The 136,194-nt window shown below is 35.3% G+C and overlaps 11 protein-coding genes, 1 long non-coding RNA gene and 1 pseudogene across 24 annotated transcripts; 6 read left to right on the top strand and 7 right to left on the bottom strand.

The window, feature by feature from the left end:
- Positions 1–233: 233 nt before the first annotated feature.
- Positions 234–20,047, bottom strand: LOC122295848 (probable manganese-transporting ATPase PDR2). Of its 3 annotated transcripts, XM_043105101.1 has the most exons (23): positions 19,874–20,047; positions 18,860–19,125; positions 18,504–18,596; positions 17,331–17,533; positions 15,932–16,004; positions 15,630–15,802; positions 15,349–15,520; positions 13,981–14,085; positions 13,588–13,698; positions 13,406–13,492; positions 13,131–13,313; positions 12,867–12,917; positions 12,667–12,792; positions 7,774–7,853; positions 7,184–7,292; positions 5,841–5,969; positions 5,171–5,236; positions 4,933–5,004; positions 4,384–4,535; positions 4,196–4,307; positions 4,003–4,119; positions 1,214–1,742; positions 898–1,091 (listed from the first exon to the last, which is right to left on the bottom strand). In XM_043105101.1, the coding sequence occupies exons 2-23, from the start codon at positions 19,106–19,108 to the stop codon at positions 1,045–1,047; spliced, it is 3,039 nt and encodes a 1,012-aa protein (XP_042961035.1). In that variant the 5' UTR covers positions 19,109–19,125; positions 19,874–20,047; the 3' UTR covers positions 898–1,044. The 3 variants fall into 3 exon arrangements, with proteins under 3 accessions (XP_042961034.1, XP_042961033.1, XP_042961035.1); XM_043105100.1 differs by having other exon boundaries at positions 234–1,742; positions 18,860–19,130; XM_043105099.1 differs by having other exon boundaries at positions 234–1,742.
- A 6,045-nt stretch (positions 20,048–26,092) lies between these two features.
- On the bottom strand, positions 26,093–30,700 carry LOC122295724. 2 transcript variants are annotated; one of them, XR_006238234.1, is made up of 4 exons: positions 30,404–30,698; positions 28,595–28,642; positions 28,360–28,432; positions 26,093–26,471 (listed from the first exon to the last, which is right to left on the bottom strand). XR_006238234.1 is itself a non-coding variant. In XM_043104827.1 (4 exons), exons 1-4 carry the CDS (start codon positions 29,968–29,970, stop codon positions 26,286–26,288), a joined length of 942 nt encoding a protein of 313 aa, XP_042960761.1. In that variant the 5' UTR covers positions 29,971–30,700; the 3' UTR covers positions 26,093–26,285. The 2 variants fall into 2 exon arrangements, 1 of the variants encoding a protein (XP_042960761.1); XM_043104827.1 differs by having other exon boundaries at positions 29,336–30,700.
- Positions 30,701–54,475: 23,775 nt separating this feature from the next.
- Positions 54,476–59,560, bottom strand: LOC122296299. Its single transcript, XM_043105876.1, has 9 exons — positions 59,200–59,560; positions 58,880–59,064; positions 58,210–58,391; positions 57,810–58,094; positions 57,674–57,732; positions 57,534–57,570; positions 57,353–57,424; positions 55,479–55,797; positions 54,476–55,020 (listed from the first exon to the last, which is right to left on the bottom strand). Exons 1-9 carry the CDS (start codon positions 59,309–59,311, stop codon positions 54,649–54,651), a joined length of 1,623 nt encoding a protein of 540 aa, XP_042961810.1. The 5' UTR covers positions 59,312–59,560; the 3' UTR covers positions 54,476–54,648.
- Positions 59,561–65,124: 5,564 nt separating this feature from the next.
- On the bottom strand, positions 65,125–67,071 carry LOC122297377 (protein RGF1 INDUCIBLE TRANSCRIPTION FACTOR 1-like). Of its 3 annotated transcripts, XM_043107415.1 has the most exons (5): positions 66,672–67,071; positions 66,385–66,555; positions 66,277–66,309; positions 66,067–66,207; positions 65,125–65,708 (listed from the first exon to the last, which is right to left on the bottom strand). In XM_043107415.1, exons 1-5 carry the CDS (start codon positions 66,672–66,674, stop codon positions 65,340–65,342), a joined length of 717 nt encoding a protein of 238 aa, XP_042963349.1. In that variant the 5' UTR covers positions 66,675–67,071; the 3' UTR covers positions 65,125–65,339. The 3 variants fall into 3 exon arrangements, with proteins under 3 accessions (XP_042963349.1, XP_042963347.1, XP_042963348.1); XM_043107413.1 differs by having other exon boundaries at positions 66,277–66,555; XM_043107414.1 differs by lacking the exon at positions 66,277–66,309 and having other exon boundaries at positions 66,310–66,555; positions 66,672–67,057.
- Positions 67,072–76,977: 9,906 nt separating this feature from the next.
- Positions 76,978–78,681, top strand: LOC122297371. Its single transcript, XR_006238733.1, has 4 exons — positions 76,978–77,102; positions 77,469–77,583; positions 77,967–78,426; positions 78,555–78,681. It is a non-coding gene; the product is annotated as an uncharacterized LOC122297371 (long non-coding RNA).
- On the bottom strand, positions 76,991–81,269 carry LOC122297370 (annotated as a pseudogene).
- Positions 81,270–81,492: 223 nt separating this feature from the next.
- Positions 81,493–86,249, bottom strand: LOC122297369 (uncharacterized methyltransferase At2g41040, chloroplastic-like). Of its 3 annotated transcripts, none has more exons than XM_043107407.1 (8): positions 85,873–86,249; positions 84,563–84,663; positions 84,288–84,428; positions 83,902–83,983; positions 83,424–83,617; positions 83,166–83,277; positions 82,799–82,860; positions 81,493–81,766 (listed from the first exon to the last, which is right to left on the bottom strand). In XM_043107407.1, the coding sequence occupies exons 1-8, from the start codon at positions 86,023–86,025 to the stop codon at positions 81,634–81,636; spliced, it is 978 nt and encodes a 325-aa protein (XP_042963341.1). In that variant the 5' UTR covers positions 86,026–86,249; the 3' UTR covers positions 81,493–81,633. The 3 variants fall into 3 exon arrangements, with proteins under 3 accessions (XP_042963341.1, XP_042963340.1, XP_042963339.1); XM_043107406.1 differs by having other exon boundaries at positions 81,493–81,756; positions 82,756–82,860; positions 85,873–86,245; XM_043107405.1 differs by having other exon boundaries at positions 81,493–81,768; positions 82,756–82,860; positions 85,873–86,243.
- Positions 86,250–87,101: 852 nt separating this feature from the next.
- Positions 87,102–90,641, bottom strand: LOC122297244 (probable flavin-containing monooxygenase 1). 2 transcript variants are annotated; one of them, XM_043107238.1, is made up of 7 exons: positions 90,319–90,641; positions 89,842–89,932; positions 89,225–89,735; positions 88,612–88,849; positions 88,206–88,381; positions 87,769–88,130; positions 87,102–87,666 (listed from the first exon to the last, which is right to left on the bottom strand). In XM_043107238.1, exons 3-7 carry the CDS (start codon positions 89,660–89,662, stop codon positions 87,288–87,290), a joined length of 1,593 nt encoding a protein of 530 aa, XP_042963172.1. In that variant the 5' UTR covers positions 89,663–89,735; positions 89,842–89,932; positions 90,319–90,641; the 3' UTR covers positions 87,102–87,287. The 2 variants fall into 2 exon arrangements, with proteins under 2 accessions (XP_042963172.1, XP_042963173.1); XM_043107239.1 differs by having other exon boundaries at positions 89,850–89,932.
- A 102-nt stretch (positions 90,642–90,743) lies between these two features.
- LOC122297245 (protein CHLORORESPIRATORY REDUCTION 6, chloroplastic) lies at positions 90,744–92,700 on the top strand. Its single transcript, XM_043107240.1, has 4 exons — positions 90,744–91,051; positions 91,666–91,797; positions 91,886–92,094; positions 92,178–92,700. The coding sequence occupies exons 1-4, from the start codon at positions 90,838–90,840 to the stop codon at positions 92,382–92,384; spliced, it is 762 nt and encodes a 253-aa protein (XP_042963174.1). The 5' UTR covers positions 90,744–90,837; the 3' UTR covers positions 92,385–92,700.
- Positions 92,701–100,403: 7,703 nt separating this feature from the next.
- On the top strand, positions 100,404–102,095 carry LOC122297181. 2 transcript variants are annotated; one of them, XM_043107142.1, is made up of 5 exons: positions 100,404–100,607; positions 100,701–100,756; positions 100,874–100,961; positions 101,427–101,491; positions 101,607–102,095. In XM_043107142.1, the coding sequence occupies exons 1-5, from the start codon at positions 100,547–100,549 to the stop codon at positions 101,826–101,828; spliced, it is 492 nt and encodes a 163-aa protein (XP_042963076.1). In that variant the 5' UTR covers positions 100,404–100,546; the 3' UTR covers positions 101,829–102,095. The 2 variants fall into 2 exon arrangements, with proteins under 2 accessions (XP_042963076.1, XP_042963075.1); XM_043107141.1 differs by having other exon boundaries at positions 100,405–100,607; positions 100,701–100,762.
- A 4,324-nt stretch (positions 102,096–106,419) lies between these two features.
- On the top strand, positions 106,420–118,391 carry LOC122296233 (ubiquitin-like domain-containing protein CIP73). 4 transcript variants are annotated; one of them, XR_006238431.1, is made up of 17 exons: positions 106,420–106,583; positions 107,834–107,977; positions 108,379–108,496; positions 110,414–110,494; positions 112,091–112,209; positions 112,311–112,382; positions 112,783–112,908; positions 113,020–113,089; positions 113,183–113,367; positions 113,827–113,991; positions 114,080–114,151; positions 114,261–114,390; positions 114,486–114,875; positions 114,970–115,385; positions 116,911–117,057; positions 117,335–117,409; positions 118,004–118,391. XR_006238431.1 is itself a non-coding variant. In XM_043105775.1 (16 exons), exons 2-16 carry the CDS (start codon positions 107,855–107,857, stop codon positions 118,010–118,012), a joined length of 2,076 nt encoding a protein of 691 aa, XP_042961709.1. In that variant the 5' UTR covers positions 106,420–106,583; positions 107,834–107,854; the 3' UTR covers positions 118,013–118,391. The 4 variants fall into 4 exon arrangements, 3 of the variants coding, with proteins under 3 accessions (XP_042961709.1, XP_042961708.1, XP_042961707.1); XM_043105775.1 differs by lacking the exon at positions 116,911–117,057 and having other exon boundaries at positions 112,091–112,134; XM_043105774.1 differs by lacking the exon at positions 116,911–117,057 and having other exon boundaries at positions 113,189–113,367.
- A 6,473-nt stretch (positions 118,392–124,864) lies between these two features.
- LOC122297450 (40S ribosomal protein S11-like) lies at positions 124,865–127,514 on the top strand. The gene is made up of 6 exons (XM_043107502.1): positions 124,865–124,984; positions 125,092–125,132; positions 125,250–125,350; positions 126,617–126,761; positions 126,897–126,986; positions 127,103–127,514. Exons 1-6 carry the CDS (start codon positions 124,973–124,975, stop codon positions 127,191–127,193), a joined length of 480 nt encoding a protein of 159 aa, XP_042963436.1. The 5' UTR covers positions 124,865–124,972; the 3' UTR covers positions 127,194–127,514.
- Positions 127,515–132,436: 4,922 nt separating this feature from the next.
- On the top strand, positions 132,437–135,965 carry LOC122297588 (probable protein phosphatase 2C 27). The gene is made up of 4 exons (XM_043107698.1): positions 132,437–132,768; positions 133,481–133,678; positions 134,465–134,676; positions 135,074–135,965. Exons 1-4 carry the CDS (start codon positions 132,625–132,627, stop codon positions 135,633–135,635), a joined length of 1,116 nt encoding a protein of 371 aa, XP_042963632.1. The 5' UTR covers positions 132,437–132,624; the 3' UTR covers positions 135,636–135,965.
- Positions 135,966–136,194: the final 229 nt, after the last annotated feature.

Below are 136,194 nucleotides of genomic sequence, written 5' to 3'. Positions count from 1 at the left end.
TAAATGTAGTTTTCGATCTTGTTTCACTTCCAGCGATGTAAGGCTAACATGTTGATCTGACATTAGCCCTATTGGTTTGCTATATTTTCATGCAACATAACAGACTCCCCAATAATGATCTGTTTCTTGTAAATTTCAGTCACAATTATGTGGGTTATGAGGAGCGTTTTGGTTATCCATTCCAACGATTCAAGCATTCAAGAACATAAAAAATATAAAGCAATAAACAAGAATTAAAGAAACAATCTCTGTATCAACTGTTTTTCATTTTTTCTAATCGTAATACAAGGAATGTGGGATCGATTTATGTCATGCATGATGGCTGTGAAAGCTGAAACTATCCGCTATGAATCTCCTACGTCAAAAAATGCATCTCAAATCACAGTTATTGAGGAGAAACTAGTCCGTCGTAGACAACAAATTCTCCGCAATATATAGACCATTCATATTTTTCAACAAAATTTAACTTAGGAAACTGTCAAAAAAGTAAAGCCATTCAACTATCTATCTCCCTTTCAACGGGCTCCGCCTCTGTTGCTACAGTACCGTTGGCACAAATCATATAGCCATTAAAATGATGCACAATGCAGTTCTTTCCACGTCTGTCAAATGTTCCTTTTCACTCATGCATGTTTCTTCTTCTCCAGATTATCTGCAGCAAGCCGCTGTCTATTCTTCCAGGCTGGAATCTTACCAGGGAAAATCCACCTCAAGATTCTCTCCCAGGAGTAGCAGCACAAAAACATGAGGAAAGCCCATACCATTAGCTTATTCCTTAATCCCACTGGCAAAGGCACCAACTTCAACCAGTCATTCAAGTCCCTGAACAGATCAGAAGTTATAATCGTGAAAAAACCAACAGCACCCAAGAGTGCAAATAAAAATGGCTTGTTTTCTGAGATGCTCTGGTTGAAAGGATGTCCCATGTAGTTCACAGCAAAGGTAGCCACCTGGAGCATCATGTTCACCATGTATGAAACCGTATTCACCAGATTGGGGTGAAAATTAGAGTCTGGCTCAATGCACTCTTCTGGCATGTATTTCTCAGCCTCGTTCACGGAAGAAATCAAGAAAAATAGGTGGATAGCAAACTGTCCCATGAGAGAAAGGAATACATAGGAGCAAAAGATATTAGGGTGGGGCCGTGCAGCTGAAAGGGTGGGAAGGGGGCGGGCATGTGAGATAAAAAGGAAAAAGGCAGCAGTAAACACACCACTGATTGTAGCCTGAACATCTCCAAGTTTGACACCATCCAAATACATAACACTCAACACGTACGCCGTAGCAAGGCAGTTAAGGCCAAGTATTTTGAACATCTGAAGGGTAGTTACTAGAGTACTGCGACCCTGACGAATAATGTCCATGGTGGGGGCAACTGATGCATGCTTTGCAGTAAATGGTGATGCCATAGAGGCATCACCAAGCTTCACAATGGGAGCTGAGCGACCATCACCCTCCTCATTTAGCTCATCCATCATCTTCTTCAACTTTTGTCGTTGAATCTCTGCAGGGCTCAGATGGCGATTACCAGGAGAGATGTTGGTGGCATCCGATCTTGAGCTACCTCTACCTTTTGAAGAGCCTTCTCCATTCAGAACCAAAGCTTTTCCAGTTGCTTCCAATGTGGGCTTAGATTTTTTTGACTTGATAGACTTTGTACTTTCATCCTTAGACGTTTCAGAAGAAGGGTTTCCACTTTGACTTGGAGGTATTGCATTCAGAAGAGCAACTCCTACATGGGCCTGAAAAACAAAGAACAAAAATTCTCAGATTTTTTTTAGCCGCATTTGATATTGGCAAAAACTAAGCAAAAAATTATGACTAGATGCAACCTTTTAATTATCTTGTCCATTGAAAATGCATGAGTAACAGAAATACTGAATGAAATGTTTCTAATTATTGTGCCCTGCTACGTAAGAGAATTGAAACGCTTCATACTAAAATATGCCACAGCTGAAATTTCAAATCACAGCTAAACCAGAGAGACGGATGGAGGGAGGGAGAGAGAGAGAGATATTAATTAATGGAGTTTTTCATTCCTTTCGTAATTGTAAAAAGAGTAATATGGCTTTGATCATTTTTGATAAGTTGATCTCCACTCGTGATCAAAGGTAATGCCAGAGTGCACAAGGCGCATACAAACTAGTTGCACACCAGCGCAATGCATGGGACATTGTTAGGTTTTTTAATTTTATTATCCCGTATACTTGGGCTTTTGCCTATCCTTATGATCAGTAAATCTTGTTTACCGATAAAAAAAGTTATGATTTTATTCTATTTTTAATTTTGTTTATAACTTGATTGTGTGAAGTTGTTTAAACATAATCTTTTTCTATTACTAATTTTAATGAAATGCATATAAGTGAAAGGATACAAAATGATGATAATGAACAAAAATAGTAACTGACGAGAAGTGCAGGAGATGGATACTGTAGTAATAAAGTGTAAAAATAATAACGAACAAAGTGGAAACTCAAGGGATGTGCAAGAGACCAGTAATGAAGTGACAATAAATGGTAGAAATAATAATGTCCAATGCGGGTAACTGACAAGAAATGCAAGAGACAAGTAATGAATTGGTAATAGCGGGTATGTAATGTTTGCAAGAAGATGAAGGGTTACATTATGACATTTCAAATTTTTTTTTCTTACATTTAATTTAAATAATTGAAAAAAAATGTGGCTTAACAGAAGAAGAGCTTTGTGCTTAGAACAGCAGAGGTGATAGACAGCATTTTGAGATTTGTACGCGTATGTAAGCAGGCCATTTCAATAATTGCAACCATGTAACTTGCATGATCAATTCCATCATCTAATTTAAAAGCAAGGAAAGTTACTGTAGTTGGAAGATTCGGGATTAGGGCTGCAAACGAACCAAATCGAGTTGAATTCGAACAATGGTACTCGAGCTCAATTAACATGTTTACTCGCTCGAACTCAAATAAAACTCCAATATCGTTGCTCAACTCGGTTTGTTAACCATTAATGTTGTTCGAATTCGACTCGAGCTCGACTAAAAATAAACAAATGACTCGAGCTCAAGTACTCAATTTTTTATTTTGAAATTTCTAATCGTATCTTTTGATTAATAAAAAAATTTTAAATTTTACAAAAAAAACTCAAACCATTTAACCATTCAACCAAATAATTTTGAGTCAAAGTTCTTATGGTATAACTTTTTTTTTATAAAAAAAACTTATCATTATATATTGAAAAAAAATAGTTGTAGTTGTATGATATATTATTGTACAAATTATCCTATACACATTTTGAAAACATAACATATATATATATTAAATAAGGTAAACTATAAATAAATTAATAATATATAATTAAGTATATAAAATATAGTTAACATGTAATATATATAACACATACATATATAAAACATATTGCGAGCTTCAAAACAAGCTCAAACGAGTCAAGCCAAGCTTATACGAGTTTTGTTCACAAGTCTAAACAAAGTCGAGTTGAATTTATACGAGTTTTGCTTGTTTAATATTTGAACCTATATTGTGTTTACGAACATCTCCTTTATTAAATGAACCAAGTATACACGAGTCGAGCTCGAGCTGTTCACGAGCTACTCTATTCATTTTCAGCCTTGTTCGGGATGGAATAGAAACATTATGTTAAGTTGGAAGACTAGTTAAAAAAAAGGCAGGAGGACTTAAAAGTATTCTTTACCCATGTTAATACAACTGTAACCCTAAACCTAAGGCAACTCTTGCTGGGTTGTAACATGGGAACCAACAAACACGGAAAGCAAGCAAGAACAAAAAAACCAAGATATTGGCTACAAGGAGTGGCACTTCTACATAGCAATGTAATTGAGATATCGGTGTTAAGTGTTAACAGTTCTAGTAGTGCGGTTTCACCAAATTTGTAGTGGGTCTCATAACTGGAGGGAAGTATGTCATATCTACTTGAGAATAGTGAAATTTCCCATGAAACTTGAGAAACAAAAACAAGAGAAAACAACTATCGTCAGCAACATATTACCTGCTTCAGAGCTCCAACGTCATTAGTTCCATCCCCACACATCAATGTCATCCTTCCCACCATTTTGAAAGTGGTCATGATTAGTTCTTTTTGCTCAGGAGCAACTCTTGCAAAAACCTGAGACAATGATCCAGATATGAATTGTAAAGACCACACCAGATCAAAATAAGTATCATAGGTAATGTATAACCACCTTCACATAAGGAATCACTCGTAGAACAGCAGAGGTCTGTTGTAACATTCCGATGCAGTCCCCACCGATACAGAGATCGTAAGTCTCTGATAAGGCTTCAACTTCTTTCTCACTGATATCAATCGCACTTTTTTTAAGCAATCAAAATGAGAGCTAACATGAGGAAGAAAAAAACACAATAAATTTACCTGTAACGAATGGTCTCTGTCTCATCAGGGGATATCCATTCATGCCCATCACCATTCCTTGCTGGACCAAGAATCAATGCAGGTTTTGATATGATATGAACTTGGCTAGCAACGTGGCAAGCTGTCAGAGCTTGGTCACCAGTAATCATCACCTGTTGTTGAAAACCATATATTTTTACACTGTAAGTGCTAGAGATCCACTTTAGCAGTAGGTCGAGCAGCCAATGGGTAAGGAAGTCAAAATAACTAGGCGACTGGGCAAGGGAGCCAAAAAAAACAATAGTACTAAATACTTTGGCCCTATAGCATCTAGATTGATATGGACAGGTGTAGCGTGCACAACCAAAATCCAAATCCATCCAGATCTAAGTATATGGCTAATTTGCGAAGATTTTACGCATCAATGGGCTAAACTCCAACCAGACCATTCGGAAAGCACACTAGTATTTTCATCATTGAATTATTTGTTAGAAATTTAACAGATAAACTAATTTACAGAGTCTTCCCGACATTTTCCTCACATAATAGTTAGAAGAACATGTTGCTTACCAGGTCATGTGACGATCCTCTTAATTCAGACAAGACAGTGGCTGAATCAGCTCTAATAGGACAGTTGAATACCTGAACCTCAAAATAATGAGCATTTACGAACAAGAAGGCTAAAAAGTAACAACTACCAAGCATTGGCTACAAAAGCTTTTTATAAGCAGCAAATTTCATTAAAAAGCATGCAGGAACTTATCTAACATAAGGAATTTGGATGTGAATAAAAGTGTTTTTCGTTTACCACAAAACCAGCAAAAGTAAGGCCACTCTCCACTATATCTCTATCCAAGCTTCGAGCTTCACTAACCTTCATGCAATAAATAGACAGTAAGCAAGTCAAATAACAGATACACATGAATTGTAGGATCAATGAAGGTAATGCCAGAGAGAGAAGCAAAATGAGTATATTCTGTCTGAGTATAAAATGAGATTCATGTGCGTCCCCCACTTTATAAATACACTTTAATACTTCAATATAGCTCCAAAACTCTGGAGTAACACAAATATAATAACAGTTGATTTTGAAATCAAGCATGACTCAATCTGACTTTCTTATTACCACAACATCTTGTCCGTTCCCAAAATAACCAAATGAGAAAGAGTAGAGTAAAGTAAATTATATAAAAGCAGAGGAATGAGAGAAATAAATTTGCTGAAAGAGAAATTAACCACATGTAGTCAAAAGTACAACTGAAATTTACCAAAAAATCTTGTAACCAAACTTTCCCCTACATAGAGAACATTGAACTGGATCTGTCTCCAAACCAAAAAAAATCCCCTTTGAGCCAATTCTTCACAATGTTCACATCAAGATTTTAAGAGGAAAAATAGAATCCTAATGCAATGGGAGAAAATAAGGAAAATAAAATTCTATTGAACTGGGGAGAAAATAAATCTTAAAGAAGTCTTACTGTCATATCTGGAAGGGACTTGAAAGCAAGAGCTAGGACACGAGACCCTTGACGTGTATATTTCTTGTAGGTCTCAACATATGATGATGGCAAATCAAGAAGTCTATCCTGAATAGTTTCAGGGGCACCCTGCAATGAGATTTAAAAATTTTTTATCAACAGCGGGAAAGAAAAGCGCCTACAAACAAAAAGGCTGTGCCAAGTCTACAAATGCTTCTTTGTGGATGTCTTGTACCACTAGCAACAACACATGTCACAAGAAGTAGAGCAAATATATCAAACAATAGTTAGATCAATAATCAAGTGGAAAGGACAATATCAATGTCATATTTTAGATCCCAGTTTCTATTTAAAATAAAATTAATAAATATGGAGAAAGGACAATCAAACATTATTCATTGAAAAGAAAATAACATGTCAACTTACACTGAATCAAGCCACTCGTAGGCTGAAAATTAGCGTAAAATATATTATTCTGATGATGCTGTTCAATTATAACCAAGAAAAACTCTGCACTGTAATGGATGTTTTTCAATTGGCCCATTCAATAAGAAACCTAACTTCTTATTTTTTTATGGAAAAAAAAGGACCTTTAGCCATTGGCCTTTTATTGGGGGGTCGCAAGAGTTGCTCTTCAGCTTGGGTTCATAATGTGTAGAGGCATTACCCAATTCCCTCAATTGCTTACACTTTGTAGCTACCCTCAGGACTTATCCCAGTATTTATCTAGTATGCAGGATGACAGGACTACAAGTGCCTAGTAATTGCTCAGGTGCTCATTGAACCCCACTGACCCTTCCAAGAAAGCTATCATCTAGGTGGTTAAATTATAATAAGTTATAATTTATACCCACACACGGGAGGAGCATGTTAAGAGGGTCCTTAAATGAAACTTCATTTAGGTGAATAACACACTAGAAAAACACACTGCATTTAGGTGAATAACCAATTTCAAATGAAACTTCCAGAAAACTCAAGGACAGACTAACTTATGGGAAGATACCAAAATGCACTTGGGAATAGCGTGTGAAACTCAAGGTGAGATATTTCCATAATTTCTTTACATATGTTTTTTATAGCATTCAAATTGCTCTATCAATGTTTCTATTACCTAGTATACTAACTTTGCTAATGAAAAAGGAAAACATGTATACAATCTTGAGAAATATTTCTTCTAGTTGAGAGAATAACATCATAAATAACCCAAGATAAACCTTCACTCGTCACAAAGTACATGTTAACTACTTATTTATAAGCTATCTGATTATGAAGGCATAAAGTAAAATGACATAACTTGATCCTTATATGCATGCATACAGATTGCAGAGTAACAATCAACATACCTTTACAAAAGCAAAAAACTCCTCCTGAGTGCGAACAACAACTGCCATTCGCTTCAGGTGGGATGCAAAGTGATGACGCTGAACAATCTGAACAGCATTGCCACTTCCCCTGCAATCCATAACACATAAAAATAGTTATAAAAAAATAACACAATAAAAATAATATTTTTGCCAGGGGGATCCTTTATCTCCACTTCATTCCGTCATTGTCATGAAAGCATTGAGTAAAATGATAACTACAATGGACAGATGGGGCCTTATTATCCGGTTTTCATTGGGATCAAGGATATTGATGGGCTGCTTATTTCTCATCTTCTCTTTGCAGACGATACTTCAATTTTGTGAGGCAATTATAGATCATCTTTGCTCATGGCAATGCTTTTTTTCTATGTTTTAAAGTAGTGTCTGGTTTAAAGATCAACTTGGCTATACTTAAATTGGTTCTTGTTGGTCCCATAGATAAATGTCAATAGTTTGGTTACTATCCTTTGCTAAATTCAGTTTTTCCTTAAAATTGCATTTTAATTCCAGATTAAAGGATTAAAATGACACAGCAATAAGGCTAACAATGTTAAGATGTTATGGCTTACTTTTTTGGCATGGCTTTCTCATCTGATTTATAACTCCAGTCAATTCCCTTAAGTGCAGCCTTCTCCAGAGGATCACCTACCTACAACCAACAGTTCTTATCATTTATAATAAGTATGGACCTACAGTAATTCATGGAATATTACAGGAACAGGAGCAATATAGAGCAAAAGGTTTTCAAACAATACTGTTTTCATCAGTGCAGAAGGAAACATTTTTTTTATCGGTAAACAAAATTTTATTGATCAAAGAGTCTGCAAGAGCCCAAGTATACGGGACACATACAAGAGCAATACCTAAGCATGCTAGTTTAGTGATACAAGGAATTCATGGAAACCAATTACAATCGACCAATGGAGTATGGTATTGAATAAGTTTCTAAGCCCATCCATTGACCGCTCTTGATCTTCAAAACTTCTTCATTCCTCTCCCTAGTACAGAAGGAAACATATAGCAAAATCTCAACTTGCCTCAGATTCTAGCCTGGAATGTTCGGGGCTTAAATGACCCGAAAAAACGCCTCACAATCAAGAACCTTTTACGGGAATGGAAGGCGGATGTTATTTGTTTTCAGGAAACAAAACTAAAACACATTGATAGAAACATCATTAGAAGCTTGTGGCATTGTTCGTATGCGGGATGGACCACTCTCGCCTCCAAGGGTGCTTCAAGGGGAATTCTGGTGTTTTGGGACAAAAGAGCACTTAACCTCGTAGATGAATATGTTGAGGAATTCTCAATAGCTTGCTCTTTCTCTAATGTGGATGATGGATTTTGTTGGGGTTTTGAAGGTGTTTACGGGCCTAACTTTGATAGTAGCAGAAAATTTCTTTGGGATGAGATAGCTGGCCTCTGCAGTTGGTGGGATATGCTGTGGTGTATAGGGGGTGATTTCAACATCACTCGGTTTCCGATCCGAGTGAGCGATCAGGGGTTCCTAGCTCGGATACAGCCATGGCGGATTTCTCCACCCTCTTGTTTGATCTAGACTTGGTGGATCTTCCCTTGGCAAGGGGAGATTTTACCAGGTCAAATGGAAGGGCATGGTTGCGTTTAGACAGATTCGTCGTTTCTTACTCTTGGGAAGCCCACTTTCCCACTCTGTCAAAAACGGCTCCCCCGCCTTTGCTCAGATCATTTTTCCATTTTCCTAGACTGTGGGGGTATTCAAGAAGGACGCGCTATTTTAAGTTCAAGAACATGTGGTTGAAGGCGGATGGGTTCGTTGAGAAAGTCAGTGCGTGGTGGGCATCTTACCAGTTCACAGGCACTCCTAGCTTTATACTCGCTGGGAAACTAAAAGCTTTGAAAAATGATCTAAGAAAATGGAATCTAGAAGTCTTCGGGAACATCAATGACCAGCGGAACAAACTCTTCATGGAACTACAACTTTTTGATGAAAAAGAAGTAGAAAGGACTTTATCAGATGATGATAGGGCAAGAAAATTGAATGTTGTTGCTGAACTGGAAAAAGTTACTGCTACGGAGGAGATTATGTGGAGACAAAAATCACGGGCCCTTTGGTTGAAGGAAGGGGATAGGAACACAAAGTTTTTTTATAGAGTTGCAAATTCTCATCGAAGAAATAATGCTATAGAGGTCCTTCATGCGGATGGCGGAGTCTTACTGGGTAGAGATGTCATCAAGGAGCATATTGTCCAGTACTATGAGAAGCTATTGACAGAGCAATATACTTGGAGGCCCAAGGTTGACGAACTAGCATTCGATACCATTGACCACTCAAGTGCGGCTTGGTTGGAGAGGCCTTTTGATGAAAGCGAGGTTCTTGGAGTGTTAAAAGGTATAAATAAAGATAAAGCTCCGGGACCTAATGGTTTTTCTATGGCTTTCTTTTATGCTTGTTGGGACGTTGTTAAAGAGGATCTTATGAAGGTCTTTATTGAATTTCATTCTCTCACGAAATTCGAGAAAAGCCTCAATGCCTCTTTCACCGCCCTCATTCCCAAGAGGGTAAGGTTAGTGGAAGTGAATGATTTCCGTCTCATAAGTTTGATAAGTGGGGTCTACAAAATTATTTCCAAAGTTTTAGCGAAGCGGTTGAGTGAAGTCTTAGGGAAGATCGTCTTGAAGTCCCAAAATGCTTTTGTGAAGGGAAGGCAAATTCTTGACTCAGCCCTTATCGCCAATGAGTGCCTAGAGAGTAGAATCCAATCCGGCATTCCAGGTATCTTATGTAAACTAGACATGGAAAAGGCTTTTGATCATGTGCATTGGGATTTTTTGTTGTATATCCTTGGTAGGTACGGCTTTGGGGCACGATGGTGTCAGTGGATAAAGCACTGTATCACAACAGCCAGATTCTCTGTTTTGGTCAATAGCACACTTGAAGGCTTCTTCAACAGTTCTCAGGGTTTGAGACAAGGGGATCCTCTCTCCCCACTTTTATTTATTCTGGTCATGGATGTGCTTAGTAGAATGCTGGGAAGGGCGGTGGAAAGGGGTTTTCTCTCTGGTTTCACGGTGGGTGGTTCCACACATGGCAGCTTGACAGTTTCCCACCTCCTGTTCGCTGACAATACTTTGATTTTCTGTGACCCAGATCAGGAACAGTTCCGCTCTTTACGTGCACTTCTCCTATGTTTTGAAGCTATATCAAGCCTCAAGGTGAATTTATCCAAGTCGGAAGTAGTCCCCATGGGCTCGGTCAACAACCTAATTACGGTGGCAACCATCCTAGGCTGCAAGGTTTCATCCTTGCCTATGAAGTATCTTGGACTCCCTTTGGGGGCCCCTCATAAATCTAAAAAAGTGTGGGAAGGGATTATTGAGAAGATTGAAGGAAAACTGGCAGGGTAGAAGAAAATCTACTTGTCAAAGGGGGGGAAAATCACACTTATAAAAAGTACGTTATCTAACCTTCCAATGTACTTTCTCTCTTTATTCCCTGTGCCAGCAGGAGTGGCGAATAAACTGGAGAAGATTTTCGGGACTTCTTATGGGGAGGTTTAGAGGACACAAAGAAATTCCATTTGATCAAATGGAATAAAGTATGCACTCCTCTGTCTTGCGGTGGCTTGGGCATAAGGAATTTGAGAACCTTCAATAAGGCTCTCCTTGGTAAGTGGTTATGGCAGTATCATCTTGAGGGAGACGCTCTATGGAAGAATATCTTAGAATGCAAATATGGAAGTGTGTGGGGTAGCTGGTGCACAAAGGAAGTAAGAGGAACTTATGGTGTGGGAGTATGGAAACGTATTCGGAACGGATGGGACGACTTTCGTGGTCATTGCAGTTTGTGGTGGGAAGGGGCACACAAATTAGATTTTGGCATGATATTTGGTGCAGTGATGTCGCTCTAAAAAACGCTTTCCCTTCCATCTATAGGATAGCGTTTGATCAAAATTCCTCAGTGGCTGACAATATGTGCCCTACCGCTGATTCCATACATTGGTCTGTGAGATTCTCTAGAGCAGCACAGGATTGGGAGTTAGGCGCCATCACTAACTTCTACAGCGCACTACATGACTTGAAGATCAAGGCTAGAGGGGAAGACAAACTATTATGGACGTGCACAGGGAATAAGAAATTTTCAGTCCGTTCGTACTATAAGGCCTTGTCAAATCACCCCCCAAATGCCTTCCCCTGGAAGAACATTTGGAGAAGCAAGGTTCCCCTCAAGGTCGCTTTCTTTGGGTGGGTGACGTCTCATGGTAAAATACTAACGGTAGACAAGCTAAGGAAATGTGGACTGTTCATAATGGATTGGTGTTTCATGTGCAAACACAATGGTGAATCAGTGGACCACCTCCTCCTTCATTGCGACGCGGTTAAAGTTTTGTGGGATGAGATCCTCTCGAGGCTGGGCATTGCTTGGGTCATGCCACGAAGGATGATCGATTTACTATCTTGTTGGCAAGGGCTAAGAGGGAATCGACAGATTGCAGCTATATGGAAGATGGTACCTTTATGCTTAATGTGATGCACATGGACCGAAAGAAATGGTTGCTGTTTTGAGAATAAGGAACGCTCTCCGGATGCTTTTCGAGCTTTTTTCTTTCACACTACTCCTTTAGGCATCTACTATTGTTTTGAATGGAACGAGTCTACATGACTTTTATTGCTACTATCCGTAGCACTTAGATTGTAAATAGGCTCTTTCTTGTATACTCCCTGTGTACTCGGGCTTGGCCTATTTATATGGATCAATAAAATTTATTTACCTATCAAAAAAAAATCTCAACTTGCCCCAGTACTGATGCAAGAAATTAAAAACCCAAATGCACACGAGTGCTTAATCCCACAATTGTAATGAGATTCAAAGAATGAAACTTTTCAGCTCGGCAAGGATTCAAGAAACGTACATATCAAACAATGCCAAAAGTGGAGATCAGAACTACTCTCCAATAATGCATAGTTTCTAGGGTCACCTGTGGGGGTAAATGCTCCTATTTAGGGCTGGATGATCAAGAATCATCATCATCATCATCATCATCATCATTATAAGTAGTAGATAACAAAACCCAACCCACCCGTGGGTAGCCCAAGTAGTAAGGGCGAATTTGTGGCATAAGCCCCAAGTCACAGGTTCAATTTCCCCTAGAATCAAACTGCAATTTAAGTGGGAGGCCCTGGTGGTGGGTTACTATGCTAGTCTCCCCAGGGGTTTAGGTTCCATCAGTGAGTCCTAAGGGCTCTGCCATGGGTTGGTTCCCCCGTTAGCAAAACTAAAAATAAAAAAGATAACAAAATTCATATACTTTGGTACGCAAGCCCTACCATAGAGACTACTAACGATATAATTTTTTACACTTGTAAACTCGGTAGATTCTAACAATTGTTCGAACTACTGAATTTCATATGACATCCAAGCATAGAAGAATACATGACCAAATAGGGACCTTAATACTGCTCATCTAAACTGTGATGTTTCATACCAGCTTGTTGTCGACAAACACAAGGGCATGACAAGAAGCTAGAATTTCCACAGTACGTAGAGGCACTTTAGACATATCAGATTCTAAATCCACATTTCCTGTTAACCCACCAACTCCACAGAACTCCTGAAAGAGAACCAAAGACAAAATTTCACAAAAAATGGAACATGTGCTAAATTTAAAATAAAAAAGGCACTCACCATGTCATCCGATGTAAGTGTTCCAGTTTTGTCAAAACAGCATATATCAACCTGTAGTGGGAGCAACAATTCTATTTAATGCAACTATGAATTAATGTGCTCTATAGCAATAGCTTTCTTTTCAAGCACCATATTTGTTCAAACTTTAACAACAAAACCAGGAAGAGAAAAACAGACATAACAGATGAAGCATGAGGCCAACCAACATAGTTTAATATGTTGATGCCAAAGCTAAAAGTATATAAGTAAAAATAGAAAATGTACCTTCCCAGCAAACGGTATTCGGAAAGGCTCTGTACAAAATATTCCACGCCGTGCCAAAGCAATCAGAGATGTATTAACAGCTATTGATAATTCCATTGGCAACTCAGGAGGGATGACAGAAGTGATAATAAGTGAACAACTCAACAAAAGCTTGTACTTGCTCCTCGTGGGATCCTCTAACCCCTACATCAATGATATTCTCACTATCACAAAAGGGAATGATACAGTAGTAATCAGAATCCATTATGAGCCCCTTAAGGGCACCATTTAGTTACCTTTTTAAGTACATAACCAGCAGCTATTACTGCAAATATGACTAAGAATAAAATGAACAGCCCACTTTCCCAGCTGTTAGCAGTAACCTGCAACATGACGGGGAGAAACAGGTCACATCGAAAACGAGGTGTTAAAGCTTTGTATACAACCAATGCCCAACTCAGAATTTCTTATCAATTACCCTCTCCGTAGAAAATAAAATTGTTCGCATCAATTTTCCCTGACTTGTTTCAAATCCAGTTCTCAGAACAACAGCTATACAGCCACCATCAGGAGTCTTCAGGGGAAAGGTCTGAAAACCAGTAAGAAACTTTAAAAAGTATATTTTTTGGCAGTACATTAGAATATTTATTGTTATGTAGAGAATGGAGTCAATTTCTGATACATGAAGTATACAAGAGAAACACCTGGATATTAAGTAAATAGATCCAGAAAATTCTGGAAACTAAAGCCAGAAAGAAAAGAATGTACATCCATCCATCATCTTATAAGGAGTATGCTTCATGTCTTTAACTTATTTAAAATGCATGAGCATGCCTCAACATTAAAAAAATAAATCTGTCATATGACCGACCTTATCAGGAGTATGCTGCAATATCTTAGTCCCACCAAATAAAACATGACTTTTATCTCTCTTAATCGATAACTTCTCCTCAGTACCTCTTCCCATGATTGAAACCTGGACAAAAACGATCTCATCTTATAAATTAGTGAAAATATGATAGCCAAAACCAAGCCAAAAGTGAGAATGTGCATGCCCCGGCTCCATATGCTTATAGCTCCGACAAACCCTGATAGGAAGATGCTCATGTGTCACCCATACAAGCTTATTTTATCTTTTAAAGAGAGATGCGAGAACAGGATGTGCTCTCCAAATACCATGTAAACTCCCACCTTAACATTTTGAATCTATGCAAGATACTATGAAAACATACTTATCAAAAAAAAGATACTATGAAAACATAAGATAATCAGGCAACTATGTTTTTTAATAAGCAATTCAGGCAAATATTAAAGCAATCAAATAGCAGTAACAACCAAAGTGAAGAAAACTCATCAGTACAGACTATTTACAAACATAAGGAACAAGTAGATCACCAAGCATATGATATTCCAACAAATGTACAAGTTTGATTGTAGTCTATTACAATTATACAAATAATATCAAGCTCAATCTGTGTATTATCAACATTGATCGCAAGAGTGTGGAAGATGGTAACCAATTGTCTCATATGTTGTATTTCAAAGGAAAGGAATGCTAAATATTTTGAGGACTACGAACGGAATCTGGAAGAGCTCAAAAATTTATTTTTTGATACTCTCCTTGGAAAAAATTCTATAGACTCTACTAATCAAAAAGAAAAACTTCTATAGACTTCAATGAACCTAACTTTCATGATTTTCTTGTATCTCTTTCTCCTAGATAGGTGTCTCTCTTATACACATCATGCATTCTTGAGCTGCCTTCTGCACATTTTGATAAAGTCTTATCACGTATAAAAAAACAAGTATTATCAACACTGATCTAATCTGCTATCATTTTTTCACCTTCCTGTTTTTGAAGGAAGAATCAGTTCCTAACACTCTTATGAGCCACCTGAAGATTGTAATTCTACCAATTATGCTTTTTTATAAGTTTGTCTCAGAATCATGCTAATAACCACATAACCAACAGAAAGGGGCCTAGTGCACAATATATTTAGAATACTATTATAACTCTATTTTGAACTAATTTAGAATTATATCAAAGAATAAAATAAATAAAAAACAGAAATCTAAGATACACGATTGCCCAAACTCATGAAAGAACATTTCCTTTTTAAACATTTACATTTCACCTACACCTGCAAAGGACATAGTCATTTTAGAAGCCCCATGTCAGATCCATCAGTAAGCACAATGAAAACGCAATGAAAACAAATTAATAGAAATAGAGAACCACCTTCCATTGTGGGGTAGACTCGCCTGTGAGAATGGCTTCATTCACAATAGCATTTCCAGCTAATATAAGCATGTCTGCTGGTACAGACTTATCTTCTCCATTTGGACCAGAAGAACGCCCAATGGAGACAACATCCCCAGGCAATAAATCAGTACCAGTGAGTTTAACCCATCTGTAAAAACAAATGCTCACATAAATAGACACATCTATGGAAAAACCTGAAAATGAACTTATTTATTTTACAATTGAAGAACCAGGTTATTGACATAAAGATAACATACTTCCCACAACGATATGCCATGAGAGTCTGGCCATCCACTCTAACTCGTCTTAGCTCAGTCAAAGTCTTTAGCCGACTTTTTGCCATAGTTGACTCGAACATAAACAGCATGAATAGAGTGAACAAACTGTAGTACCAATACTCATCTAAACACCATAGACCAACGCAGAACACCTGCATGCAGGGATGGCATAACAAATAGCAAAGGAGTGAAGAACAGAACAAAAATAGATAAAATGAAGACTGGGAATATGAGATAGACAGAGACAGAGACAGAGACAGAAAGGACTGAGTAGAGATGACCTGAAATACAAAAAAGGGTTCCATGCAGTGCTCTTTCATTAATTTCTGGAAGGTAGGTTGAGGGTAATCAAATCTACATGACAAAGAAATAGCATTAAGGATCAGAATTCAATCACTAAAGCCAAGACCAGTCTGACAATCTCAGAAAGATCAATTTCTAATAATATGACATGACCTAATAAGAGGAAAAAATAAAGAAACCACTTAAAGATAAGCACGTGATGCAAACTAAACAAATATAATTTCAACTGGTACACGGGCACTATGGATTCATCATGTGCAGAACATGTAAAAGAAAAGTCAAAGATCTTTCCGCATGACACCCCACCCAGGTTATCAATAAACACATTCTCCCTGAGCTCAAGACTCAATTAATCAGCTTTATAATTTTAATTTTTTTTTTTTTATACATAAGAAGTAAATTATACAGCTTTATAATTTATTGGCAAAATAAATGAACAAAGAAGGCTATAAATGAATCAATATCAAATATTAGGTCAGTACATAAACATAAATGAATAAAGAGGGCTATAAATCCTTGTCCAATTTATTGATGTCAATTGGCACCACTTGGAGAAGGCATGAGACGACAAAACTTAGTAATTTATATCCAAAACTTAGAAATTAAAATATGAGGCAAATAAATGATGATATGTAAAACACTAAAAAGACGAGGAATATAGAAGCAACTGGTGTTATTAAAAATGATAATAATAACAGGATCCCAAACATACTTCCTCTGATCAAAAAAGATCGATATTTATGGTGTATGCTAATGTACGCATATAAAGTGTATTAGTAAGTGAAAATAAGCTCCATTTGAAGCATTTATACCAATAATTTTTTGTCAGAACAGATCTGACCATCAAATTGAAATACAATTTTTTCCAAGAACTGTACTGGTCCATTTAAAAGAAATCAATATACATAGTGTATGATAATGTAAGCATATAAAGTGTATTAGTAAGTGGAAATAAGCTACATATGATACATTCTTACAGATTACTTTTGGTCAGGTCAGATCTAACCATCAACTTGAAAGACGATTTTTCCAAGAACTGTACCGGTCCACAAGAGTTTGGAAATTTTATAAAAATGAACTTACTACACCACACATAATACGTAATTGGGACACTATGATAGCTAGTCCTAATCCTCTTTCATACACAGATGCAAGAAGTCCTGTGCTTATAGGTCCAACATGTGACACATGTCAGTACACATCAAGGCAGCAAAGCAGGAATACCCAGAAGCAACCACTTATGAGAGATGCTATGACTATTAAGGAAGAATCATCATACAATCTTACATTTCCATTCAAATTTATTAGGTAGCAAAATCAAACAGTGAAATATATCCAATACATGCAACATAAGGGAAAAGGTCAATGGTAACCCACGCATTTCGTCCCCATTTTTCAGTAGCAGCAACAACTTTAGCTTCAGAGCCATGGCCAGTGCTTTTGAGATAGCGTCCAACGGTTTCCTTGGTAGGGTAAGTAAGCTTGCAAAAGGTCTCCTTTTCCCTTGAATAGATGAAGCATTGCTTTCTGAATTCAAAGTATATCTCTTCCAAATCCACTGATGATGAAGAACCTGCTGGCTGTTCAAGGGAAGGACTACATCATCAAGCATATAAATTTCACAACTGAAACAAAATTGCCAACAACATAAGCCACCGGTACAAAGATACCGATTATCTATCTATCTACACATTTTTTTCATGAAAAGTACTAGAAGATTATATAAATAAACATCAAGGGTGCAGCTTGAGTACACAAGAAGTATACATGATCAACACCTAATTATAAATAGAAAAAGAGACAAAAAAATGAAAATTCAGCCCATATAAATCTATAGAAGCTGCCCCAAGGAACGAAGTACTGAACAGGAAATTTTTAAACACCTTTATCTACAAATATAAGAACTTAACTTAAATATTCATGCATACGATGCCCGACTAGTGAATAATTAATTCAGATATCAAAACTTCTCCATTCAACTTGTCTCTCTTGCACCCGCTTAAGAGGGCTGTTTCTTGTATATACTGGGCTAGGCCTAGTCTTTGAGTAATAAAGTTTTGTTTACCTACCAAAAAACAAATTTGATAAACCAAAGGGAAACAATGAAAGAATACACGATATCTTTTAACCAAAGGGTTTTACCAGGTCAAATCAGCAATTTACAGTTCCATATATCATTTACTTAATGAACTCTAAGCATCCAATACTGCATCTATCAGACTTCAATAAATCAACTACATATAGAACTGCAACTTGCTGATTAAAACGTACATTTCTATTTCAAAGTTCGCCAGATCCACCTACACAAAAATCTCAAGCTTTATCTTTTAAGAGCTTTTACAAAGCTCAGAATGTCAACCAATGATGAGAAACTTATTAAAGAAGTGAATGCCCATGAGAATATCAATCCACAAGATTAATCTCTAAAACCTCACAGACAGAGGTGAGTTATAAAGTTTTATTACAATTAAAAAGTCCTTAAGAAGCAAAAAACTGTAATATTTCTTTATAATCAGGGAGAATAATTTTAAGAAGACAGATTGGACTTACTAATTTACGAAAATGAAGAGCCACTACTTCTTTAGAACCAGAAAACTTGGCCGGAGTAATCTTGCATGCATCTGCTTGGTGAATATCATTAACCTGAATACATAAATAAGCCCCAATAAAATCCCAAACTTGCATCCCAAAATCTAGCAACAGAAACTTGCATTCTTTCAACTAAAAGACAACACCGTGAAACTGAAAAATTCATTTGTAAGCAAATTTCAAAATCCATTACATAGGTTGGAAGGATTGTAATTTCAATTCACTTCCTCAAGTACTCAAATGAGTCTCATACACTGACAATTACATATGTTATATATGTCATTTTTATTGATTGAGATATGAGGAATATTGCATACCTTACTATATTTGACAAAGCATTTGAAATCGACAAACCAAGCCGTAAAGAGCCAGACCAGAATGTGAAGAGCTACAAGTCCACCCAAAACAATGGCAGCATCCCCAATATCTATGCTAGGAACAATGGTGGTTAACCACACAACATAAATAATAGCAAAGGGCCATACATCCAATCTCCATGGCCAGTGTCTCTTCTTCAACAAATCAACACTTTCCACCACCTTCCCTTCCACAAGGAACCTCGACATATCTTGCCTCCTACCAACTACACTAGAGAGAGAAATGAATAATACAAAGGATTACGATGATAATAATGAACAGAACTGCAGGAAAATAGAAGAAAAAAGAAATAGGATTCCAAACATTGGACTGTTCAGTTCGTAGGACACCAGAATAGCAGAGAACTAGCCTCAGTCTTCAGTTTCCAAAATAGTATAAGGGAAAAGCAAAAAAAGAGAGAAATAAGAAGAAAAAACCTCTTTGTAAACACCTTTTGACGCATCAAACACATCACTCATATAATTGTGTTTGGAAGCTTTTTTTATAATTGTTCCAAATTTCACAGTAAGTAGTAGTGTTTTAAATACCCACCACTCAGTTGCAGAACTCCAATCAAGAATAGAGATGGAACCAACCATTTGCGATAGTTAAATAGAATTTGTTTATTTTTGAATCGATATAAAAACTACATTAGTTCGAACAGACAACCCAAATTTCTCTGTTTCACTAGGTTCCATCCCCTTAATTTTTCTCGCATATGATATGTTAAAGGGTCAAGAGTACTTGCGTATTTGTTTCGCCCTCAAAATTGTGACTTTCTACTGGTTTCAATCGCTCACGTTCTAAAATCTTAAATCAAGTTGGAGCTAGCTTTTGAAATTTGAAGGAATCTTAATTCACTAGCTGGGTAACCTATGAGAAAATCGTTTTGGGCTAAGGCGCATCACGGTCCATTTCTACCATAATGAATAAAAAACAAAGCGGAAAACGAAAGGCAAAAAACACAAACTGACCGAGATCGCCGCGACGGTTGAAGGAGCTGCAAGCAGAGAAGACTCAGAAGAAAGAGAGAGAGATCAGGAACCTAGGGGGAAGGGTTTGGTTCGATTCGTTTCGAATGCTTAGCAGCGAAAGTTGCGGAAAGGAACCAACACAACCTTTAGCTGTGATTCCATTCGGACCATTATGTTTTATTTTTACTTTTCCGTTTTCCCATTTTCATGGCTTTTTTTTTTTGTTTATATATTTTTAGAGATAAAGATCAAATGAGATAATTTTTTCTAATTTTTTTTTTGTTAAACATTCTTTAAATATAAAATAATATTTTATTTTAAATTTTTAATTTTTATATCTAATCATTATTTAAATAAAAATTTAATATAATTTTTTAAAAAATTTAATATAAAAATAATATTTAAAAATAATTTTGTAACTTTATATTATTTTGATTTAATATTTTTTCTCCTATTTATCAAAATCTAATAAAATTTCTTAACTAAAACTAGAATTTATAGAAGAAAAAAATTAAATATAAATATTAAAAAGCTAATAAATTTTTAATATAATTTTTTAATATTAATTTTGTTTTGAAGCTTATAAAAGTTATATTGTCTTTTGTGTTTGAACAATAATTAGATAATAATTAAAAGAAAAATTAAAAATCTAAAATTGAAAAATGTTTTATGTTTGAGAATGAAATTACGATAAGTTTTTAAAATTCTCATAATGTCCAAACATAACCTAAGTCCTGACCACTTAAGCCAATCCTTAGAATAAATAAGGCTTGGTTTGGATAGAAATAAGTTTTCATCTCATCTCAATATTAAAATACCACAATCACACGCTTTTCAATTTTAAATATTCAACTTTTTCTTCTAATTATTACAAATTTTTCAAACTTCCAAACAAAATACAAAAAACAATTCAAATCTAAAAATAAATATTATTGAAAAATCATATTATAACAATACTTTTATTCAACTTTTTTTCTCTTATTTTTTAAAATTCTATAAAATATTTTAACTCAAATTATGTCACTACTATTTATAAATAATTTCACTGTTGTTCATAAATCATATCAACTCACTATTTAAACCAAAATTATAATGTCGTGCAATTACACTACTATGCCACCTGGATCATACTACTAGACGTGTTGTCCAGTTGATTTTTTTTTTTTTTACTTTTTTTAATTACTTTTTTAATTATTAAGTAAAAAAAATATATCAATATACTTAAAATCACTTTCTTAATCACTAAATAAAAAAAATTCCTGAAGAGTACAATTGGACAGTACCGCCTAGGTGGCACACAGGCTTTTCTCTTACGATCCAATTATGATCCTTGTCATACACCTAGCTTACTTAAGACTTGATCTTTAGTTGGTAGCAGTACTTGAGCAAAGCCAAATCTGAGCTACCTAGGGGTTGAAAAATATTGGATATACATGAATAAGAATTGTCAAGTTACATTTTTTAAATCAATTGATCTTCAAAACACTTGAGTGATGGATAACTTATAACTAGAGCTTTAAGGATTTTGCTGCAAACCGTCACCAATTATTTTTTGTGACGCCTTTTAACTGACGTTCGCGGTGATGATTTCAAAGTCACAATACATTTTTAGTGAGTTTGGTTATTTTCAATGACGGTTTCATCCGTCACAAAATCAAAATTATGTAGTAGTGACTGATCCAACTTATCATGAAATTAGTAACACTACAACAAAAAACATTTTTTGGGTCGAAAATTTTTGTCCCAAAATATATAGATTTCGTCCCAAAAGATTTTTTGGGACGAGAAAATTTCATCTTAAGGTTGTCCCAACATCACTGTCCCAGAAGATATATTGGGACGAAAATCACAATTTCGTCCCAAAATATATCTTTTGGAACGATTTTGAAATTGACCGTTCAATACCATTCGAACGATGACCTTTTTTGTCACAGTTAAAATTCGTTCCAGAATGGCGTTCGAATGCTTCTCAGTTACCGTTCGAATGTTAATGTATCTTTTGAACGGTTATCAGATACGTTCAAACGATCAATAGAATTACGTTCGAACGTTAAAGGAACAGATCAAACGGTAGAAGAGATCGAACAGTGCTGATGAATGTTCGAACGCTATGATAATGACCTGTGTTTGAACGTTTTTTTGAGCATTTGGTATCGTTCGAACGGTTTGGTCATTAATGTTTAAATGGTGCATTATCGTTTGAACGGCCTACCCATTAATGTTCAAACGTGACACGGTCGTTCGAACGGATATTATTTTTATTTAAACTAATAATTATAAAAAAAAACTAAATATACATCCATAATATTTGAAAAACATAAATTAGGAACTGTTTAATTACTCACAAAAGTTTTATAATAAATGCGAAGAAATAAATAACCATGATACTAGCATTGTTTATACATAATTAGATAATGTCATAAGCTAGACGTAAAAAACCATCAGTTGGTTGGAGGCCTGTACTGTTGCATAAGCTGTTGCATTTGGAGTTGCATATCTCTCCTGAACTCTGCTTGTTCTTCTTCATGTTGTTTGAGGCACATCTCCATGTCTCCTTGTCTCGCCAATTGAGCCTCTAACTCTTGTTGTTTTGCAACCAATTCTTCAATTCTGCGATTCACATTCTCTTGCGCTATAGAGGCAGACCCGGAAGAAGAGGAAGGGGGAGGAGGTTTTACACAGTGACCCAAACCCCTCAAATATTCTGAACGTTCACCCATAACTTGTGTAAAAATCTCAACATCATTATTTGAGGAATTTTGATCTGACGCAGATTCAGCACGCAGGGTAACCATTTTATCCTACACATAAGATAAAGAGTTAATATCATCATAAATATTCAAATATATTTATTTAAAATAAATTATAATACTTACATAATTTTCACGGGCATCAAGATGACTCCACTCTCCATTACGATTAGTATGTGATGCAGCATATAATTTTGTCAAATCATAATTGGCATCTGAATCTTGCTATAATAAAGATTTGTTAAGATATAAAGTTATTATGATTCATATATTCAGTTAACTATATACAAATAAAAGAATAACAATACCAATTTCTTAAAGAGGCGGTGGAAATATTTTGAGCCTGCATGATGAGTAATCTTCAATTTTGATCTATTTGTTTTGTTTATAGAAATTCAAATTCATATTTTAATATAAAATATAAATTTATATTTTAATTCAAATTCATTTGATTACTTTTAACTTTTAAGTATTTAAGTATTATTAAATCTAGATTATTTGTATTTTATTTAAAATTCATTTTATTAATTCAAAGAAGTATTTTTGTGTTATTAAAACAAAACTATTTGTATTAACCTATAGTTGAATAATTCAACTATTAAATATTTAAGTATTATTAAATCTTAGATGATTTGTAATTTAATTCATTCTCATTTGATTACTTTAATCTTTTAAGTATTTAAGTATTATTAAATGTAGATTATAAATAATTAATTTTTAATTCAATTCCTGCATTTAAAGTATTAATTATGTTAACACTGACCAACATAACGTTCAAACGGTGCTAGTCACCGTTTGATCTAAGGACATACGTTCGAACGGCACACAAATACCATTTGAATGGATTAATTCCAGATTACAGTCGTCTTCAACCTCCGAAAACCTCAACATTTACGGTCATTGTGACGCCCCTAAATTCCGTTTGGGATCGGACGGACATTTAAAGCATCGAGACATGCAACACAAGATTACCTGCCCCCGTTCATGATATAGAAGATGCAATGTTCCTAACATGCATCTAACATTATGCAATATTCGCAGCGGATAATTTTTTTCTTTAGCAATACTATGCACCAAATTGAAAATATCCCAAATGCTTAAAACATACTTCATACATAAAGACCCATTGAGTAGATCACGACACTAGTCCAAAATGGTTATGATCCAAAAAATACTAAAGATGCAACTCCATTATACAAGTAGTAATTTACGTTAACTACTATATTAACATTGACGTCGCACCGTCGCTTAGTCAACTGTGTCTAGTTGATCAGCTCCTGATTCTCCTTCAGGTCCTGTAACAAGATCTCGATTTCCGCATTTCTTATAAAACTTCAAGTGCGACCACGAGGAAAAAAGCTTCGAAATGGGTGTGCAAAAGACCTCCTAAAAGCTATCTGAGAGGGAGTGTTTGATATTCTTTCAATGGAAAGTGTAAATGAAGATAATTTCGTGGGGAGAGGTGGCTAGAGATACTTATCGATGAGATATGGAAAAGATGAGGCTGGAGTTGAGAGTTGAGTGTAGTTTTCTCTTACCCAAAATATCTATAAAAGATTATCTCATAATATTCTATCCAATAGTATCTACAAAAAAATCAACTTAAGATATTTTTATCTAATAATATCTATAAAAATCAACTCAAAATATTTTTACCCAATAATATTCATGAAAATTACCTTAAGATATTTATTTTTATCCAATAATATCTACAGTTTTGAACAGACGTTGATAGAAATTAGTAATATTTGAGGGCTGGATTGAAGAATAATAGCGTTGGTTGAAAGAAAATGAGCGTGGGAGCGACTGGAAGTCGACTGAAACGAGTGCGAGATTGTGTGGTTATGTCGTGTAAATGTAGAACATTGACGTTCGAACGGTTATTTAATGAACGTTTGAACGTCAAATAGATTAGCGGGAAAATTTTCCCCCTTTAATTAAACGTTCGAACGTTTTCTTATACGTTTGAACGGTTATTTTAAACTGTTCAAACGTCAAATTAAAATGTTGCTTATTGTATTTTTTTTGCACTATACCTTTAAATATAATAACTTGTAAATATACTATAGTTTAGAGACATAATAATATAACTATATAATATATAATCAAACATATATTATATAGTTTAGTAACATATATATAATAAAATATCATATTACATCTAGTATTATAGTCAAGTACATATATTAACCTATTATATATAACATATATATGGTATCATAGCATAGGGTTATATGTATCACATGCATATATATATATATAGTGTTTATTATATTATATTATTATTATAATATTATTTAATAATAGGATATCTACTATTATATATAGTGTCATCTATACTACTAGCAATTAGAGTGTATTATAACGATACAAAAACTAAAATTGAGTATATATAGTTTCATTTATAGTGTTAGAATAGAGAATATCATCTAATTAGCCTAACTGCAATATAATATGAAAAATATACTAAACAAGTCATGTAATACATATACTATTAAATATATATATATATATATTAGTTAATATCACATATAATATATATGTTATATAAATACATGAACATAGTTTCATGTATATAGTAGTCTATATTATATTAATTATACTATATAATATAACTTATACTATATACTATATAATATTCAATAGTATAATATATTTTAATTAAATATAATATATAGTGTTTAATAATATATAAGCGCATTAAATATACTGCATTTAATATATTTAACAGTTAAAATATATTATAATTGAATTAATTATTATATTTAATATAATTAATACCGAATATTGTATTTAAATAATATTTATTATCATGAAATTTGGATTAATTAGGAAAGGGTATTAATTTTCAGTTAATACGTTCGAACGGTATTAACTTACCGTTCGAACGGTACTACGTTCGAACGCTTCAAATAACGTTTGAACGGTGAATATGCATCATTCTAACGTTTATAATTTACCGTTCGAAAGGTTTTTCAATTTTCCTCTAAAATAATTTTACCTATCGCGCCAATATTACGTTCAAACGGTAACAATTAAACGTTCAAATGGTTAATCATTAACGATTGAACGGTTAACTTATTTGGGACAAAAAATTTCGTTCCTAAGAATAGCGTTGGAACGCGTTCGAACGGTCTGGCATTTCGTCGTTATTTTGGAACGAAATTCAAATTTCATTCCAAAATCTCACTTTTTGGGACGATTTCCAATTCGTCTCAAAGCAATTTCATCCCAAAAAATGATTTTTGTTGTAGTGTAAGTATAACTAATGTCGTGTGTGTGTGTGTGTCTCTCTCTCTCTCTATATATATATATATATGATGTCAGACTGATCATTCAATTCATTAAGATGATCACTAGAACACGAAGCTAGCCATTAATATAGACGAGCCTGTTCAGAATTTATTAATTAACCCTTCCGATCCTCGATCAATTGTAATGTAAAGATCAAAACGTACGTACGATACAATTTAAGGGCTCAATCCAAATTAAACATACATGATTAACTGCTGAATAAAACATAGGTATATCATGTACATGAATACTAGCTATGATCATTTAACTACTGATGATGATGATCAAACGATCGACAGGATCGAACATTAACAAAGGCAGGCATGCAAGCAAGAAACCTAGATAAGCTGATGATGATGATCCGTTCATTAATACGATCTTCTTTCATAATGTAAAGACATCAAATGTTTAGAAGACATGTCAAGAGAGTAGTCCTCAAGTGACAATATTGTTGAATTTACAGATTCTAACAATCTAGGAACCCAAACTGCATCCCTTACTTCTTTCAAAGTTTGTGTATGCAACAAGTTCTGCCCCATGCACGATATATCAATCTGCAGTAATGAATCATTCATATCAGTACCCATGTCAAGAGAGTAGTAGTCCATGCATGAGCTCAAGTGACAATATTACCTGCTAGCATGCCAACCTCTTCTTTTATTTTTATTTTTTTCCTTTTAATAAAATTTATTTCTTTGGGTTAATCAATATATATATATTGATCTTCAGAGTACGTACCAAGTATTTTATTGCATGTTCATATATATATACAGGCGCCGGACGGTCACCTACAGCATATATGCTATGAAATAGCATAAACATATAAGAGAGGTAGTGGGTGTTATGCAGGCATGAAGGCTGACTTCATTTATACCGTTGGAATCAACATTGGATGACAAAAAAGACAAGTGATCAAGAGGTGTGATCAATCACCTCACCCCATTTCTAACATGCAACTGAAATCATGAAAAGTTGTTCTTTTTTTTCAGATTTCGGCTGATCACAATGCTAATTCATCATATATTTTGATTGTCGTGATTTACGGTATCCTAGGAAACACTAGTACTACTGTTCTTTAATTTCGCTTTTCTCACCTTTTCGTCAGCTTATGCAATTAAGGATTCTATTCAACAGATTTCTAGCTAAAAGACCACCAAAATTACAAGCAAAATACCAGATAATTAATACTGTAATTGCCTGAAAACATTTCGTAAAGGCTAGCCAAGGGATTCGATCATGTAAAAGCAGATGGTGGATCAACGAGTATTTCTGGGCCTAGATATTAATTATAAGCAATATTTATGAAATAAAGTCGTTCATATATATATATATATATAGAGTTTTGTTATATACAAGTACAATCGCATACTAATCTGTGTACCAATACTGATTCATTCATACTTAAAATTTAAATTAACACTGTTTTCAATAAAATCTACTTTTTGACCAATCACATCATATTGATGCACAGATTAGTACACAATTGCGCTTGCAACTATATTTTTCCATATATATATATAATGTCATGCAATTGTTCTTCTTTGATCAGTAATTATAAGTATATATGTATTCCTTAATTGGCCATTAATGGGCAATAATATTTGCTAAAAAGTAATTAAAAAATATGTATAGTACGTCTTGGGTGAGCTTCAAACGATATATAGGATTCTTCTGCTCCACAGACAAAAGATGTATATATAAAAGGCAACTTCAAATATATGAATGACACACCTCTAATAAAATAAAATAAACTGATATCCGAGGCAAAAGAACTTGGTTAAAAGGATCTGATTATATAGGATTCCGAATGATCCTCTTTTCATTATTAAATTAATTATTTAATGTATTCTGCATATTTCCAAGCTGCTGAACTCTCAGGAACCCTGGCCAAGACCTGAAAACATGCATCTTTCAACTACTGAACTAGGTTGCAGTTTTCCATACATTTTCAGAACACCAAGAAACTGAAATCGCCGCTTCTCTTTAAGTAAAGATCAAGCTAAGATATGAACCATTAAGAGCAGATCAGGCCGGTGTGTGGGTTTTTGTGTGCTCATGTGTTTGAGTGAGTATGAACTGACTGCCTAGCTAACCAAATGACCAAATGAAAATGGGAGCTAGTGAATCGACCTGAGAAGCATGTCAGGGGACACCATGGCCAGGACTATATATAGTTCACACTGCCCATTCATTCGTCAAAACCCTAACTTTCCATAAATAAAAAATGGGTAGATTTGCATGGGGATGGCCAGGGCCTGCACCGTCTGCAAAGACAGGTAGCATTCACTCAACAGGCCAGACCCACGTAATGAGAGCGCTAGCTTGTCATCTCACTAAAACAACAATCACTTTCATGCATGCTTTGCTTTCATTATCTTAGTCATTATTAGAAATATGACGAATACAATCGGGGAGAGAGAGATCTGAAGAGAGAGAAGTTACCTCCGCCTCGTTGGAGAGACCAAGCTTTGTAACCAGGTACTTTTTAACCATGAAAACCGTCACGTTCTCGTCCCTTTCATTCAAACCAGAAAAAAGAAGGTTGCCAGGAAAAACCAAAAACGAAAAGTAACGTCAGCTTTTATTTTCCACTCATTGCACTGAACACCATCATTAGGTAAGAAGAAAAAACGAGACGTTGATATGATCATGTATGATTCTAACGTGCACCACTTACTTCACTCTAATATACGCCTTCGGTATTTGAGGCAACGCTTCCCCATCCCTGCTCATGACAACAGATAAAACACAAGCCAATTACCAAAACAAAAACAAATATTGAGAGAGAGAGAGAGAGCGCGAGTGAGACAGCAGCTAGCGGCAGAATCATAAAAGTACTTATCATAGTTTTTCTGAAATCTACCGTATTTATAAAAAGAAAACCTTATTTTTAACTCTTCTATTTTTGTGTTCGCAATTTTCAATGCTCGGGCCGCACTGACAGAGAGTATTTGTTCACCATATATTTTCGAAAAAAACAGAATCGAATGAGTTAATTAATAAACCATAACCAATGCTCTCTCTGCTGAGTGTATGTTCAGTTCAAGACATCTTAATCCTACCCCGAAGTAGGTATGCATGTCTGTACTGTATGCCAGAGAGTAACATGAAATGAAGAACATGAAAAAATAAAGAAAATGAAGAGAAAGATGATAAGAACATACGAAGAGTGGGTAACGATAACCCGACCGAGGATATATATTAATCGGCACATGTACATGCTAATTATCCATACTCAACAAAGAGAGTTAAAGAGTGTTTGAAGGGGAGAGAGAGAGAGAGAGACCCACCACTTCCCTGGAAAGAAAGTCACGAGAAAAAAAAAAAAAAAAAACAAGAGAGGCTGGGTGGGGGTAATAAAAGAAGACTTATTATACTGGTGCTAATGATGGGTATGAGAAAAAACGTGCTCACTCACCGGTTAGTTGAGGAGCGGAGGGAAAACCACAAGCCAGAATGGGGTCTTCTGGTGGAGTAATTATGAGAATCATTGGGAACCGGCATTTGCAAGTCATGCAGGCCAAGGAAGGCACCAGCTGGATCCGAGTGCCATGGCCATGATGGCTGCACTACACCATTATAATGATACTCATCGTTATCATAGTACTGATTATAATGATAACAATGATCTGGCCACGACAAGTCCTGATAATTACTAATAGACGGCGCCAGTAAACCCACATGCCTGACACCCTCGTTTTCAAACCCTAAACCTAAACCAGACTGTAACTCCAACCCTAATCCTAACCCTATCTGCTGGTTGGTTTGCAACGGTAGTGAAGAAGAAGATGCTGCTGCTGATGTTAGATGGCCTGAAACTGGGTTTGATCTTTGCTCAGCTTCTACTTTCCTGCAACCTGTTCCAAAGCCTAAGCCTAACCCGAGCTCAAGCCAGTCTCCTCCTTCATCTTCTCCTGCTTTTAGCTTGTAATCTTGGTTGGATTTGTGAGAAGAAGAGGCCATTGAGTGCATAGACCTAGATACTTTATGGGCGATCTGTTTGGTAAAAGATGAAAGGCAAAGGGTATGGTCCGACTCTTTATGGAACGGCATACTTTTCCACTGTTCACAGACAACCCCATACACTCAAACCCATGTAGTATCTAACAAACAAACCCTATTTCTATCTTTATTTTTCCCCCATCTTTCTTGAGGAAAAAAAAAAAGTGAATAAAATTCTAGTTTGCTTTCCTTTCTATTTTCTTTTTGCCACTTTGGGGTCTCGGGATTGAAAACCGAAACACGGAATTATAGAGAGCGGGGTAGGAGCTGATCCGAGCCTCGCTCTTTTCCGAGGCACATAATGCCCTGTGTATGTTCTGTTCTTTCTTACGTTCTTTCTTTGCATCCGAACAGTCGAAGAACTAGGACTTTGTTGTTAGTTTCTACAGCTACACGCTACCCACAGGGCAAGGGGGAGGCAGACTTCAAAAAAGAAAAAAGATCGAAGGGGTATGAAAAGGAGAGCAAATGATTTTTATAGCACCTGTGGAGGTTGTAAGCGTGTTGCTGCTCTTTTGTACGAATCAAGCTCTCTGCATCGATCCATTCAAACACTATCGCTTCCCTTTCGCTGTCCCTATTGTCCCTCTGCAGACTAGTCAGTACGTAGAGGGTTTCTCACATTCTCGCAAGTCAGCAACAGTATGGAGTAATTGAAAGGGAAAGAAAGAGTGCGACTCTGTTTACTGTTTAGAGTTGAGACCATAGTCGGTAATCCACCTTCTGAAAATTATCACTCCATTCCTTTCTAAAAGCTATAGCTTTAAGCCTTAAGACCTTGGAATCTGATACTGAATATATAAGTATTTTGGGTCCGGCTATATGCCGCCCCATTCATACCGCTGGCCGTACTTTTTAGTAATTTTTTTTTCAATTTTTTTTACATTTTTTTAGGTCACTTTCTTAATTATTTTAATTATTAAATAAAAAAATATATCAATATATTTAAAATTATTTTCTTAATTATTAAATAAAAACAAGTATACATTTTTTATTTGAACGGTACACTCAGGCGGTACCACCCTTGCAGCAAGGGAGCTTTTCCCAAATATCTTTTTAGGGAAATTTTTTTTTTTAAAAAAGTTAGGTTTTGAACCACAAATTATTAGGATTTTTGTACCTTACACGCTAAAGTACCAAATTTTTAATAACTTATCAAAAATTGATACTTCCACCTTATAAATTTATTTATGACTGATGAAAAAAGTTTTAAAAAAATTAAGTGAGATAATACAATTTTGATAGTCAAATCTTAATATATGTTGTGAATTGTAACACCCGGATCCAATGTCAAGCGGTTTTAATTAAAAAAAAATTATTTATATGAAAAGTTTATTTGACTTTTTAAATATGTTTTTTTAAGTAGATTACAGGCCTAAAATCTCTCTTTTTGTAAATTGTGTTTTTCTTTGAGTTTGATATTTATGTTAAAATTCTTTTTATGGACCCTATCCAATTACCCAAAAGCCCAAGCCGTGAGATCAAGCAAACTCCATGTCGTGTAGGTTTCTATGCATGCATGGCTCCATCATTTTCGTTCACACTGCATGCACGCCTCTTTCTCTCATCTCTAAGGTTTTGTTTTCAATCCTATATATATATAGTTACGTTTATTCCTCTTGTAGGAAAAGAAAACTCCAAGCTACACAGCCCCTCTCCCACGTCTCCTTCTACCACCTACTTGTGTACACCGCCTTAGTCCATGGTAAAATAATGCGCTACCAACACCACAATATTAGCTCACATCGGTTTTCCTCAGCCATCCAACACCAAAAAGTATCACCTCCCTCCTCCATGGAAACAGCCCAGGTGCACAGCTCAATGCATGCACCCTGCCACTATTTTTAGCAAACCAAAACAGAGCATTTTTTTTTACTCAAATACCCACTGCTCCGTTGGTTGCTGCTACAGCAACAGACACCGCTGGCAACAGAAGACATTGAAGGACAAGCTCCCACTTTCGAATGCCACCCTGGGTGATCCCAATCCGTAGCTCCTCCCTCTCACCGTGGCCTCTCTCGCTCTTTCTACATTAACTCTCTCTCTCTCTCTCTCTCTCTCTCTCTCTCTCTCTCTCTCTCTCTCTCTCTCCAGCTAACTTGATCAAGGCTGCCGCACACCACTCTCAACCCAGCTCAGTCACATGGTGCCCCTCCCCCTGCACACTAACCTTTGGTTGCATAACTGATGCAAGTTCTTCTTCAAGCCCTATACCGTGTTTCCGGCAACCTCCATCCCATTGGCCTCTGTTGGTAAGCCTCCCCTGCAATGTTTTATTTTTCCTTCTCAAAAGCTTGTTGGCTAGAAGAAGAAAGTTTTGTTTTTTTAAAAAAAAAAAAAAAAATCTTTCTCATGTACTACTAGGGTATTATTTTTCTAATGACATTACAATTTTACCCTCAGTTTTTAAAACATTGTATTTTTAGGATGTATTTCATTGGGCTCATTTTTTTTTACTTGGTTCTGTTTTGTGTGTGTGTGTGTATATATTTAGTGTGTTACGTTAAGTGACTTTGAAGTAAAATGTTTTTGAGTTGAGTTCAGGTTCTAAATTATTTTGAGTCGGGTAATTTTTTTTTTTAAGGACTCTTCATTTTATTTAAACGGGTTGGGTTTTTTTTTAATTTTATTAAACCTTGTGAATAAGTGGGAATTAAGTTAAGTATAGTAAGAGTATAATTGTTGGTTTTGGAAAAGGATGGTACTTTAGAAATTATGAGGATTTTAGGTTTTGAAGGTTTAAAATAGGTTACTTAGCGTTTAAGGTTCAAGTATTGAAGAATGTGTTAATTTCAGATGTTAATGGAAATTACATGACAATCTTATAGGCGAAGATTGATTTTCATTTGGCACTATTGTGGAGAAATTCTAAAAAATTTAAGAAATTCAAGTAAGCAGGGTTCTTATACTAGGTTTTATACAAATATTTGAAACTAAAGTTGATTTTCTAAAAATTTTGTATGTTTTGTTATGAAATGAGAACTTGAGAAAAATAACCTCGGTCGTTTATTTGCATTACTCATGAAATCGGTATGAAAAAAAAAGGAAAATATCTTTTGATATGCATTGTGTAGACATGAGCTTTATTTTTGTCATATTGTCTCTGAAATGTGAAAAGGAGCAATATGAAAAATATGAAAATTAGTGCATTTATTTAGAAAGATACTCCGACCTTATTTTTCAGTATGTGAGAAAGAGTTGAATATTTTTGGTACTCTATTTTATTCTGAAATAGCATCTGAAAAACCTTTTAGCATCATGTACTGATTTTGTATCTGACTCTATCTTTGCTTTACTCTGCTCCATTCTGCTTTACTCTGTTTGGGTTGGTACCAACTTCTCTATCTCTAAGTGTACCCATTTTGGAAACAAATTGATTTTTATGTGGTCTTTCATATGTACACACTTGGGGTTCCGAGAATAATAAAGAAAAGATTCACCTCTGTCTCTGCTCGGTTTGACTATCGGGAATAGTACAACCCTACTACGGGAGTTAAGCATGCTCTATGTTTTGTGAGATACTCTGTTTTGATATGATGATGATGCTCAGATTATGCTATGCCAAGAGAATTTTAAATAAAAATATTTTTGAAATTTCGGTCTGATATTTTTTTATAACATGTTTCTGGCTTCTGCACTCTAAAATGAAAAGTAAAAATATTTTATTTTGTATTCTGAATTCTATAAATGCTCGTGTTTACACACTAGTATATGTTTTCACTAAGTTGTTAATAACTCCCCATTATCTCTATAACATTTTTTAAATAATTTTGGAATAGTTCAACTAAGGATTAGGCTTATGAAGCATGTGTGAAAAGATTATTTAAGCATAGTGGATTATTCATAGAAGATTTATGAGGATTGGTAGTTTTTATCAAGAGATTTTGTAGTATTCAGATAACCTTATATGTTAGAATTTGTAAATATCTTGATGAAATGTAAATTTTAAGTTATAGAAAGTAACTCTCTAACCCCTGCGAGATTTGGGTGTTACATGAATTGTTAGTTTTTGATAATTTAATAATGTATTATGTCAATTTTTGTAATTTATTATGCATAATGCAAAACAATTAAAATTTTGAGAGTGCATATTGTTTCCTTAGTTTGATAATGCGAACCAAGCAGCAAAAATGTCTTAGCTATGTAAATGGATGGTCTATCCTTTTGTTCGTTTAATATTTTCAAATAGCTGATTTTGTAACACTAAGGCTTGCGGAGGAGCCCAAAAGGCCTATAAAGCGACAACATTTTGAAGAGTGATTTTCTCTCTTTTTTTACTCCCGACGATTTCTTAGTTTTATCCTACTTGTTTTTGTCTCCTTCTTGTAAGTTTTCTTCTCACCATCTCACCTACATTCATGCCATTCCATTGCAGTTTTTCCTCTCCACAACTGCCTTTGCCTTTGTCGTGCCACACTCCCTCACAAACTCTCTCTATTGCCCCTCTATTTCTCCGTCAGTTTCCACCACCCCACAACCTAGCCACGTTGAAGTTCAACAACCACCAGTCGTAGTAAAAAAAAAACTTATTGGAAGGGGATGAGCTTTATTTTTTAAAAATTCGAACAAATGTTTTGAATTGGGCTTATTCTAAAACAGACTTGTGATTGAGATGTAATTGTCTTAGGTGAATATGAAGTGGATGTCAATGATTTTGGAAAGTGATATTATTTTAGAGTTACGAGCATATTTTAGATTATTATGAAAATGTGTGTTTTTTTTTTAAGAAGAGTCGAGATTATATATCCAAGAGTGACCTCTCTCCAAATTTCATTAATAATTCCTCATTTATGGTGAAGGAAAATTGTGGTTATAAGTCAACCATGGAAATTATTAGCAAAAACTTCAAGCCACCAACTATAACCAATAAACAATCAACTTACATAAAAATAAATAAATAAATAAAAAACACCACACACACACACACACACAAAGAGAATTGCTTCTTACCGAACTCATAATTTATAAATAAGGCAAGGACCATTTATCGATACGCATCAAATCCCAAAGTCTTGTAGGGAGAAGATTGTCAACATCAAGATTAATGCAAGAATTACGAGCCCCTTCATTTGTAAAAAGAAAAAAAAACAACCATATTTCGTTCTCTATAAATATAACAAATATGACCATCAACCTCTCTAAGAAGATCAATCACCTCCTCCTAAAAATTTCAAAGATACCAATGAGAACACTCTCCACGTTGAAACCAAGAAACTACCATTAAAGAATCTGTTTCTACACGTAAACCCGAAAACTCCAAGTCCTTACACAACCGAAGACCATCCCTTAAAGCTCAAAATTCAGTAGTAATGTTCATTTACACATTATAATGATGAGCAAATCCAGCTAAAAATTTATCTTTATTATCTCATATCACACCACCCCCACTTGACAAACCCGGGCTCCCAAGATAACACCCATCAACATTCATTTCCAACAACTCAAAGGAGGCGGTTTCTAGGCAAAACATCCCACTTTCAGCATCCTAATAGGAATAATAGGGCAACTAACGCTTCTCAACAAATCAAGATCAAACCTGGAACAAGCAAACAACATCATATTTTTTTAGAAGAAATTTTGAATTTTATGTACAATCTGCAAATAATTTGCTCCCAAGAATCTACACAACCTTCCATACGAGCCTTACAACGTGTCATCCACAAGGTCCAAATAATCAATATTGGCAAAATATCATGCAAAATACCCAACTGAGAAGACTGTTTCGCCCGAGCCCACCAAAGAGAAATTTGAAATGAGATGCTATATATGTTCCCTACTGTACGACACTTGAAGCATTTTGGAAAAAAATTCCCAAACTGTTTCAACTTGCCACCCATTACTGAAGATATGATCATAAGACTCCACATCAATATTTTTAGAACAACAATGGCACTTAGATGCAAAATAGATTCCCAACTTCTGAATTGCCAAATCCAATGGAAGAGCCTGATTCCAAAATATGGGTTTAATTAGAGATTTAAGTAAGTTATGCATTTATTTTTATAGGTGACAATTGATTTCGTTCGGCACTGTTATAGAAAAATTTAGAAAAATAAGAAATTCAGATAAACGGGATTCTTATAATAGACTTTGCATAAAAGGAAAATTAAACGAAGTTAATTTTAAAATATGTGTGTGTGTGTGTGTGTGTGTGTGTGTGTGTGTGTGTGTGTGTGTGTGTGTGTGTGTGTGTGTGTGTGTATGTGTGTGTGTGTGTGTGTGTCTTTCTGAAAAGAAATACGAAAAACAATTTTAGTTATTTATTCTGTATTATTCACGAAATTTGTATGAAATAGAAAAATATTTTTGTCATGAATGGTGTAAACATAAGCTTATTTTAGCATTCTGTTTCTAACTGTGAATAAGAGCAAATATGAGATCCAAAAAGTTTTGCTTTGATTAAATGAAGATTCTTTGATTTTGTTTTGTTGAATATGTGAAATGATCTAAAGTTACTCAGTATTTTGTTTTGATATGATGTGCTCTATAAAAATCTTGGCATAAATTTTTGATTCTGTATCTCTGGTTCTGATGATGTTTATATTTTGTTTCTTCTAAGACTCTGCCATGTGTATAATAATGGTATACGACTCCGCCATGAGTATAATAGTAGAAAACGACATTGTCATGGGTATAATGGTAGTTTATAACCCTACCATAGGAGTTAAACACAATATTTGGCTCAACCACAGGTATAATGGTGGTTTATAACCCTACTATAAGAGTTAAATATGGTCTCTGTCTTGATATGATGCTCCTATGAAGATGATATTTTAGTTTATGATATGCCAAAATATTTTTGGAATGAGAATTTTTTTATGAAAGTTTCGCTCTGATATTTTGTAACATGTTTTGATTTTTCATTTTGAAAGTAAATGTTCTGATTTTGCATTTTGAAAATAAATATTTTGTTCTACATTTCGAACTCTGTAAATGCTCATATTTACATACTAATATATGTTCTCTGTTTACTGAATTGTTGATAACTCACCCCTTATATTTATAATATTTTTCAGATAATTTTAATGTTTTAGCTGGAAGTTAAGAGTAGGAAGTCTTAACTAGGTTTGATAATCGTATCAAAGAGTACAAGTATTTATTAGAGAGTCCTATTTAATAGATTTATTATTTTATGTTATTTTAGTGTTTTGAGTTAAGGATATTTTTGAGTCTTTGTGGATATTCTAATTTATTTTATTAAGATATTTATTTGATACCCTGGTGGAAGAACATATATATTTGGTTAAAATAAATGAATTTATAATTTATTTGGAATTTGGAGTATATAAATCTATTTTGAGAGATGGTTTTAGGTTATTAGAGCTAACTCTCTGAACTTCCAAGTTCGAGGTGTTATAGATTTAATATTCAAATGAGTTCGAACTTATTTACAAGCTGCTTCACTTTCATAAAATCGATTATTTATATTATATTTTATAATTTCATTTACAATTTTTAATACATAAGTTTTGACTTTTTGTTAACAGTTTTATAAAGTTTATATACATATTTACTAATCAATGAACATTTATAGTAATAAGAACATGATTTCCTCTAATCTCAATAAATATTAACAATATTCTCATTATAAATATAGAAATAGTACTAGTAAAAATAATAAATATGAAATTCAATTGGGTGGAAATTATAACAGCCCGCTAGAAATTCAATTGTGGAATTTCTATTGACTTTAGGAATCTCGTGAAGATTCTATAAGTTTTCACGAATCCATTAATCATATAGGTTTTAGTCTAACCACATAGTTAGTGTTATTATTTACTATGGTATCTGAAATGTGTTTTTAATTATTGGAGATAGTTAGAAGTGTCAAAATGTATTATGGTTTGTGCCATTAGACTCGGAGGGTTATTTAAGGTCTTATGGCGCAATAACACTTTTTCATATTTTCGGACGAAACGTCTACTCAAAATTGTAGATATTATTGGATAAAAATATTTTAAACTAATTTTGTGGATATTATTGGATAAAAATATTTTAAGTTAATTTCGTGGATATTGTTGGGTAAAAATATCTTGAGTTAATTTTTGTAAATATTATTAGGTAAGAGAGTCCTATACTCCACTCTCACTTCGGGTAAGAGAGTCCTACACTTAACTCTCACTCCAGCCTCATCTCTTCCATATCTCATCCATAAGTATCTCCATCCATCCCTCCCCACGAAATTATCTCATTTACACTTTCCATTAAAAGAATAACAAACACTCTCTCTCGAATAGCTTTTAGGAGTTCTATTGCACACCCATTTCGAAGCTCTTGTAAGTGTTTTATCATAAAGTCTCATTCATATAAGTTGTTCCTTTTTGAGTCTAGTTTACATGGATATCTTATTTGCCCTATTTGAAAATTATTTGGTCAGTCAAATATTATATAAACTATAGAAAGGTCATTCTGGGAGATAAACTGGAAAATATGTTATAGTTTAGAATTTTTGACCAAGCTAATGGATAGATATTTTTTATGGAGTATTGTTAACATGTATATGTGACTATTGGTTGAGGATTTTTGCATGATTAAAGGTTTTGATGGAAGATTTTCTTAGATTTAGAAACTTAGAAACTGGAAGAAGAAAAACAGTTTCTGTTTTGAGAAAGTTTAACCCTTTGGTGGTCTAAACCTATTCTAATGACTTTAATAATTTTATTGGAGGATCCTAAGCATCTATATATACATGTTATATTATTATTTTGAAGATATTTGATGTTAGTTTTAAAGATATGAAATTTTATGCAAAGAGATATTTAGATAAGCCAAAGTGTGGATATTCTTGGCTAAATTTATGTTTTGGTTAATTTCTAACCATGTGATCTTAAATTAGAAGATTATATATGTTTTAGGACATCTTTTTAAACCATGTGATGGTTTGATTTGAAGATCATATATTTATAAGTCATAGATCAAGAGATTTATCAAAACTAGTTGAGGAAAAAGTTTCTGTTTTTGGACTAAGTGTAAAACCAAAAACTCCAAATGTTATTTTGTGATTTTGGTGACTTTAGTTTGATGATTTAAAGCATGGTTGATATTAGGATGATATTATGAATATGTTAGAAGTAAGATTTGATTTTTGAAATTCTTGGAGATGTTTTGATTTAAGGTCAAAACTTGTGATTCAAGTGCTTGGATCTTTTTACAAAAAAGTTTGGTGTTAATTATTAGCTTTTTCTAAATGGATGTTTTAAGTATGGTTTTGAATTTAGGATTGGAAGATGCTTGTTGCAAAATTTTGGTTTAAGCATGAGTTTTGAAATTGGAAGGAATTGCAACAAAAATCAAGGGAAATGACCTATGGATGTTTCGGCCATAGTGTGTTTTTCATAACTGTGTTTTGTTTTAAATTTTTCTGAGTTGATATTTAAGTTTAAGACAAAATTTACATGAGAAATGTAAATTTTAGAAACTTTTAGAGTTAGTATGCAAAATCTTTAAATTATGGGTAAAATGGTCATTTTCCCACATGTAGAGAGTAAGATGAAAATTTTATTCTTTAAGTTAGTATTTTCCATATTTCAAATTATTAGTGATTTAGTTCTAACTTTTAGAATCATTAATTACAGTTCCTCGTGATCGCACTTGAAGTTTTATAAGAAACGCGAAGATCGAGGTAAGTTAGCTTTTAACTTACTAGCAGTCTACTGTGTATGTATGTGTGTTATCATATATGTCATGCTATGCCAAGTTATCACGTAATTGTCTATTATACAGAATTTATTCTGTCATCAATTTTTATCTGTTACATAATATATTCTGTCATGTATTACTGTACCTTACAAGTACGTCATGCTAAGTATGCCATCTATTACATGTATGTCAAGTCATGTAATATTCACTGTTGTAAGTATGTCATGTTAAATATGTTGTCTATTATATGTTATGCCATGTTACGAAATGTTTCTATCTCAAGTTGGTCATGTATTTCAAGTTATGTTCAAGTCACGTTATGTTACGTCATGGCTTCAGTCATTTCGTATTCCAGTCACGTTTCATCTTGATTACTTATGTATGGGGTCATAGCAATTGTGACGTATACACTACGTGAGACACAGCAATTGTGACACGTAGAATACATGGGGCCACAACAACTGTGGAGTATGTATTTAAGCAGTTAAAGAATAAGTTTCCGTAGAATACATGGGGCCACAACGACTGTGGAGTATGTATTTTTCATGTTAAGTCAAGTTTCAGAACAAGTTCATGATAAGTCAAGTTTCAGATCAAATTCATGTCAAGTCAAGTTCAGTTCATGTTTCAATTTAAGTTATGTCAATTATGCTATGTTGTACGCCAAGTTATGCTTTAATTACTTATGAATTTGATTATGCAATTATAATTTTACTGTCATCCATGCATCATTAGCTTATGTGGAAGTTTTTTGTTAATTTACTGAGATTTGTAATCAAATCTCACTTTGGCAGTCCCAACTACCATTCCCCCCGAATGGTAGATCTTGTTACCGGACCTGAAGGAGAATCAGGAGCTGATCAACTAGACACAGTTGACTAAGCGACGGTGCGACATCAATGTTAATATAGTAATTAACGTAAATTACTATTTGTACGATTGAGTTGTATCTCTAGTACTTTTTGGATCATAACCATTTTGGACTAGTGTTATGTTCTTAGTTGTTCAATGGGTTTTTATGTATGAAGTATGTTTTAAGCATTTGGGATATTTTCAATATGGTGCATAGTATTGCTAAAGAAAAAAATTATCCGCTGCGAATATTACATATTGTTAAATGCATGTTAGGAACATTGCATCTTATATGTCATGAACGGGGGCATGTAACCTTGTGTTGCATGTCTCGACGCTTCAAATGTCCGTCCGATCCCAAACGGAATTTGGGAGCGTCACAGAAATTATACAAACAAGCTTTTATATGAATTATATAATTTAATAATCGATTATAATCTTGTATTCATGAACTACTTGTTCAATAATAAATCGAGCCAAATTCGAGTTTGACAAAACTAATCTCAGATGGCTTGTTGAGTAGTTTATTTTATGGAAAAAACTACTCTCACATAGAGTTGAGTCCTAATAATGGATCCCGACAATCTTTTTTTCTTTTTTATTTAGTAATTAAGAAAATATCTTTTAATGATATTGTAAATTTTATTTAAAAAAATATTTAAAGATATAAAAATAAATAAATAAAGAAAATGCACTTGACCTTATTGCGATGATCCTCATACACCGCCCTCGGTGGTGTAGCACCACTCCTATTTTATATAAAGTCGTACTCCTATTTTTTAGGCTTATGAGTTCATGCGTAGCCATAGGTGCATTATGTAAAGCCTGTTTGGATGGTAAGATCCTCACGTCCCGTCATATTTCATCTCATTTTAATATTTAAATATTATAAATATAAATACTCTTCAATTATAAATTTTTATTAATTTTTTTATCTAATTAATATAATTTTCTTAAATTTCTAAGTAAAATATAAAAAATAATTCAATTTTTTTAAATTTTAAAATAAAAATAATATTAAAAAATAATATTATAATAATATTTTAACTTTATAATATTTTTATTTAATTTCTTTTCTATCATTTACTAAAATTTCATAAAATATCTTAATTCAAACTATTTTATTACTATTTATATATTATTTTATTATTATTTACAAATTATCTCATTAAATATCCAAACTATGTCTAAATTTCACAATTCACCTCCTTCCAAAGATTCTCAAGAACTAGTTGTCATAATTAATTGCATGTGGAAGAATGATTTACAATTTTACGCGTCAATCTGCAATCTGCGGCGCCCCCTTCTTCTAATTAAGTGAATATTGCTAGATGATCATCAAGATCTCTCTCTCTCTCTCTGTCTCTCTCTCAACGTACAGATCGAGCACTAATGTTTGCTTCTCAAAGAACAAACAATAATATCCTTGACTTTGGTCTATTATATATATTATATATATATATATAATGTGCCACCAGCACAAGAAAATGGCCCTCATCATATCAACATTTCTGAATTTTCCTATTCTATGCATTGCAGATAGTCCATAGCAACAACTTTTGTTGAAGGCCAGACATCGCCACATGAGGATGTGACACATGCATCCACGCATCTCCCTTCCCTTTTGACATGCATATTGGGCACAAATATCAATAATACTTAATTCCACTTTAAAAGATTTAATTTCTCTGTTTGCATGCAGGCAGTAGTATATATATATATAACTACCAAGTGTTCCATAAGAACATGATTTTCATATCCCCACGTTATCCTCCTACGTACGTAATTGCTGTCAATAAGTTCTCCATATAACTATGGATTTTTCTTTCCGGGATTTAAACCGGAGATTATATAGAGTTGTGCATGCATGTGGTTGTGAATAAGCATCTTGACTAATGAATTAATGATCACCATTCCCACGCAACCCTCCTGCTTGATCTTCAACCTCATGCTGCCTGCAATAATTTCGAAGTGTTTCTGATGCTTTTCCATGCACACACACACACTCACACATATATATATGTGTGTGTATATATATATATATATATGAGACAAGAAGTACTTTTTCTTCCACTTATTCAACCTAGTACTCCAAAATTCCCTCCTTTGTGATTTTAAACCATAAAAGTTCTCATAACATTATGTGGAAGATCATGCACCCACATGGGAGACAATCCACGACGTCTTTTGCTCTTTAATTAAGTGGATTGTTTGAAATTATCTGTTGATGCTCACAACTTGCAATAACTTGATTGTGATATAATAAAATTTGTAAATAATATATTATGATCTTATATATATATATGCATGTGTATCTTATGACAGAGAGAACCAATACATTTCTAAACTAAGATTAAACGATAAAATCGCGTTTAGAACTTGAACTGTTGAGTCTAATTTTAAATTTAATTTAACATTTAAATACTCAATTCTTAAATTATTAAATTTATCTCAACTCAAAATTTTTTTACAATCTTATTCAACGCAACATTTTTCTATATGCAACATCTATAATTTTTTTATAAATATATCTAAATTTATCTTATATAAATTTTATAAAATTTACTCAATCATCCTAACTTAATTTAATATTCAAACGGTACGTACTTGTTGCAGTAGTTCAGGGCATATGAAGCCCGAAATGAACAACATACATTATTAACTTGTGGAGAGCACGCACAGGTCAATTCAGGGGCGCGCAGTACTACTAGTACTACTACGTGCGTGAGACAATCGGAAAGGCAAAAGCCAGAGTACGTAACACCTGCGCCCATATAATATATAGCGTGTTGTATAAACGATCTGGAAATCACAATACACTGTTGACCGACAGCATTAATTATATGCAAGAAAAACAAAATACACGTAATTTCTATAATATATAGTTTCAGAAATTAGTCATATCAACCAAAAAAAACACATTAATTGATGGGATTAGGAAATTGGTCATAAAATCGATCTCCCATGATCTTGATCTCTCGATCGGTCCCTGTTTTAATAATAGTCTACGTTTTTTGCTTTTCAAAGCTAATTAATCCATGCAATGCATGGTGTGTGGGGGCATGCATGCTAGCTAGATAGCTACGGGGCGCCATTCAAAGTGACCGTCCTAACCTATAAATTATATGGTCTCCTAATCTATATATTAGCTAGGCTACTTTTCCCTTGTCACGTCTACTTTATATATATATATATATATATATATTTAATTGGAATTTAATTAAATAATTTCCTTTGCATTAATTGACGTCATGACCAGATTTTATGAGCTGGCCGGGAATTTTTGTTCGTCTTCCCCGATCGAGTTTGATTCTTATTAATTGGTATATATCCCTCACTCACTCACGTTCGGTCGACGGATGATCATCATCTTCTGATCTCTTTTGTTCTATAAAGTTAAGAAGCTTTTTGATGATCATGAGTACTACTACAACTACTACTTTAACATGATATATACAATAAGAAGCTCTTTCACCAATTAAACATTAATCATTACATGCTTCTTTTATATATATATATCTAAATTATTATATGGAGATGGATTTGTGACGAATTATTTGTAATAAAAATAGAATTATTTTTATAAAAAATAATTAAATATAAATACAAATAGAATTATTGAAAATAATTAAATTAAATTACATATTTTAAGAGTAGGGTAAAAAGATTTTCATGATTGATTCATTAATTTATAAGCGTCTAGCTACATATATGATAATCTTTGAGGTAATAATGCAACCGCAATAATAATGCCAACGACTAATATCGCCATGATAATGATGCCTAGGCCCCAAAAGTAAAAAGTGACAAGAAAATATATATATATATATATATATATATATGAAATGATAGTACGTATCAAGATTTCAACAATATCCATGTTTGGTGGGGGGTCGATCTGCGACCATACGTGCGAGCCACTGAACTGTGGGGCTTTTTTTTTTTTTTTTTCCTTTCTTATAAACATACATAAAGTGTTGGCCTTTCTTCTATAATCATGGAAGTGCACCTCATAATTCACTAAAATATAGCATATATGATATATTATAAGTGGGAAAGATTAACAAAATGATTCATTGTAGTGGCCCAAATATAATCCTATCCGATAATGTTTCATTATGGCTTTTGAGTGGGTTTTAAATCATTTTGAAACTATTTTTGACTCAAGGAGCGCCAAGATAGAAAACACGCTCTACTTTTAGCTCAAGTGAAGATCAAATAGAAAGTTCGCTCGAGTTGAACTCGAGTGAAATACAGACAAAGAGTTTGCTTGACAGTTGCTTGACTCGGCACTCGAGCAAAAATTAGATAGAGAGTTTACTTAATGTGCGCTCGACACTCCACTCAAATGAATATTATAAAAAAAAATAAAATTAAGATTTTCATCGTATAACCCTATAAATTATATACTTATTTTGTACAATATAACTTTTTTAAACAGTAAAAAATGGCTCCAAAAGTGTATCTCGTGATTTTTCAACATAATAAAAACTTCTGCAGCTCCGTAGACATAAGCACGTTGCTAAACTATATAAATTTGTGGCTTCATTTGATTAATTATTTGATTATTTCTTGTTAACTTTTACTTTATATAACAAAATTATGTTAACATATATATAACAAAATTACGTTAACATCCTCCCTCAATTGTTGGATCATCATGCTAGCTATTTATAGTTGGAATTGGGTCAACTGCTTATGAGCTGAAAGATACTCATTGCTTGGTCTCTGCATATCAAATTCTAGACGGAAGCAAATCAGTACCTTAGAGACTATGTGATTGTGTTTACTTTCATACCAAGTGTACTTTGCATTCTTCTTGTATAAATTTAATAGAAACATATACTGGTTTGGTGTGGAAAAACCAAACCATTTCTGTCCAATTCTTTCAGTAAGAACCTAGACGGTTATGTTTGATGAGAACCATTCTGAGTACTCGGATCGAGTAGTACTTGGACACACCATGCAATGTATATAGTAATTATGTCAAAATGGGCAAATGAAGATCACAAGGCGCGAACCTGCGAAAACCAGTTAATATATATATATAATATATGTAGCGAGAAATGATATTTACAATTGTGATTATATAAATAATGTATAATTTTTTTTAAAAAAATAAATTAATACGACATTCATATAAAAAATTAATTTTTTAATTATAAATTTTATTTTTTTTAAAATGATTGTATAATATTTACATATTTTATAAATGTTTGCAGTATTAGATATGTATAAATGATTTGGAAAAGATGTGAAAGATTTATTATTACTGAGATCGAGCTGCCCCTATCTGCCCCCACGCATCGAAGTAGCTAGCTAGCTAGCTTATAGAATTCAACTCAAACCTTCTTGAAAAATGGCTATTGTCACTTGATCTATAACAAAACCCTAACATACGGATCGAGGAATATCACACCAATCTCATGATTATGTCGACTTACGTACGTACATGATCGGAGAGCCTCGCTCTCGATCGAGATCTACAGGAAAAACTGTACGTACCATATATCTATATAAAGATTTGCTAGATAGCAGAGATCATGTGCACGTACAGAATCCATATACAACGACACATGCAAATAAGCACGCGCGTACAAGAATAAAATTATTTATATCCAACATATACATGTAACTACTATCTGGTCAGAGGCCTATCTAGCTAAGGCAAGTTGTTAATTACATGTAGGAAAGTAGAAGTATGTATATATATATATATAATATTGGCTTTGATCAGATGGTGTCGATGATGATGATATATATAAATATTGGCTTTGATCAGATGGTGTCGATGATGATGATGATAATGATGCATATATTATATATATATATATCCATAGTGAAAATTGAGAGAGAGAGAGAGAGAGAGAATATTTGTTAATTTCCATTTTATTTCTAGCTCCAATATTAATCTTCAGCCTATTAATTGTAAAAGCTCTTCAATATATATTTTAATTTCCAATTACCCATTATTGGATTCCTCTCATCATTTATAAAATTAATTTCTCTACTAATGATGTACAGTTTTATCAAGTATTAATAATCAATTTCTTCTTTTCCTCTCTCCATAGTAAAAGAAATGCTCTTGAAGGCTGTTATACAAGCTATTCCTACCTACTATATGAGTGTATTCAGATTGTCAAAAAGATTATGTAATGAGATAGCTTCACAAATGACTAAATTCCGGTGGAGGTTTAAACAAAAGGATAATAGAATACAATGGAGGAGTTGGGCCAAGATGGGATTGTCAAAATGGGATGTGGATTGGGATTTAGAGAGTTGGAAGCTTTTAACCAAGCTCTCCTTGCAAAGCAGTGTTGGAGGGTGATGATGAATCCTTTATCCATGGCTGCTGTAGTGTTAAAAGATAAATATTTTAAAAATGCTGATATATTGAATTCCTCTTTAGGATTTAAACCCTCTGTAATTTGGAGAAGTTTGTGGAGTTCTCTCAATCTATTGAAGGAAGAGCTGGTTTGGAGGGTTGGTGATGGGAAGAGTATAAGAATCTGGAAAAATAAGTGGTTACCTATGGCTGTCACTTATAGAATTCAATCACCACTTCAAATATTGAGTGCTGAAGCAAAGGTGGAGGAGCTAATAAGAGTTGAGAGGAAGGAATGGGATATTGAACTAGTGGAGAAGGTGTTTAATGAACATGAAGCCTCAACAATTTGTAAATTACCTGTTAGCTTTTCTGGACTCCCTGATAAACAGATTTGGGCATTTTCAAAGAATGGTATGTATACTGTGAAAAGTGCATATCATTTTGAAGTAAACAGAAAATGAAGGGAGAAAGGGAAAGTATCAAGCAGGTCAAGTGAGGTTTGGAAGGGGTTATGGAGAATGAAAATTCTAGGGGTAGTTAAAATCTTTGTTTAGAAGGCTATAAACAATTGCCTACCAACTAAGATGAATTTAAAAAGAAGAGTTGTATTGAAAGTTGCTACTTGTCCAATTTGTAAAAATATGGATGAGTCAGTATGTCATGCTCTATGGAGTTGTAATGGGGCAAGTGATGTTTGGGTGTGTGAAAGGAGTCCAATGCAGAAATGGCAAAGCAATGAAAAAGAGTTCTTTGACTTATGGTCTGGCTGGTTCTCTAAATTGCCCCTATATCAGTTAGAGGTAATGGCTGTGGTGTTGAGAGGAATCTGGTTAAGAAGAAATGACTTGGTTTTTGAAAATAAATTTGAAGCACCTAATGTAATCTTTAGCAAAGCTATGGAATGTTTGTCTGAGTACCAATTGGCACAGGTTAAGCAAGGTAAAGCTAAGGAAACTGGTGGAGTCCAGAGCAATAACTGTCATCATTGGAAGTTATCAATGGGTGATATAGTTAAGGTAAACTAGGATGCAACTTTCAAGTCCAGTGAAAACAGAGGTGGGATTGGGGTAGTTTTGCTAGAGACAGCTATGGAGAGGTATTAGTTTCTCTATGCTATCCTAGAAAACATGTTGCAGATCCTATCATAGCAGAAGTATTTGCTTTATGGAGGGCCATGAAGTTATGTGAAGAGCTACAATTCAGGAATGTGCAACTAGAAGGCGATGCATTATTTGTTGTAAAAGTTGTTAACAGTTTAGAAGTGAATTGGAAATGGCATGATCAATTGATTGAGGATCTAAAAGTTGTTCTGCACAATAAAGGGAGCTGGAAAGTGGTACATGTGAAGAGATCTTATAATAGTGTTGCTCATAGTCTTGCAAAGTTAGCTTTAAATGCAAGTGAGGAGTTAGTATGGATGGAAGATCATCCTAAGGAAGTTCTTGAAAATGTTGTTTTTGATAAACAATGTAATAAGGTCAATATATGAATACAAAATGCAGGTTTCCTTTCAAAAAAAAAAAAAAAATCAAAAATCAATTTCCATTTCCACTTAATTCCCAGGCCCATTGATCTAATAATCTGAGTTTTTTTTTTTTTTTACCAACAGGCCTTGGGCCCTTCAAAAAATTTTAAGATAATCCTCATCCGAGATATGCAGATTATACAAATACCCAAAACAACGCTTGATCCCCCGGCCAATACCCCTTAGACAATTTCTAAAAACTTAAATTCCCTCAATTTTGAAACAACTATATATATATATATGTGTGTGTGTGTGTGTGTGCCAAAAACAAAAAAGGGTCTGGATCGATCAGGAAGAAGTCAATAATTATAATAGTCTAAGGACTCTTTTGGTACCGCCTGTTAAAAGCAGAACAATTTTGGAACATATATATAGAAAAGAGAACTGCTACAAGTATAAAGAGATTACATAAAATAAATATACAAACTAATGTGATTTCATGAAATCTGTTAGATCTGTTTTGTAATAAAAAATAACTTTACAATCGGACATATCATATCAAGTCACATCAGTTTGTTGGTTTGTTTTTGTATAATCCCTTTATGACTAAAGTATTTTCCTATAGAAAATGACTCCTCTTGATGATCTATGATTATATGTGTGTGTGTGTGTGTGTGATCTGCTCAAATATTGGGCATAGGCGGCCATATTGGTCTAATTTTAAATGCTTGTGTTCTTTATTTCAAATTGCCTTCCATACAGTAAGGGTCTCTTGATGTCAAGATCATATATATATATATGATGAAGTCCCTCATGATTCCCACAAATTTATTAAAAATTGTGTTTAATATTTTGAGGAAACTGATCACCCTGGTTAATAACTTGATTGGAAGAGTTATGATTTTAAATAAAAGTACATACTAGGATAAAATATTAAGTGCAGATAATTAAAGCGTGCAAGGGCCTATGATACATGAAGTAAGAACAGAATGGTCAATAATGCAACTGATATCAGACAGAAGTTCATCATCATAAACGTCTTTTGGGCAAGTGATAAAATTTCTTGACTTCTTGATCACTTTCGAGAGCTGTAAACGTCCTTGAGATCATCCCGCGCACATTTGAGCTTGTCTTGCATCAACATGAGAAGAGTCAACAAGTAACAGTTCGATGTGAGTTCGAGAGAGAGAAATTACTTTTGATAAAAGGGTCATTGTTGTTGCAATGACGTATGGCTTACTTTTTAATATTATCATCAAGCCTCAGGGTTTTCTTCAATGACTCCTGTTTTGTTTGTACCCAGGAAGGGATTAACTAGCTGCTTCTACGCCAATTGCATACATACATATATATATATATATATACGTATGATGACATACTCCAGTACTTGCATATATTGTAGTAGTAATGGTCCTTGGCTGATCAAGATTATCATCAAGAATTTAATATTATTAATTACCATAGAAATGAAATATTCAGACGTAGTTTGATGTGAATGGAAATGTGAAAGTACTCCCCCCACCATGTGGGAATCCAATAAAGTTTGGAGATGTCGGACCCACATTTTTTCCATGGATCATGCTTGAAATTTTCCAGTCAAGGTGCATCCCTGTCATGTGTAAATTATAAAATTATAAAAGGACTTGGCCTTGATCAAAGTATATGCTAATTGGCTGCTGTTCTGAAAGTGCCAATCATATGCTAATTGGCTAGCTGTCTGTATCACTTTTGAGTCTCTGACTAATTCTCTTGACATAGGGTTTATGTAAATTATAATCATTGGGATAACAAGTACTGGAAAAGAGTGATTTAGGCAAAAAGTTTATCACCCAAGCATGGTTGAATTCCAGTTTCTGAACTTCACAAAAAGTCAAAGAAGGAGCTAAAAGTGCAGAAATGGCTGTCTGCAACCTCTGCTAGCTATAATATTTATTATGTTAGAAAGCTAACCATCTTAACATGTTGTGATGCCTATATCAATCGTGGGTTTCTCCCACCTTGCAGGAGCATTCCCGATATTAAATTTTTATGTCGCTTGCAACATTAATATATAAGAGATTCTAGTACTTAAATTGGTTGAGCTAACACCTGCAATTTTGCCTTTTTTTTTCCTCAAGTTCCTAGCTACCAACCAAGCAATAAAAAAGAAATTACGTTTGAACCTATCGATTAGGTATCTATCATATATACATCGATGCAAATAACATTAATTTACAAATATTCCTCCAAGATTAGGTATCTATCATATATACATCGATGCAAATAACATTAATTTACAAATATTCCTCCAAAACAAAAACTAAGTTCTTCTGACTAATATCTATTTAATATAATGAAGCTATGATGATCACGATCAAGAAACTGCAACCCCATGAGGAGCACGATTGTTATTCATCAAGCAAAACCTGCTAGGCTTTGGCTGGAAATTCCTTCTCCTCTGGAGATCATGGCTGGAGGGGTTGATTATATGGAGGAGTAAGGCTCTCAATGATGAATTTGCTTTTGCAATCACAGCCACCTCCCACCGACTAGGCGAAGAAACACGTCGACTGGCTGCAGCCCTGTGGGGATGACAGCTCCGGTGAAAACTGCACCGGAATGAGCCTGGATGCGTGGTGGGTGCACACAAGCATGTCCTGGTTGTGGCCTGTGATGTCCTAATCGGTTGTGGAGCTACATGTTTTGAGGCCATGGAATGGTTCAACTCCTAGGAATCTGGTGTGAATGTGGACTTCTCTCTCTCTCTCTCTCTCTCTCTCTCTCTCTCTCTCTCTCTTTTTGTGTGGCAAATTTGTGGGAGGAATAGAATTGTGGCCGGACATTTTATACCTTCTTTTGGTTCGTAATTCCCTTAATGACCTTTCTTCCATAGCTGTACATAGACTTAATATTAATTGGGCAAAATCGGTCTATATATGACTCGATGTGAACGATTACCAAAGTTTATATTTTTTTGGAGTGTTTATGCGAAATTGCCTGGAAAACTCCAAGTTCTGTTTTTTATAGGATTAATTTCTCGTATTATATATATGTATGGGGAGGAAAGGACTCCAGAAAATTGGCATTGTGGTCCAAATGACATTGACATGTACACCAACTTAACAAGGAAGGTTCTCTCTTGCTGTCTATCAAAGAAATCTTAGCCACAACGAACGCTGGGGATGCGTTTTAGGCAGGTACGATCTGTCAAATATCAAAACCCCATTTGGGATGCAACATACAAAACAGAATATACCGGACAAGATGTATAATATGTCATAAATAGTAATACGCGTGCGTGAGATTACCTGAAAATTTACGTGTTTGTAATATTCCCTGTGTTTCTCAACCAGGCCATTAATTGGTCCTTGTTCAAGAGTGCACTAATTCTATAGACAATCGCCAAGGATACCAGAAAGGCCGGTAATGGGGCGGTTTTCTTTGTGGGGTGGGTCTTATATTTATAGGGATAACAGGCGGCCGGTTTGAAATTTGAACTGAAATGAGATCAATTCAATTTAATTTAATATTTAAATATTTAATTTTTAAATTATTAAATTCATCTAAATTTAAAATTTTTTTACACGTAAATCTATAATATTTTTTCAATTTAACACCTGACACGTGAGATTTACAATCTCTTTTAAATTCTTATAAATATATTTAAATTTATCTTAATATTTAAACATATTTTAGGTGAGTTTTATAAAACTTAATCTATCATCTCAATTTAACTCAACATCTAATCTAGTTGGGCTTAGATAGTTCATCAATAAAAGTTAAAACTAAAAGGCAGGAGGAAGAAAAGTGAGAATTAGTACAGGAATAAAGTTAGGGGGCTACCAATTTTTTTTTTCCCTTATTATTATGAATTTTTTATTTTTTTAAAAAATATTTAAAAATATTAAAAAATGATGTATGAAAAAATAATTTTTTGTTCCAATAGAAGCCCCAGCTGTAGCTCTATAAGCGTCCTTAATACAGGGGTGGGGTACGTACTGGTCTTGTACTAATCACGATGAATATTAAGCGCATGCATGCACGTGTAGCTAGCTAGTAGGGACTGGTATTTATTTATAATACAGAGAGAGAGAGTAGGTACGTACTGTGTCATACAATCGTAGGAAACAAGATGTATAAATGAAATATGACTGATACAATCGTAAACTTATAAATATCACGTAATCGTTTTAAAAAAAATAAAATTTATAATTAAAAAATTAATTTTTTTATATAAATCTTATATTAATTTATTTTTTTAAAATGAATACACGTCGTTGATATAATTATGACTGTAAATATCATTTTCTATTATCAATATTCATGATGATTATGATATTGTGTAAAAGTACTATACATATCAGGTCCCATAATATGAACACACGCTATATGACCATTATCAGATTTTAGTCATAGACAGAAAGTCAAATTTAAGATATGGCCGGTTGCTTAATTTCCAGTCACTGACCAGGTGCCTAATTTTCAAAAGATTGAGATATATATTGACCTATTCTGGGTTAGAGTTGGAGTGTACAGTGCTCTCGCTTAACCTTGATCTGAGATCTCTATGATTTCAATTAATGCAGTAAAGTCAGCATGATTTTTTATTCATTTTTTAATTATTGGGCAAAGAAACCTGCAAGTTGCATGTCCTTCTGATGGATGACGACAATGAAAGCTTACCAGCCTTGACATTTTGGTTGTAGACACATACACATATATATATACTTGACACTTGTTCATGCCTTAATGGTTTTACAGCCTCACATATAAAACTACTAATATAGAGTTCAAAGTTCAATCTCAGCGACTCGATCCTTCAAGTGTTTATCTCCACAATCATGGGTCCTCTGATCAATATAACTATCATCTATCATGCACAGTACGATTTCCCTTAGATCGATCCTACTCTTTTTATTTTTTTAAATTCTTCATTGATGTTGATTGATGGTAAGATATACATGTTACAATGAGAAAAATGATTATTGATGGATTTTTTGTTTTCTTTTTAATGCTTCTCATCATCTATTTTTTTATTATTTTATAATGTAATATTAAATGATTAAAAATTATTTATTATGTTTTATTTGTAAACTTATCATATAGTCATGAGATGATAAGAATATGATAAAAAAAAAGAGAAATGATATTTATAATTGTAATTGTGCAAGCGACGTGCAGTCGCTTTGAAAAAAATGAATTAATATGAAACTTACATGAAAAAAAAACTAACTTTTCAATCGTGGACCCCACTCTTTTTTTAAACGATTGTGCAGCGTTTACAATTCTACGACTTTATGTAACATTGCTCTAAAAAAAATAATGATGAATAAATTTTTTTACTTTTTCAGATAACTCGATCTAATGCTAAAATCGTAGATTGCAGATCTTGAAGTTGGTCAAGGATGGGAACTCAAGGTGCATTTGATCTTATCAATGAATATTTGATCGATTCCGAGTCATTTTCACATGGAAGCCTTCAGATATGGCTTTGTAATAAATAAAATATTAGGCGTTTGCATGTACGTACGTGTGGTCTAAATTCATTAATTAATGCTACCTATGTACTTGACCCAATGTTGATGCTCTGAAATGTTCTGGGATCTATGAAGCTTTTGCCCGAAAGCCTAAGCAATTTATTCTCTTAAAAGATGCGTAGGTAGCAATCCATGATTACTTCCAACTTTGCTTAAACGAGCCAGCCAGCCAGCCGGCCTGCAAGCAACGCAACCTGATAACCAAGATCATATAGTCTGGTCCCCCTTACGTTAAGATATTTTTTGTTGCTTCAATCGAAAGATTAACAAGATCGATCAGTTTATCTATTATGATCTCTATGCACAAGATTTCATTTCCATATCCCAAATGAAGAATCAACTCCTAGATTCACAATATTCACCTTGATTTCAAACACAGCCAGCAAGCATTATATGCAATGAATGCGCCGATTCTTGCTTCTCGTACAAGGAAAACTCACAGGAACTCATCTAAGCACGTCTGAAATTCGGATTGTGCATAAAAAGAAAGTTGCAATATTCAGATTGTTCTAATATTATCGGTAGTTGGGACACTAGAAAATGTAATTTCTGCTAGTACAACCAAATAAATACCATTGAGTGCAACGACATCTGCTTCAAGTTTATTACAAGAGTTGCAACAGAGACGTGAAGCATCAAATTGATGTGTGGGAGAGGTTAAATTTTCTGAGGTTGAAACTTAGAAGAGATGCTTTCTTGTGTTTGAAGCGTCAAAAGCTGGTCTAAAGAGACCAATTCTCCTGGAAGCGGCTACTATTAAACATCAATGGTAAAGTGCCATTTAGGAACAAATACTACAGCGCACACTCATCAAACCTAAGGATCACTAGCATAATGTACAAAACTTTTACAGAATCGCTCATTAACTTTTTCACAAATACCAACTCGAATAGAACTTTTTCGCCTAAAAGAGATACACTAGGATATCTCTATGTGGCCTTGTCTTCTACGTCCAAGGATCTTGGCATGTGCCGTTTAGTATATACACGATGGCGTCGCTCTCTTGCATAAATAACCCAGAAGACCAACGAGAGCATTACAGCAGCAGATACCATCACCAACCCAACATAGATCCATTCACTATGTCTTCGCAGACCAGGGCAATGATCGTTACCGATTGCTGTGAATGTTTCTCGTACAAAAGTGCAGTCTTGCAAACCAACCAAGAATGGAGCGTAACGGTACAAGCCATAACTCACATTTACAGAAGCTGCCATCTGATTGTAGTAGGTTGGGGTCACCCGGCCAGGCGTGGTACAACTACCGGATGCTGAAACTTGACAGATATATTTCTTCCACGCCTGCTTGAAACAAATATTGAAAGTATCATTCACTTTCAATAGGCAAACAAGTGTTATGTGTAAAGACAAGTAGATAAGCTTCTGCCATGAGAGAGCAGCAGCGAGACTTTCACAAGAAAATTATTATTTTTTATCGGTAAGGAAATTCCCACAAATTTTATCTATTAGTTTCCAAGTCCTTATATAAACACTCCAATTCATTCTCTAATCCCAAGCTGCCAAAAGTTTCCGTTGACAATTATTATAGTGGATTGTAGCCAATAAATATGTGCATTTAAATGGAAATCCAATCCATATGGTATTTCTAATGAGAAATTATGTACCATAAGAAACTATTAAGGAAAATTACCATAAATGACAACTTAGGCAAAAACCGGGGCATGAAACAGGGTTTATTGTACAGGCATTCAATAAAAATCCTTTTATAAAAAATAATTCAAATACTTCCGTTATCTTACCTCTGTAGCATTGTTCAACTGCACCTCACCAGCAGCACATTGCCGATCTGTGAGATCAGCATGAAATGGGTTGCAAAGAACAGGCATCAATGGACCAGATTGATTGAAATCTAAGGGCCCAAATGGGTTTTTATTGTTTGAGATATTGTTGATCATCGTGTCAACCACAATGACAAGCTGGTAGGTGACATTTTTGGATTGTAATAGAGTTTCTTGGGCAGTTGCATTGTCCACGCATGGAAGTATATCATCTAAAGCTGTATGTGCAGTGGGGTTCTGGACCCACTCATCCATTGCGACACATGTATCTGCAGCCACACTAATGCATTTACAAAAAGAAGTTAGATCTAGAGATTAAACGTGCAACATGGAGCAGTTGCAAAAGAGTTGTGAGATATGGTAAATAGTGCCATAACCAATCCATCAGCTAATTGATTGAGCTGTGATTAGTGTTGATCTTTGGATACATTTCAGATTACTTGATGGACTAAATAGCACAAAGTTAGCGATAAGTAAGCTAGCCTTTGAACTCTGGACACTCAAGAAATCAATAAACAATGGAGAAGTTGGCAACTCAATTAGCTGGAGAAAACAGCTAAAAAAAATAAAAACAGCCGAACTAATTTTATGATAAAAGGTTAAACTTAAAATCACAACTTTCCAATTCTCATACAACCAGGTCTTGCTTTTCAAAATAGGTTCTTTTGGCATGGATTTTTAATGCTTTTCTAAAATATCTTGATGTTTTTGCTTCCTAAACTTCACTAGCTTAATATTTCAATAAAAATTGTAAGGATAGTTACAGTCAAAACAGCTCGTTAAAGGGAGGGGGTGGAGATGAGAAAAAAGCAGTCATTCTTGGGTCTATCAATTACATTGTAACACAATCGAAGGTATTTTACAGAATACTGTGCACATTAACATATACTAAAGTTTGGACATCCAACATTACAATCAACAAAATACCATACTCGTATAAGCTATTCTTATAGAATTCAAAAGGGATGGATCATCAGGATGTCAGAGTGTCTGTGTGATCCCCCATGTGATAAAGATAAGGGTAGGTGGTGAATAGAATCCTATATTATTTGGGAAGGAGAAGTTCTTGCTCTTTACAAGGTTCCAATGAGACTCCAATTGTAAAGGCCCAATGGTGTCATATGGCATATCACAGTCAGAGGATTGACAAATGAGTCAAAATGGAAGTTTCAGGACTGCCTTTTAGGCATTGACAGGTATAACTAAAAATTGAGCCACGATTACATGTTCGGAGCCCCATACAAAAAATTTAACGGCCATTGACACCTCTATGAACCAACTGCAACACCAGTTGCCATTCAGAGTGGCTACTTATAACTCACAGCATTTGAGTTTAAATAAACAGAAAAAAATGCACTGGGTAAGGCATAACAACTCTGAAAATCTCAGTGCATGAAGGTGAACTGCCTATTTGTGCATATTATTTGAAAATTTTAAACACAATTAAGGCCAGCAATGTGTTTGTATGCATGAGAAGACATGTCAGTCACAGGAAAGAAAACTGAGCCAAAAAAGAAATGTGGAACATTTTGCTTGTTTATGTCTCAATTTATTGTTAAGGCAATTCCATATTTGTTGCTAAATTATAGACAGCTCAATGGAAAAAAATGTACACGATTGCCATTTTCTTGCTGAATGGAAACTGGAATGTCTGGTCCCATTTGTTTGTGAAAAGAAGTATTAAAAAGAGAGAAAGAATAAAGAAATGTCCCATTGTTGGTTCATAAAATCCAAACATCATCTTAACATATTACAAACCAGTACATTGATGAGGCAGCATAGATAAGAAAAATAAAATAATGGATAGAAAACAACCGCAGCCAAGCAGAACTTACTTATGGAGCAGGAGAAAAACGCCACACAAAATGAATGTGCCAGTAACAAGAATCCACCCAATTATCACCAAGCTGTAGGCATCACACGGAAGTGCTCATTGACAAGAACAAGATGACTTGAACAGAACTGCTTCCAAAATTATAAATTAACATGAAAAATTTTAATGTTGCTATTACTTACAAGTATACCAGAGGTTGCATCCCGAAAATGGAAAATACTGCGACAAGTAGGCACAAATACAGTAGTAAAAAAAAAGACAATTATTATAAGTCAAAAATTGCAAATAGTCTGCCTACAGTCCAATAGAACAAAAGACTTACCAAATCCGATAAATGCCAAAAAGAGCATAACAGCAGCAATAATAATAAGATCTCGTCTTCTGCAGAGCAAAGCAACAGATAAATGTTAACCAAAATCATTTCAAGCACCAGAAAAAGTTGATGAGATTATACTTACACACTATCCAGGAGATCTTGTATATCCTTCGAATTATCTGAAGTCTTTTGAGAAAGAGTGGAAGCAGAAGAGTTTATCTTTGTCCTAATATCATCGATGTTCTTCTTGGCATCTGATGGCAGAAATATTGAATCCACCGTAATTCCCTTGGCTGCATCAAGATAACCTGACACATTCTTGAGGTTTTCGGAAACAGTATCGGCTTGATTCACAACATATTCAAGTGTGTAGGTTGTACTGCTGTGAAACTTCCCCTGACCAATGTACAGAACTATGCATCCAGCTCTGTAATTGGACAAGAAAACATTGTGGGAGTTAGAAAAGACTAATTTCAACAATTATATAATGGAGCATATGAGTTTAATGAGGGTGCTTTATAGAGGGAATACAAGAGATGTACATTGCTGAAAGGGTGAAGAGGATGAGAAAAATAAGGGAAAGAGCATATGCGACTCGAGAATAGCCAAAACGCTCCCTTCGACAACAGCAATGGCGGAGACAGATGATGAACAAGGTTAGCCCAAAAAGCACAAACCAAACGACAGCAACGACAAAGAATGGCGCTGCAGTTAAACCCACAGACTGCATTATCAGAGTTAAAAAAACAAAGTTAATTGAACAATCTAATGACCAGAAGATCAATACAGGATTTGAGATAAGAATCCACAATAGTATAAACAAATTCCAAGCAATACCGCTAATACAATACTTTTAACACAGTATAAAATGGGCAAAGGTCAGAAACAGAGTTCATAAAAAATAATAGAAATTCAAAGCATATAAGGACCCAAATGAGACGTAGGCCATTATTGATTCTAAAACGACAATATCAATGATAGGAAAAAAAAAAAAAAAAGAATCCAATATGCACTGAAGAGAAAATTAAAATAGAGATTCATAACCTACAGAAAGAAAACCAAAACCCATATAAGAATATAAAGTCTAACACTTGTTCCCGAAAAGAAAAAACGGATGAAATTATGGAATAGTAATTCAAGGAAATAAAAAAACCCAGATAACAAAAAATATATATATATAAGATTATATATATAAGATTAAAAAAAACTCACAGCCCAATAGTGTCCATTACTGATATTCCAGCCACCAGTGTAACGCTTAAACTCATCAAGAGGGTCCTTCCTGTGCGTCCTCGTCTCGGCCAATATCAGAGAAGAGTTCCCTGCACCCACCTCCGCAACAGACCTCCTTGTGCTCCATTGCACCGCCCCGGTATATTCTTTCTCAATAAAAACCTCTATAACATCCAAAACCACACACACAAGAAAAAAAGTCACCTTTATGAAACAGATTGTTGAAAAAAAAAAAAAAAACCAGAGTTTCAGCAAACGGAAAATGGAGATAATAGCGAAGCAAACTCATTAGTCATTACCTCGACTACGAAGCGTATGGTGGACCCTAGAGCTTCCGAAGGCTAAAGAGATGTAGAGGAAGACGGACAAAGAAAAAAGGAAAAACGATGGGCCAGATCTCAAGCATAACATTGTCGGTTCGCTTCCCTTTGTTTCCACTATCTGACGCTGGAAACTCTGGTTTTTCAGATAAGAGATGGAGAGATGGAGAGAGAGCCTGTGTGTGTGAGTGATATCACATCTTAATAGCTTATATATTCGGCACAACCCACAATGCTCGGGAAATGGACCCGATCATTACCATACAAATGAAGAAGGGTACCAACGCGGTGAAGGTTTGTCCATATTGTTTTGTAAAAAACCTTCTGGTGCTTCTGTGGAGGAGAAGATTTTCCCTTCAGGAAAAATCTCGAATATTTCTTTTTTATACAACAATATAATATAATATATTCTCTTCCAAGGAACATTAACTAATTTAAAAAATATGAGTTTATTTAAAAAATTTAATAAATAATGAGTGCATTTCTGTAATACAAAAAAGAGTATTAATAATATAGCTTGATAACGTATAATTCGATTTTTAAAATAAAAAATTTGGAATCGAAACTTCATACTCTCTTGTATTAAAAAATAATAATATTAGTATAGTATATGGCCTATAACTTGATATGGCATATAACTTGTTTTTTAAAGAGTAATACTACGTACAGTCGTGGAATTATAAATGTCGCGCAATTGTTTTTATATGAGTCCCATATTAATTCATTTTTTTCAAAACGACTGCATGCTGCTTGCACAACTATGACTGCAAATATCATTTCTCTTCTTTAAATAAAAAATTTGAATTCGAAACTCTTTTACCTCTTTAATAAATAAAAACAGTATGAATATATGTAGAAGTAATTACAATATTGTGTTGTGATCATAAGATGAAAAATATATAGCTTTAATATTAAGAAAGGTGAATTAATTAATAAATGGTTTCCCGTCCACTGGTCATTTTATGGTTTCATGAAATGAAAAGAAATGCCAAGAAAGTTATGTTCTAATTAATCGTAACGGATAAAATCATAATAACTTTTGCAAATAAAAAAAGCAGTCCTCTCATTTTCTCTCTTCAATCACGGGACTGTCAAACTTCATGAGGCATATAAAAGAGGTCTTCAATTCCATCAATATGTACGGATAGTGAAAAATAAATAAAATATTATTAAAAAAATATTTTTATATTATTTTTATTTTAAGAATTAAAAAAATTAAATTATTTTTATATTTTATTTAAAAATTTAAAAAAATTATAATGATTAGATGAAATGAGACGAAAAAACAAATCGAGATGTTTATTTGAGACTATGCTCATATATATTTTTAAATTATTTCACTGTTATTTATTATTATTTAATATTTATTATTTTTTACTATTATTTTTATTATTATTAATAAATATTACGAGATATTCTTCACATCTAAAATATTATTTTATGATTTGAAAGAAGGGCCCCATCTTTTAAAGATAGCCGTTTGCTTGATTAAGCTCCAATGCCTAGTTTACAAGGATAAAGATGGCCATAAATAATGCAAATAAGTCAACATAGATAGAGGATGGACCACCTAAAATTCAAAGCTCGTAATGTTTGAGTTATGAAAAAAAATGCATGCACTAAGTTTAGTTGGTGTGTTTCATATTCAAACAAGGAAACGATAATAATGATTCATTATGAAATATCTTGCTATTTAAGTTTTACTTTTATGGCCTGATTTAGAACGGACAAAGATGAATGCTTTTGCTTCTTGTCCATATGTAATTTGTTGAGAATCAGGAGAAAAGCACATAAGAAAAAAGGGTAAAAAATAAGAAAACAAGACAAAAGATAAAAATAACTGTTATAGATATGTAGAGATTATATAAAATAAATTTATAAATTAATATAATTTTATAGAATTTATTAAATTTATTTTATAATAAAAACACGTATCACGTCAAATCTCTTGATTGACATGACTAAAATATTGCAAAAACGTGCCTAGCTAGCAGACTATCATTCCTGTATGACAAGAATAATATTATATGTAATTGTGGAGTATGCAAACGTCCTGCAATTGATTTAAAAAAGAGTAGAGTTTACGATTAAAAAATTATTTTTTTTTTTTTACGTGAGTCTCTTATTAATTCATTTTCTTTTAAAGAGATTACATACCGCTTGTACAATCACGACTGTAAATATCATTTATAACGTGAAAAATATATATTGTTCGTTTGAGGTGTCTTGAGTTGTCAATCATTCTGAGACTGTGATGCAGTCGGCCAGCCTGCGTTCCCCGATCATTTCCAATACTCTATCGCCTCTATTTCGTGTCCATTGAATACTGGTGTTTGTGTTTTCTTGGATTTCTTGTACTGTGATTTTGTAAAATCATGCTAGCTACATGTTCATAGTCAAAGATTAAAAACATTATGGGTTTTGAAATTTAACAAAAAATAAGAACAGATTACGTTCTGGACATACACATGATCAATGGGATGATAAACCTGTTTATGTCTACATCGAGTGATCCGCTAAAAACCTTGTCATGTCTGGCATTTGGCTGGTTATCTTTTTCTTTCCTTGTGTCATGTTCTCATGAATAAGCAAAGTCTTTGCGTAAAGACATTATCATAAAAATCTTAGAACAATAGCAAATGGTTGAGAAATATCTTATAATCACAGCAATGGATGTTTCAGCCAATCCAATCCAGCCAAGTTTTATTAATTTTTTTTGCAAATTAAGTGGGATAGTTCCACCTGGTTCAGATTTAATTATATTGTAGCAAGAAACACGTAATCAAGCTACACACGTATTGGGAATTGGTGATTATGTTCATTGACCAGCTTGGTTTATCATCGTTTCCTTTTGTTGCACATGGCTTAGTAGGTCTGAAGAATTGAACTTTCTTAGATCTTGGTGTTGTGAAATTGTATTAAAACTTTTAATTTATTCATACTGATATTAATAATAGAGGAGCTTTAAAAGGGTTTTGAAAAAGTGTGGTTTTCCTCTCCTTCTTGTTTCCAGCCAAGAAAATGCATCATGGCCAATCAAGTGGGCCATTGAGGAGCCGGTTGGCACTGTTTCTACCGCACAATTTAGTCGGTAGCTTATCTACTTAAAATCAACAGCATTTGACACCTTGCAGACGCATTGGCCTTTTGTCAACAGTGCTTTGGACATATCAGTGTTTGTCTGTTCTATTTATCAAAGTGCTGAGTTTTAAAAGGAATAAAAAAAAAAAAAAAATTGCAGGAGATTAACGGAGAATCCGTGTAAAGGAGCACCATTTCCCGGAAAGTGCACAATTATACCAAAACATAAAAGAAAAAGGAGAAGCGTTTGCTTTGAGCCTTTAAGGCTTTTGGGGTCTGATACAATATGCTGATCACGATGGTGTCTTAACTGTTTGACTTTTTATTTTTTATTTAGGAATAGCACTTGTATGAATGCTTAGTTTAAGTTCTATATCGATTGTTTAGTAAAAACAGAGCATATATGATGTCAATGCAGTAAGAAAAAGAACCTGCTAACCACACAGACAAAAAAGAGTGGTGAAGATTCGCATAAAAAAAAGAAGCAACTACCACAATTAAGAGATATAGTAGGCCCCCTTAAGAGAACAAAGCACAAATCTCAAGTGAGATGATCCCTTTATGTATTGTGATTTGATTTTTCTGGGGGCCAGCCAGATTATTTGGTGCTGCATTCTCTCCATTACAGGAAGGACATGTTCTTGATTTACATAAAGGAGTTCTTTCTTCTCTTCATGATGCGTTGGTTTCAAGTTTGATAGTGATGGTCATGATCCCATATTACTGTATACCCAAGAAAAGAAAGAAATGGGTACAAACAAAGTGAAAGAATCATCATTGATGATTAGGCTTCATATCTCAGCAGTCTAATGAAATTTTTTGGGTTTAGGATTCTGATGAAATTCATATTAATCTTAGTTGAACAATCAGTAATCATGAGGATGAAGTAATTTAGTTGTCATTAATCTGCAAGTGATTCAAAATTCTGGTTAGTGAAAGAGAAATGAGTTTTGATGAACAATTCTGAAACAAGGGTTAATTGGCTATTACCCATTTCTAATAATTGGAGGAAATAGACTCAACTGACTAATCAATTACAAAAGAAATTGGAGCAGTACCTGACTAATTTTTCAAAGGCTAATTAGTAGTGACAGAAGCAGTGTTGGGAAATTCAGTGCATCAAGTTGCTGTCAAAACACACTGAAACGAACTTGAAAAAGTTTTCATTTATGTAATTATTCATTGTCTTTTTTTGATCTTTTATAAGATGTAAACCAGTGCATCTAAACTTTTACAAGTCAATTAAGATCAGTTTCTTATAAGAATTACAAAAGAATATCAAGTGATCAGATCAGAATCCTAGCAGCATGCTTGCAATTGCAAATCAAGGACTCTGGAAATCCAACCAAGCCAAGCCCATGGCTATAGCCATGGACATAAAATAAGCCCACATTCAGATTTCAAGTAAACCAGCCTACATGGCCTCCTGATCTAGAAGGACAGAGTTTCAACCCAAACATCCTACCAATATTAATAGCCCAAATGGCAAATACGAAAAGTAATCATGTCTTAGATAATATCAGTCCAAAACGAGTGTTTCGGCTTTTGATTCGGAGTTAAGATCGTGCTTATGGATCGCAAAGGTCGATTCCTCTGCTTCTTCTTAAAAAGAAAAGAAAATGCTAACCAGAAAATCAATAAATAAATAGAAAAAGGATAGATCTTAGCTAGATGTCAACCAAATTTGAGATAACAACTGTATCCTAGTAAGAAAATAGAGCAAGAAAATGTGAGAAGCTTTCTTCTCAGATGTACTTCTTAAGAAGTTTTCTGAAGATAACTTTTTTCGTAGTAAGCTTTTCAATCATTCTTCCTCATCATGATCATGAGGTTGAGGCTATAGAAATCTGACTTGCAACCAGTCATATTTATTTTCGGCTCAAGAAAATTAAAATTTTCCTATTAAAGTTAGGCCAACTATATAAATAAGTTCCAAAACAGAAATGGAAAATTGAACTTACCCCCACATGCATCATCTATTATTTTGCAATATAACTTCGAAACTATCAAAGCTATCACTACCCTCAATTTAAAACATAGTTTCAATTTGCAGCACTCTCGATCGTTATCATGATTTGACTGTTGAGTTGCTGAAAATTAGATCAATGACATTATAAGATGCTCTTAATGGAGAGGATCACAAAGATCAGTCATTGTTTGGGGATGAAGTATAATTCCCAGTATGAAAAAAGAAGCTGGAAGATCCAAGCTCCAAGGGCAATATTCATAAATGATATATATCATAGGTGCCTTCATTTTCATCCTACTGAGGTCTGACCGGTCAAACCGCCAGTTTTCAAAACTCTCTATAGGTTATATACAAGATCGATCTCTTCCTCCGGTATCCCTTTCTCTCCCTTCAAGAAGAATGGTGCTATGGCAGTCAAAGTCAAAGGAAACATCATGAGAAGGCCGTGACAAAGATTACAGGGTTTAGCAATATTTACATTAATTAATATATCTCAGTTTCAGTGTGGTCAATATGATAAACACACGCAGGGAAATTCACGTGTGCCCTCTACATACTTGTATGTTAATTTGGCGTACGTGTAGAAAATGCCTCGCACTCAGCTCGTGTGTGTATGTATATATGAATATATATATATATATATATTGTGTGTGTATGTATATGTATATAAAGTATAAACTTGCGGAAATGAATCTGGTAGCTAGCCAGCTAGCTAGGCTTATAACTAGTCTAGTGTGGGACAGGAAGACAAGTACAACTCTAAATTCACGACCCTCATGAATTAATAATAATTAATGTTATTCATATATATATATATACACGAAGAAACCATAGGAAATGTAGAAACCCATATGTACTTGGAATTGGGAATCACGTGATACCATTAATTAAGACGAAACCCCCCGACCAAGTGATTATATTAACTTCAACTTTCCGAGAGAGAGAGAGATCTGAGTGAGAGAGAAGAATATGATGAAGAAGCAAGCTGCTAATGCTAGCTAGGATTCAGTCAAAGCTATCAAAACCGAAAATATTAATGTAGTGATAATTAATAAGAAGTTTGTTTTGTCTAACATAAAGGAGATCTATGAGGGATGCCCTTTCTTCTACTGATGCTGGTAGCCATGTCCTCGTGATCAGAAACCCTATTAATGGCAGATCTTACACACAGATATAGCCCACTTCTTTTCTTCCTGACAATTTGGGTAGTCATGCAATATGCCACATTGTTCTCTGACCCTGATGACCCAGAAGAGGAGCTCATCATCTGCTCTTCACAGTCTACGATTGTAGAATGAGGCGTACTACTCTCATTAGTCATCTCCTGATCCTCTCCTGTCATGTCTTGCGGCATCAACAAGTCTGGACTTAGTTGTAAAGTGTTGCATGATCTTAGGTATGGAGAGATGTCCTTGTGGTGTTTCAGCACATAATCCACCTACATCATTCAGAATTCAAAACTAAATTTACATCTAATACTAATTTTCACTAACAGAACTTAATTTCTTGGAACTTAATTATGACATTTCTAGTACATATCGAATTATACATTATATATGATCGTGTGCATGCATGATCCGATCTCATCAGTTTAGTTTTGTATGGATCAATCTTTGAATAGCATATAATTCTATAACTGAGCATCTGATCATGTTTATATCATATCCAGTACTGCATGCACTAACGTTTGTGTGTGTGTGTGTGTGTATAAATATATAATCGCTTTATATGTATCAGAAATCATGAAAAACTCCAAATAATCTAGGAGCCAATATATATCACAGACGGATCATTACCTTGCACCCTAGAGAGCAATGGATGAAGGGTTCTTGGAGGCTTCTGTCGCAAGAAGTGCAATAGTTTCCGGATCCCTTAAATTGCCTGTTTTGAGGTCTCTTCTTGATAAACACCACTTTGGCACTATTGATCGTATAAGCCTGTTGAAGATTCAGTCAAATTATCAAAACATATTAGAGATTATAATTATAAAGAACAGAAGAACTAACCTTGTTTATTAATTTGTGTACGTACGTACTAACCTGAACATTAGAGCAGTCTATGAGCTTCTGAAGATCTTCAAGCCGAACAACATCATGATAAACATACCGACGAACCTGAAGAAGCCGATGGAATCGGTGTGATGGTAAACAATGGGGGCAAATGCTTGTACAGCAATCCAAGCAGCAAATATTTTTCTCATTCTTCTTTGCTGTTTCATGGTAGGAGCATCCAACAAAAAATTTTTGCGTGTAGAGGGCTTCCAACCATGCAGGCTTCGGAATTCCCTATTAGTAGACCATCATAAAAAAATCAAAACACAAAATTTTGTGTGTGTATGAGCCATAAAAGTACATAATTAAGATCTTTGTTTGAGAGAGAGAGAGAGAGAGAGAGAGCATACCATGATCACATAAACACTTCAGAGTGGACAGACCCCCTTTGGCTTTGAGCTTTTATCAAAGTATAGTGGTGTAAATCAGAAGAGAGGAAGAGAGAGAGACTAGGGCATGGAGATAAGAGTATTTATGGAGGTTCACAAGGGAGGAAAGGGATATATTTATTCCTTGGAGAGATACACACAATATTTTATCAATCTTGTGGCGGGGGCGTTGTCATATGAGAGAGCAATAAATAAAGGAAGCTATGAGGGGAACGTGGGCGCTGTTCCCGTGTCTCCCATTGTTTATATAACCTTTTCAAACCATTTTCTTTTTATAATCTCCTAGTCTGGAGAGCTCTAATGCTAAACTATCGAAGCTCTCCTTGAAGGAGATGCCCTATACCATTTTTTTTACTACCTCCCTTTCTAATATTAATTTAATTCGTGAAAGTTTTAAAGCAACTTGCATTTGGACTTCGAAATTAGGAACAATACATGATGCTGTAGATATATGTTGTTAACCTACCATGAGCCAAGTTATATAACATGATGAACGATCCGCTTGATTGTCACAGCTTCATGCCGTTTTTTAGTTAGTTCTCATGATCTTCAGACGTTTCATATATTGAAAGCTGCAAAGTGTGGATGGAATCAAGCTACTTTTACCAGCCACTTGTTTTTTTTTTCTTTATTTATTTTTTTGAAGTCCCACTTGCTTAATGTTAGTAATTAGTCCCCCCAAGTTAATAAAACACGTACAACTTAAAGAAGAAGGGTCTTTTACCACTAAAAAAGTTGTTCTTTTCTCAGAAAATTAATTACCGTTCGCTAGATCTCGTCTTTCTGCATGCACATTGCTTACATGTATGTACTTTCAAGCATATTATTTCTAAAAGTAATTTTTTCTATGACTTCAGAGCGAAGTAATAAGAGAACATGATGTCGAGCAAGAGAATGGCATTTATGAGATGCAGGATGACTGGTACCTGATTTGACAATACGTATCTTACTTATATATATATATATATATATATGGAGAGAGAGAGAGAGAGAGAGATATATAATACAAGGCATGTAGGACTTTAATTGCATACATGTATCTCATATATGAAGCAGTAGTAATCATGCATGTTAGCTTAGAAATAAGCTGTAGACATACGATTAGATGAATGATTTCATAGTAAGATGTATATGAATTAACAAGGGAAAAAAATAAAGAATTTATTATAATCCAGCAAGAGCTATAAGAAGAGATAACATGCAAGTTGCTGGGGGCAGGATACCTCACGTACTGAGATATGAGTGCGAGCCAGCATTTATTTTATGTGATGATATGTCAAAAAGATCAATATTTATAAGCTTTTGTTTTGGGTCTAATTTCTTAGCTAACTAGGTTGGGTGTCCCTAGGAAACACTCCCCTACTTAATTCATGCCCTTTGCGGGGCTCGATCATTTGGTACTGCAAATGCCATTGCCATGGTGCCTGGTTCTGTATGTCCTTTGTCCTAGAAACCAAACCAGCTAAATTACAATGTACGTACGTTCAACAGTAAATATATGTTCTTTTCTAAATATATGTTCTTTTCTTTTCCTCCTTTTTTGATTTCTCAGCAACCAAATACTCTTCAAAGATATGATATATATTTATATGAAAGCTAACTAAAGCCTGCATATATTATGGTGTGCTCGCTGTTTAAGAAGAGAGTCAAAAATGGTGAAATGCCGGGCATCGGGTCAGAATCACCAATGATCAGGTATCACCTAAACACTAACATGAATACATGACGATAAGAAAGCCACAACAGATACATATAAGAGGAAAACCGGTTTTTGGGGAATCAAACATGGCAACATATACAACCAACCACTCCACTAAGGAGATCAAGCTGTTGCCTAATTCACAATAATGTGGTCTTGTCCCAAACATTTGACAGACAAAAACAACTCATTAAGCACTAGTTACCAGAATTAATGACCTGATACCAATTATGGGGGTTTTAATTATTTAGTGCAAATTTTGAGGATGACCTCGCTTCTTGAGCCTCCATTCTCTAACTAAGCTCTACTCCCTAACCTTATTGGGGTTTGTAGTGTGTCCAAGATATATATTATGTTTGCATCATTGATTCCATTCATACCCTTTTACTCTGCCATCCAATATGCACCTACGGTTCTTACATACAGGACGTCAATCATCAAAGTATACAAATCACATGTTTTGGTAAAATTATAGAGTCTTACCAAAAGCACAGAGAATAGAGTTACTTCTGATCTGGGAAAATGATGATCACCTGATATATGTGTTTAGATGAGGAATTTGGATTCGAGTTAATACATATACACACACACACACAACTCGATCAAGTGATTGCTAGTTTGTATTATATAATATATGGTCGGTCGACTTCTAATTTAACCATCATCTTAAATTTCGCGCCTACCACTTGTTTCCAGAGTTTAAGTTAATGAGATGAAGTAAATTTAATTGTTTCGATTATAATCTAAGATCATGCATGAATGCGGGAAGGAGGAAATTTATCCCATATGACAAGAAGAAGGAGAAAAAGAAGACGGTTCCTTCGGTGACATGAAAAGAAAGGAAACTATACAGTTCGTGGAAACAAAACAAAGAACAAGAGGTAGCCAAACCCACGTTCCATGAAAAGCAGAATGGGATTATTCAAAGCAAGAACCTCACGTGCAAGCTGGATCGATCCTTTCAAGAAATATTATACAAAGCAAGAAACTTGTACGACAGCCCTAAAGCTGAGGCTGGTGTACAGACTGACCAAATATATATTCCTCTTTTAAACTCGTTAAGTACTTGAAGTGGTTGTCTTTCGCTTGGCGGTCAAAGGTCAAAGATCCTGACGATCGAGCACAGACAAGGTGTTGGAGCTAGGGGGTGCTTTAGGTTTAGAAGAACAAACAGAGGGTGTGGGGCTAGCCGCACGAGGGGATCCATCTGCCTCTGGTGCATCAGACTCTGAGAGAGCCTCACACTCTTTTAAAGCCAAATGAAACCCAACTTTGTCGGTTTTAGAAAGGTTGTTTTATGTCCAATAAAAGGAAAAGGAAAAAAGAAAAGGGTATAGCAACAATTACATCAATGAACGCCCTCAATTTTGAGGGCTATATATGTCACGTGGACGGCCTTTCTCCCACACAAAAGGCCGGGGATAAAATCAAGGTCCAACATCTAATATGCACGACCACATGTCTTGACTATATAACTAGATTATATTATACAAGAATCAGTTGTAACTTCATGGTCTGCCTATGATTAGCACAAAAAAATGAATCCCAATTTTCCAATCCGCCCTCTGGTTTCCTTATGTATAAGAAAGAGCATTGTACCGGTTTTATCAACTCTGATCTATCCAATCCAACTCTCACCATATGTATACTTGGTTTCCATCTCTGACTCAAAGCTACACAAAAGTTCTGCGTTGTGCAGATCTTCATTTTACTGCAAGCAAAATGGCAAGAAAAGATATCCACCTCTACTTAGAAAGGAACACTCCCATCTCTTAGACACTCTTCTTACCATTGTTCCACTATTTCTCCATATTTGCATATTTAAAGGGAAAAAAACACTCTGACACACTATACTCGATACAATCACATTATAATGGCCGGTATAAGGTCAGACATATTATAAACCCAGATACTAAATTACTGTACTTTTTACAGGTTGTGGTCACTTTACGTCTTCACCATATCATGACCCTTTCAGGCCTGCTTATTTGAAAAGTATCAATCAGAGGAAATACATAATAGAAGAAATCAACAGAGGAACAAGATGAAGCTAGGTATGGAAAAAGGAGATTTCCATACATCAAAGTTAGTTTGAGGCTTTAAAAGTTTGCTCAGAGTAGTTTGTAAGACCACATGACGTGCACAAGTCCTTGATCTCTTCCTCCTGTCAAGTAGTGATAGTTCTGCCGAATCCTCTACACCTCATATCTATTTTTTAAAAAGAAAAAAGATGCTGCAAGAGCCAATCTTGATGGCATATAAGAGGAATGAATAAAGAAAAAGAAAAAACCCAACAAAAGATTTTAAGATCCTATGACCACATGAACAGTTTTGTGATAGATCCAACCATAGACAGACTCTACCTAAGACAGACACCACCTGAGACCAGGAATAGTCTCTGACCAAAAAGTGAACTTTAGGTCTTGTTGGCAATTATAAGAAAGATGAAAACAGGAATATGAAAATGTTGGGAGCTGTTTTGATACAGAGACGATTCTAAATAAAGGAAGGACGAAATTTAACGTGGTTCGACAATTGCCTACGTCTACAGATGCTGTAATTTCACTATGAAAATAATTTTTACAGAAATATTTTCTCTGCTCACCTACTCTCTTCCTATTTTCTTTCTCTCTTCCACACTCTGTTTGGACTCTCTGCTGCGCACACTATCTGCACCTTTAAGCTCTCCTATTCATAGGAGAGCAGATCACTACGTTGCAGCAATTTGCTGCATGATTCTTGGAGAGAGGTGCCTAATGAGCCAAAATAGTAAACGGTGAGCCATGCACCGTTTGCTTCTTTGTCTCCATCTGCAACAATCTCCCACTTGGAGACAAATGAGTTTACATATCTTCATAGCAACTTCAAGTCATGCCTTTAAGTACGAAATCCAACTGAAGCTATACACAGCTTCAGTTTGTCAGCAGTAACTACTTTTGTGAACATGTCTGCTGGATTCTCTGTTCCTCGAATCTTCTCAAGTATCAGCTGTCCATTATCGAGAAGAGATCGGATAAAATGGTATCGCAACTGTATGTGTTTTGTTCTGGAATGAAAGGCTGGATTCTTTGCAAGAAAAATAGCACTCTGACTATCACTGTGCAGAATGCCTTTTTCATTCTTCTTTCCTAATTCCTCCAAGAATGACTGCAACGAAACCATTTCCTTCCCTGCTTCAGTTATAGCAATGTATTCCGCTTCTGTGGTTGAGAGAGCAACAATCTTCTATAACTTAGAAGCCCACGATACAGCTGTATCACCCAGCGTATACACAAATCCAGTAGTACTTTTTCTGCTGTCAACGTCACCTGCTAAATCAGCATCTACATATCCCTATAGTTTTAAACCTGCTTTTGTAAAGCATAGTGACGTATCTGAAGAGCCTTGTAGATATCTTAAAATCCACTTGACTGCTTCCCAATGCTGCTTTCCTGGATTACTCATGTACCTGCTCACAGCTCCCACTGCTTGTGCAATATCTGGCCTTGTACAGACCATGGCGTACATAAGACTACCAATAGCAGATGCATAGGGTATTCTGTCCATGCATTCTTGCTCTTCCTCCGTCTTTGGCGACTGATCCTTAGTTAGTCGAAAGTGACTAGCTAAGGGTGTGCTCACTGGTTTCGCCTTGTCCATGTTAAACCTTCTAAGCACCTTCTTTACATACTCCTCCTGGGAGAGCTTGAGAGTATCATTAGACCTGTCTCTAATAATTCTCATACCAAGGATTTGTTTTGCAGCACCCAAATCCTTCATCTCAAACCGCTTTGACAACTGCTTCTTCAGTTCATTGATTTCCTCGATGCTCGACCCTGCAACGAGCATATCATCTACATATAACAGTAGGATAATATAAGAGTTGTCAAAGTTCTTCATATAGCAACAATGGTCGGCCTGCAGTCTTGTAAATCCATTACTGCACATGAAGTTGTCAAACTTCCGGTACCATTGTCGTGGAGCTTGTTTTAGGCCATAAAAGCTCTTCTTCAGTTTGCAAACTAGATTCTCTTTTCCCTTCACTGAGAATCCTTGTGGCTGGTGCATATAGATGTCTTCTTCTAAATCATCATGAAGGAATGCAGTATTCACATCTAACTGCTCAAGATGTAGATTCTCTGCAGCCACAATTGCCAACACTAGCCTGATCGTTGTCAATTTACAACTGGAGAGAAAATGTCTGTGTAGTCGACACCTTCCTTTTGTTGAAACCCCTTCACGACCATTCTGGCTTTGTAGCGCTTGCTACCATTGTGTTCTTTTTTAATTTTGTACACTCATTTATTGTGCAAAGCCTTCTTGCCTTTTGGAAGCTTAGTTAGCTCCCATGTCTGATTTGACATCAGTGACTCTATCTCATCTTGCATGGCTTTCTCCCACTTGATCGAATCTTCAATTCGTAGAGCTTCATCATAACTTTCCGGTTCACCACTATCTGTTAGCAAGATGTAGTATAGAGATGGTGAGAACCGCTGTGGTGGCCTGATTGTCCTTGAAGATCTTCGAGTAGCAGTGAGTGGTGTACGTTGTTCGATCTGCGTATCATCACTTTCTTGATCCTCGTTCTGATCAGTGTTGACTCGAGTAACATCAAAATCAACAACCTCAGGTTTCTTTGGCTGTTCCTCAGATTCAGCTTGTGACTTAGCTTTGTACAGAATCTGCTCATTAAATATCACATTTCTACTTCTGATGATTTTGCGATTTTTATCATCCCAAAATCGATAGCCAAATTCTTCATCACCATAACCGATGAAAAAACATTTTCTAGATTTGGCTTCTAACTTGTTACGATCAGTAGAATCTATGTGAACATATGATAAACAGCAAAAAACTTTCAAATGGGAAATATTTACCTTCTTGCCGCTCCAGACTTCTTCTGGTAGATCGAACTTTAAGGGAACTGAAGGTTCCCGATTAATCAAATAGGCTGCAGTGTTAATTGCATCAACCTAAAAACATTCAGGCAATCCTGAATTCAGCCTCATGCTTCTGGCACGTTCGTTGAGAGTTCTGTTCATGCGTTCAGCTACGCCATTCTGCTGCGGTGTCCCGAGAATAGTCTTCTGAAATCTAATCCCATTTACAGCACAGAATTCTTTGAACCCTCCGTCGATGTACTCTCCTCCATTGTCTGACCTCAGGCATTTTAACTTCAAGCCTGTTTCATTTTCAACCATGGCTCTCCACTTTTTGAAAGTATCAAATGTGTCAGATTTATTTTTCAAAAAATAAACCCATACTTTCCTGCTTGAGTCATCAATAAAGGAAACATAGTACCGCGATCCTCCAAGAGAAGCGACTGGGGATGGCCCCCACAAATCTGTGTGCACCAACTCCAACTTTGTAGATTTTGGAGTTCTACCATTTTTTAGGAAACTAACCTTTTTCTGTTTTCCAAAAATGCAACCTTCACACATGTCGAAATCAGTTGATTCCAACTTTGGTAACTTCCCCTTGGAAAATAGTACTTTTATTCCTTTCTCACTCATGTGACCAAGCCTTTGATGCCATAGGTTGGCATTTGCATCAGCAATTGCAATAGTATCTCTAATGCTTGAAGTCATATATAGAGTACCTGTTTTTGTGCCTCGAGCTACTACCATAGCTCCTTTTGTTATCTTCCACGTGCCACCGGTAAATAGTATCGAATGCCCATCAGCATCAAGTTGTCTTACAGAAATCAAGTTCCTCATGAGGTTGGGAACATGTCGCACCTTCTGTAGCAACCATGCACTTCCATTGGGCAGATTGATTGGTACATCTCCCATGCCTTCGATTTCCAACGCTTCACCATCTGCTAAGTACACCTTCCCGAAATCACCAGTGACATAATTCTGCATGATTTCTCGGTGTGCTGTAGTGTGGAACGAGGCTCCTGAATCTAACACCCAAGATTCAATTTGGTTGTCGACTGAAAGGAGTAAGGCATCTTGGAGATCTTCTGTTGTGGCATTAACAGAGTCATGCTCATTCTTCTTCTTAGCTTCCTTACAATTATTTTTGAAGTTGTCAATCTTGCCACAATTTCAGCACTGTACTTGTTTTCCGGACCTAGATTTACTTCTGCCTCTTCGGGACTTCGATCTGCCCCGATTTGAACTTCTACTAGTTCTTCTACCTTTCGTCTCGAGGTTTAAGGCAGAATTGGAAGTTGATGCTTCTCCTGTATCTCTTCTGCGAACTTCCTCACTAAGAATATGGTCTCGGATATCTTGATACTTCATCTTTGTTTTGCCATAAGAATTGCTGACAGTTGTTCTCATGGCCTCCCAGCTCTTTGGCAATTGAGCTAGAGCAATCAGTGCACGTACTTTATCATCAAATTCAATCCCCACTGAAGCTAATTGATTGATGATGGTGTTGAACTCATTCAGATGCTGAATAACTGGAGTTCCTTCTGTCATTCTCAAGTAGAATAGCTTGTACATCAAATGCACTTTGTTATTGACTGATGGCTGCTCGTACATGTCCGATAGAGCTTTCATCAAATCCGCCGTGGTCTTCTCTTTTCCCACATTGTGTGCAATTGATCTTGACAGTGTTAGTCGAATGACTCCCAACACTTGTCTATCAAGGAAACTCCAATCTTCATTGCTCATGTCATCTGGCTTTCTTCCTAGGAGTGGAAGATGTAGTTTCTTCTTATAGAGATAATCCTTTATCTGCATTCTCCAGTAGGCTAATTCTATACCGTCAAATTTCTCAATACCAACACCTTTAGCTTCTTCTCCAGCCATAACTTTACAAATGAGTTCAAATTCAAACAGACAAAGATTACCGTTGCGTCCGAAACACTCGAATTAGCTGGAAACGAGTCCGGAATGATCCAAATAGTTTGTCAGCACTATTTGATCGTCGCGATGGAACTTCAACTGGCGTGATCTAGCCCAAAGTGATCTGCAACACGTGGATGGTTCAGATCCAAAGTACTGATGTCGAATCTCAAAATTTTGACTGTACGGATGAGTCCGGAATGATCCAAATAGTTGGAAAGCACTATTTGATCGTCGAAATCGGACTCCGAATGGCTTAGATCTAGCCAAAAACAGATCTGAAAAAATGGACGGTTCTAATCTGTCTGGCGCGTGAGATACACGCGCTACACAGTGCGCATGGGCAAGCGCGTGGCGCGCGAGATACACACGCTACAGTACTGTGCGCGTGGGGGAGAGTGAGGCGCTTGTATCACACGCGCCGAACCTCTCTAGGGCGCGTGGGGGCGCGTGTCCCTCATGCGTCTTCAACCTCTGGAGCGCGTGGGGGCGCGCACGCGTCTTCAACCTCCAGAGGGCGTGCGGCGATTGGGTTGCAGCAGATGCACGCGCCGATCTTCTAGGGGCGCGTGTAGCCTCTTCCGACCTCCGTTTTCGATTCTGTTTGCGGCAACGGATTCGTCTCGACGCGAGGAACACCATGGAGTTGTCAAAAATTGATTTTGAACAACTTGAATTTTCAGACAGCTCGAACCAGTGCTCTGATACCAGTTGTTGGGAGCTGTTCTGACACAGAGACGATTCTAAATAAAGGAGGGACGAAATTTAACGTGGTTCGGCAATTGCCTACGTCCACAGATTCTGTAATTTCACTATGAAAATAATTTTTACAGAAATATTTTCTCTGCTCACCCACTCTCTTCCTCTTTTCTTTCTCTCTTCCACACTCTGTCTGGACTCTCTGCTGCGCACACTATCTGCACCCTTAAGCTCTCCTATTTATAGGAGGGCAGATCACTACGTTGCATCAATTTGCTGCATGATTCTTGGAGAGAGGTGCCTAACAATACAAAAGAGCAAACGGTGCCTAATGAGCCAAAATAGTAAATGGTGAGCCATGCACCGCTTGCTTCTTTGTCTCCATCTGCAATAGAAAATGTATTATGGTGCTCAGTCTCGTGATTCTCCATGGGACAAAAAACTAAGAACATTGTTGGGTTGAGATGATCATATAGGAGATGAACAAATTCCATACCTCATAAATATAATTTCTAGCTTTTAGTGGAATTATAAGGAAATTTTAGGAACAACAGCCCAATAAGTACACAAAAGTGACTGGACATAGAATTTTTGAAATCAATATTTTGCAGTAAAGTGGGATTCCAATTATTTAGATGAACAGTCTTTGAAGAAACTCAACCTGCTCCTGATATGGATGGAACATTTCACCATTGCAGCGAATGTAGCACATTCCATTCCAGATAATATATTGATATCACCCAGATAGATGGGATTTCTAGGCTCTATTACTCATCAGACTCAAAAAAAAAGGTTATACCGACAAAAATGCTATTTATCATCCTTTTAACCATCATCACCTCACGTGGCATCAAATGATTGATGGATAATTGAACAATTATTTAGTTAAAAGGATGATAAATAGCATTTCTCTTGCACAAAACAAGTATTAACTCCTGAAATTGTGAAGTAGATGAACTCTAGTACAGCATAAATGTGGTTCCTACAAAGAATCCACCACTTCACAATATAAGAGTGATTTGACAACCTGACAAGAATATGCATTTGAAAACTCATTAATTAATATAAGTCGAAAATTAGTGACAGCTCCATGTAAACAGATCAATTACATTCATTTGGAGGGTTGTCATTTTGGATATGCTTCATATTTTGGGGCAGCCAAACCCAATTATTCTGGAAGATCTGAAGCCCTAGCCATGGACAAGCCTTCACAAGAAAGTAAGTGGGAGAAACTATACTATGTCTTAGAAGGAGTTGGCCAGTATATATGAGGGGTCAAATACCTAAAGAAAAGTACCATTCGAAAGCTATTTAATCTTCCATTCATTATTTTATTCCAACTAGTTGATCTTCACCTCTCGCTTACTGGTGAGAGACCTGCATAATCCATCGGGCCATATGGTTGAAAATACTCGGCAAATATTCCCTTCTTTCGTTTATGCTCCTGTCCCATGTCTTTGCAGAACTGATCATTACACCAGATATTAATGCTCAGAATACATGACCTCCGGAAACAATTCCCTGCATATTGCTTCATGGTATTGTCCCAAATCATGACATCCTATTTCCTTTTTTTAATGCTAGGCAACGCAAAATTCCCGTCAAGGAAATGTGCGAGCCATTGACTTCTAATTTCCGCGGAACACAGATTGGAGAGACTCTCTGAATATCCTATTATTGCTAGTTGTGGAATCTGAAGGTGAATAATCTGTCTGCATTTTTTTATAAAGAAAGTTTTATCATGAGATGGATCAGAACGACACAAAACTGAATGGTCTAAGTAATCTTTAATCTCTCCAAAACATTACAAGGACATTGAATTCAAATACTTCAATAAGCTGACAGACCTGAAGAGGGGAACTAGTGAACTCGCTGCACTAAAAATGTACTTTTGGAAGATTTGAGATTTGAACATGTTCTTGAGCTTTTGGTCACCCTTGTATCCTGTTGCTAGAATTACAAGATCTGTTTTTAGTGGCAGAGATTCTCCACTGATGACCAGACCTTCTTTACAGAAGCTAAAGTTTTGTGATTTCTTTAAAATGATGCTTCCTTCTTCCACTTTGTTGTAAAATTTTTCAGGCAGCATTCCGATTCGGCATGAAGAGATCTCTTGAAAGAAGCTGCTTTTAGGTATCATTCCATATTTCCTCATTGGGAGTTTCCATCTAAGATGGCTCTCAACAAATTTTGAGATTCCCCATCTCTGAAGAAAGTGCAACCTTCAGCATCATACATATAATTGGTGTAAGAATATGGGCATTCCAAGATGAGAAAAAGCATACCAAGGGTGAAAGCATGGTTGCCAAAAGCTTGAGCAGGAATGATTCACCAGGCTTGTGAATCAAAAGCTCAGAAAACCGATTCGAGTACAAGTAGCCAAGGCTCACTCCCCAGCAAGAGCCACTAGGGAGAAACCAATGAGCAGTCCTCTGAATCATTATGCAAGGGTACTCAACTCCTGCATTAAAGAGGGTAAGATATATAGGACTGTGAAAAGGGACATATTGAGCAGCATTGGAATATCTGAATATCCTGAAAGGTACTATCTACGCAGTTATCTGAAATTCTCCATTCAGAATTTCCTAGCTAAAGTTGTCTAAATAATATCCATAAGTAAGATTTTCTCACCATTTGCATTTGCACATTCTGATGCAATGTCCAATGCAGATTTCTGTGAACCAACAACTGCAATTCTCTTTCTTCTGATCAATTCTGCAGCACTGGCCTTGTCCATATAAGCGTTGTCCATGGAATGGATAACCTTACCATTGAACACTTCTGGACCTTGATGGGGAGGGAACTCTGGTATATTTGGGACGCCACTGAATCTTCCAATACAGAGAACCACAAACTCCACTCTGTGCACCTGGCCAAATAAAACGTAGTCTAGGCCCAAGGGTCAATTTATTCAAGAATGAATTCTTTCTCACCTTTTGGTCAGTGATTAGTTCTGATTGATAACATCTGAAATAAAATTGGGACAAGAAAATCTAGGTTTTTAGATTAGGTGTAGTATTGATCATGTGACCTTATCATGGTAACAGTATCAATCTGCATAATATGAGTAAAATTGAATGAAGAGTGCATTAATAGCTTACTTTTTCTCAAAAAAGAATTTGATAAACTTAGAAAATAAACTTTTCCCCGAATTGAATGCTTGTGGGATGCGTTTGAGAAGAAAACTTTTGTTTGCTCTAGTTCTAAAATCTACAAGATTAACTACTTCCCAGATATGCCTTTCATAGTACAAATTACTTTACTACCTACCAAACATTTATACAAATGAACCTTACCTCTGTGGAGAAACATTTGGTGTCTTGTACAGTAATGTGCCATTTACCTCTAGATTCAAAAGGCTTTCAGGTTCCTCCCCATAGATCCCATGACTCCATCTTTTCATAAAACTCTCCAACATAGTCTATGTCAATGACTTTGGAGTTGAACTTTATGTAAGGAATGATGCCAAAGTGTTGAGCATAGGATTCAAGATATTTGAGCACTTGAGTACTGTGAGTAGGAAACACTTCTTGTAGCGAAGAAGGCCAAGGGAAATCTGAAAATTGGTAAGTTTCTTTGGCATTTTGGAGCTTGGTCGACTCTATAGTATGATTCCATAAACCTCCTACACTCTCTGCAGCTTCAAAAACAATGGGATTAAATCCCCTATCCAATATGTATTTGCAGGCAAGAAGGCCGCTCGTTCCTGCCCCAATGATCCCTACACGTTTCTCCATTGCTCAACTTTTCACCAACAAAACTTCAAATGAAGCTATGCTATGGCTTCCAAGAATACCAAGTCTGGTTTACATAGGGAGTATAAGAAGCATGAGGCAATTTTGAGAATACTAAACAAAATGGAAGATCAATTCTGGGTTTACTGATGATTTTCAGGATAAATATATAACAAAACAAAACGCGTGATCCTTGCCTTGAATATCAAATATATCAATAGTTTATACCAAGTTGGAGGTGTTGATTATAACGCCGTTTGCTTCTTTAATATTTTGCAAGAAGTGAATAGCTACCAAATTTATATAACAAGGTAGAATCGTTAGATTTCAATCCACTCTTTTACCATTTTCTCAAGTTGATGGCTGTTCATAGCCGTTGCTATTCGCCAAATGTCCAGATTTCGGCTTTTTTCCTTTCTTGGGGGGCATAGCTTTTGGCCTCTCAAAGGCTACTTTGGACCCCCCAGTGCGTCACCAAACGAGAGATTGTGGTCAAGGTAGAAAAAACAGATGTGCACTGCGAAGGTGTGTGCAAGTAAGAATAAGGATGGTCTTGTTCCAAATGAGAAATAAATACTTATTTCTGCAGTTACGCAACACTACCTAGGGGACAAAGTCACAAACCGCCCTGCATGTCCAAAGCAGCAAAATAGGCACATATATTACACAACTTGAAGCATGCATAATCTCCAACATTACCAAACGTGAAATGATCCTGCAGCCGTAACAAAACTAATTACAGCCACCAGGCTTCTTCAAGTCCAACCCAGCTGCTGGGAGCCTCGTATCCTCATAAAACACAACTAAAACCCAATTTCTTCATTTTTGAGAACGGGGTTTTTTTTTTGGTGTAAATGGCGGGGCAGCTTCACCAAGAGTTTGATCATTATCCTTTATTTAATTGCATGCCCTTGCTTGTTTTAAGGGCTATTTCACGTGGAGAGCCTTTTCCCAAAGACCACATGCTGAGGACAAAGTGACAAGAAACTGAATCACACAAATCTTAATAGATTAATAAAGGATGCAAATGTTCAGTTGCTATATGATTCAAGTGCATTATTGACAAGCACTTAAAAAAAAATCAGAAGGGTTGAATATTATAATTGTAAGACAAGATAAATTATACATAGAATGGAAGAAAGCGTTGGCTCCCAGTCGTTTTTACGCTGAGCTGGTGTTACGTTAATAAATTAAGATCAGCAATCAGAAGGGATTCGTCTTTTCTTTTCATTTATGCTTCTAGCCTATATCTGTCATCTTCTAGAAGTAGTTGTTATCACATATTAGGAGTACTTGTTATCGCATAAAGAAATGCTATGCTGTTTTCCTAGGGAAGATGAGGGAGGAGGGGTTGGGTTGTTTGAGATCTCATTGAAAATACCAATTAAGAACCCCAGATCTTTTAAAATCTAGAGGGAGCACCTGAAACTGAAAGTGCAAATGCATAAATCAGAGGTGCACGTGTGCATCATAACAGAGATTGTGGTTATGACTTCAAAAAGTAGGCTATAGTGACTGGTGGTTTGCTTGCCCTTCAACAATACAAGTGAAAATAGAACAATACAATAATAGGAAAAAAAACGCTTGCCTATCGGTATTCTTTTTTGGAATCATGAATCTAGTAGAAGATGGTTTCATTTGATATCTTTTGTTTTCTCAGCAGTTTCATTTGGTCTGCTCAACCTAAAAATGAACCCAATTTTCCAATCCGCCATTAGTTTGCTTCGTGTATACCGGTCTATCAACTCTGATCATCACCTCAGGTTCATCACTTTTTTACACCCTAATCAACACAATCTACCACTAGAATGGCTTGTTATTTGGTCAGTCCGAACTACTCAGAACATTGCACAGTTGTTTTCTCTTTTTCAGAATAAGACACAGAACTACTGTAAATTACTTCACATCTCCCAGCGTAATTACCTTTTTTGAGGCCTACATATTTATACAGAAGAACTAAATTATAGAATAAATCAACAGTCAGGTACGGAGAAATGAATTTTATATGGTCAAAACTAGTTTTGAGGCTTCTGAGCAGAAAACATGATGAAAGATTGTTGAACTTTGCTTGAGTAGTTTGTAAGACCACATGATGTGCACAGGTCCTTGATCTCTTCCTCCGTCAAGTAGTTATAGTTCTGCAGAAACCTCTGCCCACAAATAAAATGCTGTAAGAGTCAGTCATGAATCTCGATGGGATATAAGAGTCAATTAAAACACCCATCCAAAGAACCTAAGATCCTATGACCAATGACCAGGTTTCTGATAGATCGCCCACAGACACTACATCAGACAGACACCACGCAAAAAGGGTCATAATCTCTGACCAAAAAGCTAACTTTTGGATCTTGTAGGCAATTCTAAGGAAGATGAATCGGGGAATGTGACAATAAAAATGAAAATTCATATAAGTGGGTACAGTCTAATGTACTTCATGGGACAACAATCAAGAACAAGTTCGATTGAGATGATCATTTGATAGGTGAATAAAGGTCAGATCCCAGAAAGTGAATTGGATTTCTTAACTGTAATGATATACCGTGGACTAGTTTGGAATAAACAGCACAAGCACTTGAATTGATTTGAAGGAATAGACGTTTATCTTACATCATAAGCGAGAAAATAATATTTGATGAATGGGAGCGAAGCTCTCTAAATGCTAATGCTTCCAAAACTAGATAATGATTTGCAACATTACAGCTGCCTTTCAACTGGTCAAATTGTACAAGTAACCTAACATTTGTAGGGAAAGATACATCTTGGACCCGCATTTTATCAAGTTGCAACCCAAGCTACAAGTTTGTCGATTTGAACCCCATACTTGACTCTTTTTTTTTTTTTTAAATGCAATCCCAGTTTAGATCTGACAATTAATATTGGATTTCAACCGCAAATTTCCAAAAAAAAAAAAGTGGTAGTTATGGTGTGAAAACTGCAGCTTGGTGGTTTTGGGTAGAAATTGAAAACATGAAGGTTTAGGGGAGGAAATATATTAAAACAACCCATTTAATGGGTTGCAACCAATTAGAAAATTCACCATGACAATGGGCTAGCACATTTTATAAAAATATATTAAATTGACCATAGCATTTATATCTACAATCGATTGGACTTAGAAAAGATTGCACAAGTATTACCTCCCTCAAAGAACGTAATATCCAAGGAGTAGATGAGTTGTACCGCAAAAATGTGGTTCCTACAAAGACTCCTCCACTTCGCAATATACGAGTGATTTCAGCAACCTGACAAGTTTGGAATCTCATCAGTTCAACGAGTGTTTTTGAATTAGTGACGCATCCATGTACACAAAGCAAAGAGTACAATCCACAAGATGAATTTCTCCTGGTATTTCCATGGATAGTGGACAGGAATCATCATGAGTTTTTTTTTTTTTTTTTTCCTGACAATGCATCCAGGCTCTTTGCAGACAACTGTCCTCTAGACACTTGTAGTCATCCCATTCCACACATACTAGGTAGTTATTCCGAAAAATCCTTAGCCACTGATAAACTTACAGAATAAAACCAGAGAACGAAATAATACTTACAGCATTGGAAGGAGATGGCCAGCAATGCAAGGCTGCGCCAGCATGAACAGCATCAACTGAACCTGATGAAAAGGGAAGCCTAGAAACATCTGCCCTTACAAGAGCAAGATTACTGCACATTATCCAATGCAAGTGTGTATAAGAATAGTAGTAAGTTCTCTTATAGAAATCATAGAAAGGAAAAAACATCAATAATGAAAGATTTCACGTCACAGAAGCTATAAATTGATAGTCTATTAAAGGATTATTTAAACTTACGTAGTTAAAAGAGTGCCATCACTCTTAATGAAATCATAACACTGGCGAAGCATATTTTCAGAAAAATCAAGTGCTATAACTCCAGAATAGGTCCCAGCTTCGGCAAACTTTCTGGAAAACAAACCACTTCCACAGCTAACATCTACCAGAAGACCACCTTCAGCAGATTTAAAGTACGCCTGAGCCATTTGGAACTGCATTGGACATGAATAAGAAGTATTTTACAAAATATAAAGTGTAATTTAATCCCTAGTAAAACAATGAAGCACAAGGATAGAAGTAGCTTGAGATTAATTAATCCCATTAGATGAAGATACAATTCAAAAATAGATTATCTCCAAGATCATAGTGAGACTCCACAAACCAACACACAATAAAGATGCTTCCGCTGCAGGATCATTCTTACAGAATCACCCTCACAAAGCATTTTGCAAATATTAGTGCATTTGAACCACACAAAAATCCAGGAAAGCCATACCTCTTCATCTGGCCCAGGGAACCCGCTTCTGTTAAAATTCTGACGCCAGCCTCTTTCATACAAGAATGAAACAAGCGGACTCCTACAAAGGTGCAAGCACCAAAAAAGTAAGCTGTATCCAAACAGCTAACATCTTACGATATCCAAGATCTCATATGCAATGCATGGTTTCCCATTGGTTAAAAAATGGACCAAATGCAGCAAGAAAATAACCAGTACAAGATACTCTCTCTTTAAAAGAACAAGATTTGTAGAAGTGTCTAGAGGAGGGTATCAAGCATCAACACTAGGCTTCTATTTATCATGAATACATCTAAACGTATAGATGAGAATCAACTTTATAATTAGCATGAAAGTATCCGGTAAAAAAAGAAATTTCGGTATACCGAAATAGCTCTGTCCTAGCTGGTTTGACTTCAGTGTAGTCTCTTGAGCCGGCAGTAACTGTGAGATCCAGATAGATGTCTTTGCTGGAGTATGACTTATTGCATCCTTTACACTTGAAACCAGACCGGTAAATTGCTGGCCTGCAGGTTTCGAAGGTGTCAAGTCAAACTTGCAGGCCAAAAGAAAAGTCAAATGGTAACCAGCTAATAGAATCAACCAGAAAAACGAAACGAAGTATATGCACCTGCATGTATCATTATATATTGTAACTTACAAGTTAATACCTGGAGGGCCCTTTCTTATCAGTGGTTGATAACATACTGGGCATGCAAACAATTCTACTTCCAATTTCTGATTATGTTGTGTGGCCAAATCCTGAAAGCACATTCTTTTATTAGTTTCTATACACTATTGAGAAAGGTAATGAGATAATTAAAAACAAACATCTCATTCATGATACCGAGTCAACTATATCTCTGTTTCCCAAGAAAACCCTTCTTCCCTACATTTGGCTTAACACCATGACTAAGAATAAGTGCCATGTTAACTGTTGTGACAAATGGAGATTTTAGGATCGCCAAGAAGTAGAAAATACAAGAATAAATTTCAGCAATCACACAAGATACCAAAATTTAAGTGGTTCGGTTTAAAGATGCTGCCGGAGACAATCGTGAAGAAATTCACTAATCACAAAGATGGATTATAAGAGAGTGGGAAAAAATCACTCAAACTCAAAGTCTCATGATGGAGAACATACCAAGAGAACAATTATCTCTCCTCTGCATATTTTCCTTCTCAACGTTCTTCTGCACCTTTTCAATATAAGATGCATGCTTTTATATACGAGAGCTTGTGTACCATTTTAGACACAAGGGGAGACAAAGCATGGGAAGCATTAAATTGCTAAAAAAAATTCACACCCCTAAGGACCTAGACATCAAACTTGGATCGTTTCTTTATATGCGTTTAATTTCTTCAAACAACATAGTAAGCAAAATTCTTCCCCATGTGAAAAGAAGCAAAGCCACTCAACATTTTTTTTGATCGGTAAAAATATCATTGCATTAAAAGACACTCAACATTAACAATGACAAACATCTTTCAGTGGCATAATGGAGAGGCAACATCTTTGTTGATCAAGCATAAGCCCCTTTCCCCGATATTGAATCAAATTATGTCACTTTTCAAGTCACAGGAACCAAAATATTCTAGCCACGTTAGATTAGTACAAGAATGTCGGCATTTTTGAAGCCCAAGATATTTACACGGTCCTTATCGAATTGATGGAGCAGAATGCGATAATCTTCTTGGGTTCTAACTTTAGAAGTTAATCAAACAAAGAATAAATAAGCATCCCAAACCTCTTTGAAAAAAAATGAATAATCTTTTTCAAGGTGCTGTTCGTTATCTTTTAAGGAAAAGAGAAAAACCTTGCCAATCAAACAGAATCTTCCCTTAATTCAACAGAATATATTATATAAATCAGTCTTGGTTACCACTGATATGGATAAAAAAACACTAACATAAGAGATTATATAATAGGAGAAATAAAATGGAAAATTTTGGAACAACTAAAGAGATTACCTGTTCTAGAGCAACTGCGGAACTCGCACGTATGGTGGAAGAGGGGAAGCGGAGGGGGGGACGGAATCGGGCATTGTTAGGAAGGTACGGGCAATTCGGGAATGAACTTTGGCGAAGAGGGTAGTGAAGGGACGAGGAGGAAGCCATGGCCATGAGCTCCGACACTCGGTTTTCAGAGTGTTCTTTTTTTTGCAGTGGTATTGTCAAATGATCAGAGCCAAGTTGACCGTGTATTGTTTGGCGTTGTGGGACAAACCAAGTGTACAAAGGAACTCCCCAAAACACTTACATCTTACTTCTTTGCTCTGCCACACATTCTTCGAGGGCTGCCTCTCCACTCACACGTTTTGAATGGCCGTATTTAACTGGTAGAGCCACTTAATAATTTGTTTCGCTGACAAAATAGAGTAGAGTGGCATTGCTATTTTCCAAGTTCTTATTTTAAGAAAGAGATTGAAAAAAAAAAAAGGTCTGGAGTGTGGTAGATGGGCATCCACCACTATCTATTTTCACTGCAATGAGACATAGGCTAAGACGGCTATTTTAAGTATTTCTCTTTTAAGTTTGCATACTCTGTATCAATCATAAACGTTCACAAAGTAGCCCTAAAACCGAAGGAAACCCAAATACCATTTGTAATTAATCTAAACAATTGACTGAGTTCGGAGAACATATTTTTAAAAGACAAAAATAAAGATGCTTGCTTAGCATATATGCAAGTTGCTTGGTATTGAATACAAGTAAAATAAAAAAATACAGGATGAGACTCATCAAGCCCGCAAAGTTGCAAACATGTTTATTTATTTCTGTTCTTCATTTCTTGCTGTTTACTCATTAAGATGAATGAGGAGCACAATTTTCCAAGTTGACCGTGTATTGTTTGGCGTTGTGGGACAAACCGAGTGTAAAAATTTACTCCCAAAAACTCGTGCATCTTACTAATTTTTTGCTCTGCCACACTCTTCAAGGGCTGCCTCTCCGCTCACTAATGCTGTTACAAAAATTTTGTGTTCTTGACAAAATAGAGTTGAGTGGCATTGCTTTTTTCCAATTATTTTCGGAAGTTCTTATTTTAAGAAAGAGATTGCCAATAAAAAAGGCCTGGAGTGTGGTAGATGGGCACCCAACCAGTATCTATTTTCACTGCCATAGTGCCATGAGGTATAGGCTAAGGCGGCTGTTTTAGGTTTGCATACTCTGTATCGATCATAAACGTTCACAAAGTAGCGTTAAAACAGAAGGAAACCCAAATACCATTTGTAATTAATCTAAACAATAGACTGAGTTTGGAGAACATAATTTTAAAGGGCAAAAAGAAAGATTCTTGCTTAGCATATATGCAAGTTGTTTGGTATTGAATACAAGTAAAATAAAAAAAGATGAGAGGATGAGAATCATCAAGCCAGCAAACATGTTTATTTATTTCCGTTCTTCATTTCTTGCTGTTTACTGAGGAGACCTGCATAATCCAACGGTCCATATGGTTGAAAATACTCTGCAAATATTCCCTTCTTTCTTTTATGCTTACATCCCATGTCTTTGCACAACTGATCATTGTACCAAATATTAGAGCTCGCAATACCCGAGTTCCGAAAATATCTCCCATCATATTGCTTAATGTGATTTTCCCACATTATGATTTCCTTCTCCATGTCTCTTATTCTAGGCAGCTCGAGATTCCCATCAAGGAAATGTGCAAGCCATTGACATCTAATTTCAGACGTACACAAATTGAAGTAACTCTCTGCATATCCTATCACTGCAAGTTGTGGAATCCGAGGATGAATAATCTGCCTGCAGGTTTATTTTGAGAAAGCATACCGTAAGAACTAAGGAGCATCAACAAGACACAAAGCTCCAAAATTAGAACTAAAAGACATTGATAAGCTGACAGACCTATAGAGAGGAACTATTGATATTGCTGAACCAACAATGTACTTTTGGAAGGTTTGAGATTTAAACATGTTTTTAAGCTTTTGGTCACCCTTGTATCCTGTGGCTAGAATTACAAGATCTGCTTTTAGCTGCCGAGGTTCTTCTCCATTAATGATCAAACCTTCTTTATAGAAGCTAAAGCTTTCTGATTTCTTTAAGACAAGGCTTCCCTCATCCACTTTGTCATAAAATTTTTCAGGCAGCATTCCAATCCGACAAGAGGCGAAATCTTGAAGAAAGCTCTGTTTAGGTATCACTCCATATTTCTTTAATGGGGATTTCCATCTAAGATAGCTCTCGGCAAATTTTGAGACTCCCCATCTCTGAAAATGCAACCTTCCGCATCATACATATTATCGTTGTATAAACATGAACATTCAAGATGAAAGAAAGCATACCAAGGGTGAAAGTATGGTTGCCAAAAACTTGTATGGGAATGTTTCACCAGGCTTATGAACCAACAGCTCCGAAAAGCGAGTGAAGTACAAGAAGCCAAGGCTTACTCCCCACAAAGAGCCACTGGGGAGAAACCAGTGAGCAGTCCTCTGAATCAATGTGCAAGGGTACTCAACTCCTATACGAAAGAAGGTAAGATATTCCCGCTTATATGAAAAAGGACAGGTTGAGAAGCATTGGCATATTCTCAAAGATATCTCCTGAAGAAAGACAGCTAACTAGGAAGTTAAAAGTTCTACACATTCTCAAGGTATGATTAGGAAGTTCTTATTTTATGAAGTTTCCTCCAACTGATATCCTTAACTCAAAAAATAAAAAAAGGGATATCGTTGAATAAACGTTTCTCACCATTTGCATTTGCGCATTCTGCTGCAATGTCAATTGCAGATTTCAATGAACCAACAACTACAATTCTCTTTCTTCTGATAAGTTCTGCTGCACTCACCTTGTCCATATCAGAGTAGTCCATGGAATGAATCACCTTACCATTGAAGACTTCTGGACCTTGATCTGGAGGGAACTCTGGTATATTTGGGAGACCACTGAATCTTCCAATACAAAGAACCACAAACTCAAATTGGTACACCTGGCAGAATAAAACATAATCTCAGGATCTATGTATTCAAAATGCATTCTTTCTTACCTATTGATCAGCATTTGGTTCGAATTGAATCTGTTGAAAAAGTCTGGACAACAATATCTATATTTTCGGGTTAGTTCGTTACTGACTATGACATAAGAGCATGATTTTAGTATAAAAGTGTATGACACTTTATAGGTCAAATGAGGCCGGCATATATGGCCAAGTTACTTTTTCATGAAAATTAACTTTGCAAAACATAAAACGAAATAATTTCCATGAATTGGACGTTTGTGGGATGGGTTAAAGAAGAATAGCAGATCCTTTGTGTTCAGAGTGCTGAAGTTTACAGTAACATAGCATTTATAAAATGAAAACTACCTCTGTGGAGCAACATCTAGTGTCTTGTACGAGAATGTGCCATTTCCCTCTAGAGCCAAAAGGCTTTCCGGTTCCACCCCATTGATCCCATGACTCCATCTCTTCATAGGACTCTCCAACGTAGTCTATGTTAATGACTTTGGAGTTGAACTTAATGTAAGGAATGATGCCAAAGTGTTGAGCATAGGACTCAAGATACCTCAGCACTTGAGTATGAGTAGGAAACACGTCTTGCACTGAAGAAGACCAAGGAAAATCTGAAAATTGGTAGGTTTCTTTGGCATTTTGGAGCTTGGTTGACTCTGTAGTATGAGTCCATAATCCTCCTACGCTCTCTTTAGTTTCAAAAACAGTTGGGTTAAAACCCGTCTGCAACATGTACTTGCACGAGAGCAGGCCGCTGGTTCCTGCCCCTATGATCGCCACCCGTTTCTCCATTTTCCGAAGTACTCCTTGCTCTAATTAGAAAATTATAGCTGAAGTTTGGCTATGGCTAACAATAATACCAAGTCTGCTTTATATAGGAAATATAAGCAGCACATGACCGTTTGATTAAACATTTTTCTGTTATAACGATATTAACAGAAAAATCCATAAACAAAAAACATGTATGGCACCTCATGACCTTATTCATGCGTGTCTAGGTGTCGTTGAAAGTGCTCATCTTATCCTTTTGATCTTTCGCTCTTCTTATCCATTTTTTTAGCTCTGTAATTGGAGAAGGAGAGCTCGGTCACAATACATATTTGAGTTTTTGTTTATCAGATATTACATCATCAAAGAATCCGATTATTTCTTAGAAAGATAAAAAGATTTATGAAGATAAAAAGGGGCAAAAAGGCAACTTTAACAGCACAATGAATGAACCTGAATTAAAGACATCTTGAATATGGAAGCCTACTCTACTCACACTGATCATATCATTTGATAACATCTTTCGACAAAAATCATGTGCATAAACTGTTTGAAATGTAATATGAGGAAACGGTTGTACAAAAACTCAAATAAAACAAAATGGATGATCATGGATGTGGGCAGGCGTGTCTCAAAGTCCAAACCACTTTTTTTCTCAACGAATGAATTTTTTTACTTACCATTAGAAAAAAATGAAAATAGCATCAAAATTTGACCAATTCCTGAATGGCTTTTATTGTCGGCCAATACACCAAAAAACTGGCAGAGGTGACAGTGGGTAGCAAGGTCTAGACGTACAAGGCGATTTTGATAATGTTGCGACGCCCGTGACCAAGTTGAGTTTGAGCAATCTATTCAGATGAGAAGAGTTTGGAAGTTTTTAATGAATCGTGAAGAATTAATGGAGATGAGATGAAAGTTTTGCATATGGATTGTGAAGGCAAAGTTTGGATACGAAGACAAGAAGTCGATATTTGTCATTAAGAATAACCCAGGCTTTGATGATTTTTACATGGGCCATCCCCAAGTCGGGCACAGAGCAATTTTGGATAACGGGTATGAGGTTATAAATGGCGTTGAAAACACAAGGCCACGATAAAATGCAGATAAAACTTAAGCAAAACGTACAAAACTTCATCAACTATCTCGGACCCTATACCAAATACACGCACATACAGATACAGAGCTTGAAACATTCGATGGATATATCGATCAAGCCTATAATTCCACTCTCTCCTTCACTAAATCAGACCATTTCCTCTTCCACTCCATGGATGTCCTGCAAACCCATCTCAGATCCCATGGCTTTTCTGCACATTTCACATTCAACTCGGCCCCGTAGAGAAGTGGCGGCCTCAGTTTCCTTCAATCCATCTGGGAATTTCGACCTCTCCTTATATGATGATGAAGAGGGTAACACCTTAAACTTACATGAAGTAAATTATCAGTTATTTATCAACCTGTCCGCTATTTTCTTATAGTTTTAGCTCAATCTTGAAAAAGACAGTAGGATTTATGAGTACGAAGAATGGCACATTAATGTGTTTGAATAAAAACTTCAGCTTTAAAGCTGTCGCATGAAGTTGAGAATAGCCAAGCTTAATATTGAATAAAGAAACTCCCCTGTCCTCCACCAAAATAAAGCAAAAAGCGGAGAACTTGGAACATGCTCTTAACTGGATTTAGGAAACGAAAATACCTTATGCAACCATGAGACTTATGCAAGTGCAGTCTCACCGATACAATTCAACTCAAATCAACTATAACCCTTATCCCTAAGTAATTGGGAACCACTAAGGTTTCCTCACTTTCTCACAAGCAAATGTCCCTTGCACATAAATGTTTAAATCTCGGCTTTAAAAATTTATGTGCAAGGGAGAGGCTGAATGTACTCAAATTCAACTTTAAAAAAGAGTTATGGCTGTAGTTGAATATACTACTGCACAAAAGCTGCATAAAGCAACCTTCTCATAGTTTGTAGAACTTCTTCAACAGTACGTGTATTTTTGACAGATTTTGATTGGCAGATGCATCAAAACCGTCACCCCCAATGCCACCAAGTGAAGGCCGATTTGAGATAGTTATTGATAATGATATCATTCGCCGTCTTGACTTATCCCCATTTCAAGCCACAACAGGAATCAACTCACCATTATCCGGTAAGCACTACGTGAAGAACCTAACTATTTTTGGATATAACAAGATATCGTTTCATATATATGATCCTTTCTGTTGATATTGCTACAGTCGCGCCACAAGAGTTCCTTGAACGTAAAATTGGCTTTGCCATCAACTATACAAGAGAAGATCCACGTGATCCCAGAGAATTATCAGAATTTCCTGATATAAGACTCTGGTTTGTTAGACTCGATGCCACTTACCCATGGCTGCCTGTCTTGTTGGACTGGAGAGCTGGAGAGCTTGCTCGTTATGCAGCCATGCTAGTCCCTCACCAGGTAAAGATTAATTGAACAGTAAGAGACAGATGGAGACTAGATAATTCTTTAATGTTCTAAGTTTTGAAATTTTATATTGGCAGATGAACATGAGAATGGGTATTGTTTTTAATCCTGAGGCACTGGAACTGTTTATTATGAAGAAAGTCTTCATTGTCTATTCTTGGTTGAAGCGACATGATATTCCAAAGCCTAGACTGAAGACAAGTGACATGGCCAGGATGCTTGGATTTATTATTGGAGATGAACTATTCGATCTGATCGAAGAACATCCACTCGATCCATCATAAGCAAAGAAGCCAGCTGTGACTCCAGTTGCAGTTCAGAATATAATCTCAAACACCACATATAATGATAATGGGCGTTTTTCAACATCTAAAACCAAATGTAGTTGCCTATGATAGGATGAGATTCAGCAGATCAAGGGTGTAATTTTCCTTGAAGAGTGATGTCGATCAATGATTGATTTAGAACTTGAACATTCTGCTCATGCTGCAACAGTGTAATGCCAGGTAGGAATGAATACGAATACTCCAGCACTAGTCATTAGCATTAAAGCTTCTAAACTACAAATTATAAGTTTAATGATACCAACTTTTCAAGTCATGAACCAAGATTAATTTTTCTAGATGAGAGAGCCAAAGGACTTCTACAATTTGTTATTTGAGTCTCATTCTGTACACTTATTAGCATTGGAGGTAGTAGAAGCTTGGCCTGGCCTTGTTGAGATCAGGTGCATGCAGGATCTCGTTGCTTCATGGTGCATATGCTCGAATGGGCTCAGGCTGGACTTACTTAGCACCGATAAGGGTGAAAAATATCAGCAATTAAATTCAGACCTGTTGTATTCCCCATGAAAACCGGCTTGTACTGGGCCAGAACTAGCCCAAAAAAGGCCTGCACAGTATCAAGGAAATTTATTCAATTCGGATCTCATTTAATTACTTTCTTTTTTCTCTTTTTCTCTATTGATTTTTCAGTTTTTTTTTTTTTTTTTTTTTTTTTTTTTTTCAGATTGAAGCTAAGGCCATTCTTATCATGTTTTACATTTAGCTACACAGAAATTATTCTTCACTTCATTCAAAACTACCATTCTTTTTCTCATGTTTTGGGATCTTCTGTCAAATCGGTAATAACAGACTGTACAGTTAATAACTAGGATCAGCCATCAAAAACTTCAACTGTTCAGTAGATTTGCTTTCCATTGAAATCTCATGAAGAGCACCACAACATTTCTAGACACTACCTAGAGAGTTGTGAATTTCAACTTGGTCTACTCTGATTATTAGTAAATTTTCACGAGTCTTTACTCGTTCTCCATTTTTTCTTTTTCTTTTTGGAAGAATGACCAAATTTAATAGAATTGACATCAATCAGAATTTTCATGCATACATACACACAAACACACACATAGCTAAACTACAAAAATGAAATAATGATCGAAGAGTCGAAGACTTTGAGTTGACCCGGCCATCAATCGTTGTTTGCAACCCTACTAGAGTAAGCCTTGTCATTCAAAAGAGGCTCTTGTCGAAAATTGTCGGGTATTTCTTTATATGCGAGTCATTGTCCTGACCTAATTCGAAAGTACTACTCCCTCTTTGACATCGCGCGCCACCGATATTACTAAATGTACACAATGCTGATCAACACTTCGAAATTATGATTAGGGGCGGGCCAGAAAGATCATAAGCTTTTCATTAAACTAATAATTAATCTTCCTCAACCGAGATGCATGCAGGCAGGCCAGTCATGAAGAAAAGTAATATATATTATTCAGATGCATGCATGCATGCATATATTCTCAGTATTTAATGTTTAGATAATTACATTCATCAAGCTTTTCTACCAACACATGGACCCAATGCAGTACTAATTATCAAAGAGATCAGTGAAGTAGTACTGCGTGTAGCAGAACCTGAAATGAAGGAGATCATGATTTACCGATCCGGCCTATTAAGGCTACGTACGTTTAGATACTGAGATGATGATTTGTAAATAGTAATAAATAAGTTGTATTGAATAATAGTGAGCTTTGCGTATGTAAATAATAGTGAACTTATCAAACACAACTTAAAAGAAATCCATGATGCGAAAACAAATGAACCCTAGCTAGTAAAAGCAGTACTGATCATCTTATCTTATATATCATCTTTTGCTGATTTATGGTCGGTATATAAATCGATCCAACCATGTTTGGCCGACACATGCATATATCGATGATCCGAAGTACATCGACCCCTTAAGACAGGCCAACAGTTCTCGTGTCATTAATGATGGACTGGTACATGGTGGATTATCTAGGTTAGTCTGTACCCACATGCTCCCATGTGCCAGTGTACCAGTAAACATCTGAGGGTTCATGTAGCACATCATGCAAATAGGTATGAGAAGATCAGAGGGCAAGTTACACTTGTAATATTATGAGGCCGGGACCAATATGTATATCAAGATTGTTGGTAAACTAACACAAGAGAAGGAAAACACATGGTCAATTGTTTCTGCTGGACAAGTCCACAAGAAATTCAATGCATGGCTCAGTTTTTGTTTCTGTTTGTGTGAACAGGCTGCTGGCTGGCCGGTTCCTAATCTTGTTGACAATTAGCAGCAGCTTGTTCATGTTGTGAGGCTTAATTTGTGGGGTACTATAGAAGACTTAGAATTGTTGATATGACCCACGAATCTAATTAACTCAAATCCAATACAAAATTGTGAGTTGGGGTTGACATCAGGTCTAACCCATTTAATTAAATAAGTGAAGTACTTCATTGTCTCTAATATCGTTTGTAACATCTCAGGACAAGAAGTTTTCTTCCAAACAATTATATATGTAGGATCCTAGTCATGACAGTCGAAGACTGCGAATTGAAATTAAAATAATATTAAAACACGAATCCCTGTCGTACGTAGGACCTGTGCAGTTCATACCATCCTCCTTACAGTGAGGTAATTTTTTTCTAAGCTAGTTTATGGATCGAACACGATCAGGCTTGGTTACTGCATGCAGATGTTTTTCGCATGTGATAATATGTCCCGTATAAGTTTTGAATGATTTTAATGAATATTACTTGTTGATTGCCATGATCCAGACCTACGCTTCCCCCCATGATTAGGAGAAAAAAGTCACATTTTCTGTCTGTTGCAGTTCTGATCTTCCCTATCAGACAGCTTTAAGTGAGTTTGTACGTGATTAGTTGGCTTCTCATGTTCTGAGCCTTCACTTCTAAAAGACACTTTAATTCAATATTTTACATCTATGATTGACCGTTAATACTTCTAATTGCTACTGTTAGTGTTTCAGTTTTTGTTCTTAATAAAAAAGAAAAGAAAGAACACTTCCCTTAACGGGGAAAAAAGCCATGATTCCAAAATTAATATTGGTCGCGTCTTCGCCTTGAAATTGAGGGGGCATTGAATGGACATCCATCTGAATTCTGAACTGATCATTTAACGCCTCACCCAACCCAGCATTTACTCATTCATGCACGAACACGAAATGTCTATTCTCCTGCTCCAATGGCCCATACATCAAAAATCTTTTTTTTTTTAATTTTTATTTTATCAGGTTAGTCCATGCATGGTCCAAGTGATCAGCCACTAGCCAGAAGAGACTGATATATAATTTATATAAAAAAAATAACCCTGCGCTTAAATCATCAAAATTGATATGGTATTAATAAAATAAATAAATAAAATAAAATATGAAGTGACAAAATCTTACGAAGTGTATAGAATATGATCTTTTATGGCTATGAAAAACTACAAAAGATCTAATGGATGAAGGGTATACAATCTATTCTCTCTCTTTTATATGGTATATATATATATTAAGCGACAGTCCCACAGACAACCACACACGCCTATCATCGATCTCATGACATTAATGGTCATAAATTCAGCATCCTGAGGAGCAGCTTTTAAGAAATGTGCCGAACGCCCAAATAAATCGATCTTGAGAGAAAACATCTGTTACAAAAGTCCCAAACACTGAAACAGGTTATCATGTGGGATGCAGTAGTACTGCCCATGGTTTTAATTAGGAAGGTCTGTCTAGCAATTTGTACGTGATCTGTAGTACCTTTGTCGTGGATTTATAATTTATAATATTTGTACATTCTTTCACATGCATGGAAGTTAGAAATGAATGCAACGTCTAAACATAGCCATTAATTTGGGGTCCATGCCGCATCTCCTCATGTTTTCTAAGCTTGTATCTGATATGATCTTCATACACTTCACATTATTTTACTGTTTATGCACCCCAGAAGTATAGGACTGCCATCATTTTCTGGAGGTTTTGGTTGCAGACATGATCAGTCATGTTTAGAAACTGATCCCAATCTAATGGCCAGTAAGCCAAAGTTTAAGGGTATATTGTTTGATTGCGAGCAGACATGCACAGAGTGACAAAACATTAAACCCCGAAGAAAAGAGATGAGGGCTAGGTTCCTAATTGTTTAATAATTGTTTTTGGAAGAAAAGGAACGATCTATTATGGTAAGTCCAAAATAATGTCTCTTTGTCGGCCGAAAGTTCATCTTCATTCCCACTTTTAGTTTTTGGTATCTTGGACTCATTCGAACATAATATTTTAAATGTTTGATCGGGCCAGAAGTCAAATTCTTTGGTCGTTTTACGCATGTTTTCAAGATCAAGAAAAAAGGATCATGTTCATGTCCATGAAATGCAGCAAATCATCTCTCCAGATGGAACTAGTTTCAAGAAACCCAAGCTGGACTACATTTTCAAAACCTTTACAATTTACAGCTTCTTATATATATACGAAGGAGAAGATAGCTAGGGATCCTAGCTAGCTGCTTAATTTTGCACTATATATACCATATTGCTTAATTAATTACAAACAACGTTCGTTTCATGTTAACTTTGTAGACTAAAAATGCAGACCTTTTGATCGATTGATCATCAGCATTTTCTCCAAACTCCCCACTCATTGGATAAATGCAAAAAAAAATTAGGCAATTACATACTAATTGTATAAATTAAATGAAAAAAATATGTAATTTTAGGTGTAAATCAAAACTTTTGGTAGCTGGAGTACTTTGGAGATCTGTAAATTGAATGAAGATGTTTAGTATGCAAAGTAAAAAGTGTATTCTCTCTAATACACATACACTACTCACCATGATTAGTGATAAATAAAGTATGAAACATTGTTTCAAAACAGTATTTCCAAAGTATTGATATATCACTACAAGAAAAATGGATTTTTGTGATCAATATTTTGCAACCAAAAGAATTATTTCTGATAGGCAATTCCCTTTCCTCTTTTGAGGAGTAGGGTAGTGAGTCCCTTTCCTTTTTTGGAGGAGTAGGGTAGTGAGTCCCTATCCTCATTTGGAGGATGAGGGTGGAAATTTCCCTCCTCTTTTGAAGGGTGGGAGTGATATGGGTTGATGTCTCACAGACAAGCCGAGATGGACAACTCTGTTTATACAAAGTCTCGCATCTCACAAGGGCTGTGTCATTGGAGAATTTTTTAAAGTTTTTAGACAGTGTCCGACACAATGAAAGTTGTGTGTGGGGGAGCTTATAACAGATAAGTAGTTGGCTTGTAATCAGGGTTGGTACCCGGACTTATTGGTCACAGCTGTAACTTTCTTCATTCATGAATTTGAATTGAAGTCTATTTCAAAAAAAAAAAGAATTATTTCTGATGAAAATGTACTCAATTTCGTCAAAAATAGTCCTCTTAGTTACAAAATAATAGTCACAAAAATCTATTTTTCTTGTAGCATGATCACACATGCATGCCACTATTATATTATTTATAAAAAAAACAGAATTCATTCAATTGAAATAAATCAAATATAAAAGAGTCCAAACACAATATAATATCAAGATTCAATTCCAATCCAATTTCCACGGGTACTCTAGCTATATATATTATAAAGTCTGAACATTGATGTCACTTCAACCAATCGAGCATGACGAGCTGCAAGCAAGTGGGCAGCTTCATTACCCTTACGCCAATATTAAAATTCTCATAATCTTCAAAACTTTGAAGTAGACTTTATATTATATATTTTGTATGCTAGAAATAATGCAAAAACACAGCCAATTTTTGGTTGCATGATTAGTAAATCATGACATGCACTACGCCCCCACATCCTTTTCGCACTACTTTATTAAAAAGTCACAAAGTACAGAGTGCTCTACATAATATATATATCTTGTATATATTACGCTTGAGCATTTGCATGTTATTTATTTTAGATTTTCGCTCGAGTTTTTATTTAATTTTTTAATATATTGAAATCGTTAGCTAATCAACGAACGCATGCATGCAAATTAAGAAGAGTTTTATTACGTACAAATAAAGTCGTGTACTAATTTATATATCAATATTGATTACTTTTTATTTAAAATTTAAATTAACATTATTTTCAATAAAATTTATTTTTGACCAATCACATTAAATTGATATACATATTAGTATGTAATTGTACTTATAACTAATTTTTTTTAATTAAAAAAATACTAATAATTTTGATTTATAACATAAATTAAGAAAATGGAGGAAAAAAATATTAATTATTTTGATATATATATATATATATATCTCATCAGTTTTCACATGATTTAACGTGTTGGAAAACCAATTTAAAGGGTTAATAATATAATTTATATTATTAAAAAATGAAAAAAAAAAAATTGCACACTGCCGACATGGTTGTCGTGTAAATGTTATCTTGCTGGGCAGAGCGCAAACAGCCGCGTGATTTAAGAGGTGCCCACGTTGTCAACTTGCCTGCCACGTCATTTCTCCGGCGGACCCCTGGATATCGACTTCCACGTTGATCGGCCGCCTTCATTGGGGCAATTTGACACCAATTAAATATGAGTGGGCTATATATATATATATACAGCCAGACATTGGTGCCCGACACTGTATTTTTTTTAATGCATTTTTTAATATTTTTAAATAATTAAAAAAGAATTTACATCATTATTAAAAATTATTTTTATAATTATTAAATAAATAAATAAATAAAAACACATTGTAATTGAGAGCCTCACTAGCATTTCTCATTAAATATTTCAGACTTAATTCTGTCACTTTCAAATTTATTTCTTCTCGTGCCCCCACAACTATTACTTTTATCAATTCAGACCTACGAGCTCCTTTATAATATTTATTAATTTCAACTATAAGACTCAGTGGAGTCATTTCATTCTCCAAAGTCCAAACATGTCAAAAGGAGCATACAATCTAATTAATTTTTCTTAAAAACAGTAAACTTTAGGTACTCTGTACAAAGTTGATGAACTTGCATGCAAAAGGTTATAGTTTAGTCACAAAAGTAATACTTTAGTCACAAAAGAGTTACATAAAAGTAAATTTATAAACTGATATAATTTGATACAGTATATTAAATTATAAAATTATTTTTAATGTAAAGTAGATCTAACGCATTATGTGAAATTAAATGTGAATTTATTTTTATATAATCTTTATTGCGTACCAGTTCTCTTTTAAATATTCTTAACATTCAAATGGAAGCTCAAGGATTAAGCAAAAGGCCTTATGCTAATTTCTTTGCAAAGGGATTTGTCAAACTTATCTATTTGAAATGTAGAAATCATTTCTCATACAATGTAAGTATGCATCATAACTATGGTGATCTGAATCATTTGTAATTTTATAGTCCCTGTAATATTGAAAGCGCCATTAATTGATCTGATCAGTTATATAAATATATGTAACTGTACTACTACATGCAGAAGTTGACCAATGAAGTTGAAAGGATGCTGATGAAGAAGAATAGCGACGATTCACGATATATAACTGTTGTAGTACTACTGTTTAGCACTTGGCAAATCAAATTGTCTAATCCTTAGCTAGCTAGGGAGATCAGAGACCCCGGCATGAGTTTGCTAGCTATCTGCATGCATGGTATGATTGCATGAAAGGGGACGAGAAAAAGGGTATAAAAAAGCTATATATATATGTAGCTTATGGCCAATAGTGCAAAATCTGAAAAAGGATTCAGAAAATCCTTATTGCATAAAAAGGAATGGGGCAGTTAAGGAAATGACTAAAAGCAACTCTACTTTTGTGATATTTTATTTCCAGCCTTTTTTCTTTTATTTTAGAAATAAGAAGAGACAGGCAATCTAGGTTGAATCTGATGAAGTAGTAGAAATATGAGGTGAGTAGTCATTTCCTTTGACAAATAGAAAAGAGAAAGGAAAGTGGAAGAAATTAAAACCCTACTCTCAGTTTCTGTCGGAGAAGTACTTAAACATGTGGACCCTATTGTTCTCTCTATATTTAAGTAGGCATTCCCCATGCTAGTTAGCAACCAGTCAGAAGCTACACATTCAAAGTCTTTTGGAAGGAAAAGAGAGAGAATCCAAGCTAAAGAACGCCTAGTTCTCTTCCTACAATCTGCATATCCTTTCTGATATCTTCTTCAAAACCTTTACTCCCATGAGGCCTTATCTAGCAGTCTCTCTTCTTCTTTGGTCCCTCCTCCTTTCAGAGGCTCAAGGTAAGCAATATATATCCACCTCATAATGAGTGTTAGGGTAAGCTTTGATCTGTTTTGCCATCATATGTATAAGCTCCTGTTACTTATGTGAAGGGATCCGCTTGGATAAGAAGTACAACTTCATGTCACAAGGGCAACAGAAAGTACATGTGGGGGTATTAAGCCTTACCAGCATTTTAGTTCATCTTCTTTTCGTAGAAATGATATTTAATTAAGACATGTCTTCCTTTTCTGATGTTGGTTTTCCTGTTACTGGGACATTACAGGAAGATGGAAGTGATTTGATGAAAAAAACTAACAGTGGTGCTGGAGATCAGGTGACGATTCTCTGCAAAGATGGGCACTGTTCTTCAGGTACCGTGAAGAAAAGAGTAGCTAGTGTTTCCAAGAAATCACATCACTGGTTACCGTTCATTCATGAAGATTACTATGGACCTAGGAGTCACAGACCCAGTCACCATTAGTTTGGTTTCTACCCTCTAGATCACTTCTAGTTTTTCTTTTCCATTTCAGATAGTACTAGTTTATCGTCAAAAGTTAGTGAAGGAGTTACGAGTTTTTGGAGTTTCAAAAACAAATGACCATGTACTACTCTAGAAAAGGAGTTTCCCTAATGAATTAACTTCTCTGATTATTATTGTTTAGAAGAACTTACTCTCAGCTTTATATGGGCACTATGCTATTTAGACATTTTGTAGCAGACCCATAAATTAGGTTTATGAAAAACAGTTTGTGGAGGAAGTACGAACTTGCATATTATAATTAGCACAGAAGCCAGATGAGAATCTAAATGGGTTTCCTAATGTTCTGTTGTTGCAGGAAAGAATAGAAAACTTATTACCACAACCACTTCTACTACTACCACCATCACCACCACTTCAAAGGTTGGTTTTTTCTTGAAGACAAGAAAATCGAAATGAAAATTAACTAACCTCTCCCTTTGTTCTTCATTCTTCTTCTTTATGATTATGTAATCAATCATATATACTCCATGTACAGAATGAGATCAGTGGTCAAGATGACTACAATAAAGCCGACCTAATGTCAAAGGGCCAATCGGGTGGTAATGGGGAACATGGGGAGAAACAGACTTTCATGGTTAGTGGGAAGCCTACATCTGATGAGCATCACGAGATTGCCCACGAGCACTTTCCGGACAACACTGATATAGCTGATATGGACTATTCTCCGGCGAAGAGAAAACCTCCAATACACAACTGAATGTTGGGAATAATAAAAACAAAAGTAGAAAGTATTAGGATAATAATAATTAAAAAAAGGGAATAGAAGTTGGACAGCATTACCGAAATGCTGCAGTTTTTGAGGCTTAGAAATATTGATTTTGTACATAAAATATTTTACTATTATTCTTAGCCTTAAAGTATCATTTTGATGATTGAGTGATGAACACTTGGGCACCACAAGCCATTGTAACAATGAAAAGTGAAAATAAAATAAATAATGCCAGTTATATGCAGATGATTATAAGGTGTTGGCTCCTGTATTTCTGCTTGTGCATCATATGATCAGGAGAAAGTAAAACAAAAATAAGACAGTGGCATATATATAAATATATAGCAATAGTTGCCCTCTTTAATTTGCTCCTGAAAACCCCATGAAGGGCGTATTCATTTCAGATGATTTTGACATAAATTAGCAACATAAACATATGCTAAATTGCTTATAAAACAACTCTCCTACACTCTTTATCTTTTGTGGTAAAGCCGCATGTAATCTTCGAGTGATGCTAACCGCTTGAGTTGTCCAGTCCTTACTATCTAGATATGACTTTGCTTCCATAACTGAGAATGTAAAGAAGGAAGGGAAAAATTCATCACACACACCAGAACAGCTAGCCAATTGCAGTGCCTATCTCAAGTCTGTGGTCTCAAACCGCAGCACCAAAGTCCACCAAGGCTGCGGTTCCATTCTTGTCTCAACCAAGTAATATGAATCCAGGCCACTTTATTAGTTCTATTGCTATTCTTTGTTCATATTCGGCTGGCTTTTCTGTTGAAAATATATTTAACCACCTCTCTTTTTTGGTATTTTTCAATGCAATCCTCCTCTGGCGGCATTAGAAACCAGAAAAGATCTGTATTCACTGAAGTAGCGCGCTGTGGTGCATTATGTTACCTGGACCCTTGTCTTTCTTTACCAGTTCAATGGACCTCCCAGGGATTTTGGGCTTGGCCCACCATGTTTCAAGTATTGATTGCATTATTTGCATGTTTTGAACGGTCTTGTTCATGTGGGTTTTCAATGTTTTCTGTTGGGTCATGTATGTTGTAGCCGAGATTGCGGTCGAACCTCAGAAAGGAGGGCCTCATGTATGTGGTGGATTGAGAGAGATAGAATGATAAGCATAATGGTGTAGAAGGCTACAAATGTATACAGCCAATGATCCTTCTTTTTGCAAGGAACAGATCATGTAGGATTTAATTAATCAAAAGTATATGATTTACAAGATAAATGGTTCCCTATCCTTTTTAAAGAAATGAAAAGAAACATGAAGTTTTTCCAGGCCATTCAGCTTTTTAAGATTGGAACTGCTTGCCAGTGTGGAAGTGCCAAAATAGAAGAGAAGAATCAACCAATAGACGAATTTATCCAAAAATGGAAACAACCAACACACTATAAACTACACTGATAATCTTTTTCTCTTTCTGCCCCTTTTTTTTTATGAGCAAGAGAATATATACATAGATGAGCAGAGACTAGCCAGTATCTATACCAAAAACTGAACCAAATGAGAGGAATATGATGAGGCAAATGTACGTTAGTTTTGGCATTCTATTCAACTTAGTTATAGACATTTGGACCAGAACCACTCCAACAGCAACAGTAAAGCTGACAACTTGCTAACACATGAAGGAGAAGCCTAACCACCACATAATAAAGTTACATTTGGATGAGGTAAATTCAGATGATGTATAAATAGTAATAAAAAAGTAATAAATATAAACTATTTATAAATAGTAGTAAAGTAGTACGAAACTATTTCACCTACAAATTAAAACAGCCCCGGCAATGGTACTGCTTCAAAATGTTCAATTTTCGTCCACTTTACAGAAAGTCTTGTGGACTAGTGAGTACACGACAAGATCAAAAGTCAATATGCTGGGCCTCTATTAGGACAATCCAAGCAACTCTGTACAACAAAGCTCTGGTCAGGTGCCATTTTGAAATTCCCACTTATATCCTGTTGTGTAGCAGCTGTTCTTTCCATCCAATTTGGAGCATATACTAGAAAGCAAGTCAAGGTTATTGTTAGTTGTATCGAAATTAACAAATACTTGAGATGAAGAAACAGCTTACCATCCTGCTCCAGAAAAAAAATGCATTAGAAAGTTAAAGACATAATGCAGTACTCAGTACTCACCCCAGAAATAACAACAGTACTTCACAAAATGTATTTAAAGGTTACAGAAACCATACACTACTCCCTGCAGACAGCAGAAGTAAGAAGTGGATATGCGTACAGACTGTACATTATAGACTCGTAGTTGGGAGTAGGCTTGACTGTGCAGAGGTATCTCATGAAGTATCTCAACATGTAGTTAAGTCAGGATCCCAACGCGGCCTTAGACTAGGCATCTCAACATGTAATTAAGAATCCCACGCAGGAAATAAAATGATTGGGAGAAACATATATCTCATGAGTCATGAAGATCAAATTGATGCAGTAGAGAATCAGAGATATGTTTGTAATAGAACACCACAGAAAAGGAAGCATCCATTTCAGCTTTACCACACTTTAAGATCGAGGAAAGATAATTAACTAATAAACATTCTATGCCTGCCTATATTCAAAAGCTAATAACCAACACTCCCAAGTTAGATAACCTTACTAGGTTTGTGAAGCCTGGTTTGTTCTTATTACTGTTCGATTTAATGAATCAACCCAACAATAATTCATGATTACAATTTTTTTTTGTCCTGCTCAATGCTCATGTGACAGATCGCTCGGGCGAAGCTTAGGTAAAGAGTTCGCTTAACATATATTTTGAGTAAATATCAGACAAAGAATTCGCTTGAAGCTCGCTCAAGCGAATAACTAAGAAATTGTAAAATAAAAATTTTCATTGAACAACTCTATAAATATGTAAGTAATGAATAATATGACCAATTTGGAACAATGTCTTTCACCCTAAAATATATTTTATTATTCATCAAAAGAGTAAAATTTTATGTAATTTTGTAGACATAAACACGTTGTCAAACCACGTATTTGTGTCATTGATTGTTATTTTTTCTTGCTCAACATTCATGTGACAGGTCACTTGGGCGAAGCTAAGGTAAAGAGTTGACTTGACATACTTTTTGAACAAACATTAGATAAAGAATTCGCTTGAAACTTGCTTAAGCGAATAATTGAGAATTGTAAAATAAAAGTCATACAATCCTATACATATGCACGTTGCCAAGACACGTATTTGTCATTGATTTATTTATTGTTCTACTTTACTTTTCTATCGTCGTTTTTGACAACAAAGACAGACGTAGTTGAACTTAGAGCCACAAAAGAAGCCAACTTAAGTGCCATATCCTTGACCCCAGACAATTCCAAAATCATATATATAGGCATACATGATGACCCGTCAACAAGCCTGACATGCCAATATCTGCAAATTATCAAGGCTAGAAGGTAAAAAAAAAAATCAACATACATTAATTTTATTTGGGTAAGAACGCAGGGAAAACGTTCTCAAGAGAAATAGAACTTCATGGAGTAGAAATACATACTCCCAACCCATAGGAAAAACTTGATAATGTTTGTCATGCATACTTCTCCTGTAAATGTCGTTCCATACATGACAAAAACCAACAATTGGCACGAGAATCATCCTATAAGCTTATCTTGAAGTTCATTTATTATAAAGCACAACCGACAAGTGGAAGATATGATTTTGGGATACTCGTGGACCTGAAAACAAGATTACTTTTCCATAGGCCAGACTGGTGACTTACCGAAGACTTCCCACCAATATCTATCGAATGCAGTGTTTTTTATTTAATTTTTGATTTTTTTATATTCTTATTTTTTTTAAAAAAAAATTCACAACATCACTCAAAAACATTTGATGGATCATATTATCACTCATGAAAATCAGATGTCATAAAAAGATCTCACTAAAATAAATATGTAAATTGACGTTTTTTTGATGTGGTACATGTTAGATTAAATAAATATAACATATAATATAAAACAATATTAATTTATGAGTTTTTTTTTTTATAGCATCTATTTATAATGGTAAGACTTCTCTTCTATGTATAAATAATAAAATAAAAATAAATGAATAAAGTTAGACTGCATTTGGATGGTGAGCTGAGTTGAATTATTTATAAATAGTAGTGAGTGGAGTGGGTTTTGTGGACTTTACTTTAAATGAGTTTAGATGTGTTTGAATGTTAAAATAAGTCTAGAGATATTTATAAAAAATTGAAAAAGATTGTAAATTCTAGATATTAAAAGGTGTTGATTTAAAAAATATTGTGCCGTATAAAAAGATTTTAAGTTGAGATAAATTTAATAATTTAAGAGTCGAGTATTTATATATTAAATTTAATTAAAAATTAAATTGAATTTAAGTTATATAGTTGATAAAGCACTACTAGTTAAAAAGGAAGAAGACGACTTGGAGGAGTCGTGGGTGGGGGCTATCGAGGAGATATATGCAATGTATTTGTAAGGATCCAGTAGTAGGAGGAGGACACGTGGCTGCATGTAAATTTCACCGCGAGGCATACAGTGAAAACATTTCCCTCTCATTGGGTAAAAATTTATAAAGAAGTGTCCGATGTGTTACACCTCTCTTTTCCCTCTCCCCTGAGTCATCCTTCTCCTTCCTCGTGCCACCGATTTCTCTGAGAGAGAGAGAGAGAGAGAGAGAGAGAAAGGGATTGAGAGCAGACTATTTTGGCTAAATAGCTTCCCCCACTTCTCTCTCCCTCTCCGCTGAAGCTTCTCGGGTAACTATTAATATCAGCTTTTTTCTCTTTTTGTTTTCTTTTAGTTTTTTTGTTTTTGTAATTCTTTGACCATTTAAGACCGATATGTTCTATGGGTTCTCTTAATGGTTGTGTTTGCCTTCTGTTTTCTATGCTATTCCTTATTTTATTGGGTTTGGGAATTTAAAGGCTTGGGCTTTTGTTGTTCATCTCTGATGTCAGAAGCCCTAAAATTCTTGGTAAACAGTATGGTGCTTTTTCTTGTTTGTCTTTTTGGGTGGGTTTCTGGTAAATAGTATTAGCTAATGTATGCAATCGTTCCAGTTTAAATTTGTTTTTTGATTGTGTTTTGATTTTACTTTGAAGCTAAAGCTGAAAATATTGTAAATTTGGTTTCTCCAATTTTTCTTGATCGTGAAGTCTTGATTTACTTCGGATTTGTGTTTGTTTGATTGAGATTTATTTTGGGTATTGGAAGTTTTGAATCTTTGAACCAGAAGTCTCAGCTGATTTGACATGTGGGCTAGCCGTGATAATGGATCAGATCATGGGTGTTGTTTCAAAATAGAAAATCCTTGTCATTATTTTCTTCTCGGTTCTTGATATGTAATCTTTCTAGCATATGTAATGTTTCTGAAATCATTTTTATTTTTTTTCGTGCGCGCAAAACTCAAGCATTTTCTTTTTGTGTAAATGTGTGTTTTAGTAGGATTTTGGTTTCTTTCATGTTTGAAACAGCTATAAACGACCATGTATTGGATTTCTCTTTGCTAGTTCATTTAGTAGTGTTGGATTTCTGTAGTTTTTGTAGTTTTGGACTGAAATTGATTTTGGGTTTGGAAACTTCCAATCTTTGTACTTGAAGTTTGTCGATTTTGAGTGGATTGGTTCTAAACTTAACAAAGAAGATTTTAATTTATGCTGTCCAGAAATCAATGGAAACTATTTTGCCAGCGAAAACAAGATTGACGAGTACTTACAAAAGTTTGAGTAATTGATAAATAGCAATCATGTGGCCCTAATGCTTACTTGCTATGATAGGCTTATGATTCATTCTTATAGACTCTTGCCTTTGGTTTGGGAATAAGTAGGATATTGTTGTGGTTTCACTTTGAACTTTGTCTAGTATTCAAGTTTTATATAGTAGTTAAGTTTTTCAGTTCTTTCTGAAAATGAGGCTTCTTTTAACTTCTTAAGCTCATGATTATTCAATGCTGCCCTATAAATGTGTGAATATTTTTGGAATGATTCCGAATATTCTTTTGGTACAGTTGTCAACTAATCTCAGGAGAATGGGAAGTAATGGTGCGGATGCAATTCCTAGGGTTGATGAGGCTGGAGGTTCTGAACCTACAATTGAAATAAAAATAAAAACATTGGATTCTCAAACATATACTCTAAGAGTTGATAAACAGGTGATTTCTGTTTGTTTTTTGTCATTGCATTGTTACCAAGTCACAGCCTTAACTATTTCTTGTGGATTATATGTCTGAAGTATATATTGAGAATGCAATTGTGGGCCTTGTGACTTCAAGTTTCCTTTAATATCTGGCTAAAACTTGAGTAACACTAAGATTCTTTGGGTATAATACTTCTTTAACTGCATTAGGAGTGCCAGAATACAACTTTAGCATATCTGCATGGTTATGCTTCGTTTGAGATTGTTTTCTTCCATTAATGCGGCTTAAGGAAAACCTAGAAAACTAGTGTATATGCAAATAGTTTTTAAACATCAATCATGTTATGGTATGTAAGAGATTTTCAGATGAACCTCAGGTTTCACCATATTATTTCTTGTTTCTCTAATATCCTGCAGGTGCCAGTTCCTGCTTTAAAAGAGCAAATTGCTTCCATCACTGGTGTGTTGTCAGATCAACAACGCCTAATATGCCGAGGAAAGGTTCTAAAGGATGATCAACTCCTCTCTGCCTATCGTATCCTTGTTTTTAATCTTTTGCTTGTGGAAGTTTTTTAGGCTTTAAGATCTAGTGGCATTTTTTTTTTTTTTTTGGTATCTTAAGATGCTCTTATGACTTTCCTTCTGCGGTGCACGATGCACTGTATATTTGTTCCTATTCTCTGTGGTTCATGTTCTAGGTGACATTGTTCCTGCCGGGAGGTAGTTTGTACCCGCAACAAAGAATTTTTGTTATAATTAATAAGAATTTTATTACCAAGAATAGGCACTACCCAAGTACACCGGAAGTATACAAAAGAAATACCTACTGCACTCTAGAAAGCAGGAAACTACTACAGAAACAGATTCAGTTCATTATCATCATTCCTTACAAAGATCCTAGCCCACAAACTCAAAGTAGAAAAGAAAAAATAACGAAGATCTTCAAAAGAATGCTCTTTGCCTTCAAAACATCTTCCATTCCTTTGCAGCCATAAACACCACATTAAACCCAGAGGAATCATTCTCCATCTAGCAGCAACACATTTCTTGCCTCAAAACCACACAAACATGCAAGGAGATCCACAACTTCCATAGGCATCACGCAATATAAACCCGTCCGACCAATAACCTCATTCCACAAAGACTTTGCCACCTCACAATGTAAAAAAAGATGATTTACAGATTCACCATCCTTCTTGCACATGACAGACCAATCACCTATACACAAACCACATTTTCTAAGGTTATCCGTTGTCAATACTTTCCCTAGAGCAACCACCCAACTAAGGAATGCCACCTTAGTAGGTACTTTCACCCTCTAAATGCTTTTCCAGGGGAAAGCACAGCCAGAATAACAACTAAGCACCTTATAAAAAGAACAGACTGAAAACCTGAAATTTCCAGCATGATCCCACAATAGCCCATCCTCTCTTCACTGCATCACTTTAGAGTTATAAATTCTTCCCAGAAAATCTGAAACAACATTTACTTCCCAGTCATTTAAATCTCTAATAAAGTCAACATTCCATAGAATATTATTATCCGTACATTGAAGATAATCTGCCACAGCAGCATTTTGATCCCCTGTAAGAGATGGAAAATCTGATTTAAGAGCTGATTTCCCACACCAAATGTCATGCCAAAAGAGAATCCTCTTCCCTTCCCCCACCTTAAATTTAATATGTTAGAAAACTCCCCCCAGCCTTTCCTAATTCCATAAACTCACCCCATACACTCCTCTAACTTCATTAGAACACCAATCCTCCCACCCACTCCCCTATTTAACAACAACATCATTCTTCCATAAAGCATCTTTCTCTTCACGATATCTCCAAAGCCATTTTCCAAGGAGTGCTTTATTAAACAACCTCAAATTTCTCACCCCCAATCCTCCACAAGAAACCGATTCATACACCTTATTCCAACTAACCAAATGGAACTTGTTTTCCTCTACTGTTCCTCCCCAAGATATTTTTGGGAAAATATTTTAGCATCCAAAATAAAGGAATCATAATAGACGTGTAGTGGGATTTTACTCGAGCAATAAGCTAAATACAAAGGTAAAAACAGGGGAAACCCATGAACAACAGGGAAAAAAAACCTCATCTGACGACGGACGGCAAAACCCACGATTTTTCGATCTGAGAACGTGACTGCGAAAGCCAGATCCGAGGTCAGTGCCGGTGGCAAGCGAGACGTGTGACCGTGTCATTCTCTTCATGAGGGGTGCACAACCCAGATGTTCTTTTCCTTTCAGCCTTGTTTTATTTTTCTCTTTTTTTTTTCTTTTTTTAATTACCCTGCCATGTCAGCAGGGGTGCACAAGGTGTCCATGAAATTGCCTACCTGTAGCAGAATTTATATATATATATATATTTATGGCTAGTCACTTGTATCACTTCTGTTTCATTTTCACCATTGGAAATGAGTTTTGTACCTTGACACAAATTAGATGTTGAAGATGGTCATACCTTACATCTTGTCGTTCGGCAGCCCTTTCCACCGTCATCTGAGGGTTTACCCAATCATGCAGGTATGTTTTTATTGATATAATACAATCTGTTCCTACTTGGTACCGGATCCAGATATTATGATACTTTTCTTTTATATGCTGTATAAGGTAGGCTTCTTTCTTTTGTAAGTAGATTTTTCTTTAAATGTGAAGTATTACTGGTAGTTGCTCCTCTTGATGATCAACTTAGATTTTCCAAGAGTATAAATTATATCCCCTTGGGTGCAAACAATCTCTATGGGTCATAGACTGATTTTCTCTTTGAATCACCCGAGGTGCACTTGCAGGAAATTCCTTGCCAAGGGCCTGTGCACCCTCGAGATTAGTCGGGACGTTGTTCCTGGACACCTATGCCAATAAAAAAATAAATAAATAAATTATACCATGCATTTATGGGTTATCTTCTGTCTTTTGATGAAGTCTTGGATTTAGTTCTGCACCGAAAAGTGTGCCATCCCCTCAAATAAAAAATTCACAATCTAACTTCAGGGCCTCGTGGGATTAGTCGAGGTGCACACAAGCTGACCTGGACACCCACGGATATTAAAAAAAGAAAAAAAAAAAATTCACAATCTGCTCTCTTTTGCGATTGTTGTCCTTTAAAAACAGCTTGAATCTCACGTGCAAACTCAGAAATGAATGATCAGCTAGTCCTGAAACCCAGTTCTGCCATCTATCTTATGTTTGCTGTCTGTATACCTCCTTTGTACTAGGGCTATGCCTATTTACTACTATCAATAAAATGTTATTTCACCCCACCTTTTTCTTCTGCCAATTATGCTCCAAAACCCTTCAGATGGTGCTGCTCATCAATTTTCTGGTCATAGGGCAAAGAATCCCACCCAACTTACACTGATCTAGTTGCTTTAAACATCTCCCTGGAGTGAATGCATTCAGAAAATTTAGTTGAAAATGTTATGAGCAGGCTTTAAAAATGCAGTTAGTGATACCGAACAACCCATCTCTGTTCCAAAATCCTTAGTTTGTAACTTCTTTTTGATATCTACCTGGAGGATAAAGGTATGCCTAGTTTATTATGTAGAGGTCAACATATAAAAAAAAAAAAAAAATGCATGTAGATCACCTTTATATATGTATCTTTTGCTTGAGTTAGGACTTTCTTCCTACCAGCTAAGCACTTCTAAATCCAAATTGATCATCCAATTTTCTCTTTTGGTTGATCAGTTTTCTAGTTTAGTTTTTCTTTTATCTTTTCTTGGAGAAGCATGTGTTGTGTCACTTTGGTGCTTTTTTTTTTTTTTTCAAGTACTTTGGTGCTTTTTCTATGAACTTATCATTCATAAGAAAATACCCAAAGCAAACCCGTTGTGTTTCTCTCGATATAACAATGCTTCCCTTACAAATTGAGTCTCAAATTTTTGGAGAAACAGAAAGTTAGTTCATAGATTTGATCATTTGAAAAACATGATAGTTTTGTTGACTAGAGATCTGTTACATCTTTTGCTGAGGATCTTCTGACATTTCCAAAATTGTTTATTTGATCTTTATCTTGTTTCCTGTCCTCTCTATTTTCTATGCTTTTTTTAACACATTGATGTGCATATCATTCATTTCTCAAAATTAGATCACTTAGAATTAGTAAAATTACTTTTGCAGCAACTGATCCTGCTTCAACTACAAGCCATGGGCACAGTAATCAGGTACCTCCTGGTTTTGTTATTGAAACTTTCAGTATGCCTGTTCAGGGGGAAGGAGTTCCTCCGGAAATCAATCGGGTGAGTCAATTCCAGGATGATTGTAGCACTTTTACGGTATTATTGGTGCAGCTATATCTGACGCTAATGGCTTCTTCTTTCTTATCTTTATTTTTGAGCAGATTATCTCTGCTGTTCTGGGCTCTATTGGATTTTCAAACATTGTAAATGGCAGTGAAGGGGCTGATGCTAGGGTAAATCTTACTGATTATTTCTGGAAACTATTGACTTTGCTTGTTTGCTTAATTTCATTATGAAAATATAAACGTAGGCAGGATATAGAATGAAAGCTCTCTGTCTCTGTGTGTCTGACAAGTAAGTAAAAGGTATACCCAGATGAAATTTCTAGAGCATGGCTTTAGAACCTGAACCTTTTTTGATTTAGAAAATTAATAGCTAGACAACTGTAAGGCTACATACCTGTGAGGTGTGGTTTGACTAAGATTTATGGCACTTTCTTCTGGGTCTAAGAAAAATGATGTCATTTTCGGCCAAATGTATATTCTTTTTTATCAATCCACCTTTTAATTTATCTCTATCTTGATCTTACATATATATAAATTATTGATTTGGGGCTGTCGGTGGATGCTGAAGGATCATGACACACAAAATCCTACCCAGTTTCAACTCGAAGAGGCTGCCGTGAGGGGTCCATCAGATAGATCTCACAGTGCTTACGGAATTCCATCAGCAGTTTCTTTGGGGCATCTGCAGGCCCCTGTAAGTTTGAAATCCCTTATTTTCTTCGTTAATATGAAATTTTCACCATTGATTAAGTTTACTTTCCCATATACCAAATGAACCTAATGTCTATGTTCCTGGTATTTGTAGGTGATTCCTGGTTCTTTGACTACGCTATCCCAAAATCTAAGTCATTTGAGGCATGAATTTGATGCCATTGGTCAGTTAATTTTATAGTATTTATTTTTTACATTACAGCATATATGTTCCTCCTGCAAAGCTGGTTCATTGAGACAGTGATGGCGCATTGTAGTGGCAGGCAGAGGCAGCAGAGACAATGCTCAGGCAACTGCCACCCATGAGATTGGAGAGAGAGGTACTAATTCCTCACTGCGCACTGGCACTGTACAAGAAGGATTTCCAACACCAGCATCCTTGGCAGAAATTATGCTCTCTACCAGACAAATGCTCATTGAACATGCAGGAGAATGCCTACTCGTGAGCTTTCAAGTCACTTTATATGTGTACATGTTGAAATTGAATATCATGGTGTCCCATGATTTTTGCAGAGTTAGGTGGTGGCTAAGTGTGATACCCTATATGATAAGGATAGTGTAAGAGATGCTACATTGCTTGGGAAGGAGAAGTTCTTGCTCTTTATAAGGTTCCAATGGGGCTCCAATTGTATTATTGACTAGTCTTTTTGGAGTATAGGCCATGTGGATGGGGTCTTCCATTGGGGCGTTACACTAAGTTAGAAAATTTTTTTATATAGTCATACTTATGTCAACTTCAATTGCTTGAGGGTAGATAAATCTTTTTTTCTTTTTTTTTCATATTAGTTTTTCTCTCTTTTATTTGTTAAAACTCTCTGTTTTTCATGATGTATAAAATGTTTATGACTTCTCCCAGTCTGATCTTGCTATGCTAATTGCTTAATATTTTGTATGCTGGCAGCAACTTGCTGGGCAACTAGAGGATCAAGTGAATGTGACTGATCCCTCTGTGCGGTTAAGCACTCAATCTAGTGCAATGAGAACTGGCATTCTATATCATAATCTAGGTGCATTTCTACTAGAACTTGGTCGTACAACCATGACGTTACGTCTGGGTGAAACACCGGTAGGATTTTCCCCTTTCATGTTCATTTCATGTTTTCAATGGTAACATAAACTGTGATGTGTTTTGCTTTGATCAATGTCTTATGCAGTCAGAAGCCATTGTTAATGCTGGACCTGCAGTTTTCATAAACCCATCTGGTCCTAATCCTATCATGGTTCAGGTCATTGTGTTCACTATATTAATATTTGTTTTTGCTTTTGAATTATTAAAAAAAATCTGTTTACATTTGAAAATAGTTATATATCTCCTGATTTACCTTACTTTCCCAGCCTCTTCCTTTTCAACCGGGGACAAGCGTGGGTGCCATTCCTATGGGAGCTGTGCAGCCAGGTTCTGGTTTGGTTAATGGACTTGGTACTGGCTTTGTTCCAAGGCGTATTGATATACAAATACGCAGAGGTACTGTGTTAAATTTGTGAGTGGCCTATTTACAATCCACGTGTTGTTTCTAGTGAACTATATCCCTTATAGACTAGTGTTCCTTTTACCATAAGGTTCTTCAATAAGCACGCCAAATAGTAATCAAGAGCTGCGTAGTGATACTCAGCAGCCCTCTGGGCACAGAAACTCAGAAACAAGTTCTGGTGTTGAAAACCTTACTAGTACAAGGACTTCAAGGGTCTCGGAGGGTTCATCTTTTGCTGGAGAGGCTGGAGTACGGATGGTACCAGTTAGGACCATGGTTGCAGCTGTACCTGGTCCATTCAGTCACCTACCTGCAGATCCGTCCAGTAATTCAATAGGTTTGTACTATCCAGTTCTTGGAAGATTTCAACATGTGGCGTCTGGACATGCAAGTGGTGAACAAGGATCTCAAGCATCTGGTGAGCGGCCGACTGATTCAGTAGTACAGCAGCATAACATAGATGGTCCTGCAAGAGATGGTAATCCAAACATTTCATCTTTCAATGTAATAGATGTCTCTCCGAATATTTGACTCTGTAGTCATGAACTTCTCTGTGGGGGCATATCTTGCAGGATCATTTCCAACACCTAATCTAAGACAACAGGAGCCATCTAATGCACGCAGTGTGAGTATCAACATTCTGTCAGCTGGTGGAACCCAGAACAACCAGGATTCTGATAGACAGCTCCCGAGCAATGTTATGCAGTTTTTAAGGAACCTCTTTCCTGGTGGGGAAATTCATGTTGAGGAAGCCAGTCCACCGGGAACAATTCGAGACCCTGTCCCACAGAACGAGGGGACATCTAACGGTGTTGCAACGGCAACAGAAGCAGAGCCAAGAGTGAGCGATGAAGGAGTATTTTTGTCTAATTTGCTTCATCAGATCATGCCCTTGATATCTCAACAAGCAAGTGTAGAGCCAGATACAAGACTTATGGAAGAAGCAAACACTTCTGAGAATACAATGCCTTGCGATTCTTTAACTCAGGTGAGCATGCTTCACCAACCTTTTCTAGAGTTTCCATCAGGCAAAATTATGATTTTCCACTAAATGAGAAAACAATTGTAAAATTATAGAATGTGTTTAAGACCAGCTCTGTTTGGACTAGGGCTGCTAACAAACCAAGTTGAGTCGAATTCGAACAAGGGTACTCGAGCTCGATTAACATGTTTTCTCGTTCGAACTCGGCTCGAACTCAAATATCCTTGTTTGAACTCGGTTTGTTAATCATTAATGTTGTTCGAATATGACTCGAGCTCGACTAAAAATAAACATGACTCGAGCTCAAGCTCAAACTCGATTTTTTATTTTAAAATTTCTGAATCTTATCTTGTGATTAATAACATGTAAAATATATAACACATACATATATAAAACATATTACGAGTTTCAAAACGAGCTCAAACGAGTCAAGTCGAGCTTATTCGAGTTTTATTCACGAGTCTAAACCGAGTCGAGCTGATTTTATATGAGTTTTGCTCGTTTGATATTTGAACTTATATTAGTGTTTACGAACATCTCATTTATTAAATAAAGCGAGTTTGAACTGAGCATACACGAGTCAAGCTCGAGCTGTTCATGAGTTGATCTGTTCATTTGCAGCCCTAGTTTGGACTTTGTACTTGAATAGTTGCTTCAAGTTTCATGCATGGGTTTGAGAGCTGGTGAGAGAGAGAAATGAGAGCCGTAGGGCTTGTTTAGACACTAGAATATCTCAGAATTCTATAAATAGTAGCAAAATGGATTGAGTTAAGATGTTCTATTGGGTTTTGGAAAGGGGAGAAAAGAGATTGAATAAAAATATGAGAAATGATTTGTACATGCCTCAAATAGACAAGCCCTGCCCAAGCCTTTGTAAAAAAGTGGACCCCATATTAAAAAAGTGTAAAAAAAAAACTATTATTTATTAGTGGGACCCATTTTTTTACAAAGGACTTGTATGAGACCTATCTATTTGGGGCTTATACTTAGCATTACTCTAAAAAATATTATAAAGTTAAAAACTTGTTTGAATATAATTTTTGTTTATAAATTTAATAAAATTGTATTGTTTTTGTATCATGTTTGGAACTTTGGAAAAGTTGCATTGGGTTTTGTGTTTGGATAATTATTAGATAATGATTAGATGAAAGAGTTGAAAAGATTTGAAATTGAAAAGTGGTTTGTATTTGAGTGATTTTGGGAAGGAAACTAAGAGAAATTTTGAGAATATTTAAGAATAGCTTGTTATCCAAACAAGCCTCTAAAAAACATGAGGAATACAAATAATAAAATTTATATAACGTGTTGAAGAAGGTACATAATGAGGTGTCTAAAGTTGCCATCTAAAGGGCATTTGGAAGGTTTGTGTGCAGTCTAAAGTTGCCTTTTTTACTTGGACTGCTGCACTAGGGAAGATTTTGACGATTGATAATCTGAGAAAGCGTGATATGATTATTATGGAATGATGCTTCATGTGTAAAAAGGATGGTGAGTCGATTGATCATCTTTTTCTTCATTGTGAGGTGGCTAGGGAGTTATGGATTGGTATTCTTGGTAGAGCTGGGCTGAGTTGGGCTATGCCTAAGAGGGTGGTGGAGGTTTTAGCCTGCTGGAACAGAAATCACAATAGCTCTCAACTGGATGCAGCTTGGAGGATGATACCATTGTGCTTATTCTGGTGTGTATGGACAGAAAGGAACGACAGTTGTTTTAGCAAACAGGGAAAGAGCAGTGGGGGATATCTGGAATTTCTTTGTGTCTTCTCTTTTTCAGTGGTTTTCTGCTATTATATTAAAGGGAGAGTGTTCATGAGTTTTTGTTTTCTTTTCAGTTTTCTAGAATGTAATTAGGTGTCTCATCTTGTATACTTCCTGTGTACATGGGCTCCGCCTAGTTTCATTCGTTTCAATAAGTTTATTACTTATCTAAAAAAAAACATAATGCGGTATTTTCAGGTTAACTCTGGTGTGGGGCCATCTCGGCGACCAAGTGATGGTGAAACAAGTCCTCCAGATTCAAAACGCCGAAAGGTAATGCCCTTGAACCTTACGAAACATGCTGAATATCATATGATTCTTTGTTGAACTGGATTGTTTTGTTAGTATAGAAGTAATGGGAGTATTTTATTGAAAGTATAATATCAGAGTGGTCTATGGGGGGTTTTGAAAATTATATTTGATAAATCTTAACGTTTTTAGAGTAAGTTCAATATTAAGAATATTATTTTATTTGAGTAGAAGAAAAAGAAATTCAAGAAAATATAGGCTGTAGTAACTTGTATATATCTTCAAGCTACCGCAGCTTGAGAAAAGTGTTGACACCTCCTCTGCTTAAAAGGCAAACTCATGTTAGCATAACAAGTTTAACAAACAGAGTAAACGAAGTGAAATAATATTGATAATGGTCATCATTATTAGTACTTCTTTTAGAATGAAATCACTTTGTCCGGCAGATAATTTGGTTGGTTTTCTACAGTGTAACAATTTCAAAAGGTTGGAAGATCTTTGCTGTTGCTAATTTTGCTTACAATAATAAGTTGTGCATAATGAACCCTACATTTTATTCTCTAGACATCCTTAATATTGCTCAACTGTTGAAATAATATCATTTGTTTCTTGTTGTAGACACAGTGATTTGTAGTGAGATTGAGGATGCTACCTGCAGATGTGAGATCAATGAGACCAAAAACAAAAAAGAAAAGCATTATATTGGTCATTGTAGTTTATTGGTTTTATTTTTCAATTTTTTTTTTTCTTGTCAAAATTCATGTTAGTCAGAGTTATAGGATAAGCTGTTTTCTTTTGCTGTATTACATTTTAGTGCTGTAAAACTTGCAAGTTATAATTTTTGTTTATTATAGTGCTATCAGTCTCTTTTCAATGCCTTACTAGTTTGAGAACTTAATTCGAGATACACTTGGGAGAGTTTATGGTTTTATCACACCTTGGGGCAAAAGACTACCCATTCATGTACATGTATGTTCTTCAAGGAATTGCAATTTGGACTGATCTAGTCTTTGGAGTTCTTTATGCATCCGAGAACCCAATGATTAATGAGACATGATAAATTTTTATGCTCTTAATCAATGATTAAAATTTTGTTTTAATGATTGTTCTAGTTTAAGAGATGGAATTGAATATTCTGGTATTGGTATATTTCGGTGTATCGTTTCGAGAGTAATTATATATATATATATATATATTATATGTATATATAAGCTGATATTTATAGAATAATATTAGTGTATATTATGTATGTGTGTGTGTGTGTATATATATATATATATGTGTGGAAGAATTTATTATTTATAAAAAGAATATATATTGAAACCATTAAAAAAAGAGATTTTTTAGTATTAAAAGATAATATTAAAAAAATTAAAAACTTGAGTTAAGACAATAAACAAAGAAAACATAAAAAGAGAAGTTATTAAAAATAATAATATTTCAAAAATAAGAGAATGAAGAAATATATTTAAAGTTACAAAAAAATTAAAATTGTATAACTGTTATGAAATTATAGAAAAGAGAGAACCATAACGTATTATAAAATTTTTAAAAAGAGAGAGAAAGAGATAGCTCAGAAAGGTTATGAAACTTATGAATTTCTTAAAAAATTCAACGATATATATAGGCGTACAAAGGGGATTATGCTAGTTTACTATGCAGTACTATGTTAGTACTATGCACTGTGCATATGTTAACCATTTACTAGGCCAATTAATATGCAGTACTATGCTGGCACTATGCACTGTGCATATGTCGACCATTCACTATGCCAGTTACTATGCAATATTATGCTGGCACTATGCACTGACGACTAGATAAATGTGGTCATACAATTCAAGATAGTTTATAACACTTCCCCTTTGGATGACCATATTTAAAAAATATGTCTCGTTAAAACCTTGCCAAAGAAAACCCTGTGGGAAAAAACCAATGGCGAAGGAAAAAGAGTACAGTATTCATGTGTATCGCCGAGTGCTTTAGGATTGCCTCATTAAAACCTTGCAAAGGAAAACCCAGTGGGATAAAACCTTAGCGAAGGAAAAAGAGTACAATCAGCACAAGTCTTCAAGACATTACTTTCCCTGAAAAGTGCATGATAACAGGTCTTCAAACCTCCGCATTCCAATGTTCTGCATAATCTTCTTAAATGTTGCAGTTGGTAATGCTTTAGTGAATAAATCTGTCAGATTTTTACTTGACCGTACCTTCTTGATATCAATTTCAACTTTTTTATCATGAATTGCAATGATCTTCTTATGTGTATCTGAAAGATAACTTGCATTTGTACATCTAACTAACTGTGGACTTGATCCATGTTGATAAAATAATCACAACTGGATCTTTCTGCTCATCACTACTCTTCTGGAGTTGTACTCTTCTGAAGTTCTTGTAAATAACACAGTTAGTGGAGAATTCATCAATATTAAACCGCTAACCTCATTTTTTTTTTAATAAAAACGGTGGCCAGCCTTTTAAGATCAGACAAGTACCGCAGATTTTCAACTCCTCTGTAGGTGTCAAGCGTGCTGTCAGGCACCGCAGCTGTTAGGCGTGCTGTCAGACGCCGCAGAGTTATAAAGCTATATTCCATCTCTTTTCTATTGCTTCACGAGAGATGCTGTATCATAATTTTATCTATAAAAGAGATATTCAGCTCATCTTCATTCGCATCTCATCTTCTTCACTTTTCTGTAATCATACTGCATTTTTACTCTGCAATCTCTTTCTGCATTCTTATCCTGCAATCTCTCTCTGCAATGGCTCAGCAATCTTCTCAGGATCAATATATGAGGTATTCTGCACCTCGTTCATCAGCTGTTCCTGCTTCTACCACAGGTGCTATCATGCAATATAATGATCTGACTCGTAGGTCAGATAATGAAGTTATCTATGAGCTTGTGAGTCTCGGTACCCGATACTCATCATCCATTGTCCCATTTTCCCAGCGACTGCAATCCAGAACTTGTGGAGTTGACAATCTCCACGAGAATATTGCTATACTTCAGCGACTTCTTCTGGAGTCCAACATGAAAATAGAATCAATAAAAAAAGAGAATAGAAATTTAAAATTCTTGCTTAAATCTTCTTTTCGATTGCCCACCCCTTTAGATAGGGATGCTATGCAGATTCTTGAAGAACAAGAGCGTTTGAAGAATGAGGCAAAGTGTCTCAAATTTTTGTAATTCTTGCTTCAAGATAATAAAATAATATTTCACAAATATTCATATTTGTGTTTCTATCTTTTGGTAGATGTTCTGTGTGCTTCCTTTTATTTCTTCTTTAATAATGCACACATCATATCAAACCTATAATATGAATCTGAAATACTAATTGTATTAAAAAATGGTATTTCATGACTAATAACATCATCCATCTTCCCCTTGAAGCCGCAAGGGTTTCAGATTTATATTTTAAATATGTGCAATTTTTATGAGCTCTTCTGGAGCCTTAATGACATTTAAATCATATATATAAACTACAATAATAGCTTGTTTTCATTTGCGTTTGGATTGCTTTAGATCATATAAGGATCTTTGAAACTTGATAGAATACATATTTCCAGAGGTATTCATATTAGAAGTTTCAGACATTTTTTATCCTTCAGGGATTTTCATATATATATCATGATCCAATGATCCATATAAATATGCAGTTAATCATGCATATCCAAACTCTCGGTAACTTTCAAGCTAATAAAAATCTCAATATGATTTCAACCACTTTAAAATCATATCAATATTGTTTCTTCGAGAAACTAACTTGTGATTTCTATATCACATTTTCATATTAAAAGTTTCATACTTTTTATATCATATATATAAATATCCACTGATATTTAACAAAAATCACCTCTTTAGGTGTTTGGACTTCAAGTCCATATTTATCACATTTTACTTAGTGATATTAATTCTGCAGGAATTGAGAAACTGACTCGTGATTATATATCACATTTTTATTTCCTTTCCATAAATACCCACTGACATTCAACAAGCATCACCTCTTTAGGTGTTTGGACTATAAGTCCCGATGCATCATATTTTACTAGTGAATCAATTCTGTAGGAATTGTTTCTTTCAAATTTGGCCAATATTTTACGTCGTATTCTTCGACGATTCTTGATTCACTTTCATTATTACTTCTGGTAAGGTCAATTGCCATCTCATATGGAAATACATTGTTGACAACAATTTTATTTCTATCCATAATTTCTCCATTATTCATGAAATGTAACGAGATCTCGTTATTTTCAGGCACCTGTCCCTCTTCAAGGGAAGACATTTTCATGAAAAACCTCTTCAGGAGGTACTCTTCAAGAGTTTATATAGGAGAATTTTATACAGAGAGTTTGGATGAACTTTATTGCTTGTTTTGTGGGTATGGCCTCTTCAGGAGCACCAAATTAGTTGTGCCTTTCTCTTTTGAGATACTCTATCTTTTGTATCGATAAGTCTCACATGCCTTTATACATGTCTTTAGACTGCTAAATTTCTTAATTGTCCTACAGGGACTTCAATCCTTGCTGGGATTTTAGCAGCTAGAATATGAGACATTTTTATCTTATTGTATCCAAAATTTAATTATCATCTGAACTTCTGGTTCACATATGATAATCAAGATAACATCGAATAATTTCATCTTATTTGCTTCAAACAAATTTTATTCTTTTCATTTCTGGTGGTAAAACTTTATAGTAGAAGAATCTTCTGGTTCTTTTATCGACGTCCATATGAAAATCATTCGACTTATCATAATTGATTTTGGATGATCAAGATAACCATGAAAAGATACAAATATTTTGAATCATATCACCTTTTGATGCATCATAATATTTGATTCAATAATTTGTATAATATCATCTCAAAGAGAAAACTTACAGTTTTTCCAATACGAGCTTCTGGCCCAAAAAGATATTCATTATCACGTCCAATTTCTTAGTTTCTTTGAATGAAACGCATCATTCTTTTCACTTCAGGGAATAGAATGATATAAATTCATTATCATATTTCAGGAAATGATGTAGATCTAGTAAGACGTGAATAATGATTCTTATCAAAATCTCATTATTTTACTCAGTCACTGATACATATTTAGAATATATTGTGAACGTTTGCATTTTATATTGCTACTTCAGGAGCATACTCGATATTGCTACTTCAGGAGCACATTCGAGACGTTCATTCAAATATATATTCTTTCCACAATTTCAATTATGCAACTTCAGGTGCATAAATCATAATGAGTTTTTGGTACAAGTATCACTCATAAGAGATACTCAATAAAATTATTGATTTAGGGCGATCCTTCAGGGATGCTCCATTTCCATTCTCAGATAAATCATATCATCAATAATTTATAACAAGTATAAAAAAATAAATAAAACTTTCATTACTACAAAATATTGTAGAATATAAAAATATTTTATAATAAGATAAAGGAAATACATTAATTAAAAAGGAACACTTTCATGATCAACTCTACCACTAGAATCCTCAAAGAAATCAGAAACATCAAGGCTTGTAATATCTTCTCCATCTATAGAATCTAAAGCATATGATGGTTCAGTAAAATTTGTTTCAAATTTCTTTGTTTTTTTCTTTTATAGAAGATTGATATAAGTCAACTAAGTGCTTATCTGTACGACAGATACGAGCCCAATGTCTAGTCATACCACATCTATGGCATCTATCTTCATCTTTCTTTTTAAAATTTGTTTTGGGGACCTTTGCCCTTCTCTGAGTTGAACCACTTCTGGTGGTACGGTGTATATCTATTATTGTCCCTTTTAGTGTGGTCACTTTTAGGACGTCCACTTCCATAGTTTTTCCTACCACGTCCACGCCCTCGTTTTCTTTGAAAAGATGCACCATTCGCTTCTGGGAATGATGTAAATCTAGTACCATTCACTTCAGGGAATGATATAGAACCAGTAGGACGTGACTGATGATTTCTTAATAAAAGCTCATTATTTTGCTCAGCTAATAGAAGACAAGATATAAGTTCAGAATATTTTTTGAACTTTCGCTCTCGATACTGCTGCTGCAGGAGCACATTCGAGGCATGAAAAGTAATATATGTCTTCTCTAACAAGTCATCATTAGTGATTTTTTCACCACATAATTTCAATAGCGAACTAATTTTAAAGAGTGCAGAGTTATATTCACTAACACTCTTGAAGTCTTGCAACCTCAGGTGCATCCAATCATGATGAGCTTTTGTGAGGATTACAGTTTTCTGGTGTTCATATCTCTCCCTTAAATCATTCCACAAAATAAGTGGATATTTCACCGTTAGATACTCAGTTTTTAATTCTTCATGAAGATGGTGCTGAAGGAAAATCATTGCCTTAGCACGGTCCTGCAGGGACCCTTGATTTCCTTCTTTAATTGCATCTCCCAGGTTCATCGTATCCAGATGGATCTCAGTATCAAGGATCCAAGATAAATAATTTTTTCCAAAAATGTCAAGAGCAACGAATTCCAATTTTGTAAGATTTGACATTTTTTACATATATAAATCAGGAATATAAAAATATATTGAAAAACTTACTTGAAGTAGAGGACTACTAGCTTCAAAATCGTCAGAACTTTCGTGCTGATAACGTGTTATGAAATTATAGAAAAGAGAGAACCATAATATATTATAAAACTTTTAAAAGGAGAGAGAAAGAGATAGAGTTCAGAAAGGTTATGAAACTTATGAATTTTTTAAAGAATTCAACGATATATATAGGCGTACAAAGGGGACTATGCTAGCTTACTATGCAGTACTATGCTGGCACTATACACTGTGCATATATCGATCATTCACTATGCCAGTTACTATGCAGTACTATGCTGGCACTATGCACTGTGCATATGTCGACCATTCACTATGCCAGTTACTATGCAGTACTATGCTGGCACTATACACTGTGCATATGTCGACCATTCACTATGCCAGTTACTATGCAGTACTATGCTGGCACTATGCACTGTACATATGTCGACCATTCACTATGCCAGTTACTATGCAATACTATGCTGGCACTATGCACTGATGACTAGATAAATGTGGTCATACAATTCAAGATAGTTTATAACAATAACTACATTTTAGATTTTTTGAATTACATAAATACCATCTAGGTTTTAAATTTATGAAAATTCTATTCAAACTCAAAAAAATTATAAAACTTCGATTGAAATAGTCTACAATGAAATAGGGATGGAACGGAATAGGGTTCAAAATGTGAATTCCTACCAAAATGGCAAGAATTGACCGGAATGGGCCAAATGGGCCAAATTTTGGAATGAAACCGAACAATAGTGTAACGAATACTAGGCCGACTACTAAAGGTTGCGTAGGTTAAAAATTTAAGACGTAATCTGTTGGGCTTAGGTCGTTTAGTCGGCCCGACTACTAGAAATCTTCTTAAAATTGGGCTCAAAGAACCCGACTTGGTCCGGCCCAAAATTCCCTCGGAACGATATAAATGTCCAATTTTCTCAGCTAAATCCTTCGTCCTGAAACTAGGGTTAGGTTCTTTTTGGCTGCAGATACTCATCCTACTTGACTTGTCATTACCGCTTGAGAGCTCCCCTAATCATGGCTGAGCAGGTCAGTCTCGGATCCATGTTCTTTATTCATCCTGATTCTATTTTGTTTTTGTTTCACGATTTGGTTTGGCAATTGTTATGAATATGAACATTTTTATTTTTTTGCAGACCGAGAAGGCATTTCTTAAGCAACCGAAAGTGTTTTTATGGTAGGAAAATTTCAGCCTTTTGTTTCCTGGGTTTGATATCTTGTGGTTTCTGAGATTTCCATTTTTTAGTGATTTACTGTTCTGTTTATTCTCTGTTATTTAAAACAAAATTTACAGCTCGAAGAAGTCTGGAAAGGGAAAGAGACCTGGTAAGGGCGGGAACCGTTTCTGGAAGAGCGTTGGTCTCGGTTTCAAGACTCCCAGAGAAGCTACTGAAGGTGGCTCTCTCTCGCGCTGTGTGTTTATTTTTTTATTATAACATTTTGGACTGAATTGGGATAATTTTGAGGCTTAGTTGATTCTGGGAATGTTTATTGCTTTGCATATATTAGTATTTGAATCAAGAATATGGTACTTTGTTGAATTTTCTAACTGTTTGTGTAATGAACGTGACTATTGCTTAGTTTGGCTTGTCTCTCTGCACATTTTGGTCGATTACCTCAGTATTGGTAGTATGGCGCTTCAATTTGCTTATTTGGTGATTTCCGTTTCGGAGCATTAGTTGGTATTCGCACATTAATGCCATAAATCTGCTTTCCACCTGGAGTTTCGACCATTGAGATGTTTCTCTATTCTTATGTCAACAGAAAATGTACAAAACACGGGGTTGAATCCTAAAAAGGGTCAATAATGTGCGAGGCCTAGCTGATAATGGAGATGTTTCATAAAATATGGATAATCCTTATTGATACCTTGTATTAATGCTTGATATATCATATGCATATGCATATTCATTATGTTGATAGCCTCCCTTTGATCCTCAGCCGCTACTTATAAAAAAAAAAAATGCATATATCATTATATGCTTGGGTCGTATTTTTTTAATTCTAAAACTTGTGTCTTCCCTGTATGAATTTTACCTTTTTTTACCAGTTGATCCGACATGTGTATCAAAACTTGAGCATGCATGGGTTGTATAGATGAAGAGCAATGCTATGTAATGAAAGATCGTAGCTTTGAACCATGATTCAACTTGATTGGTTGACGTGAGCATTTGATATGTTGGTCAAAGTGATATTGCAATATTTTGTGGAAAGTTAGCTGCAGTCGTTCGTTCAGGTGAAACTAAGATGCTGCACCACCGTGCAGTGTATTTTCTGATCCATTCATGATGAACATATTTTGTGTGGAGAATTCTATCAAGATGCAAGTCTTTCGTCATTAGTTTGTTAAGAATGTACACAGGACATTAATGGTAATGAAGTTCTCAGTACGGCCAATTTATAGACCACATTTCGTGCTTCTTTTTGGAAAATGTGGTACTATGGAAGGGTCCTGAGGGATGGTATGTTGATCTTGTGAGGAGCTTGTGCCGTAATCTCAATCCCAAATTCTTGGAATTATATTTGTTTAGGCAGACTCGTATGTATGCTGCAATTACTCGTAGTACTGAATGACATGACGGGGATGTTTCTCTAGCAATTATTTAGCATTCAAAAGTACAAGTGTTTGCTGATTAGAGCACTTTTTTTCGCTTGATACAGGAACCTACATTGATAAGAAATGCCCCTTCACTGGCAATGTTTCTATCAGAGGTCGTATCTTATCCGGTACTTGTCATAGTGCCAAGATGATGAGGACAATTATTGTTCGGAGGAATTATCTTCATTTCGTCAAGAAGTACCAAAGGCATGATCCTTAGTTAATTGTGATGAAAATCTGTGTTTAAGTGGATCTCATTTTCTTAACATTTTTCTCCCTCTAGAAGTGTAATCTTTCTCCCGATTTTCTTCTTTGCACCCCTTTTCCTCCCTTTATGAACAGATATGAAAAGAGGCACTCAAACATTGCTGCACACATATCCCCGTGCTTCCGTGTGAAGGAAGGAGATTATGTCACAATTGGCCAGTGCAGGTAAAGTTTTTCTTGATGAAAGAGCGTCTTGTTTTATCATTTGTCTGTATGTTGTTTTGAGAGATTAGCATCCAATGCTTCTGGTTTTGACTGGCTGTTTTTCCCCCATCTTTCAGGCCATTGTCAAAGACAGTGAGATTTAATGTTTTAAAAGTCATTCCAGCTGGATCTTCTGGTGGTGGGAAGAAGGCTTTTACAGGAATTTGATGTTGTTTTCCGTCTTAAATTGCTGATCATGGTTTTGATCGAGCTAGTCATCTACTAGAAGACTTTTGAAGTTTAAAACAGCACCTTGATGGGTTGAACCTGGACTTCTAAATGATTTGTGCCTTTTGTTTTTCAACATAATTTTGACCTCTTTTTAAGTACTGTTTTAAGTTCTGGTATTCTAAATACTCAATATGGTTCTTAGTGTGGAATCCACCTTTTAGATCTTAGTTGCCATGTATTTCTTGCATTAGACCATTGATGCCTTGGTCAGACCTTTTATTATTATTTTTAATAGTAGTAGCCCTGGTCATTCTCATAGACTTGGAATGTTGGAAACTTGGACATCCTTGCTTTCCACAAACCCGGATGGTGACCCTTTTACGATGTCCATCAAGTGATCTAGATTACAGTCTTAGCCAATGGTAGAACAGTCCCGATTTGGAGCGGTAGGGCCGCTATTGAGCCATCAACAGACCAAAGAATTGTCCCGATTTTTCTGGTGATTCTGTTTTTGTTTAAAATAAGTTGTTTTTGAACTTATCAAAAAATAAATAAATTGTTTTTGAGTAAAAAATTTGGATATATTTTAGTAAAAATGTAAACAAAAAATGGAGGAAAATAAAATATACGACTCGAATTCGTGGGTGAGGAGTTGGCTGGAAATGAAGATCTTGTAAGCTTCCTCAATCAGCTTCTGTAAAATATACAGACCGTAATTTGTAGTTGGATCAACCGTAATTTCTCCTGTGCAATTTGCCAAGCTTCTCAATCTGGCAATACCTCCTCAAACAACTTTGTAAATGTGACGTCCGATGATTTTGAAGGATTTGGTGAGTGATGGAGGGAAGGAGAGGGAGGTCGACTTCTAGAACCTCTTACCCACCGATTAGGGCTTCAAGCCCCAGGGCAAAGCCACCCCGATGTCAGCTTCCTCTTCCTCTAATCTTAGATGGTCGAGCACTGATCCCTCCAATTCTTTCAAAGATCGCGATTCCTTGTTTACCTTTACCGGCCCACAACATAGATCCCATGACTACGGAGGGAGGGGGTGGAGAAAGTGGCGGAGAGGACGAGATGAAAATCTGTAAGCTGGGTTTGTCGTCTGGGTTATGTGGGAGAGAATGAGAGTGTAAAATGACTTTGGTCCAGCACTAGGCCCGCTTTCTAAATATTTTTGAGTTTATAGGTATGAAAAGCTCGTTTGAGTTTTTCAAATATATATATACTTTTTTAAAGTAGATTACAGGTATAAAATCTTTGTTTGAGTGGATTACTCATAAAAGAATTTTTAGAATTGACGGATTTTATTAAGATATTTTGTAGTATTTTGATGATTTTATATTTTGGAGTATGTAAATATCTTGATAAAACGTGAATTTTAAGTTACAAGAAGTAACTCTCAGACCTTTGCGGGGTTAAGGCATTACAGTTGGTATTAGAATCATGTTTAGATTCTACAGACTTTATGGATTGATATTTTAGGAATTTGAAGTTTTAGATTTGATTGGTTTATTCTGTAGGCTGTAAGACATGACTTGGAGGTTTAGATTTTGGAAATTACCATAAGTTTGACTGAAACTCAAGTTTTGAAGTTTTGCATACTATAACATATGAGGTTTTGGATATATGTGGGTTTAGGTAGTAATTTCGGGTTTGAGGTATAGAAAGTTGAGGGCTAAGAAATGATTATGTGGAAATTTGAATGTTTAGATTTCGGGTTGACTTAGTAGAGTGAATTTTGGTTAGGAACTGGAGATTTAAACTTGTGACATTGATGTTTTAGAGGAATTATTAGGCTTGTAAATTCAATGTAGTGGTTAGTTCCTTTCAGATGTACTTGATTGAGATACAATGCATTTAGGACTACAAGTTGTTAGAGTGCGTAGTGGAAGCGTGGTTTTGGTGATACGATAGTTTGAGATTTTATTTCCCTTTTTGTATAAGGTTTATGGATTATGCGGAGAGATTGGAATTATTATTAGGTTTTTAATTGTATTGTTGAGGTTTATAATTTAGACTTGATTTGGATCTTTCAAAGTGTGATGTAATGTGGGCAAATATGTATGAAGGTTTAAGTATTTGAGTATTGATTTTAGGTGCAACAAATTTCAAGGATGAAATTTTTTTTAGGGGGAGAAAATCTAACACTCAAGTCCAACACTAGGCCCACTTTCTAAGTATTTTTGGGTTTATAGGTATGAAAAGTCTATTTGAGTTTTCAAATATTTTTTTTTTGAAAGCAGACCATGGGCCTAAAATCTCTGTTTCTATGAATTACTCATAGAAAATTTATGAGGATTGACAGATTTTATTAAAAGATTTGTTGTATTCTAATGATTTTATATTTTAAAATATGTAAATATCTTGATGAAATGTGAGTTTTAAGTTACATGAAATAACTCTCCAACCATTATAAAACCAGAGCGTTATAGAGAGGGGATGAGGGATGGGTATGCGTGCATGATCTTATGCAGTGAGGGCACATGGTAGGTAAAGTGAGGAGGCTATGTGGAACTCACCCATTGAAACGTTGTTGTTAGGAGATAAAAAGACTGACCGGTTGGAAGATCTTATTGCTCATTATTCCTTCTATAATACACTTTTAACACACTCAAAAACCGAAGCACTCGTTGCAAAAAAGGATTGGTATATGAATAATACAGCAATAGCACTAACCTCTAATGGGTGGCATTTTGCCACATCAGGGTCCACTAATTTATGGCTCTTTTGCATATCACATAATCTGGCAACAGTAGAGATTCCTTTGCACTTGCACCATAGAGCTGGACTTTTTTGGTCTCTTGGATGGACTTGACCTTAGAATCTGATATAACAAAAATCAAAGCAGGGTTGATACTCATGTTCTTCAACTCATTTATTTGATGGTTTTTTTTCAACAAATCTTAGAAAATCTTTTAAATTTTTGGTTATTGCATTTTCTAAATGATTTGGTTGTGAAGCTAATCATTTAAAGTAAGTATTGTATCAAAATGTTGTAGGATTTATACGATATAGACGAATGGTAGGAGATGTCATTCAATCCATTGTGCAGAGACAGAGAGATGGTGACCTCTCTTTTTCAATATCTTCAGGAAACCCATAGGGTCCCTTTGAAAGGAATACAATGGAGATTAAAATCAGGGGCACGTTGAGGATGGTGGTGGTTTAAATGATGGCAAAACGAAAGGTTTCTTTTTCTTCTCTCTGGCATTTGGACCATCAAGACAATATTGTTGAAGCTCTGACCACGGGAGGAAGATATTTTTCAAAGCGATCAATTCGGTGCCTTTCGCATAAAGCAAAAAGACAGACATCGATTGTTGCTATCCAACGTAAGCTTCCCCATTGAACATGCCACTTTCAGTCGGTGTGAACATATCAAAATGCCTAAAAAGTCTGTGTCTTTCAAATCATTTGGCACCATTCTTTGTAGTTGTGATTATAAGTAAAGTGACTTTCCTCATACAACTTGTTTTCAACTTATAATTATTCCATGTCCAGGAAACATCACCCATTGGGACACCATACCAATTTCAGGAGTTCATGTTGGAGAGAGGCTCTGTTGGTTTTGGTAAAATTTTAAGAATTCTATAGGGTCCTTTAAGGTTGTGTTTATATATTGAACTGAGCCTAAGTTTTTTTTTTTATGAATAGTAATGAGTAGAATTGGTAGAGTGAGTTATGTGGAGTTAATCTAAGATAAGTTTAAATGTGTTTGGATGTTAAGATGAGTTTAAAAATATTTATAAAAAATTGAAAAAGATTGTGGGTCTCACGTATAAAGAGTTCTTGAGTAGAAAAAAGTTGTGAGTCTCACGTGTAAAAGAGATTTTGAGTTAAAATGAGTTTAGTAATTTAAAAATTGAATATTTTATTTAATGAATGCATTCAAAATCAGCTCTGTAAATTCCTTTCCCAACTTAGAAGAAATGACTAATCTCGTTTTATTGGTTTTTTTGTTCCAAAAGAAGCCAAAGATACTCTGAAATAAGGAAAAATCTAGTTGTAAGCACAATTGTATACTAATATGTGCATCAATCTAATATGATTGGTCAAAAAGTAAATTTTATTAAAAATAATATTAATTTAAATTCTAAATATGAAAGAATCAGTATTGCAGCTAGATTAGTATACGATTTTTGCTCAGCAAAACACCTGAAATAATGCTATCCATCCAATTATGCAAACATCTTGATCTTGTGGCTGATTGTGTAGCAATGATTGAGGTCTAACTTAACACGTTTTCCATCCTCCAAAAATGTCTACCTACTTCTCAAGAAACAATATGGTTTGTGTTTGAATGGAATATGAGGCCGTTAAAATATATGTTGCTACAACTCTAAAGTCTAAAGTGGTAAATATTTATATATAAAAAATAAATAAATATCATAGAGTCTATAAAATAAGATATGGCAAAGGATTAGGTAAGTAATTAAATGGTATGACCAAAGATTTTGTGGTTGGGATACTTTGAATTTAAAAAGTATGAGATTTCTTGTGGCAGGCTAATCCCTAATTTTACATTGTTTTTTCTTTAATAATTTAAAATTAATCAAATTTCAACTTAGTATGTTACTTAAAATAAAAATTAAATCTAGGATTTGGATGGATAGATCCAAATGAAACAATTTGAAAAATCATTTTTTTTTTTTTTGCTTTTAATAATATTATGTTAAGATCTATATAAGAAGGGTTGTAAGAACATACCAAGTTTTGAAAGTCCACTTTAATGTAATTTGTAATCATTAAGGCTTGTTTGGGGATGTGAGATGAGATGAAAATTTTGTGAATAATAGTAAGATAGTTTGAGTTGAATATTTTTTAGATTTTGAGTAAAAAAAATACTATTATAAAGTTAAAATATTGTTAAAATATAGTTTTATAATATTATTTCTGTATGGAGATTTAAAAAAGTTGAATTATTTTTTATTTTTTATTTAAAATTTTAAAAAAATTATAATAATTAATTTAAAAATTTTATATTTAAATTATGTCTAAAGATGTAAATCCATTAGCCCTATCAGAAAATATTTTCATGTAAATATCTCATAAGGAACAAAAAAATCTCTCATTTAAAATAAATAAATAAATCAAAAATAGACATCAAGAGGGCATTTCCTGAAGCCGCATAGGGCTCATCATGATTACTATAACAAGTATCAGACTGATTTTCAGCCACGCTTTCATTAAAAAAAAAAAAAAAAATCTATAATTTGACGGCTCTCTCTCTCTCTGTCTGTGCGTGTGTAAGGGTACAACTACTAATAATCATAGCCCCCCATCGCTCCCAACATATTCCTAAGAATCTCCTCCCACGTAAAAATATTTCTCTTATTCCATTGTGTGTTTTACTTTTCATAAGCGTAGCACTCTTGCTGTAAGAAGCTGAGCCACAACCACAACCACCGCCACTACCATCTTTATCATCATGTGTGTGAAGGATGCAGAGAAAGTTGACCAGGAGATTGAGAGTCTGAACAACAATAACAAGCGGCCAGGGCCTTTGCATTGTGAAGTGTTGCATACCCAGATGGAGAAGTGGGATAAGGAATCTCCTGAAAGATCATCTCCCGTAAGAAATCCAATTCCTTTATCGTTTACTTGTTCTGGGTTCGTCTCAATTTTGTTTTAGTGGAAGATCCGTTTAATTGAAATTGGGTTCTGAGTATTTGTTTCTCCATGTGATTAAAGATTGATAATGATTTTCCTTTTGCGTCTTTTTTCTCCCTTATTTTTCCCGTTTCCATATGGGATTTTGTTCATCGGATTATTCCTACTGGATTTTTTTGCCTGGTTCAGCACTTCATAAAACTTAGCTGGTTTCATTAATTTCAGTTCAATGGATATTATACCACCTAAAATTTGTACTGAACTTTACTGGTTGGTACTCTGCTAAATTTCTAGTTTGGCTTCATTCAATGAATCTTTTTTGTTCTGTTTTTGTTTTTGTTTTAATTTTATAGCATAAAATATTTTGAATAGCTTCATTCAGTGAATCTGAGTTTGTCAAAGCGCTCTATTTCAGTCAATGATTTGGATTATCTCACCGACACTGTAGTCGCTTAGAATTTTGATGATCTGACCAATGAATTCTTTTTATTATGAGAGTGTGGAATTTAAAGAAACCATAAAAGGATTTCGAGAACAGAAATAAAAATTTGTTAGTAAACCTGTATTTTTTTTATATATATATATATATATATTTACTTTTTTGCCTTTTTGTTTTATGCTTATTGTTCATCTCATCTTCTTATCATAATTTCATGTTGATGAGGTTCATTCAGCTGGAAAGCATTTGTGAGGATGCTGTAGCTGTGGACAGAAAACAGAACCTGTTAGAATTTATCCCTTCCCTTCGGTCGGGAGTGTGGTTTCATATAGGGGGTCGCGACCATATGGAGGATACTCACATCTGCATTGGTGATTTAGCTAAGAAATTTGGTTCTAGTTTACTCTCTGATGAGGTTGTCTCCTTCTATGGTGTAAGTTATCCAACCTACTTAATTCTCTGCTGTTTGTATCCAAAAACAATTTACATCTTTTGCAAGAATCGCATTCTTAAAATAAGGGTGGTTGCGAGAGTTTGAGGAAACATTCAACTGACCATGCCCTCTGTGTGTGTGTGTGGAGAGAGAGAGAGAGAGAGAGAGAGAGAGAGAGAGAGAGAGAGAGAGAGAGAGAGAGAGAGAGAGAGAGAGAGCTTTGGTTGTGTGTACTTTGTTAATTTGATGAATAACCTGAGCATTTCTTGAAAATACAGATTATATTGCATTATTGTGAATGATTGCAGTATTTTATATATAAATATATATATATGAACCTTCTTTTAGCTGTTATTTGCTTTCAACTTGATTCCTTGAAAAGGCTAATGTACTTCCAGTTCTGAAGAGTGAACATATCGCAGATTTGTGGGATCACTTTTGAATTCTAATGTATCCATCACCTACCATCTAAGAAAACTCATAAGCTTGAAAAATTCTCGTGATAAATAACCATGGTATGGCCACTTGAATAGAAGTTGGTTACAATTAAATAAATGTTATGCCGGATGGCTATCATCAAAGGTCAAATTGGGACTTTTTGTATTAAATGATATGCAATTGAATATTGGAGGTTGCCTTGATGGAACTTATGGATTTGGATCTAATTGTGGGCACCTTCCTTTATACAAGTAGTTGTTTATTAAAGTTCTGAGAAACACAGAAAAACAACTAATGATTCAAACATTTCGTTTTTTATTGATATATAGCAATTGGTTTGAATAATAGGTATTTGATGGGCATGGAGGAAAGGGTGCGGCACAATTTGTTCGCGACCATTTGCCAAGAGTAATTGTCGAGGATGCTCATTTCCCTTTAGAACTTGAGAAGGTGGTTACAAGGTCATTTATAGAAACTGATGCTGCATTTGCAAAGAGATGCTCTCTTGAGTCTTCCCTGTCTTCTGGCACAACTGCTCTGACTGCAATGATATATGGGAGGTGAGTCCCACCTAGATCAGTCATCTTTCCGTGTAGTCTTTTACTTGGGTTTAGTGTGATGCGTAGCCACGATGCTCACTATTTAAGGAGCTGTTGGCACTGAAATGGACTGTAGAAGATGGAGGAAAAGTAAATAAATATAATTAAAATAAAGAATGATACATGGATGCTGTTTAATATGGTTGCTGTATTGGTTGTAACTGTATGTCGTACCAATAAAAGAGGCTCACGACAATGATGTTTAAATCTCCCATTTCAAGGAATTGCTTATGTCGTCTCCTCTGCATCTTTACAAATTCTTATTCACACATTATGAGATAATGTGCTATGAAAAGAGCCTTTTGAATGACATTTTTAGGAACACTTCCTTCTTAAAATGCAATACCATTTTGGACAGGTCTTTACTTGTGGCCAATGCTGGGGACTGTCGAGCAGTGTTGTCACGGCGTGGAACTGCTATAGAGGTGTCAAGAGATCATAGGCCCTGCTGCACAAAGGAAAGAACAAGGGTCGAGTCCTTGGGTGGATACATTGATGATAATTACCTTAATGGTCAGTTGGGTGTGACTCGAGCCTTAGGCGATTGGCACCTTGAAGGAATGAAAGGAACGGGTGAAAGGGTTGGGCCGTTAAGTGCTGAACCTGAACTTGAATTGATAACATTGACCCAGGAAGATGAGTTTTTGATAATTGGCAGTGATGGACTATGGGATGTGTTTTCCAGTCAAAATTCTGTAGATTTTGCTCGGAGACGGCTCCAAGAGCACAATGATGTGAAGTTATGCTGCAGGCAAATGGTGGAGGAAGCATTACAGCGGGGAGCAATAGACAATCTGACAGCTGTGATGGTCAATTTTCATGTGGAGCCGCCTCCACCTGCAGTGGTACAAAGGGCCAGGGTCAGGAGAAGCATATCTGCTGAAGGCCTACAGAGTCTCAAATGCCTGTTAGAAGGTTAAGTTCTTTTTTAAATTGAAACATTTTTCCTGGGAGGCAAATATTAGAACTAATTAAAAATAATAATACTTAGTCGATCTCTCCAGTTTTGTATCTGTCTATGTATATATATACATACACATAAAGCATCATCCTAAACATGGGAACTGCCTTTTCCTTGCTCTTATGGATTGATGCCCTGTTTGGTTACTGAGAAGATGGAGGAAAGATAAGAAGAAAGGGAATCATAATTTGTAATAATATTCTGAAATCAGTGAGGGGATTAATTCCAACTTGTAGAAAGATTGATGATTTTAGCACCGTATCATTTTTAATTCAATTTACACAAACCAGTGCAGTGCATACATTTATATTTTGTTTTGGTGAAAGGAAAGATGTAAGTTTCACGTTGAAATTTTCACATTCCCATTGGACTGTTGTAGAACCGCTGTGTATATGTAACGTATGGTTGGTATAGAGAGGAGCGAGTAATGGAGTAAATATATGAAAGAATCCAAAGCTGTTAACTTTACTTCTTTTCTTCTATTTCTGCCTTTGGATAATAGCGGCCATTTTTAAGAA

The sequence above is a fragment of the Carya illinoinensis genome, chromosome 15, assembly GCF_018687715.1.
Source record: "Carya illinoinensis cultivar Pawnee chromosome 15, C.illinoinensisPawnee_v1, whole genome shotgun sequence".
NCBI classification, from domain to species: domain Eukaryota; kingdom Viridiplantae; phylum Streptophyta; class Magnoliopsida; order Fagales; family Juglandaceae; genus Carya; species Carya illinoinensis.
This window is presented reverse-complemented; position numbering and strand designations above follow the sequence as displayed.

Coding starts and splice junctions, on each gene's coding strand:
- LOC122295848 (XM_043105100.1), bottom strand. CDS start 19,108: ATGTCGAGGTTCCTTGTGGAAGGGAAGGTGGTGGAAAGTGTTGATTTG. Junction 12,793..12,866: donor CACTTACATCGGATGACATG/GTGAGTGCCTTT, acceptor GTTCTCTTTCAG/GAGTTCTGTGGAGTTGGTGG. Junction 5,237..5,840: donor AGTCCCTTCCAGATATGACA/GTAAGACTTCTT, acceptor TATTGCATGAAG/GTTAGTGAAGCTCGAAGCTT.
- LOC122295724 (XM_043104827.1), bottom strand. CDS start 29,970: ATGCCGTTCCATAAAGAGTCGGACCATACCCTTTGCCTTTCATCTTTT. Junction 28,433..28,594: donor AAGGCGTATATTAGAGTGAA/GTAAGTGGTGCA, acceptor TTTGAATGAAAG/GGACGAGAACGTGACGGTTT. Junction 26,472..28,359: donor GTCTCTCCAACGAGGCGGAG/GTAACTTCTCTC, acceptor TCATTACTGCAG/ATTGATATATCGTGCATGGG.
- LOC122296299 (XM_043105876.1), bottom strand. CDS start 59,311: ATGTTATGCTTGAGATCTGGCCCATCGTTTTTCCTTTTTTCTTTGTCC. Junction 57,571..57,673: donor TTTGGCATTTATCGGATTTG/GTAAGTCTTTTG, acceptor TACTTGTCGCAG/TATTTTCCATTTTCGGGATG. Junction 57,425..57,533: donor ATGCAACCTCTGGTATACTT/GTAAGTAATAGC, acceptor TGATGCCTACAG/CTTGGTGATAATTGGGTGGA.
- LOC122297377 (XM_043107413.1), bottom strand. Junction 66,208..66,276: donor TACACAAATTAATAAACAAG/GTTAGTTCTTCT, acceptor AATCTTCAACAG/GCTTATACGATCAATAGTGC. Junction 65,709..66,066: donor ATTGCTCTCTAGGGTGCAAG/GTAATGATCCGT, acceptor TGAATGATGTAG/GTGGATTATGTGCTGAAACA.
- LOC122297369 (XM_043107405.1), bottom strand. CDS start 86,025: ATGGCCATGGCTTCCTCCTCGTCCCTTCACTACCCTCTTCGCCAAAGT. Junction 83,278..83,423: donor GATGGCACTCTTTTAACTAC/GTAAGTTTAAAT, acceptor GATAATGTGCAG/TAATCTTGCTCTTGTAAGGG. Junction 82,861..83,165: donor GGCCATCTCCTTCCAATGCT/GTAAGTATTATT, acceptor CAAACTTGTCAG/GTTGCTGAAATCACTCGTAT.
- LOC122297244 (XM_043107238.1), bottom strand. CDS start 89,662: ATGGAGAAACGGGTGGCGATCATAGGGGCAGGAACCAGCGGCCTGCTC. Junction 88,850..89,224: donor CTAGATGTTGCTCCACAGAG/GTAGTTTTCATT, acceptor TTATTCTGCCAG/GTGTACCAATTTGAGTTTGT. Junction 88,382..88,611: donor AGAATGCGCAAATGCAAATG/GTGAGAAACGTT, acceptor TCTTTCGTATAG/GAGTTGAGTACCCTTGCACA.
- LOC122297245 (XM_043107240.1), top strand. CDS start 90,838: ATGGATATATCGATCAAGCCTATAATTCCACTCTCTCCTTCACTAAAT. Junction 91,052..91,665: donor CTTATATGATGATGAAGAGG/GTAACACCTTAA, acceptor TTTGATTGGCAG/ATGCATCAAAACCGTCACCC. Junction 91,798..91,885: donor AATCAACTCACCATTATCCG/GTAAGCACTACG, acceptor ATATTGCTACAG/TCGCGCCACAAGAGTTCCTT.
- LOC122297181 (XM_043107141.1), top strand. CDS start 100,547: ATGAGGCCTTATCTAGCAGTCTCTCTTCTTCTTTGGTCCCTCCTCCTT. Junction 100,608..100,700: donor CCTCCTTTCAGAGGCTCAAG/GTAAGCAATATA, acceptor ACTTATGTGAAG/GGATCCGCTTGGATAAGAAG. Junction 100,962..101,426: donor AGATGGGCACTGTTCTTCAG/GTACCGTGAAGA, acceptor CTGTTGTTGCAG/GAAAGAATAGAAAACTTATT.
- LOC122296233 (XM_043105773.1), top strand. CDS start 107,855: ATGGGAAGTAATGGTGCGGATGCAATTCCTAGGGTTGATGAGGCTGGA. Junction 113,368..113,826: donor ATGCAGGAGAATGCCTACTC/GTGAGCTTTCAA, acceptor GTATGCTGGCAG/CAACTTGCTGGGCAACTAGA. Junction 113,992..114,079: donor TACGTCTGGGTGAAACACCG/GTAGGATTTTCC, acceptor TGTCTTATGCAG/TCAGAAGCCATTGTTAATGC.
- LOC122297450 (XM_043107502.1), top strand. Junction 126,762..126,896: donor TTCGTCAAGAAGTACCAAAG/GCATGATCCTTA, acceptor CTTTATGAACAG/ATATGAAAAGAGGCACTCAA. Junction 126,987..127,102: donor GTCACAATTGGCCAGTGCAG/GTAAAGTTTTTC, acceptor CCCATCTTTCAG/GCCATTGTCAAAGACAGTGA.
- LOC122297588 (XM_043107698.1), top strand. CDS start 132,625: ATGTGTGTGAAGGATGCAGAGAAAGTTGACCAGGAGATTGAGAGTCTG. Junction 132,769..133,480: donor CTCCTGAAAGATCATCTCCC/GTAAGAAATCCA, acceptor AGGTTCATTCAG/CTGGAAAGCATTTGTGAGGA. Junction 134,677..135,073: donor ACTGCAATGATATATGGGAG/GTGAGTCCCACC, acceptor CATTTTGGACAG/GTCTTTACTTGTGGCCAATG.